Raw genomic sequence first — 144,179 nt, 5'->3', positions numbered from 1 at the left:
GACATGCAAGTTTCATAGTATAGTTTATGCAATTTGACGAAATAAGGTTAGGCACTTACCTGTGTGGCCGTGGACATGCTCTGCAGGTTTTTAGACGTTAAATGATGGCTCTACTCATTTCTTCTTTGTGCACAGGCACTGGAATTCCTTCGTTCATTGGCTGATGCTGCATGCAAGGCTTCGGGACCCGATCCACTGGTGGTGAACGTTGCATGCACTGCTCTGCCTTTTCTCAGCTGTCGAGGAGGTGATCACGTTCAAGCAGAGCTGGTTGCATGCCTCCTGCATTGATTTCAACTGCTATTGACTCCATAGTGTGTATTCCAGGCGGATCAGCTGCTACAGGATTCCTGTAGGACATCCTGTAGCTGCTTCTCCTCCTGGGTTGCATGCTGAAACGAGCAGGGTTGCATTCACGATTGAAGGGTCCTGATGAAGCTTTAACAGGTAGAGTGTGCGGGCCTTCATGTACTTGATTTGTCCCTTGAGAAAAAAAAATTGCAATCTGAGGAAAACAGGACTTTTTGCATGATTGTGCAGGAATACAGGACCAAATTGTGGTAATGGTGGTGGAAAGAGATGAAACAAGTGATGGATGGGAAAAAGGGGTGGCTGCATGCCTTATCAACGGATTTCAAGCTTTAAATCCCTCTTCAAAATCAATTTTTGCCTGCCCAAAGGCTCTACAGGATGTTTCCTGTAGAAATGCAGAACTTCCTGTAGAAAGCCCTGAAACTTCTTGTAGGAGGTTGAATCTTGACCCGAATGTGTCCAAATCCTAGAAAAAGTGAGTGGCCATGGAGGGAGTGTCTGTGAGGATGTCTGGTAACTTGGTACAGACCCCTGTCCTTGTTTTGCGTGACCTCCTTTATCTGCACTGCATTCCCTGCAACCTGCAATAATTCTTCAGAGATTAGACCTGTTTCTTTTCTTTTTTTCTCTCTTTCCTCTTTTTTCTTTTTCTCCCTTTTTTTTTGAAAGACAACAGGGGTGCCTTCATGAGGTTTTCACCCCCACTATCTGCCCTGGGCGCCTCAGAGGGGTTTTCACCCAAGGATCTTTTTATTCAAATTCTTTATTTTTCTGAGAGACAGCAGGGGTGCCTCCCTGAGGTTTTCACCCTCACTGCCTACCCTGGCCACCTCAGAGAGGTTTTCGTCTAGGGATCTTTTTATTCCTCTTTTTTTTTTTTGATGATCAAGGTGTGGCCAGAACAGAGGCAGAACCCTGCTCTATTACCAGCACTGATTTTTCCATAGTTTCAATGAACTCCTGCCTTGAAAGGGGTTTCTTGTAGATTTTCAATCGATGCCCATTGACAAGCATGGGGATGGCTTCTTCATCAATGGTCCTGATAAGGACTGAACCATTTTCATTGCATTTCTCCACCTTATATGGTCCTAACCATCTTGTCCTCATCTTTCCTTTGAAATCCTTGTATCTTGAGTCATACAACAGCGCCCAATCTCCCGACTGGAATTGCTTTTCATTAATGTGGCGGTCATGCCATATCTTTCTCTGGAGTTGAACTACTTCTGAGTGGAGGAGGGCCTGCATTCCTTGTTCATCTAATCCATTCAGCTGCAATAATCTTTCACGTTGAGCATGGCTTAGATCTAGGTCCAGCTGAGCTGCCACCCTTAATGTATTGTACTCGAACTCTATGGACAGCAAAGATTTCTTCCCGTAGACCAGCTCATAAGGTGTGAAACCGGTTGTAGTCTTCCAAGTGGTGTTGTAGGCCCAGGTGGCCTCAACTAGGTGATCTGCCCAATCCTTTCTGCTGCTGCTCACAACCTTAGTCAAAATCCCTTCCAATGCTCTATTAGTGACTTCCACTTGCCCATTTTCTTGAGGATGATAGGGGGTGGAAGTCTTGTGCTTGATCTTGTGATGCGCGAGCAAGTCTTCAATGAGGTTGGAGGTGAACTGGCTTCCTTGATCTATGACTAACTCTCTTGGGTAGCCATACTTGTAGAAGATATTTTCCCTCAGAAACTCAGCCACCTTTTCTTTTGTTGCTGCTTTGATTGCCTTCGTTTCTACCCACTTGGTCAGATAGTCGGTGCACACAATGATGTAAGACCATTGCTTTGAAGGAGGGTTGATAGGACCCGCAAAATCTATGCCCCACTTCTCAAATGGCTCAAAGGTCACTTGAGGTTGGAGAGGCATTTCATCCCTTGGAGTCGGTTTTCCAATCCTCTGACATCGGTCACACTGGCTGATGTATCTTCTGACATCTTGATGAAGAGTAGGCCAATAGTAGCCTGCCTGTAGAATTTTGAAGGCAGTCCTTTTGGCTGCAAAGTGGCCTCCACAAGGTCCATCATGACAGGTTAGGAGGATGTCAAATACTTCCTCCTCCCTAACGCAATGTCTCAAGATCTGATCTGGGCCAAGTTTAAACAGGTTGCCCCCGATCCAAGTGAGCGGGGCACTCTTCCTTACAATTTTGCTCTTCTCCTTTGAGGATAGATGCGAAGGGAACTGTGCTGAGACCAAGTAATTTGCTATATCAGCAAACCATGGTGAGAGCACTGAGATAGCAAACAGATGTTCATCTGGCATCTGGTCATCCACTGTTCCTTCTTCACCTGCAGGCAAGTCCAATCTAGACAAGAAGTCATCAACAACATTTTCCTTACCTGGCTTGTCAACAATCATCAAATCAAATTGCTGCAACAAAAGTAACCATCTAATGATACGAGCATTGACATCAGGCTTATTCATTAAATATCTAATCGCAGCATGATCAGTGTGTACAAATTTTTGATAGCCAGTGATGCAGTGTCTGAACTTGTTTAGGGAATGGACTACAACCAAGAACTCTTTCTTGGTTACAGTATAGTTCATTTCTGCCTTGGACAGGTTTTTGCTGACGAAGTATATGGCATATAGGAGTTTCTCCTCAACTTGTCCTAAGGTTGCCCCTATGGCTTTGTTCGAGGCATCAGTGTGGATGTGGAAAGGTAGGGCCCAGTTTGGACCTCTCAAGATCGAGGCGGAAACCAGCTTATCTTTCAACTCATCCAGTGCCCCTTGACAGTTGTCAGTCCATTTAAACTCAACATATTTCCCTAAGAGTCCAAACAAAGGTGAGGCTAGCTTACTGAAGTCTTTAATGAATCTTTGATAATATCCTGCTAAGCCTAGGAAACTCCGAACATCTCTTACCTTTTGAGGAGGTGGGACCTTTTGGATGATAGCAATCTTATTAGGGTCCACCTATAATCCTTGCCGAGAAATGGTATGACCTAGCACGATCCCTTCAGTCATCAGGAATTCACATTTTTCGGGACTGAGGGACAGGTTCATCTCAATGCACTTGGTCAGAACTTTTCCCAGATTAGTCAATGCTTCTTGAAAGTTGGACCCATAAGGAGTAAAGTCATCCATATAGATTTCTACCGAATCATGGACCAACTCAGAAAAGATGCTCAATACAGCTCTCTAGAAAGTGGCAAGAGCATTGCATAGCCCAAAGGGAAGGACTCGGTAGCCAAAGGTACCCCAAGGACAAGTGAAGGAGGTTTTATCTTGGTCTTCCGGGCTGATTTGGATCTGGTTATACCCGTTGAACCCATCGAGGAAAGAGAAGAACTTCTTCCCTGCCAGTCCATCCAACACCTGATCTATGAAAGGCAAAGGGAAATGGTCTTTCTTGGTGGCTTTGTTAAGTTCTCGGTAATCTACATAGATTCTCCACTTCCCGTTCTTTTTGGGCACCAGCACTAGAGGCGAGACCCACTCACTATCGGAGATAGGATAGATGAATCATGCATCCAATAATTTTTGCAACTCTTCTTTGACAATGTCCTTAAGGGCTGGATTCATTCTCCTCTGAGGTTGCCTGACCGGTTTACAATCTTCTTTAATGTAGATGTGATGGGTACAGACCAAAGGATGGACTCCTTTCATCTCCTTATAGCTCCAAGCAAAAGCATCTAAATGATTGTTCAGTAAGCTACACAGCTCCTTCTCCTGGGAAGGAGATAGGGAGGAGCTAATCTTTAAAGTTATTTCGGGACCAAACTCCACATTCTTAACTCTGGGAGAGGTTGGATCAGTCACACAGAGGTCCACTGAGGTGTTGGCTTGGGTATCCTCCACCAATTCCTCTAAGGACAGTGCACTGGGAGGTGGATTTTGAATCAAAGTCTCAATCAAATCATCCTCGGTTTGAGGACCTCCCCTAGTGGTTTCTACTGTGCACAATGGTGCAGAGTAGACCTCATCCTCATCTCCTTCTTCCAACCATAGTGGTAAGTCATGTTCTAGCAGAGGTTGGGCAGGAGGATATAAGACTAGTTGCTTGGACATAGGCCCATTCTTGATGGTCATGCTTCCAGCTCGGCAACTAATGTAAGCATCCGCAGTGGCTAACCAAGGCCTTCCCAAAATGAGGGGGTATCCAGTGATCTTTGCCTTTGGATGAAGGACAAAAAAGTCTACAGGGTACTCCCAAGAGTCAACAGAGACCAAGACATCTTCCACCATCCCTTCGGGAATCACGGTGGAGCGATCTGCCAACTGCAAGACTGTCGAGGTCTTCCTTAAGGAATTCTGAAGGTTGAGTTTAAGCATGGTGTCTCTGATTTCACGCTCTTTCTTCTCAAAAGAAAAATCACATTGCCCTGATGATGGACTCACTAAGTTAGTCCGAAACGTTGGTTTCTTAAACAGTTCACAAGTTTTTTCCAAAAAAAATTTAAAAATGGTGTCTCTGGTCATCACATTAATGGCAACCCCTAGATCAATTAAGGTATGGGGAATTATGGTGCCATTGATGTGGACATCAACTACAGGACTCCCAGGGTCCAAATACTTTGGACAGATTACTTACCCCAACATTAGATCGGACAGTTGTCCGATGACATTGATAGTCGAGGCATCTCTCTTTCTCCTGCCTGGGTGCCTGAAACACTTCTCCTTAATCAATTTGTTGTATATCGGTACATCTTTGATGGCCTGGAGAAGTGGTATTTTCACACACAACTGTTTCAGTTCTCCCAGAAGTTCAGTCTCCTCTGGGTTTGGTTGCATGGTTACTGTTAGTCGCTCAGGAAAGGGTGGAATGGCTTTGGGTTCACTTTCCTGTTTCTCTTCCTCGTCCTCTAGGGGAGGAGGTTGGCGATTTGTGTTGAGATTGCAACAAGATGATGGAGCTTAGTGAAAAGAGTCGCCTTCACTAAGTGGGCCTGCAGGCAAATTATGGCGCAAGTTCTATTTTTTATCACAGTGTGGGTGACCACAGTGTAAGTGATCACAGTGTGAGTGATCACAATGTGGGTGACCAAAGTGTGGGTGACCACAGTGTGGGTGATCAAATTCTATTTTTAGACTGGCTGTCAAAAATAGAAAAGTCAAATATTATTGTCTCATAATATATTTGGACTATAAACTTGATCTTATTCTCTTGGAGCACTTCAGTTTGAGCTACAGATGTGGCCCATGCAGCTGTCAGAAGGAAGTACGCTTTTCTTATGAGTCAGTTGAGTTGTTGCATGCATGATTTCAGTTAGAACTCAATCAGTTGAGTTTGGTGGAGTTGATTGTGGAGTTGATTGTGTTGTGTTCAGTTTGACTTGGTTAAACTAGTTGTAGTTAGTCTAACTGCAAATAGACTAATGATGAGTTGTTAAACTAATTATTAACTCATAATACAACTATAGAATACATCAGTTAACTCGGTTGCATGTCAGTGCATGTTCAGTTCAGCAGGGACAAGTGTTAGAGAATCAGATTGCTATCAGTTGTGACTATAGTTGTGCATCAGATCTTGCACAATCAAGGGATTGAGTATGCCAATGAGTTTGCTCATGTATTTTCCCAGTTTGTAGCTTCTGCTCACGTCTTACACATTGTGAGTGATTCTTTGGAGGTGAAATACGAGTTTGGTAGACCATTCTCATTCATTCTTGAGCAGGTATTGAGCAGTGGAGGCAGGCAAGCAGTGGAATAGATTTGGAGATCAGATCTTAGTTGTATTGTTTGTAACAGGTGGAGCTGGTACTGGATTGCTTGTGATAAGCATTGTACTTTGTAATGTTACATGGTCTCAATCATTAATATACAGATAGTGTGGGGTTTTTAGTGAGATGCTTTCCCCGGGTTACATACTGTGTTAATGTGTGAATGCTCTTGATGTTTTATTGTTATTGATGCTGCTATATTGATGATCAACGTAGAGGAGCTTATTATTGTGTATGTATTCCGCAATAGTACATGATCAGGATAATCTCTGTTGAATATGTGTTAAATTATTCAAAATTTCTACAATCTGGAAGGGTCTTCCCGGATCGCAGGTTGATCTCCTAGATCTCCACAGCATAGGTAGGACATGTTGTCTCCCCAGTGTATACCTGATGGGCCTGTCGATTGTTGGGGTTCGGGTTCAATTGAGCAGGCATCTAGGGTTGTCTTGGAGGAGTAAGAGGTAATGGTTGTGGCTGAGCCGGTGGTGGAGGCAGAATGGCGGGAGGAGAGTTGTATTGGGGCCTCCACCCCAGTTGAGGTGCATTCCACTGAGGTTCTGGCTGGACATGTGAGTGAAACAAATGAGCATTGGGTTGAGTATGGTATTGAGGTGGATAAGACCACTGAGGAGGTGCAGACCAGGAAGGATGAGCAGGGGGACCCCAAGAAGGCATGTGAGTAGATTGGTTGGGGCTATAATAAGCTTGGGATGTCCCTTGCATCCCCTACTGGTAAGGTCTGGGTCCATGCGGCCTCCTTTTGGTTGACGAAGTAGAGAGGTTCATTGGGTGCCTCAGTCCCTTGGTACATGGCTTTGCATCCGGGCAATGTTGGGCATTGGTTTGTGGGGTGGTTCTCCTCACAAACGAAACATACCTCTACTGAGTGAAATGGACACTCATTCTTAGGGTGCTTCCTCGTACATCTGGGACAGAAAGTGGCCAAAGCCCTCTCAGCTTCCTCTTTCTTTTGTTGGATTCGGAAAGTATCAAGTTGCATGGCAATGGTCTGTCTCATCTCACTTTTGAGGTCTTCCATCTGATTAGCAAACTCATGCTTGGAGAAGGTAGTACTAGCTGAAAGTGGATTCCCCCTACCTCTTTTCCGGGCTGCCCTAGAGTGGTTTCTAAACATAGTCTTTATGTCCTCATAAGGTATTTGGTAAATGTCTCCTCCAGCTAGCATGTGAAGGGTATCTAGAAGGTCTTCAGGGACTCCTCGAAGCAGAACCAGCTTTAGAGATTCAGGGTCAAGTGTGCACCTGGCCCGTTTATAGATAAGTTGGAACCTTTCCTCGTAGTCTTCTAAAGACTCATCATTTCCCATGGTCATCTGAAATATTTCTCCCTTGGTTTCCTTTGACCTACAGTAATCCTGGTATTTGTTGTTAAAGGCTTGCTGCATCTCAGCCCAAGTAGTGATACTGTTTCCAGGTAAACCCATGAACCAGCGTAATGTTGCATCCTTGAGGGTAGAGGGAAAGAGTTTCAACTTTTGCTCATCTTCTGTATAGTCATAAGTTCGACAAAGGACAGAAAACTCAAACAGGAAGGTATCACGGTCTTCAGTGGTCAATCCATGGAAATGAGGTAAGGCTGAGGGACTTATGTTCTTCATTTTCATGTCCCTGTTGGTCTCTCGGATGGGGAAGGTAACTTCTATTCTCTCGTCATCGTCTCTACCATTTCTATTGTCAGCCATGGTCTCAAAAGGAATGTTTTCTTGCTCTTCTTCTGTTATAGGATCTTCGTATATCTCAGGAGGTTCACCTATAGGTTCTTTTGGATCACTGCCACCAAAGAAGAGAGAAGGGTGACTCAGTGAAGTGGTGGGGGTGTTGGGTAGGAATTTTCCGGTATTATCTCTGTTCCTATGAGGCATGAAAGGATTTTTGGTTGTTTTTGCTTTTTCTCTGCTTGTACCTGCAAAACTGAAACAGATGGAATTGCAACTAACTAAAATCTATCTTGCAGAAATGAAAATGCGGAATTGAAATGAAAGCAGGAAAGGACTAATCTACTTTGCTGAAATCAAATTGCTAGAATGAAATGCTAGACTACGCTTGCAGAATTGAAATTATATTCTACGCTTGCAGAATTGAAATCACGGAATTGAAAGGCTAACATAGGAAAGCAGGAAATGTCTAATTTACTTTTGCAGAAATGAAATTGCAGAATGGAACTGAAATAAACTACTTAGCAGAAGGTTAGAGTAGGAAAATAGAAGAAAAGCAGCAATCACAAATACTCTGACGCTTCCCCGGCAATGGCGCCAAAAAGAGTGGTGAGCCCCAATACTGCAACAATAATGTTGCAACTCCTGGAACTCCCTTCTTTACTTTTATCAACCCGGTAGTTCGTAACAAACTTTGAAGCGACGGTGATGTATGCACAAGTACTAGCTCTTGCTGCAGCTATCACTTGGTTAGCTGGCACAAGTCCGCTAGGGGCTTAAGCCAACTTCTATGAGCTCTGAGAAGAAGCTTTTTAACTGATGGATGAAAGCTAACTCAAAGAAGGTTGATCTACTTGCAGAAAGAAACTGGAAAGCTGAAAGGAAACGTAACCCTAGCAAACCCTAATTTCACCAGCTATCCCTACCGATGCAAGAAAGAGGAGGCAAGCTACTGAAAGAAATGCCATTGACTTCTAGGAAGGTAAATACATGTATCTAAGCTACTTCTATAGTAACATCTGAAAAAAAACATCTTTTTTGTATTTTTGAATAAGTTGCCAGAATTATTATGCATGCGATTTGACTGTTTTGACTATGCAGAGGTGGATTGGCGAGAGGAAATGCTTGGATGAGGTCGGGAAGGTTCAGAGAGGGCCTAAGGGGTCCCTAACACCCTTCCAAAGAGTTTCACAGAGTTTGGCTATCAAGAAACCTCATTCGTGAGCTTCTACAGGAAGTCTACAGGGGTTCTACAGGATGTCTTTGATTTTCTACAGGATGTTCAGAAATGGGATTTTGGAGGATGGATGGATGGAGAAAGATGAAGGAGTGGGTATGGAGGTAGGATAAGGGTTGGAGGTGGTCCAGGACTTGGTGGATGGAGTTGAGGACAGATGTAGATGGCTGGATTTGTTCAAGGAGGACTAAAACAATGATGCACAAAAAACTAGGGTTATGTGAGCAAATGGAAAACGTAAGGCTAGAAGCTGAGCTGAGGGATGGAGCAGATGGGTTTGATGGAGTATGGGCAGGTAGAGAAGTGGTACAGGTGCTCTGCAAGTCGTTTTTCCAACTGAACCAACGAAAACTTGAAAAAATCAAAGACCTAGTTACGTTGACCTAATCTGATCTAGCTGTCAGTAAAGAGAATGAACAAAAGTTGAACTGCAATGAAACCATGTATACTAACTCATGCAACTAAGCAAGAAAAAGTCTGAACTTGTAACCAACTTCTACACATGAAAATCAAACACTAGTGATTGCATGGCAAAGCAAAATCAGTGTTTTTGTGGGCAACAAGGTCACCCTTATCCCAGCTCCTGATCCCACTAAGGGAGAGGTGAAACCAATGATGTTTGATGGCCCTTTTTTGAAGCTTTTCCCTGTTAACAACATATCAACTAAATCTGAGCATCAAAAGTCTTTCTAACCATTAACAATGACCTAGTTAATCAGCAAGATTTAATCTACTTAACAAATAATTTTGCAAATGCATGAAGAACAAATAACAATACATAAAGGAGGCCTTAGCACTCGGGTTGGGCCCAACCCCAAGAGCTGCAGGCTCCTATAAAGAACTCAGATCTGATGCCAAGTAAAGCTGCTTCCCATTTCTAAAAAATAATCATCACAAGAAAGTTTGTACAGCAGTAGCGAAGAAAAACGAGCTGAAAAAGGACAGCACTATAGTGCAAATACCAACAGTTCCAAAATTAAACTACGAAGGCTGAGGCCTTCTTATTTATACAATACGAGGGGGCTAGCAGCCCTCCTAGATTCAAGGGACTCGGCTGTTCCAACTGATAGTAGACAGTCACTCTTCCCAAAGTTGCTTGGCTGCCTTTAGAACTCGTTTTGGTGGCCTGTTGAGCTAGAAGTTGAGGGTGGAGATTTCGAGGAAGGGCCATTTAATGCCACAGACAACCTCCCTACGAATCCTCACCTCAAGCTTGGCTGTCACCTGGGCCATAATTGCTTGGTTTTGCTCCAAAATTTGTCCAAAAAACATAAAATGACCACGTATTAGCCTCCTTGGTAGAGTGACCACCCTTATTCATTCAAATAACATAAACATACTAGAAAAACATGCATAATCTATGAAAAATGGAGGATTGAACAAGGACAATTAGGCAAAATGAGCCCAATAAGTTACCCAATTCAGGGCTCATCAGATAGTACAAGGTGATTTGGGTGTTATGAAGATCAATCTAAAGCTAGATACGAAGCCAGTAAAGCAATTCTCGCAACAGGAATTATTCAGCCTGTAGAAGAATCAGACTAGGTTAGCCCTATGGTGGTTCAGGAGAAGAAGACGAAGGGTGAAATTAGGATCTGAGTATATCTAAAGAAGTTGAATGATGCTTGTGTACATGATCCATTCCCTACATCGTTCATAAATGAAGTCTTGGAAAACGTTGGTGGTCAAGAAGCGTATTCTTTTACAGATGGATTCTCAGGCTATCACTAGATCAAGATCATGCCAGAAAATCAAAGTAAGACTACCTTTTCCATAGAATGGGGTTCTTTTTAGTATACAGTTATGCCCTTTGGACTTAAGAATTCCCCTGCAATCTTTTCTAGGGTGGGATTGGCAACCTTTAAGGAATTTATTCATAAGTTTTTAGATGTCTACTTTGAAGATTAGATGGTGTTTGGGTTAGTTAAACAACATGTTGTAAGTCTTCACCTAATGTTGGATACTTGTAGGAAGTATCAGATCTCCCTAAATCTGAAAAAGTGTATACTTTGTGTACCATATGGGATACCTTTGGGCCAAGATTTTTTGTAAGAAAGGGTTGATGGTGGACCCTGCTAAAATTACGGTGATTATCGATTTGGAGCCTCCGAGGAATGTAAAATAGCTACACAATACATTGGGCCATACAAGATGCTATAGAAAGTTCATTAAGGCATATGCACAGATCATTGCACCCATGAAGAAATTATTGAAGAAAGATGCAACATTTTGTTGGGGTGATGATTTACAGAAGAGCTTAGATGTTTTGAATGAAAAGATAGTTATGACACCTATTCTAGTATTCCACGATTAGACGAAAGAATTACATGTACATGTGGATGCATCCTACATAACGTTAGGAGTAGTTTTAACCCAACTAGAAGCAGGGAATATCGACCATCCAATTGGATTTACGAGCAGAAAGTTGTCTAATGCAGAGAAGAATTATTCAACCACAAAGTGCGAAGTGTTGGTGATGGTATATGTGCTCCAAAATTTCAGGCACTATCTGTTGGGTGTGCACTTCAAAATGTATACAAACCATTCAACTTTGAAGTACATGGTCAATAAGCCTATGTTGGTGGGGTGGGATTTGTAGGTGGTTACTACTATTTCATGAGTATGACTTCGAAGTGATTGTGAAGCCAGGAAGATTAACTTCTGCACCCGATCACCTTTCGCAGATTGAGAATGGTGAAGAACCCACAAGTCTTGATGAACGATTGCCTGGCACAAAACTCTTTGCTATGTGCATTACAAATGAACATTTTGTGGATATAATTCAATTCATGTCTACAACTATAGATCCTGAAGGATATACAAAATAGCAGAAGAATGAATTAGTGGTTAAGGTTGTGGATTTTTCCGTAATTGTGGGGGACTTTTATAAAATGGGGTCGGATGAATTTCTACACAGGTATGTATCAATTTGTGAAAGACAAAATATCCTCATTGAAGCACATGGAGAAGTTTCTAGAGGAAATTATGCTAGGAGAGTGACTACGCTAAAGATCTTGCGAGCTGGGTTGTGGTGGCAAATTGTGCACAAAGATTCCAAGGAATATTGTAGGGCATGCGATGTTTGTGAGAGGACCAGGAAGACGTCTTGAAGGGATGAATTACCTCTGAATCCGCAAGTCTCGTTACAGGAATTCGACAAATGGGCAATAGATTTTGTGGGACCTATTCAGCCACCAGGAAGGAAGACAGGAGCATACTACATCATCATGGTGACAAAATACTTGACCAGGTGGGCTGAGGTGGAGCCCGTGAAGGATTTCATCGCAACTACAGTTGTGAATTTTATATTTGAGTACATCCTATCTATGTTTGGCTTTCCTAAGATTTCAATGAGAAACAGGGGTTCACATTTCCTTAATGAAGTGATTGTTGCTTTGCTTAAAGAATTCCAGATGTATCATCATAAAATCATGCCATACCATCCTCAAGCAAATGGAATAGTTGAAGCTTTTAATAAGATCTTGGAGAACGCTTTGACAAAGATTTACAATGCGAATAGGAATGATTAGTATGTGCGCATACGAATTATTCTTTCGGCATATAGAACAACTTATAAGAAGTTGATTGGACAGACACCATTTCGACTAGTTTATGGACAAGAAGCGGTGATGCCAATGGAGTACATAGTGCCAGATTGATGATTGTTACAGTCACAGAGATGGAAGATTATAATATAATGGAAGAACGCCTCACACAGATACTTGAGTTAGAAGAAGATCGCTTCTTGGAAGGCTTTCATCAGCAGGTGCAAAAGGCTTGAGAAAAGGCCTAGCATGATCGCCACATTAAGAAGTTCACCTTTATAAATGGGGATTTAGTGCTAATGTATGATAGAAAGTTTACTAAGTTCCTAGGAAAGTTTCAGATGCATTAGCTAGGACCATACATCATCAAGGAGATTATAGATGGGGGTGCATTTCAGCTTGTGAAGCTGAATGGGAGCTATTTCCAGGAAGAATCAATGGGAGTTGGTTGAAGTTGTACCAGGGAAATCTCGTCCCTATGCAATGATTATATGGAAGTAGGAGAATCTTACTACTTTGGGTAGTTTCAAGGAAGTGCACGACTATAAACTACACTTCAAGGAGAAAAGTTTGGCAAAGAAATTGGGCTACGCGACAGTCAAGATAAAGGTGCAAATGGGAACTACGATGAAGGAGTTGCAGTAGAAAGATGTGTCCCACACAGCTTGGCCAGAAATTTACCGTTGAAAGCACTATAGATGATTGGATGATTATTTTTCCATTAAAGGGAGTATGGGGACAACATTTAAGGACCATATCTTTGGAGATATGCCACTGAAAGAGCATTAATGAAGGAGATTTGGAGGGAATAGATGGATCCGAATTCAAAAAGGGCTATAAAAACAGCATCCCACTCCATATTCGAACAATTTTCTTTGAGAGAGATTGCATTGAGATTTTGTGTCTAAGTTTGAGTAGAGACAATTTCTACATGTTTGGACGAGATTGGCAAGAGGTAGAGAAGGAGTTTTCACAGAAGGGGCTTAGGTTTGAGGTAGATTTTTCTGAGTGGCAGAAGAAAATCTTATGAGAGAATTGACAAGATAACTGCAACATTGCCAGTCCCTACCATAGTGCGTAGGTCACCGAGGCCAAAACCTATTGCCTCTGTGGTAGGAGAGAAGAAGCAAACGAAGCCACAGTAAGTGCTGGTTCGGCAATTGCTACACAAAAACCCAATTGAGATTAGGCCGAAGGGTTGTATGGAAAGGAATAAGTAGTCGATGGAACCCCTGGACCTAGATGAAGAATAATTTACTATGGGGGTTGAATATGTCATCACAAAGGGTGCATAACCAATTACTCGACTACCACCTTATGTACCCCTTAGAAAATCCACTACCAAGGGTCACTAAGGACCCTGACTCATTGAAATATAGGGTATTCACATCATTGATGCAAGAGGAAGTACCTGTTGAGGGCGACTTGTTGGCCTAGGTACCATTTTTGAAGATGGAGGACTAGGATTTGTGTGATCATGCCAAGTTTCCGCAGCTAGAACCCAACAAATTCTTGAAATCAGTCTACTACAAGGAAGAGGGAGTCATAAGCCTTGAGGCAATGAAGTGGGTGGCCAAAATTGAGTGCGTAGGGTTTCTCAACATGCTATATGTTCCATATTTTAGTCGCAACATAATTATTACCATCTATGTGAGTCAATTGTTGGTGTTGGTTCATGATGAGTGCCTCTGGCTGGGAGGGCCCATTCCAATTGACAAGATGATGGTCTATAGAATCACCATGCTACCTTATCAAGGCGCGAACCCTGCAAATGCTTTTGTGGAGAAGTCATAGGCAAAGAAGCTTTCAGATCAGATGAAAAGCAAGTTTGGGTTGGTGAAGAAGTAGTGCGGCTACGCCATTAGCTCCATATCAGATGGAGCTATGTAGTTTTATACACATTTTGCAAGAAAAATAATGTGAAAGTGTCATGTCGATGAAGTACTGGCACCAGTGGTATCTTTAGCTACGCAGTGCAACCAAGGGGTCCAATTCAATTGGACTAAGTACCTCTGCCACGAATTCTTGGAGGATTTTCGTGAAGCCTAGGAGGATGGGAAAGAATTCCACTACGCATGGTTACTACTATTAATCATGTTGGTAGCCTAGAGGATGGTTGAGGATAGACAATTCCCAATGCTAGATCCAAAGTTGTGTGAGGCTGCGAAATTCACCTCATTATTAGAAACAAAGGAACCTGACTACATCATTGAAACCAAGATGTTCTAGGTCTTGTTTGAGTCATAATTGTGGATGGTGATCAACCAACAGTTGTGGTTGTCTCCTAGTCTACATGCAGAATACACAAATATTGCAGATTTCAAAGCATATTTTCACAATCTGTCCATATGCGCAAAGAAGGATTCTGCAGGAACATGGCACAAGTTTCCATATTTAGTCGTGGAGGATGACATTATGGGGGCTATGAGAAAATGGCTAAACAATTAGCTCACCCACTCTGGTGAAGCTGCAAGAAAGAGTAAGGTCATACAGGGAGAAATGAGGAAAACAATAGTTGCAATAGAGGCCATGAAAGACAAGAAGAAAGACGCACAGAAGGATTCTAAGAAAGAGAAAGAAGCCGAGAAGGAAAAGGCTTCTATGATAGAGAAGGTGGTGTAGAAGGAGAATGCTACCCAAGCAGCAACAACGCAGGTCACCATTGACCTCGAGGAACCTGAGACGAAGTGCACTAATGTAGAGGTCAAAACCATAGATGAAGAAGAACAGGGAATAGATACTTATCTTGAATTGGAGGACTTAGAGTCTTCCTTTAGGATTAGGAAGAGGAAGAAGCAAAATTCGACGGGACCTCACAGGAAGAAGAAGTCTGATAAGTTTGAAATTATGACACCATTGGTCCTGACAGAGGGTGATCTTTATGAGATAGGTGATGTTGTCTGCTCCATCATTGAAACTATATGGGGACACATTGAGGAATAGTACCACGAGGTATTAGACAAAGTATAACAGGGCTTGAAGGAATTATAGGTCCAGACAGGAGTAATCCAGGCGAGCATGGTGCAAGTGATCGCAAATAAAGTGAGCATGCCAAAATTTAGTTCCACTACTGAAATCACATCCAAGCTCCACACAGTGCAACTACTATGGGGCTCTTTCCATTTTGAGATGACCAAATACCAGGAGCACACCTAGTCCTAGAAAAATCTAAGTATCAACCTTATAGCACTGCCTATCTAGACCTTGCATGAGCTACACCGAGTTTCAGATGAACTCCACACCTGCGAGAAACGAGTGATGTTGATTATCGATGAGGTAAAAACTAATAATCAACAGATTTTCGCAGAGAAAGCATAGGCCTTGCAAGCCAATGACAAGGTGATGTTGCACAATCAATAGCTAGAGGAAGCCCTTACCCAAGTCTGTAGTGAGCTCCCTAAGATCCAAATTCCAGCAAAGGCAACCTCCACAAAGAAAATTCACAAGTTAGCTGTTGTTCTGAAGCAATCCAAGGAAGAAATTGGAAAGGTACGGTTTGTGCTGCAGTTGTAGATTTCAGAGCTTCAACTAAAGCTACAGCCAACCACTCCTCCAAAGGTCAGAGATCAGTGCGAGGCTGCTATTAAATAAAATATGACGACTCTGGCTGCTGTAGCCAAGGAATGCAGCCTATTATTTGAACAAAGAACGGAGATGTGGACCTCGCTGCAGGAGGACCCACACTTGCAAACGATCGAGGTTGACATCCACGAAAAGAAACTGCATTTTGGTGAGATCAGGGTGACAGTGCGGACCTTAGCCCTTGTGTAGAGGTTCACCATGCTTCAAGAAAGGAAATTAATACAGACCCATATTGATGAGTTGCATCGAAGGCCTCTATTATTTCCTCAAGGATGTAGCCATGGGCTGAAGAGGCGAGCCAATTTTCACACACTGTTTAGAGAAAGCTAAAATCTTTTCAGAAGACATAGAGAACCATTGACCTTGTGGTCGAATGTCTAATAATGGAGAAATTTGTTGAAGAAATTCATCAGGTCACCGCGTAGGGAAAAATAGATCTTCAAGCATTGAAGATAGAATTCAGTGGCCTACAGGGAAAGGTTGAGGAAACACCAGCAGAGTGACTCAAGACGAGTCACGACTTTGTGTTGGGGGCTTGTTGTGATGGGGTCCCTTGGGTCAATTTTTTTTATGTATTGTCAAGTCTCTGCGTTTTGAGGAGAGAAGCGCGAGTAGTGTAGGTTGATAGGAGTCAAAGGGGCTTTAGGAAGGTCAAAGCCCCTTATTTTGTTAGATTCAAGTTGTTTTGAGACCCGCCCATGGTTCACAGACGATGGTATTTTAATGAAGAAGAATATAAAAGGAAGTCATAGAAGATTCATAAGATAGCTAAGTAAGAATAGTCCATGATTTGGGTTTAATTTTATCTATTCTGTACTTGGGCGAAGGGGAAGGCTCCTGCAGCTATGTGCGCGGAGACCTTGGTAAGTTTGGAGGTAAGTGCGTAGGCCCCTACAATTGTGTGCGCAGGGTTAGGAAGAGATGTAATTGAAGATATAAAGCATAATAAAGGCTTTTTTTGAAGAACTATATTCGTATTTGTGTATCACTGTTTTATCTCTGGATTTACTGTATTTTTTATCTGTTGAATGCATCTAATCAGGAAAAGTACTTAGTAGATTCGCGATGACATAGATCTGTATATTTAGATGATGTTATGCATGTTTAGTGCAATCGGTGAAGGACATAAGTATATTTACTATCATTTACTATAAGTTCTAGATTTCAAGGGTTAGGGTTTGTGAAGGTCAAGAAAATCCCTAAGTTTGGCAGAAACACATCACATAGTCCCCTAGATGCAGAAACCTGGTTCTAGCATCCCCCAATACTACCTCGGGCGAGACTGCAGCCTGCGCTACGCGGGTTGTTGCCGAAAGGGCCGGTAGTGTAGGGTTTTGTTGGTTAGTGCAGCTAACTCAAAACTTGGTTCCAAGCCCCCTCAAGCCAACACTTTCACCCTCTTGTTTACTACACCCCCGAGAAAACCATTAATGCATTGATTTGAATCTTATAATGCAGGTAGGTCAATGGTTCCGATTGATTAATGGAATTGATTAATCAAAATTCTCTAGAGTTGGAGCTTGGATTCCTCTAAATCTTAGGTGATATATTTATAAAATAGCTTTACAGATTTTAGGCTAAGTAAGAATAAGACTGAAGTGAACAAGACCGAGGTAAAAAGGAGACTTATAGGTGTGAAATGAGGTTATAGGTGAAAGTAAAAGGAGGGTAAAAAAAAATGAAATTTGAGGCTAAGTAAGAATAAGACTGAATGGGTGATATATCTGTAAAATAACTTTATGGATGTTAAGGTAAGAAAGAATAAGGCTGAAGTGAACAAGACCGAGGTAAAAAGGATACTTATAGGTGTGAAATGAGGTTTCACCTAAAAGCAAAAAGAGGCTCAACAAAAATGAAATTTGACAAAAGGCGAAAAATCACTTATGTTCATTAATTTTCAAATCAAAACCATGGAAGAAAACCAACAATAGTTTTACAAAGATGAGGAAGGAAAATGAATTATGAATGAAAAATGTACGGGAACATAAGATTTGGATAAATATTTATCCAAATATTTTACAGGGGTAAAAGGAAAATTAAAAGCAAAAACACATGGATAAACAACACATGGTTTTGGAAATCAATGGGAAGGCAAAACAACACATAATTTCAAAACCAAACATAATTTCAAATAATGGATGGATTTACGGGATGCAATATTTTGAGGAGATATTTTGAGGATTTCATTTAGTAAATTCATGAAAATAAAGAAATATGAAATTCATTTATGAAATATTTGGAAAACATTTATAACATATTTCCTTCCAAAATATTTTATGACATTGTTTCAAAGAGTGACATAAAATCATAAGTAAATTCAAGCAATTCACGGATTTTTAGAGACATATTCACAAACCCCAAATTTTAAGGCACAAAATTATCAGTTGAAAGAAAAATGGAAGAAAATCAACAGCTCTAGATTTCAAGGGCATGATGATATCAACAAAAAAGCAACATCTTTTTTAGTCCAAGTCATCACCAGAATCCTTGAAATCAGAGAGCTTCAACAATTTAATTCTCGTGTATTCTTGTACTATTTTTATAAACAATTTTTAGGATATTTTGTAGAAACATCCTGATATTTAAAATCAATATATTTTGATGAAATTTTTTATAAATACTTCATATATCAAACTAAAAAGTGTTGGACTTGTGTGAAAAAAGAGATCTTGGATGTAAAGTTGTGCATGTAATGAAGTGATCATTCCATTAATAGAGAAAGTTTGTTCCAAGATTCTTGTGTCAGGAAATTGGTGAAGTTTCCTCTCATGTGAAGTTTTCCCATTTTTTCATATGTTTTTCTGTCTCTATTATTTAATGAAGATTAAGGGTTGAATTTGTTTAAATACACTCTGGTCTGGCTTATAAACAATATCTATGTTTTCACTATGATATTAAATATAAAATTCATCCTAGTATGCTCTATGTTTAATTGAATCTAAATCTTTTCATCCCATTCACTCCACAAATGCTACAAAGATCCAAAATCTTGCCTACCTTGCCCTGTTACATCTGTTCTATCATTTTTGTATTTGATCACCCCAAGACTTATGACTCCATTTCCCAATGGAATGTCCTTGCGGTTTCAACCAAATCTTTGAAAAAACCAAAATCAGAACTCAATAACTAGCCTAATATCTTAAATCAACAAATCTAAATCATATAGAGAGATCCCTCTCTAAAGCTGGAAGGGCTAGATACTAGCTTCCAAAGTGGTTTTGTGGTTACCTCTAAGTTTCTTTCATAGCCTTGGGAAATTATGGAGTGATAACAGGCCCAATCCTCTCAACAATATTGAAGGGTCCGCAAAACCGTGGTGCTAGCTTGGAACATGATCCAATCCATAAGGAGCTCTTCTTTGGTTTGATGTGCAAGTACACTTGTTCCCCAACCTAGAACTCAAACAACCTGTTCCAATGTGCATAATTCTTCTACCTATCCTATGCTACCTTTAGATTCTTCTTTATAGCCTGTGTTTCCTGTTCCATGTCTGCCAACATGTCCAGTCCAATCAACAACTTGTTAAGTGGATCGCTCCAACTGATGGGAGTATTGGAACTTTTCCAATACAATACCTCAAATGGACTCGTCCTCAAATATTCCTAACACCCATTGTTGTTAGCAAACTCTACCAATGGAAGATACTCTTCCCACTACCACTGCTAATGAATCAAATACATCCTCAACATGTCCTCCAATATCCTGTTGACCCTCTCTGTCTGTCCATCGGTCTGCAGATGATAATTTGTAATAAAGGCCAACTTTGTGCCCAAACTTACAAACAACTCCTTCCAAAACGTGGAAGTTAACTTTGCATCCCTATCTGAATCAATATTCTTTGGCACCCCATGCAACCTAACCAAATCTCTAATGAATACATGTGCTACATCGCTAGCTAAGAACATAGACTTCTATGGAATGAAGTGTGTAACCTTTGTCAACTTGTCCATAACAACCATGATGGAATCTTGTTGTCTCACTATCTTCGACAACCCTGTGATAAAGTCCATGGAAATGACCTCCCATTTCCACTCTGGAATTGAAATTGTTTATAGCATTCCACCTGGATGCTTACACTTTCCCTTCACACGCTGAAAATCAAAACACCTAGCTACAAACTCTGCTACATCCTTCTTTAGATTCGACCAATGATAAAATTTCTTTACTTCGGTCAACATATTCTGATAGCCTAGGTGAATTGAATAAGGTTTTGCATGAAACTTATTTAAGATCACCTTATTGAGCTCACTACTATCTGGAACATATATCATGTCTCTCAATCTAACCAATCCATCTGTTGTAAGACAATAAACGACATCCTGTGCACCTGTACCTTACATGTACCTTTACCCTGTTGTAACCTGTGCATAACCTCTGTATACCTAGCGTCCTACTGACCTTCCTGCAAGAACCTATCCTGTAAGTCTCTCTCATAGGAGTACATAGTTGCTAAGTGATTTACCTGTACCTCCCTGCTAAGAGCATCTGCCACCCTATTCTCCTTTCCTTTGATGTAACTGATCTCTTAATCAAACTCAATTATCGTGGCCAACCATCTAGCTTGCTTGGAGTTCATATTCGATTGGTCAAACAAATACCTCAACCCAATGTGATCAGTCATTAGCACAAACCTCCTGCCAAGAAGATAGTGCCTCCACATCTTCAATGCATGTATGGTCGTTGCTAACTCAAGATCATGTGTCGGGTAGTTATACTCATGCTCATTTAGTTTTTGTGACTCATAGCATACCACCTGTCCATCCTGCATAAGGACTCCACCAGGTCCTATCTTGCAAGCACCTTTACATACTACAAACTCCTTGTATGGATCTGCAATCTTTAACACTAGAGCACATGTCAACAACTGCTTAAGCTGCTCAAAACTACCTTCACACTCCTCTGTCCACTCAAAATCCTTACCCTTTTCTCTACAATGATGTAATAGGATAAGAAATATGTGAAAATTTCTTGATGAGCCTCCTGTAATAGCCTATCAATCCCATGAAATATCTCACCTCATCCACATTCCTAAAAGGTACCCACTCCATGATTGCCCTTATATTTTCTAGATCTATTGCAATGCCCTCCTTGGGGACAACATATCCCAAGTAATGTACCTCAGTCTAAAATAAACTGCACTTGTTGAGCTTAGCATACAACTGATTCTCTCTCAACAACCTCAATACAGTTGCTAAATGCTCGGCACACTCTTCCTCATTTTTAGAATATACCAATATGTCATCAATGAACACAATAACAAACTTATCCAAATACAAATGAAACACATTATTCATCAAGCACATAAAATTAGTTGAAGCATTAGGCAAACCGAATGGAACTACAATAAACTCATAATTCCCATACCTAGTCTGGAAAGTTGTCTTGCAAATTTTCTCTTGTTTGATGCGTACGTGATGGCATCCGCATCTCAAGTCAATCTTAGAGAACATTGCTGCTCCCTTCAACTGATCTAACAAGTCATCAATCCTAAGTAATGGGTACCTCTGAAGACTGGATGCTATGAATTTAAAAATAGCATAGTTGGACAGTTCTTAGAAAGAGCTTTCCAACGGTGCATGGAAGTCCGAGAAAGGCCTTCTAGATCAAAATTTATCACCAGTCAAAGGTTGCAGACCTAAGGGTCCAACATTTAGGCCAAATATAGGATTGGCGTTGGTGGTCTCTAAAATTGGTAGCATGTTTGGTGGTTCGGCAGAAGTGGCAGACACATCACCTCAAGAGATCGACCCATATGTGACAAAGAAGAGTGCAATATAAAGTATTGGGATGATTAGGCTCTAGGAGGACATTGTGGAGCTGGAACACAAGTGGTGGAGAATGAATCATAAGCTTGGGAGAGATTTGCAAGGGGATGCCCGCATCGACATCACCCTCAGAAGAATTTCCCGAAAGCACCCAATATGTGCACAAATGTGAACCTTCGGGATAACGTAATCCCCAAAGGAAGCATTGTGGACAGAGGCGATCATTGGCAGAAGCACTACAATGGGAGACCCCATGGGGCAACAAATATCAAAGGTCCTTCTCTAGAAGATCCAAGTGCAACAAAACTTGGAAGAGCCAAGAATGATGTAGGTTCAAGAAATGTTGCATAACAAGAAGCAAAGGGACATGGCCCAAGACCCCATTCTCTCTCCATACTGTCGAATTTTTAATTGGCTTTTGATGACATCATCATGATGTCAGCATAGGGGACACATGGAATGTGTTTTCGGCACTTACATGTGGCCTAGTGGGACACAAGTAAACGGTTAGGATTACGGAGCAGTGGGACATAGAGGAATGTCAGTTGGCATTGACAGGTAATCTTGGTTTCTATTTGAGAGGCCTTTATTCACAATGAAGGACCCACCATGACACATATTCTTGGAAGGCTTCGGATTGGCACATTATTAAAAGAGGGACCCACAATGGACACGTAATCCCAAAAGGAAGGTCGATGGCTAAGGTAAAGCACCTGGACTTCCTTTGTTGTGCATTATATGACCACAAGAAAAGAACAATAATGCATGGTGATTTATCCCTAGGGGTTTTCGTATAAATGGGCACCCAGGGCAAGTTATGCGATGGTCTTGAGTGTTAAGCAACCAAGGTCTTTCAGGTTGAGTTCAATGAATAAAATTGCTATGAACATATGTTATAAAAGGTCCTTTGGGCTATATACAAAGAACCACAAGCATATGTTTAAACGACATGAACGGGTCAGCAGCAGGGTCTCTCCATATTTGGCAGCTAAACCAAAATTGGTTATACGCCACAATGGGATTATGCAGGAAATGAATGGGTTGGCAGCCAAATTTCACAATTGGTGGCAATGGAAAAATTAGCACTAAGGAATAGTGTCTAGGCCAGGAGACTGAAACTACAAGGATGATGATCTGCAGATAAAATTAGTGGAATGCTAGGATCAATCTGAGCAAGTCAAACCTAAGTGCTTCTTACTCCATGAAAATACAAATGAGAGAATGGCTCTGAGAGTACTATGATCATATCACATCATAGAGATACATGTTGATGTTCTCCTCAAGCCTTGTGAACCTTAAGGAGCAGCAGGGGAGTGCAATTCTGATGCTTAGAGATTTTATAAAACATAACTCAATTCAGTTTGCAATTATTATTATAGGCACCGCCACATTTTACAAAACTACATTTTAAATTATTATTTGAAACTGCCATAAATCATATTTGAAACATATAATTCATTATATTTTTTAAAGTTGTGGGAGCATTATTCCACGTACACAGTGCCCCCCAAAAATTCATAGTGTCAATATCATGTTTTGAAGATATTTTTGGGGTGGTCTTCAACTTTAAACCTATGTTGTTGATACGAATACCACAAGAAATCTTAGAAACTACTATATCCTTCTTCTTCTTTTTTTATTGGAAACGTCATCAATCTAAGGAATCCAGCATGTATGTGTATCCTTGAGAGTATAATCTCCTTATTCATATATTAATAATCATTGCAAAATCCAAAGACATCATCTTTCATTTTGCCAAATATCACTAGTTTTCTCTATGGAGACACACCAAGCATGACCATCCTCAACGAAAGAATATCCTTTAATTGTATGCTTAATCCATTATGCTTAGGAGTGTTCATTCATTCATTAAGTCAATGTTTTTCATCGAATGGAATTCAAGTAACAAAAGGGGAAATCAATATTTCAAACCACAAAACATACTATGTTGTTCCACGGAAGGGTTATTGTTTAGTTCAATCGAATAAATCCTACAACATTTCTGCAAACACTTGTTCACATTCGTTTATAGGATAAACACACGGAAACCTTTCATTTAATTCAACAAATATCAATTGATTATTCTAAACCATTAACGTTACCATTTTTCACTATGTGACACTCAAAAGAAGCCTATGGGTTTCCAACCAATCCATGCCCATTATCAAGTCATAAGTTTTGACAACTTTTCTATATAAACTCATATGAGTTGGAACCCTTATGTCTACTAGAAAATTCTCGACAAGAGGACCTACAAACTTCTTTATTGGATATGTCATTACAAATAGATTAAAAACATCATGCTTATGGGATACTATACCACATGAGTAAAACCTAAGGGGAAATGAATCTATTTATAGCCTTACGGTCAATCAAAATAAAGATGGAAAGCATTAGCCATATGCTTTATTTTTCTGATGTCATTGTTAAGTTCTCTTTTGAGGCAGTCAAGAGGTTATTTTAGGAATTGACCATAAAGCATAGGAATTCTCCTTCCAAAAATCTTGAGATAACTATGAAAAGGGAAAGTAAAATGTGAAGAGGGAACTATATCTCTCCCCTTTTGAATACAAGTATGATTTCTATAACCAATAAAATGATGTAGTGTAGAGTGACAAATTATATGAAATTGAGCGAAAGAACATGCAAAACCATGCAGTACTTCTTCCTTAACTCGTCCAATGTTGTTATTGACAATACATATAATCATAACAACATTGAAGATTCTTGGAAATCCTTTTCATCTTGTGCTTGAGGTCGCCCAAAATTATCATTATAGTTCATTTTGAATATGCTCCACATTAGCTACAGGATTCCTTCGCACTCTAACTAACTCCTCTAATTATTAAAAACAAGAAATAAAAAGGAAGTAGTATAGCTCCTTTCTTTTCACTCAGTTTGGTATAATCACAAACACCTCATATTCATAGATTCTCTGTACCTTCCCATGTCCATTCTACAATAGCTTACATAATATTACCATTGGATTTTTCTATCAGCTTGCAATGCAAGCATAGTTACAAAAATAATCAAGCACTTAGACATTTGTTACACATCCAAACATATAATATGTTGTGTAAAATAACACCAAAAGTCGAAGCATAAAGTTCTAGAAGTTTTCAGTGCAAAGGATTTCCTAAAAAAAATGAAAATAAAATATTGACATTCTTCACCTCTGCATACCTTTCCACACTAGGTGAAACCATTATCTTTCTAAACTACATTTAGATTTATAAAGACTGAGAGGTAACACCACAAGTAGAGGAAAGAGAACCAAGTTGAAGAATAAAATCAATGCGTGAGAAGAGTATTGTGCATTTCTTGTGTTTAAAATGACATGGCAGAGAAATGGACATGTGATTCGAGGAGTCATCAAATGTCAGTGCATCCTAATCATGCAAAAAAGAGAACTTATAAGCATGCAAGTGAATATTTTGTCAGAGCTGCGACAAAACTAGGAAAAGGAGTAATCAGGTGCATTAGGTCTACAATAAGGAAAACATAAAGGTAGAACGCTCAATTGTAGTTCAAACAGGAAGAACTGACATGGAGATAAAAGGTGCAATATCGGTGAGGGTGCCATATTGAGGCAAAAAAACTTGTGGCTTTCACGAAATTAAGTAGGATAAGAAGTAACTTGCTCTAATACCATGTTAAACACACACAAAGTAGATATGAATAATTTAGATAACTCATGTGATTGCATTCTATTCCCAAGGTTTACATATTAGTACATGGTATGTTAACCCTTGGTTTTCATCTTCCAAGAGGTTTCTTAGACTTCTATGACTATTTGAATTCATGCACACCAACCCTATCAGATTAGGTGTCCAAAAAACCCCAACCTATTACCGGTAGGGAAGGTATCAACCCTAATGTGGGCGCTAACAATGGAAGTAATTCTGGTGCTAATGGCATAAATAACGTGGGTCCCACCAATGGAAACAATATAAGAATGACCACCACAATGTATGCAACTTAGCCTATTCTTTTCTTTATGGCTAGTTTGAACCTCCTTGATTTGAGCCAACCAATAATTGATCCTCTCTTGCATGATTTTGCATGGCCTACATGCCAACCAAACTTCTCTAAAATATCCCCAAGTTTGAGGGTAATCCAAGAGAAGACCCCGCTAACCACATTTGACCCTTCCACATGTGTTGCTCTTCCAACACCATAACCAAGGATTTGTTCTTCCTTCATCTCTTTCAATGCACACTGACAGGTGCTCCTATGAAATAGTATGTTGACTAGCCTCATGGCACCTACCAAGTGTTCACCATTATTGTGAATGATTTCTTATCTTACTTCTAGATACATAATCCCCATCATATAGGCATTAAGATTTTGACCTTATGTCACCAAATCACTACCGATCACATAACTGATCACATTCGGGAGTGGCATAGACAATGGAGGCTGTGCAAATCTCTAGAAATCAATGATCCTTCCTTCACGGATTGTTTCCTAAATAATTTCCTTTCTCCCATCACTAAATATGTCACTTCAACATCCCCCCAAACCAAGGAAGTGCTCATAAAAAGGTCATGCAATACAATATAATATATTTATTGTTGAGTTACCTTTTCTATCATCCTTGATGCCCGACACTCGCACCCCGGTGACACTTCAACACCAAGGGAATCCCATGCTATTTATGGCATGACTATATCTATTTCAGGTCATTAACCTTCCCCTGGTCCATCAGAACAAATGGGAAATGGCCAACTCCTCTTATAAATTTTCCCCTTCTTAACCCTCCCACGTTGCATCATGAGGGGGCACTAGTATATCCTATGCATATAACCATCCATATCAACATGTTCCTAGGCATGCTTGTGCTACTCCCACCTAGTATAATGTAATGGAAAGTCCCTATTATCTTTTTCCATATCCAAGTACTCCAACTCCTCCAATAGTAGCACCATAGGCTCCCATGCATCAACATAGATCACCCCAACAAGGGAAATTATATTCCCAACAAAAAAATTAATAATATCCTTAACTTAAAGAAAAAGAAGAAGGAGAAGGGAAAATAGAGTGTTAGAATCAGGGAAACCAAGGTAGCTAATGAAAATAGCCTAATGTCAATAATCGAGGAAACTTGACTACTACAACCCAGAAATAAGGTAATGTACCCAAGAAAAATAAGCTTATTCAAACAAATAAAGCATGCTCATATTGTGGTACTTATGGCCATTATACCCATGAGTGTCGTTTTCTCCCTGAAATGCATCAACCATTGGAAGCAAAAGAAAATGCTAAGAGGGGTAACCAAACACCTTCTTCCTCAAAACCCCCTGCTTGGTATTCAATCATGCTTAGGAACCTTTCTAGTAGTTAAAGATATGTGGCCACCAATGATGGTCAAACAACTCCTCCTATACCAACTCCTAATTAGCCTAGGAATGGAACCTACCATATCCTAACAATGGATTCTACCAATATCAACCTCTCCACTTGGTAACATCAATATGATCCTCCATGTTTTGTACCTTATATCCATGGTTAAGATGGATCTAAGCTAGTTTCAGTCATGCTCGACCACAAAAAATATGTGGAACATCTAATTTTTATAATCATTTTAAATATGTTAAATTTGTCTAAAATTAATCTAGTCATTTTAATTTTAAATTTGCCTAAATACCTAAGTTTTTATAGATTCTCAATAACTTAAATAATGAAGAGTGATGAAATAAAATTTTTGAATACAAAGTGATAATGTGACAATGTTGATTGATGGAAAATGATAAAAATAAGAATAAACAATGTAAACTTTGAAACGAGAACTATAAACTCAAAACAGGAACTCTCGCCAAAAAACCCTCTAAAAACATTAAAAACAGTGCTAAAAATGAATAGTGTTGATGCTAGAATAAGACATTTTTTTTTCTAGGGTAAATTTTCAACATGTTTTAAAAATGGCGGTGAAAACCAATTTTTTGTGCAAAAGTTGTCCAAAAAACACCCTGATAAATGTGTTGACGCTTGAATAACACCATTTTTTTCAAGGGTAAAATTTCAACATTTAGAAATAATGTCGTAAAAGATTTTATTATGGCTTCGAAAAAACATTAAAATTTCAAAAGAATAATGAAAACATAAAATAAAATAAAAAATTAAAACAATGAAAAAACACAAAATATATATATATATGTATACTAAAAGCAAAACATTAAAAAAAAACAAAACAAAACAAAACAAAACAAAACAAAAAACAAAAACAAAAACAAAAAACACAAAAAACAAAAACAAAAACAAAAAACAAAAACACAAACACAAACACAAACAAAATCAAACATAAAAAAAAAAAAAACAAACAAACAAACAAATAAAACACAAAAAAAAAAAAAAAAAAATCAAACATAAAAAAAAACAAATAAAAATTATAAGAAAATAAATAGTAAGAAAAACATATTATAAAAAAATAATGAAAATATATATATTTTAAACCATAAAAAAAAATTGGGAAAAGAAAAAAACAAAACAAAAATATCGTAAAGGAAAAAAAATTAATAATCTATAAAATTAAGTAAAAATAAAGAAAATTAAAAAATATATTAACAATAAACTAAAAAAATATGAAGTTTAAAAATAAACTACATTTGCAGGAAATAGAAAAATTAAAAACTACTAAAATTAAGATTATTTTTTAAGAAAACCTAAAAAACAAATATATACTCAAATTAAAATTTAAAAAAAAAAAAGAGGTAAAAAATATATATGTATTTTCAAATTAAAAATAAGAAATAAAAAAAATAAAAATAAAAATTTAGGTTTAAAACAAAATATATATTTTTTTGATTAAAAAAAACCATTAAATTTTTTATTTAATAAAAAAACAATTTCAAAATAATTTTTAAAACAAATAATTTTTATTTAAAATAAAACAAATAAATTATTAATTCTATTTTTTTAAATATATATATATAGATATATATATATATATATATATATATATATATATATATATATATATATATATATATATATATATATATATATATATATATATATATTATTTTTCTTTTAACAATCTTTTTTATTAAAAAAAAAAAAAAAAAAACGTCGACCTCTTCTGCCACCTGACCGCCTGTGGTGTCGCCGCCCGACGGCCCATGGTGGCGTGGCTCTGGACGCAAGGGCTGCATGCAGCCCCCTCTGCCCAGGGCCGCGCTAACACGGGTGGCCAGGCCTGTGGTGGCGCGGCCCCTAGGTGGAGGGTGTGGAATCAATTATCTATATATTTTTTTAATAACTTTTTTTTATTTAATTCTTTTTTTAAAGTTAATTTTAAAAAAAATAAAAAATGTGTATATATTAACTATAGTTTAATTTTTTTTTGTTTCAAGTTTTAAGTGTTTAAATTAAAAAGAAATTATTTAAAAAAACAAAAATTAAATGTTTGTTATTTATATATCTATATAGATATGCACGCGCAATTTCTTTTGTTTTTTGTTTTAAATAAAAAACATTTATTTATTAAAAAAAAAGTTAAATGTTTATTTTTTTCTTTTTTAAATCAAACATATATATGTTCTTTTTAGCTTAATAAAAAATAAAAAATGTTTTTTTTTTAATCAAAAATATATATTTGTTTTTAAACTTTAAATGTTCTTTTTTTCTTTTTTATTTTTTTTTGTTTTTTAAATTTATTTTAAATGTTTTTAATCTTAATTATTTTTTTTTAATGTTTTTTTTTTAATTTTTCTATTTTTACTTACTTAATTTTATATTTTTTTTAACATTTTTAATGTTTGTTTTTTGTCTTTTTAATATATATTTTTATATTTGTTTTTTTAAGTAATGAACATTTAAGAAAAGAAAAATAAAACAATTTGAAAATTCATTAAGTAATCATGATTTAAAAAAAAATTGGATATAATAAATTTTAAAGTGTGAAAAATAAGTCCTCTAAAAAAAATATGCTGCATCAACACGTTTCAAAATCTTGATACATAAGAAAATTTAAAGTGTCAAAAATATGCTCCGAAAAATGAAGAAGTGTATTCTGCATCACCACTTTTCAAAATCAAGTCACTTTTTTGCTACCTCTACTAAATGGATAATCTTATTGGTTATTTAAAGTGCCATAAAATATGCTCTAAAAAAATATGTGTGTTGTGCATCGCCACTTTTCAAAATCGGGTCACTTTTTTACTATCTCTACGAAACTGGTAACAATATCAGTTCTCATTTCAAAGTTTACGTTGTTAATATTGTCAATCACAAATAGTTTACAGTTTCAAGAAGCAAACATTTCAATTAAGTGAACATTTTATTTGAGATGAAAATTCAAGTATTTTATTTATGGTTGAATTATTGTAACATAGAAATCAATGTACATTGTCAATAATAAAAAATTGTGTTTACATTGAAATTAATGCACAATGTCAATCTAATTACCTTGAAATTAATGTACACCATACATCAAATTACATCAAATTAGAAATCAACATCTTCACTGAAATCAAAAATACGATGATCAATCAACATCTACACTGAAATCAATGCATCTAGTGTAAGCAATCAAATATAATTAGGAATCAACATCTACACATAAATCAATGCGTCTGGTGAAAGCAATCAAATAGGATTAGAAATCAACATCTACATAGAAATCAATGCATCTAGTTCAAGCAATCAAATAGGATTAGAAATAGGATGAAATTAAAAGGAAAAGTAGTTAGAGATATTTTATTAAAAACATTAAAATATTCCCTCCTAGGTTTAGATTAGGGGTTCTTGATGTCAGGTAAGATTTCGAGTTGGTTTCTTGTTGGATTCGGACATAGAATTTTTGTGAGTTGCATGTGAGGAGTGAGGCCTCCATATTTTGTAAATGTTGTTTATGTTAATGAAGGAGTTCAAACTTCAGAGTTATGCGTTTTTTTTTTAGTAGTTATGTTTATTTTCAACAACTTATTGTTTAGTATATTTTCCATTTGTTGTTAGCAGCTCTTCATTTTAAACAACATTATATGTTTAATTAATGTCTAGTGGTTTTACTTGTAGCAACTTGTGTTTATTTCCAGTTGTTGTGTAATGTTATTCACTAGTTTTAGTTTGTTGCATAATGGTGTATTTCTGTAGTTGTATGTCCATGTATTGTGTGTGTTTATTACTGCAAGTAGTTTTCAATTTCATTTATTTTCTCTTGTTGGCCCTCTTGGCTATAGTGTGCCAACAAATACACCAACTGGGAAATTCCTGGCTTTTATCTTTAGTTGGGTGGAAATGGTGATGAAGAGAAGCCTAGGTGGGATTGGTCAACCTACAACTTCAAGAAAAAGACAAAAGCAATTTTTTTTCTTGCGAGAATTTTTTTGGGTTCTTTTAGTTGGGTGGGTGATCTGTGTTTCTTGAGGCTCTCTTTATTTGTGGGACTCTTGTGGTGAAAATAATGACTTTCAAAATTACCGCCCCCCCTCCCCGACTTTGGAATTCCACTTGAGTCTAGGGGTTTTCTTGTCTTAGTTTGTGTTGATTTCTACCATATTGGTTCTCATTGCACCTAGAATGGTATAATGAAAGTCATTATTATTCATTGAATCCATTAACCCCATAAACATTCAACTTCAACAATGTTTCACATTCGAGTGAGAATGACCTTATGATAGTTTTATTTTTTGTGTTGATCAAAGGCCCATGACCTTGGTTAGCATACATCCATCGATATTTCATACATTTTCTAATAATGTGTAGCCCATGGGATTGTTTACACCCTAAATATCTTCCCTCACTACCAGTGCCCTAAAGGGCAATGCAATTATCTCCTTCATCATCGAGGATTATTTTCCTAACATCTTTGAGAAGATCTCTCTTATACAACAATGTAACCACTATTACTAATGTTCATGACCTTGAGCATGGGACATGCACACCTTGTTTGTATATTTTATATATTTTTTTCAGTACTATCATTGCTTAGCAGGTGGAACCCTTATCACTCTTTAAGACCTACTACTCTCCCAAATCAGGATCTCCTCACATGTAATATCAGTTAACAAGTATCACAGCTAAAAAAAACAACATATTCTAACTATATTTGTGCTCCTACCCTGATATATCATGGCACAACTTTTTCACCTAAAATTAGTTCACAAAACTATATGGTAATGTTGATAAAAGAACCAATTATCAAGCAAAACAGAGGTTCCATAAAGCTATTAATCAACTATCCAAAAATACTTGCTTACGCATCACAAATTAGTTTTTAATTAATCCCGCAAAACTACCGCTCGAGTTTTGTGTAGATCTATTTGTATATTCCTTAAAACAATTGCACGGAGTTGTAGAAAGCAACAATTCATGAGACAATTTCACCGGAAACCACAAATATTTGTTTTACGTTATAAGTATGATGTTTGAATGACCTATCCCTACAAATATGCATACTTAAGAAGGGTATTTGAACCTCAAATGACTGCTCATGCTCCCTTTAAGCATGATAAGCCCACAAAAGAATCGAAGTTGATTAAATGGTCCAATAACATGAGATAATTTATTATTTTTACAGATACCAAGGAATTTGGAGCCATTTGAAAAGAAGAGAAGTAAGATTGCGCTAAGATATGACATCTTTCAACTCACATATTATGTTCTCCCTTTGAGTACTTGAATATAAACGGTTCATTCCCAGTTGAAATCACCATAGATGCCTCACATCCTGATGATGTGTTTCTTCCACCATATCCTTCTCAATGAAACATTTCACATGGTTGGTCATTTCCCTACCCACATGGATCCCCTTATCATTTTAATACCATTTACATTCTAGGGCATTCATGCTACACCATCCTCTTCCTAGGGAACTATTTGTCCACTCTTTTTTTGAATGAACCTATATCTTCATTCTCATCATATTTCTAACTTACACTTATGCTCTTAGCTACCACATGTATTGATCATTATCAATGTGCCATTTGGAATCTCATTTCCTCACCATCAGTAGACCATGTGCATGATCACTTTCCACCCATCTCCCCACATTGAAACTAGCCATTGGGACCCCCACATTGTGTCGTTTCACTTTTACACCATTACATAAGCTTCATTTCATTGGGGCACCTGTATCTATTTTTTTACATCCCCACCTAAATATACTAGATTGGTTTGGAAAGTGTACAAAAACTTTTTAAAAGAAGTGATTCTCTAATCACCATCCCATTCCTTCATTCATAAATAGCAATCCTAGTTTCCCTTGGTTGGAGAATCTATATTTCCCACTTCCACTATCAACTTACTACCCCATTACTGGCCCTTAAGTGCGTATTTCAGTTTTCACCATTGCATATACCTTGCATCTCAATCATATTTTTGAGCTTAAATAATGACTTTCAAACCACCCCCCCCACTTACTTTGGATGTCCTCTTGAGTCTAGGGGATGTCTTATCTTAGTTTGTGTTGATTGCTACCATCAACAACCATGCTCCAACCAAGGTTTATCCACAATGTGCATTCCATTTCTACTAACCAAGTTCATCATGACCTCACTTCAATTATCAATAGTTTGGTATCTCAATCAACTACAAGTGGTTTTACCAAGGCTCGTTTCCAGATATTTTCATGTCTTCACTCCTATCATAATTAACCCTCATAGTTCCAAGAATTCAATGGTATCTTGGTTCTCATTGTTAGGTGCAATGATGAACCTAGAATGGAAGAGTTAAAGTCATTATTATTCATTGATTCCATTGACCCCTTAGACATTCAACTTCAATAATGTTTCACATTCGAGTGAGAATGACCTTATGATAGTTTTAGTTTTTGTGTTCATTGAAGACCCATGACCTTGGTTAGCATACATCCATCGATATTTCACGCATTTTCTAATGATGTGTAGCCCATGGGATTGTTTGCACCCTAAATATCTTCTCTCACTACTAGTGCCCCCAAGGGAAATGCAATTATCTACTTCATCATCAAGGATTATTTACTAACATATTTGACAAGATCTCTCTTATACAAAAATGTAACCACTATTACTAATGTTCATGACCTTGAGCATGCGACATGCACACCACATTTGTACAGTGTATATATTTCTTTAGTATGATGATTTCATAGTAGGAGGACGCCCTATCACTCTTTTAAGACCTCCTACTCTCTCAGATCAAGATCTCCTCACATGTAGTATCAGTTAACAAGTATCACATCTAAAAAACAACAACATATTTAACAACATTTTTGCTCCTACCTCATATATCATGGCACAACGTTTTCACCTAAAATTAGTTCACGAAACTATATAGGTAATTTCGATAAAAAATCAATTATCAAGCAAAACAAAGGTTCCATAAAGCTATTAATCGACTATCCAATATAGTTGGTTAAGGATCACAAATCAATTTCTAATTAATCCCCGCAAAACTACCACTCGCGTTTTGTGTATATCTATTTGAATGTTCCTTAAAGCAACTACATGGAGTTGTAGAAAGCGATAATTCATGAGACGATGGCATTGGAAACCGTAAATATTTGTGTTAGGTTATAATTATGATGTTTAAACGACCTATCCCTAAAAATATTCATACTTAAGAAGAGTACTTGAGCCCCAAATGATTGCTCATGCTCCCTTTAAGCATGATAAGCCCACAGAAGAATTGAATTTGATTAAATGGTCCAATACCATGAGATAATTCATTCTTTTTTACATCCATTTGAAAATAAGGGAAGAAGCAAGGTTTTGCTAAGGTATGACATATTTCAACTCGCATATTAGGTTCTCCCATTGAGTACTTGAATATAACCAGTTCATTCCCCAGTTGAAATCACCATAGATCCCTGACATCCTGACCATGTGTTTCTTCCAACATATCCTTCTCAATCAAATGGTTTCACATGGTTAGTAGTTTCCCCACCCACATAGATCACCTTATCATTTTAATACCATTTTAATTCTATGACGTTCATGCTACACCGTGGTCTTCCTAGGGAACTATTTGTCCACTCTTCTTGTGAATGAACCACTTTCTTCTTTCTCATCATATTTCTAGCTTACCCTAATGCTCATAGGTACCACATGTATTGCTCAATATCAATGTGCCATATGGAATCTCATTTCCTCACCATCAGTAGACCATGTGCATGATAACTTGCCACCCACCACCCCACATCAATACTAGCCAATGGGACCCCTACACTTTGCAGATTCACTTTTACACCATTACACAAGCTTAATTTCATTGTGGCACATATATCTATGTTTTAACATCCCCACCTAAATTTACTAAATTATTTTGGAAATTGTACAAATACCTTTTGAAAGAAGAGATTCTCTCATCATCATCGCATTCCTTCATTCATCAACACTAATCATAGTTTCCCTTGGTTGGAGAATCTATATTTCCCACTACCACTATCTACTTGCTACCCCATTACTGGCCTTTAAGTGTGTATTTCAGTTTTCACCATTGTATATACCTTGCATCTCAATTCATCTTTTTTAATCTAAAATAATGACTTTCAACCCCCCCACTTTGTTTGTCCTCATGAGCCTAGGGGATTTCTTTTCCTAGTTTGTGTTGATTGCTACCATAAACAACCATGCTCTAACCAAGGGCTATCCACGGTGTGTTTTCCATTTCTACTAACCCTATTCATCATGGCCTCACATCAATTCTCAATAGTTTGGTATCTCAATAAACTACAAGTGGTTTTACCAATGTTCTTTTCCATATGTTTTCATGTCTTCATTCCTATCAATATTAACTCTCATACTTCCAAGAATTCAATGGTATATTGATTCTCACTATTAGATGCAATGATGAACCTAGAATGGAATAATGAAAGTCATTATTATTCATTGATTTCATTGACCCCTTAGATATTCGACTTCAACAATGTTTCAAATTCGAGTGAGAATGACCTTATGATAGTTTTAGTTTCTGTGTTCATCAAAGATCCATGGCCTTGGTTAACATACATCCATTGATAGTTCACACATTTTCTAATCATGTGTAGCCCATGGGATTGTTTGCACCATAAATATCTTCTCTCACTACTAGTTTCTCCAAGGGAAATGTAATTATCTACTTCACCATCAAGGATTATTTTCCTAAATTTCTTTGACAAGATCTCTCTTATACAACAATATAACCACTATTACTAATGTTCATGATCTTGAGCATGATTTCATAGTAGGTGGACCCCCTATCACTCTTTTAAGACCTCCTACTCTCTGAGACCAAGATCTCCTCACATGTAGCATAAGTTAGCAAGTATCACAACTAAAAAACAACAACATATTTTAACTATATGTCGGCTCCTACCCTCATATATCATGGCACAAATTTTTCTCCTAAATTAGTTCATGGAACTATATAGGTAATTTTGATTAAAAAATCAATTATCAAGCAAAATAGAGGTGCCATAAAGCTATTAATCGATTGTCCAAAAATAGTTGATTAAGCATCACAAATCAATTTTTAATTAATTCCCGCAAAACTACCACTCGAGTTTTGTGTAGATCTATTTGAATGTTCCTTAAAACAATTGCATGGAGTTGTAGAAAGCAACAATTCATGAGACAATTGCATTGGAAACCACAAATATTTGTGTTAGGTTATAAGTATGATGTTTGAATGGCCTATCCCTAAAAATATGCATACTTAAGAAGGGTACTTGAGCCCCAAATGACTGCTCATGCTCCCTTTAAGCATAAGAAGCCCACACAAGAATCAAATTTGATTAAATGGCCCAAGACCATGAGATACTTGATTCTTTTTACAAATACCAAGGAATTTGGAGCCATTTGAAAAGAAGAGAACTAACAAGGTTATGCTATCAAAAATTGTTTGGAGCAATTCTTCTACAATTGTAGCTTTCTTTGTGACTTGTGGACTTCCACCATTAGAGTTGTTCACAACTTCTTGGGAGAGATTAAGAACCTACAAGAGGGGAAAGAAAGGAACTTCCTTTTGGAGATAGTTTACACATTTTCTACCATGCCTAGCCCATGGGATTATGTGCACCATAAACCTCTTCTATCACTAACAGTGCCCTTGAGGGAAATGGAATTATCTACTTCAACATCAAGGATTATGTTCCTAGCATCTTTGACAAGATCTCTCATGTATACCAATGTAACCACTATTACTAATAGTCATGATCGTGAGCATGGGACATGCCCACCTCATTTGTATATTGTATATAATTTTTCAGTAGGATGATTGTTTAATAGGTGGGCCCCCAATCTCTCCTTTAAGACCTCCTAATCTTTCAAATCAAGATCTCTTTCCTATGTAGTATCAATCAACAAGCATGCCAACTAGAAAACAACAAAATATTTCAATTATATGTCTATACATAACCTCATATATCGTGGTGCAATTGTTCTCACCTAAAATTTGTTCATACAATTATATCTGATTGCCAAAAAAATATTAATTCTCAAGAAAAACAAAAAATCCATATAGCTATTAATTAATTGTCCAAAAACAATTCGTTAAGCATCACAAATCAGGTTTTAATTAATCCCCAAAATAGGTAACTTCTCAATATAAGTAACTTCATACTGCACAAAACACTTACACAAAACACTCACTCAATATAAGTAACTTCATAGTCAACATTGGTTGGTCTTTATTTAGCCCCAATTGATTTATATACTCTCACGCATCAAAAGCCAAAAAAAGTTCATTTAACATTTTGAGAATGAATAGTGTGATCTATTATTAGCTTCGTTATTAAGGTCAAGCTGAAAAAAAGGGGATAAATTGCAAAATTAGAAAAATTGATAATTAATCAACAAATAGCTAACCTAAGCAGTGCTAGAAAAAATAAATTGCAGAATTAGAAGTAAAAAGCAAGGGGGGAATTAGAAGTAAATAACACTAGAAAATTAATCTAGATTTTTCAAGCAGCAGCAGTGCAAAATGAGAAGTAAAAAAAAAAATGTGGGAAATTAATCTGTAGGTAATATCTAAAATTCTAATTACGGTGCATGATCGTCGTTATGCATGTACATGATCTAAATATAGCAGTGCAAAATTACAAAAGCACCACTGCAAAATTTATTTATCTTTATAAGGACCACATTGAACGCACTTTGAAGATGATACGTGCTTAAGAGTGTGGAAGAACAGATATTAAGTGATTAAGAAGAGAAGAGATGATGATGAGGAATAGCCTGATGATGAGATTGCTGTTGGCGTTGGTGATGCTCCTTCATGTGGGAGCAGCAGCAGCAGACACAGACGACACAGCCTCAGGGCGATCTTGTTTTGCAGCAATTTACAGTTTCGGAGATTCATTCGCTGATACTGGAAACGCGGACATGGCTTCACCTCCTTACAACCTTCATTTTCGCTCTCTTCCATATGGAGAAACCTTCTTTGGCCTCCCCGCCGGTCGTGCTTCAGATGGACGTCTCGTCATTGACTTTTTGGGTAATAATTAGCACCCATCATCCAATTCCATATACATGCCTCTTGGGTGTAAAATATTGCATAGTACTCATGATCACTTGTATATTGTGTATTTTTCAGCCAGTGCACTAGGATTTAATTTCCTCTCCTCTTCTTGTTGTGTATTTTTCAGCCAGTGCACTAGGATTTAATTTCCTGTCCTCTTGTTGTGTATTTTTCAGCCAGTGCACTAGGATTCAATTTCCTGTCCTCTTGTTGTGTATTTTTCAGCCAGTTCGCTAGGATTTAATTTCCTCAGGCCTTCTATTGGACTGATCGACATGGAGCTGGCGGAGAGAAAAAACGGAGTTAACTTTGCCGTTGCGGGTGCCACTGCATTGGACAATTCCTTCTTAAATGACAGACTCATCTTCCCGCAGACACCATTATCTCTAGATACGCAAATCAGATGGTTCCACCAGTTGAAAAATTTCACCTGCAGAGCTAATTTGGGTATAATATTAGTATCATTTCAATTATGTAAAATTTTACTTAGGGTTATGCTTCCAGATGCTTCTAAAATATATATTTGGTCCAACAGATTGCCAAGTTCATTTCTCAAGAGCGTTATATGTGATGGGTGGATTCGGTCTCAACGACTATCTAGACTCCACCTTTACGTCCCCGCCATCGGATGAGATAAGGGGCTTTACTCCTCTTATCATAGCCAAGATTCAGAAAGCTATACAGGTAATTGATTTTAATTAAACCCCACTTGATATGTCTTATTTCTTTCTGCATATCAATAACCCTCTCATAACATAATTACGGTTTTCTTTTATTTAGACGATGACATCATCTTTCATTTTGTCAACAATTACTAGTTTTCTCTATTGAGATACACCAAGCATGGTCATTCTCAAATAAAGCATATCCTTTAATTGGATGCTTAATTCATTATATTCATTATAATTGATTAGTATGGTAAAAGGTGAGTTATATATTTCATTTTAATTTCCTATGTAGTAACTATTATTATACCATGTACTATAAGGAATATTTATTTAGTTAAATGTATTAAAGTGTATATGGGTACTTTAACTATTTTGTTATGAAAAATATTATTTCCAAATGAAAAATTACATTTACCTATAAATCTAATGCGATGATCTAGATTGTAACTTAATTAGACAACTGGATATGTTACAATATGTTATCAAAATGATTTGGATAATATTGGTATGCTAGACATTGGGTATAGTATACCTCATGATTGTAAATTCAATTATTGATATCACAGTGGTCATCCATGGCCTTTCCCTGTCTTTGTTCCACTTGAATTTAACTTAGGGAAATCCCTAATACAATTGGCTTACAAGGATCATGCTTTCTAGATGGAAAAACTAGAGGAATTGGCTTACAAGGATCATTTTACAAGTAGCTAGCAGTAAACCTCTAGGGGTTTGTAGCCTATCCTCCTCTCCATAAACATGGTCACAACCGAGGGGATTTGAACTTTGGAACTCTCAGTTTTCATAGATTTCACATTATTTTTTATATTTTTAATCTAAGTTATATTGTTTTGAGAAAACTTCTCAATACTTTTTCTTTAGATTGAAGAATTAATAATAGAGTTTCAAGTTACCATTAAAAATCAAATACGTAGCTTATTGAAATTAAATTTGAGTGAGAAGAATAACAACCATTCCACCTAAATAAGTTAATTAACATAAATCAATAAAAAGATTAATATAGTAGTTTATTTCTTGGAAATAAAAACTTAGATCGAAACTAAACTTAAATTATTGTTTGAAATTGTCATCAACAATATTTGGAACATGTTATTCATTACGCTTATTCATTAGATTTACAAATAATTTTGATTATTATTCGACTTACATGGTACCTAATATGTAGTCATTGCGGGAAGCAATTGCACCTTGAACATAAGTTTGTGGGACTATGAGATTTCACCACCTAACAACCATAAGGGTAACTTTCTCTAATACCTTCACTCAATATTACCAAATATGATTACCAACACCTAGGATTTTTTAAATGCCACTTTAAAAATAGTCTATGGCTTATTTAAGGAGTAGTGGATCTACCAGGCTAGAGTAATTTTCTTTTATAGGGCAAGCTTGCTTGAATTGAATTAGCACTTCATCGCATGAAAACCACTTTGCACCAACTATGCACATAGTTTCTTCTTTTTGTTTGTTAATTTGATTCACTTCCTTATCCCTTTAGCCTCCTAGAATCATAGGCCCTCACCCTTAATTTCCTATCAAATGATTATTTGCACCTGCTCAATAAGTCAAGTTCCCTCCTCCCCTATACTACCTTTAGGTTATAACTCTTCTTATTCATTTAGTAGTTTGTCTTATTCTACTTCCACTCAACCTTATTAAACACACACCAAATTAGATGGTTAGAATTTAGATAACTCATGTGATTGAATTATATTCACAAGATTTACATATTAATACATATTGTTCTTAACCTTGGTTTTCATCTTCCAAGAGCTCGCTTGGACTTCAATTATTGTTGGAATTCCTCCAAACCAACCCTGATGGATTAGGTGTCCAAAATGCCCTCCTTTATTATGAACGGGTGTATATGAGTCCAAAAAGAGAGATGAAATACAAAATTGTGGACAAATCAATGGTTAGATGTGCTCTTTGTTGGATAGTTAGTATTGCTATGTTGGCCGGTAGCATCAAGTGTGTTGACATTGATGGAAACTAGGCTAACATTGATGTCAACTAGGCTAGCATTCATGTGCATGGTGTACCAAGATCAGTGGGAGACCCATGGTCTTTGCAGCCTTTATTAGAGAACCATCATAATAGAAGGTCTATCATAGGAGTTATTAATCCTATAGCTATGATGGTTTTACAGTTCTGGGATTTGAAGGAATTTATACCTCAGAAGACAAGATCATATGAATTTAAAAATAGCATAGTTGGACAGTTCTTAGAAAGAGCTTTCCAACGATGCGTTGAAGTCCGAGAAAGGCCATCTCGATCAAAATTTATCACCAATCAAAGGTTGCAGACCCAAGGGTGAAACATTTAGGCCAAATCTAGGATTGGCGTTGGCAGTCTCTAAAATTGGTAGCATGTTTGGTGGTTCGGTAGAAGTGGCAGACACATCACCTCAAGAGATTGACCCATATGTGACAAAGGAGAGTGCAATATAAAGTCTTGGGATGATTAGGGTCTAGGAGAGAATTGTGGAGCTGGAACACAAGTGGAAAAGGATGAATCATAAGCTCGGGAGAGATGTGCAAGGGGATGCCCACATCCACATCACCCTCAGAAGAATTTCCCGAAAGCACCCAATATGTGTACAAATGTGAACCTTCGGGATGACGAAATCCCCAAAGGAAGCATTGCAGACAGAGGCAATGATTGGCGAAAGCACTACAATGGGAGACCCCATGGGACAACAAATATCAAAGGCCCTTCTCTAGAAGATCCAAGTGCATTAAAACTTGGAAGAGCCCAAAATGATGTAGGTTCAGGAAATGTTGCATAACCAGCAGCAAAGGGACATGGCCCGAGACCCCTTTCTCTCTCCATACTATCGAATTTTTAATTGGCTTTTGATGACATCATCATGACGTCAGCACAGGGGACACATGGCATGTGTTTTCAACGCTTACAGGTGGCCTACTGGGACATAAGTAAATGGATAGGATTACAAAGCAGTGGGACATAGAGGAATGTCAGTTGGCACTGACAGGTAATCCTAGTTTCTATTTGAGAGGCCTTTATTCACAATGAAGGACCCACCATGACACGTATTCATGGAAGGCTTCGGATTGGCACATTATTAAAAGAGGTACCCCCAATGGACACATAATCCCAAAAGGAAGTTCAAGGGCTAAGGTAAAGCACCTAGACTTCCTTTTCTGTGCATTATATGACCACAAGCACAGAAGAATAATGCATGGTGATTTATCCCTAGGGGTTATTGTATAAATGGGCACCCAGGACCAATTTTGCGATGGTCTTGAGATTTAAGCAACCAAGGGATTTCAGGTTGAGTTCAATGAAGAAAATTGCTACAAACATATGTTTTAAAAGGTCCTTTGGGCTATATAGAAAGCACCACAAGCATATGTTTAAATGACACGAACAGGTTAGCAGCAAGGTCTCTCCATATTTGGAAGCTAAACCAAAATTTGTTATACTCCGCAATTGGATTATGCAGGAAATGAATGGGTTGGCAACCAAATTTCACAATTGGTAGCAATGGAAAAATTAGCACTAAGGAATAGTTCCCAGGCTAGGAGGCTGAAACTGCAAGGATGATGATCTGAAGATAAAATTAGTGGAATGTTAGGATCAATCTGAGCAAGTCAAACCTAAGTGCTTCTCACTCCATGAAAAGAAAAATGAGAGAATGGCTCTGAGAGTACTATGATCATATCACATCATAGATATCCATGTTGATGTTCTCCTCAAGCCTTGTGAACCTTAAGGAGCAGTAGCGGAGTGTTATTCTGATGTTTAGAGATTTTATCAAACATAACTCAATTCAGTCTACAATTATTATTATCGGCACCACCACATTTTACAAAACTACATTTTAAATTATTAATTGAAACTGCCATCAATCATATTTGAAACATATCATTCATTATATTTTTTAAAGTTGTGGGAGCATTAGTCCATGTACATGGTTCCCCCCAAAAATTCATAGTGTTAATATCATGTTTTGAAGAGAGTTTTGGGGTGGTCTTCCACTTTAAACCTGTGTTGTTGATACGAATACCACAAGCAATCTTAGAAACTACTATATCCTTTTTTTTATTTTATTGAAAAGGTCATCAATCCAAGGAATCAAGCACGTATGCATATCCTTGAGAGTATAATCTCCTTGTTCATATATTAATAATCATTGCAAAATCAAAAGATATCAGCTTTCATTTTGTCAAAGATCACTAGTTTTCTCTATGGAGACGCACCATGCATGACCATCCTCAAATAAAGCATATCCTTTAATTGTATTCTTAATTCATTATGCTTAGGAGTGTTCATTCATTCATTAAGTCAATGTTTTTCATCAAATGGAATTCAAGTAACAAAAGGGGAAATCAATATCTCAAACCACACAACATACTATGTTGTTCCAAGGAAGGGTTATTGTTTAGTTCAATCGAATAAATCCTACAACGTTTCTGCAGACACTTGTTCACTTTCATTTATAGGATAAACACACGGAAACCTTTCATTTATTTCCACAAATATCAATTGATTATTCTAAACCATTAACATTACCATCCTTCACTATGTGACACTCAAAAGAAGCCTATGGGTTTCCAACCACTCCATGCCCATTATCAAGTCATAAGTTTTGACCACTTTTCTATATAAATTCATATCAGTTGGACCCCTAATGTCTACTAGAAAATTTTGACAAGCGGACCTACTAACTTCTTTATTGCATATGTCATTTCAAATAGATTAAAAGCATCATGCTCATGGGATACTATACCACATGAGTAAAACCAAAGGGAAAATTAATCTAGTTATAGCCTTATAGTCAATCAAAATAAAATGGAAAGCATTAGTCGTATGCTTTATTTTTCTGATGTCATTGTTAAGTTCTCTTTTGAGGCATTCAAGAGGTTATTTTAGGAATTGACCATAAAGCATAGAAATTCTCCTTCCGAAAATCTAAGGATAACTATGAAAATGGAAAATAAAATGTGAAGAGGGAACTATATCTCTCCCCTTTTGAATACAAGTATGATTTCTATAACCAATAAAATGATGTAGTGTAGACTGACAAATTATATGAAATTGAGGGAAAGAACACGCAAAACCATGCAGTACTACTTCCTTAACTCGTCCGACGTTGTTATTGCCAATACTTATAATCATAACAACATTGAAGATTCTTGGAAATCCCTTTCATCTTGCACGTGAGGTCGCCCAACATTATGACTATAGTTCATTTTAAATATGCTCCACATTAGCTACAGGATTCCTTCACACTCTAACTAACTCCTCTAATTATTTCAAACAAGAAATAAAAAGGAAGTACTACAGCTCCTTTCTTTTCACTCAATTTGGTATAATCACAAACACCTCATATTCATTGTTTCCACGGACCTTCCCATGTCCATTCTACAATAGCTTAAATAATCTTACCATTGGATTTTTCTATCAGCTTACAATGCAAGCATAGTTACAAAAATAATCAATCACTTAGACATTTGTTACACATCCAAACATATAATATTTTGTGTAAAATAAGACCAAAATTCGAATCATAAAGTCCTAGAAGTTTGCAGTGCAAAGGATTTCCTTTAAAAAAATGAAAATAAAATATTGACATTCTTCACCTCTGCATACTTTTCCACACTAGGTGAAACCATTATCTTTTTAAACTACATTTAGATTTATAAATACTGAGAGGTAACACAACAGGTAGAGGAAAGGGAACCAAGTTGAGGAATAAGCTCAATGCGTGAGAAGAGTAGTGTGCATTGCTTGTGTTTAAAATGACATGGGAGAGAAATGCTCATGTATTTCGAGGAGGCATCCAATGCCAGTGCGTCCTAATCATGCAAAAAAGATAACTTACAAGCATGCAAGTGAATATTTTGTCAGATCTGTGACAAAACTAGGAAGAGGAGTAATCAGGTGCATTAGGTCTACAAGAAGGAAAACATAATAGGTAGAATTCTCAAGTTTAGTTCAAACGGGAAGAACTGACATCGAGATAAAAGGTGAAATATTGGTGAGGGTCCCCATATTGAGGCAAAAAAGCTTGTGGCTTTCACACAATTCAGCAGGTTAGGAAGGAACGTGCTCTAATACCATGTTAAACACACACAAAGTAGATATGAATAATTTAGATAACTCATGTGATTGCATCCTATTCCCAAGGTTTACATATTAATACATGGTTTTTTAACCCTTAGTTTTCATCTTCCAAGAGGTCGCTTAGACTTCTATGACTGTTTGAATTCATGCACACCAACCCTATCAGATTAGGTGTCCAATAAACCCCAACCTATTACCAGTATGGAAGGTATAAACCCTAACGTGGGTGCTAACAATGGAAGTAATTCTGGTGTTAATGGCATAAATAACGTGGGTCCCACCAATGGAAACAATATAGGAATGACCACCACAATGTACACAACTCGGCCTTTTCTTTTTTTATGGCTATTTTGAACGTCCTTGATTTGAGCCAACCAATAATTGATCCTCTCTTGCATGATTTTGCATGGCATACATGCCAACCAAACTTCTCTAAAATATCCCCAAGTTTGAGGGTGATTTTGCATCTTTGTATTTATGGTTATATCTGTAATTTGTGGTGTTCCTGTTTAAATCCAGATCAGTGGATGAGATGCCACATGTCATGTTTTACCACTTCATTAGACTTATTACCATGATGTTGACTGGCACAAACGTTTTCTACTTGGTGTTTCTTTTTGGTTTATTAGCACAATTTTGATTTGAGGATATAGAATAGAGTCCTGCATTAACTATATTATTGCACAATTTCAGCAAAGTATATACTTCAAGAAAATCACAACAATTTATCATGTCATTTTCACAGTAATCTAATCATGATTGCAAACACATAACAAAAGTTATGAAGTTTGCACTCATGAATTAAAGCTATAATGTGAATCATCCATTTACATGTTATTAAGTGGAAATGGTATCATGTAACTTTTTTACCAAGACCATTACATACAATCGCCCCCTAACTAACTAACACCTTTTATTAAGCATGTAATTTGAATAACAACCTAATTGTGAGAACCTTATATCTATGAAAAATAGGCACAAACTCGAAATAAATTAAGCTCCTTAAATTTGATCCTTGGTCATTTCCCTCTCTTTAGCCATGGATTTTATAAACCTATTAAACCCCTTTTCAAATTTGGTCTTTAGCCCTTAATCTTGTCCATTGTTTATAAAAAAAAGAGAAATCTTCATTCACGGTATATTTGTATTCAAACATATATAGACGGATCTGACTAAATTTGCATTCTTGCACCAAAGCTAGAATACAAATCATGCATTTGTATATCCTTATGCAAATCCTTAATAATAAATGGAAAATTTACCATGTAACATGTTTACCAAGACCATTAGATGCCAAGTAAAATTTCATTGAGTTTATGTTGAGTATGATATTTAAGTTTACCATTTCCCATATATCATGACATGAAAAACATGCTAAGATATAAATGAATAAATTGTTTGCAAAACATGGTCTTGGAAACTCTTACAAGAAAAAATATGTGTAGCTCATAAGAAATTTTGGAAGTACTTTTCCAAGACCATAGAGACATGATCATGTCTATTTTTCAAGTGCAATAGATACAAGCACTAATTTATTAAATACGGATAATTACTTCCTATAATGTAGATCTTCTTTTAACAATTCAATTTTATCATTAAGAAGTTATACTTCGGAAATTCAACCATCAATTCACAAGGACAATAGATATCACAATGCACAAAGAGAACAAAATATTTACCCTGGGAAAACCCAGCAAAATTTTCCTTAGATAAATTATTCAATTCAACAAGAGATATTCCTAATATTGCTAGTCAACTATGAGGTCAAACTGACCAACAATGCTATGGTCAAACATAGTCAAACAACCCTTTTATCAAGTCAATATGTTTCCCTTCAACTTCAGCCCTCTCGAATCTTCCTAGGCTGAATTTCATCCTTCTAGAATATGCCTAGAAACTCGACCCTGCTACCCAAAATGTTATGCCCAGAATTTTGGACCTACATCCTAGATGTTCGACCTATTACCCAAAAAATTCCTAGAAAATCACATGGTCAATGTATATAAATCGATAAATATTCTTGATGTGAATTTGTCCTTATTGTCCTTCTTCATTGTTGTTCTTCTTTGCTTGGATGCCCAAAATATTTCTTCTTGTGTGGGAAATCGAATCGTGCCTTGTGGAGGAGGTTAAGTTCTCTATATATAATGTTTTGTCTCTATGAATGGGTGTCTCTTCACTAGGGCTGACTTGGCCTTAAGGAGGACTGAATTGAAAAATTTGGAGCCAAAAATTCAGAATTCAAATTTTGAAAATTTCTTTCTTGATATCGACATGAACAACGTGTCTTATATCAATTCTTTCAAGGGAAAAAATGACATGAAGAACAGATCATAGAACTACATTATATACTTCAAGGGATAAAATATAAATTATAAAGGCCAACCATAGCTACAAGATTCAGCACTCCCTCTTAACTAGGCAGGTATTCGTAATAACTAGGCAGATGTTATTTTGTTGACAAATTTCTCTAACAAAAGGCTATAAAAAATCATCATCATTATTCTATTACCATGAATAGGTGAGAAATTTTGACACATGGTAAACCAATAGCATCCACTAATTACCATAGTCTGGTCAAACATCTTTCACATGTGGTAAATCAACAACATCAACCAATTACCATAATTCTAGTCAATACCTCTGGCCTATGGTATATCCTCACCATAATCCTGGTTGATACTCCTAACACATGGTACATCATTTAGCATCAACTAGTAACCATAATTCCAGTCTTTTTGGCACATGGTATATAGACTAATCTTGGTTCACCATCATTTGGTTCAATGTATTTTATGCATGGTAAATCTCCAAAGGCCATATTTTATCTGAGTAATTTAGGGACTTATTTTAACTGACCCTCATGCTCCAGGAACATTCTTCCTAATTTGTGTCAACGTACTTTACAAAAGAAGAACGATTATCCTCTGTTGGACGATTCTCCCCAATTAGGGTCAATATACTTGACATAGGAAGAATGTCAGTGCATGATGTTATCTCATGAGCACTCCCTCTCACTGAGACAAACATTCTCAATAAGCCCAAGATTGTCCCTGAAGTATACAAAATACTATCTGAACAAATGCTTTGTAAGTATATCAGTGATATGCTCATTAGTAGAGACATATTAGAGATTCATTTCTCCCTTCTGCACTATGTCATGAATGAAGTGGTACTTGATCTTGATGTACTTCTAATTGTCATGGAAAATTGGATTATCTATGAGCTTCACACAACTTTGATTGTCACAATATATCACAGTCGGTTCTAGCACCTGATCAAATAGTCTTGTGAGTAACTTCCAAAGCCACACTACTTCACAACTTGCTAGAATGGATGCAATATACTCTGCCTCAATAGTGTTAAGTGAAATATATTTCTACTTCCTACTCATCCACGAATCGTAGAGTAGCCCAAGCTAAAGAAACCTTCGGAAGCACTATTTTTGTCTTCAATGCTTCCTGCCCAATCTGCATCTGTATATCCCTACAATTGTATATCACCGTTTGAGACATATGTCAAACCATAATAAATTGTACCATGAAAATTGATGAGGCTCATAAATAGGTGCATCATAAGGGTCATAATGTCATCCTCCATCTTTGGAACTATGTCTTTCTCATATCTATTTATAATTTTTGTTATCTTATGCTTAGTGAGAAGGGTAAAACATGTTTTTCTATGTGATGTAACCTAATATGGTTTAATTGGAGGAAACAGAGGATTTTTTGGGAAATTTACATGTATGGGTTGGGGGTAGACAACGGGGAGATATTCTAGGAGGTTTTCCACCTCCTTAACTCCTTCAATGAGCCCAAGATCACCACACACTCTCTCATCATCTCGAGGTCATTTGACATGGATGCAATGATAATGATAATCTTATTATTGGTTAATCGCTAAGTTATCTCTAGAGGGTTGAGGCTCTTGGGTTTGGGCCAAAACCCACTGGCTTAGGCCCCTCTTGTGTATTGGTGTTTCTTTTTAGTTCAGAGTTTTTATTAGTTTTCTGCATTTCATTAGAAGATAACCCTTAAATATCTTGTGATTGTAACCTCTATCTCATCTCTCCCATGGGAGCACGAATGGAAGGATCTACAATCACAGTCCAAAAATACTATGTTTATGATTTCTTGGAAGAAGGTCTATGTTAGTCATATTGTTTTTCATGAGCTTAATATAGCTTAGGAGTTGATTCATTGACTGGATCGGAGTTTTTGGCACAGATTAGATGAAATTTAAATTCAACTCATCCTTTCCACTATTAGCTATTTCATTTTTCAATGATAAAAGGGTATATGCATGTGATGTTGCAGGGATATTTGGATCTTCGGGAAAGGGGCCTTTCACCACATCCATCTTGGACTTACTCGGCATCTTTTATGAAGCTCAAATTCTATCTTCAAAGTTATGTTATTGAGATCAGCCTCTTAGATCACTGTGATAAGATCTCTTAGTGCAAAATAGGCCTTCGAAAGGATTTGAACTTGGATAGGGGTGTTGGTCAAATTTAATACATTTACCTCAACCTCCATCCACATTTCCATCCCTGGAACCCATCATTCCTACCTCCTAAATCTTCTCGGCAACTTTCCTATAGAATTACAGGCCTTCAAGTAGCAATGTAGGGTACCTGTCGCAGCCTTCTATAGCATACATGTAGCGTCCTCTTTCTCCACTTATTTTGATCTTTTATGCAATTTGGACTTAGTTTAGAAGTAGGTTGGCCCCAACGATGAATCAATGATCAAGGAATCACCTAAGCCACTCCAACCATCATTTTCCTTTACTGCAAAATAGGATAGCATGAGTTTCTTTATCACAGATTTGGCACAAATAAAACATTGGTATATATGCAAGTGTGAGCTAGATAGATGATACATGGAATCTTGAGTTATGATTTGGTGGGTTAGCTTCTTGTCTGCAAGTATATTTGGTAGCTAAATGGTTGATTGCAAGATAATGCAGTTCCTTTTCTACAAGTAGTGTAGCTCTTATATTTTCATGAATTGATTCATTAACATTTACAAGTTGAAGTTCAAGAAGAATTTTCCTTTTGATCATTAAAGGTAGCTTCTAAGTTGCACCTTCATTAGTTAGTTTTCCTTCTAATTCAGTAGGAAGAATGATCTTGGAGAACTATTGATCAAATTTCCTAGTTGAGGGTGGCATGAGTAGAATCCCATCTACTGTGTATATAGCATTCTCACCTCGAAGTTTGTACGAACCTTCGGTTGATAAATAGAGTTGAGGAGCCCTTGGGAGTTGCAAAACTCTGGGTGCAATACTAGGTCTCACCACTTTCTTGCGTCGTTGTTGGGGAGGTGTCTAGGTAGATGTTATATATGCTTCAACATTGTTTTCTATTTTACATACAGTTTTGAAAAAGCAACATAAAAACAAAAGAGAAAAATTCCTTTCATACCTCGTAGGAATAGAGATACTCAAGTAAAATTCTTACTGAACACACCCACCCCTTAAAGTAGTCAACCTTCACTTTTCTCCGGTGACTGCCAACTTCCCTCTCTGACTCTAGGGGTGTTAGAAGACCCTCTAGGTGAGAAACCTGAGATATTTGAAGAACCTATTTGAGAAGGAGAAGTGCCCACTTCACCTACCCAAACCATGGCTGGAAATAGGAACAATGATTTTTTTCCCTACCATAGAGACTAGTGGAGAGGCTAGAATGGAGAATATCAGCCCTAATTCCCTTCCACACTTCCATGGATTAGCCTCTAAGGATCTTGATACCTTTATGTTTAAATTTGTCGTTACCTATAGGACCTATGACTATGCCTCTGATGACCAGAAGTTGAAGTTATTCCCATCTACCCTTAAGGATGCAGCCTTGCGCTGGTTTATGGGTCTGCCTGGGGATAACGTCACTACCTAGGCTCAAATTCAACAAGCTTTTAATGACAAGTGCAGGGACTACTGTCGGTCCAAATAAACCAAGGAATAAATCTTTAGAATGACTCCTAGACATGATGAATCCTTGGAAGACTATGAGGAGAGATTTCAACTTAGTTATAGGAGGGCCAGATGCACCCTTGATCCTGAATCACTCAAGCTAGTTCTTCTTTGTGGGATTAGGGAGGACATGCTGGAAAACATCAGCATGTTGTCTCGGGGAGATATCTATCATTTATCCTATGATGGCATCAAAGCATTGTTGAAAATTCACTCTAGGGCCGGTAGAAAGAAGGGTAGGGCTAGTCAAGGCTTGATCAATTCCTCCCCTTCCACAACATCCATCGAGAATGAGATTAGGAACATGTTGGAAGACTTTAAAAGTGAAATTTTGCGTGCCTTTTCTTTGCAAATGGATACCATGCAAATCAAGAGGAAACCAGAGGAAGCAGAGAGAGCCCTAGTTATTTTATGCCCTAAATGAACTAAAAGGAAACCCAAAAATGAATTCCCATTAAATGTCGTACAGGTTTGCTCAATCTGTGAGGAAAACCATGCCACCGATAAATGCCCTTCTTTTATTTGTTTAAAAGTTGTATACGAAGGGGCGGAAGGTGGGGCTGAGCAACTCTGCTTTATAAATCAAAGGAGGCCTCAAGGACCTCGTCCATACCAGCAGGGCATGCAAGGTACATCTTACTCTTAATACCATCCCTACCAGAATGCACCCTTTCCACCATAGTACTATTCCCCTCATCCATCACGTTCCACACCTCCTCCTTGTCTTTATGCCCCTCAATATCCTTCCCAGTATGTCAATTAACCATTTCAGCCATATGTTTCCCAACCTCCTAAATGGAATAACCCATCACATGGGTGGAAGCCTCAACTTAACCAACCTCCTACTTTGCTGCTCCACCTCCACCTCAACCATAAATCACTCATCCTGCTCCAACCAAGCAACCTCAGATGCGTGCTCAACCCGATATGAACCCGAATAACGAGCAAGCACAACAAGTCTACATTGGAGAGACATCTTAACCTTCCTATGCTATGGAGATCTAAGAAATCAACCTTAGGTCCAGAAGGGCACTTGAAGATAACCAACCTCCATTTCCACCTTAAGAACTTGAAGAGGAAAAGGAAGAGAGTACCCCTCAAGTAAATCCACCTCCCTTTCCATAGAGATTGATCCATCCCAGCCAGCACACCCTAGAAGGGACTGAACTTATGGGAGGACACAAGAAATGGAAGATCCCAACCAATGCATAAGAAATGGCTCAGATCTAATAGAGATCAACAACTAACGAAAATAAATAAATAAATAAAATAAAATAATATATATATATATATATATATATATATATATATATATATATATATATATATATATATATATGTCCAATAGATCAGCAAAAACAAGAATATCAATGCCCAATACAAGTCAAAAACCCTCTCCCAATGAAGGACAGAAAATCTAAAGAAATCAAGCAAAATAAAATGAATTTGTACCAGTTCTAGCTATTAAATAGAGAGCTCAGACAGATCGAGGATAGAAACAAAAACTTTTGAGGACAAAAATTGGTCTTTCGAGGCTAGAAGCTCGGTCGCACGCAGAAGATAGGATAAATTTGGTTGGTCACTAGGGTTCAATTATTGTATAATTTTCCTAACTTCTCAAGCCCTAGGTGCCTAGATACACAAGTGGGTCAAGTTGATCTCCTTGGGAATGGAAAAGTCTAGAAACCTTTCTCACAATTACTTTAGTACGTTTTCATTATTGAAATGACTTTAGTACCTTCCTAATGTATTTTTCATTGCAAGGACAACATGTTCCTTTACTTGAGAGGAGGGGGAGGGGGAACATGGGGTAATTCTCCTGACTATTACATTGCTAATCTTCTAATCACTTCACCCTCATAATTAACTATATCTTCCATAATCTCTAGCACACTAAGGTCCATTATGACACAACACTCTAGAAGTCACTAAATTTTATTTTTGGCATTGATACCTTATTTTGAAATTACTAACCCTCATCTTCCTCATTACATGAATGTTGTCAATGTTTCCATTATTACTATTATTGTTTGATATTGCTATTGGTGTTCATAGCATATTTTTGCCACTATTTAATTTGATTCATCAATCTTTTGCACAATGGGAAGTTCAACTATCCAACATGAACCTATCACCTTCAAACAACTTTGAAGCAACCCTGAAGTGTTTCAAATTTTTCAAGATGGAGGGTGGATAATCTATAGGGTTTCTTTCACCTATAAGTTTTTCCTATTTACAACTATATCGTGGGGACTCAAAATTAGAGTAATAGAGGAAATCCTTGCCCACGTTATAGGGATAACTTGAATCAATGAGCTTTAGAATCAATTGCTTATTACTGGGAGAAATTGCCAAAGATGATGGTAGGGGAGTTGAAAGAGTTATTATGTTTACTTTCTGTATAATTAATTATTTCCACAAGTTTTGAGCACTACGCTAATAACTTTAGATTTAAAATAATAAACTACATAAAAAAAGATTTTGAAATAGTTTAGGAGGATATCCTAATTAAATATCTATGATTGGGAGGTGAAACTTAACGGACAGATCAAACTTGCTCACTTCCATTTATACAACATAAAATTGTAAAATCGTTAAATGTAATGCACCATATAAAAATATTTAAGAAAGAGAGTTGTTAAAATAGGTAATTTCATTGTCAACATTTCTTCGTCTTTATTTGCATCGCATCAATTTATATACTCTAAGACATCCTTTGATAGTTGTTAAAAAGCTTATGTCAATGAAGTCATTCAATGAAAATTTCCTTCGACATTTCCAGAATGCATAGAATTTGATCTATAAATATAAGTTCAATATCATCACTCATTCTATGATATTTTCCAAAATCTATTAATTCCAAACATTTTATAAGATTGCTAAATGTATATTGTTAAGAAGGCATAATTAGTAATATGTTTTCATGCCAAGAAATATTTAACTTAAGACAACAAAAAAGTTAACTACTAGTCACGAGTAATATTATAATTATGTATCTGGAAAGTAAATATAAACACTTGTAAATACTATATGTTTTATTTTGAACTCTAAAAATAGCTCAAGGTTAGAATTAAAAGAAAAGGAAAAAGCAAGATTTAGCAAAGTTAGAAGTAAAAAGCTGTGGAAAATAAATGTAGATATTTAGTAAAATGCTGTGGAAAATTAATCTTGATCTATGCACGTTATATCTAAAAATAACCCACAGAGGCAGTGTAAAATTGGAAAAGTGAGTAAAAATGGAAAAATAAATAGCCCATAGAGGCAATGTAAAATTAGAAATAAGAGTAAAAATGGAAAAACGACAATGTAAAATCAGAAGAGTGAGTAAAAAAGGAAAAATAAATAGCCCATTGAGGTAGTGTAAAATTAGAAGAGTGAGTAAAAGTGGGAAAATAAATAGCCCATTAGGTGCATGCACGTTGGAAGCAACCGTGTAAAATTAGAAGTAAGAGTAACACTGGATCTGTAATGTCCTGAGCTTCTACCCGGACGTGCGACGCGTTTGGGCGCTGGGCGAGCTAGGCGTGCGCACGGGTAGGAGGGTGAGCTGCAGTTGGGCGGTAATCATGCGACAATATGCGATGATTCTCATGTGACGATATGAAAAAGCGTTGGTATATATAATGCATGGAGCATGGAGCAATTGGTATGAAGGCCAACCAACAACGTTAGCAAGCCGACGAGTTAAAGTGAAGAATTGTGATGGCGTTTGGGGCGTTGGGTGAGTCGGCTGGGCAGCCAGACTTCACCCACGCTTGGATATATATTAGTGGAGCATTCACTCTCATTTATCATCGAACAACTTTGCTCATCTTATGAGGAGAAGGGCGCAGAAAATAGTGCGTAGTGCAGATTGAAAAGGAGAAGGAGCAGACTTGGAGATGCACCCATTCTTGGGCAAGGCACATGGCACAAGTTCGGTTATCAGTTGAGAAGGGTGTGCACGAGAGTGTGGCGCCCGCATTGTGCGACAACTTGGCGTGGGTGTCTTGGCGACTCGGGTGAGGGCCCGCCCATTGTGCAAGTGTGCACGAAGACTTGTTGGTGTGTTGGGTTGTGAACATAAGTGTGTCTCGGGTAGAGGCGCCCGTGTGTGGCGACTTGGAGGCGCGCCCAAGTTGGGAAAACAACACGACTGTGAGACGAAGCTTGGTACCAGAGGTTGTAGAGTTGGGCAGGCGGTACTATGTGTTGTTCACACGATTTGGGCATTTGTCAAGAGTTGGCAAGTGGGACTGCGTGTGGGTAGGTGTACACAGTTTGGGCGTTTGCAACCAAACGAAGAGTGAACCGGCAAAGACGTGCGACGAGGTGAACGACGGGTTGGAGAGCCGTGTGGCGACTGTGCGGAGGTGCCGATGAGCTAGGCAACCAAGTTTGTCGAAGTTGGAAATTTGGTTAAGTATAATTTGGGGTTTCACAAGGACTTAGTCTGTACATTGTAAAAGTAAAGATTATATAATATATTGATATTCGGGCAGACTCATATTGCAGGGAGTTGCCCCTCCCTTTATACTATTGTGCATTTCTCTTGGTTAATGTTGTCGATAATGAATGTGTATGGGTGTTCATTGGTATAAAGGCACATTAATAATACTTGGTAACAAAAATAAACTAAGTTTGGAAGTAGTTAGGCGTAGTCCATGAACATTAGTATTGGTGAAAAGAAAGTGTTCGGTGGTGCCGCACTTCGCTATAAGCGGTTGGAAGACTACCGTATGTGTAGGGGCGTGACAGGTGGTATCAGAGCAGGCTGATGACCGGGTTGATGAAGTACTAATCTCATCACATTGCGAGTTGGTATCAGGGATTTGGTTTGAAGCTAGTGAGCAGGGTTGCTTGTGACAGTGGAAGCAGGTACTTGCAGGTGAAGGAAGCTGGTTTCACATACAAGTGGAACAGGGGCTGGTTCATGGTTGCAGGGAACTTGGTGAAGCTGGTGAATAGGTTTCGCAAGGGTGAAGCTTAGTGCTTGGACCAAGCTAAACAACAAGGCATGGCAACTTTGGAAGAAGGTGAAGGGAAGCTCTTGCTTACCTTATACAAGTTGAAGAGGTTGAAAGAAGAGAATCCCCAGATTCGAGATAAGCTTGAAGTCTTGGAAAAGAATGTTGAACAAGGGCTTCTTCAACTTGGTTGGACAATGGAGCAAGGTGAAGTTACATGTTGTGCTATCAAGGAAGAGGAAGTGATTATGATTGAAGATGTTGCAGACATGACCATGATGGAGGATGAGCTTGAGATTGATCAAGTTGGACCAGGATCGTGCAGTTTGTCAACATGGATGGATGAGGATACTTATATGGAGGAGCCTCATGATGATGATACTTGTGTTTCATTTGGGCATTTTGGGGATGGACCGTATGCAAGGAAGGGAAAAGTCAATTTTCCAAGGCAAGGGAGCATCTTACCATGGATGTCTATGATGAGACCTTGTATGGAGAAGCAAGAATTGTTGATTGTTGCAGGACTTGTTGGGGTTGTTTGTGACCTTATGATGAAAGGTGCAAGGGCCCGCGACAAGGGAGGAACATGATGATCATTGTGGACGATTGGGTCATGCTTTAGCCACTTTGGCTAAGTGCCTGGCATGACTCATGGACAAATTGGAGGGCACAATCTTGAGGTACAATGATGCTTGGGTGGACTTCTCATGGCCAAGGCTAAGAGCAAGTCTTGGTGGAACCTTCAGTGGGGGGAGCTATGATGAAAGGGACTCGTGATGATGATGATATGGTTGGGTGACTGAGTTCACTAGACTGAAGATTGCAGACTTAGAGAGGATGACCGATTGTGTGATGGGTCTACTCGGTTAGGCTACATGGGCGGATTTGTCATGGACATCAGGTTGAAGACATGGAGCATGGTAGTCTTATGCAGGAACATTATGTGGGAGCACTTGTAGAGGTGTCACTTATGGACACCCAATGAAGGTGTCAAGGTAGGGATGTTGTGGAGATGGATTTGCTAGTATGACATGGAGACTTATTACGTATGAACCAATGGAGAGGTTGTGCACTCTTGTACAACAAGACCATGGACTTTGATGGGTTTGTGAGCAGACTATGGAGCATTCCTACTACATGGAGAACTGAGGCATCTTGCAGAGACCTTTGGGCCGAGACTTGTATGCTTGCTGAGATGTTGGTTGGGGATGGTTTATGGAGCTCATGATGACATGAGATTGTTGTGACTTTTGGGGACTTCATATATGGTGGACTTAGAGGATCTAATGCATTGAGGAGCTGAGGTCAGAGACCTTGATACAGGATGGGATGCATACTTTCAAGTACATGTATGGGCATGGCTTAGAAGAGTAACTTGATGTGGAGGATCGATATGAGACACTTTGGAGTGATGGAGTTACGATGATGATGATGCCTTGGTGGCAACACTTGGGCATGGGTTGAGCCGAGACTCAACCACTTTTGACACATGGGAGCTAATTGATCTATGATCATGGGCAGCACATGGATAGATGAGACAAGTGCATACTTGTTTCTATGGCAGAATTAAGGGATGACACATTGTAGATATGATGGAGATTGCTTCATGACCTAGATGTGGCACACCGAGAGTTGGATATTAATGAGATGATCTCTTCATATGGAAGAGGTACACATATGGATGATGTTGGGATAGATGTGGCTGATTTCATGTAGCACATTAACACCAAACATCATGGACGGCATGTTGCAGATGGGATGAGGACTACTTCATGGACCTGAGCATGGCTTACACTTATATGGAGATGGATTCTTGATCGAGTTGAAGATGTGGCAAGATGTTTTAAGAAACAACTGATGGCGGCATGAGGATGTGCATTCTCATGATTTGAGCATGACAGTTGGATTAGCTACCCAACTAGTTCAGACATGTGGTCCAGCATGTACATAGGTGTGTTAGCATTTTTTGGAGTATCATGGCAGAAGTTCACATGATGACACACGATAGAGTTGACACGATATGTTGCAGCGGGCATGTAGCTTGATAGAAGGGCCAGCCTTCCTTGATGGAGAGCAGCATGTGGAGATTATGACAGGGTGATCGATGATCATGGATTGAGATGATCTCTGATGTATGACATACCGATAGGTGTACACCTTGGTATGGTTATCTTGGTGACGGACGGTTGCCAAGGTGAGACATGGTGGAGATGATGGTGCTACATATGTTGCAGTGATGGTTGCAATATGTGGAGGAGTTGACATCATGGATGATCTTGGTGGATGGTTACCAGGATGGTATGTTGTCGAGGACGACAACAACTTCTGGTGGAGGAGGATGTAACGTCCTGAGCTTCTACCCGGACGTGCGATGCGTTTGGGCGCCGGGCGAGCTAGGCGTGCGCACGGGCAGGAGGGCGAGCTGCGGTTGGGCGACAATCATGCGACAATATGTAACGATACTCATGCGACGATATGAAAAAGCGTTGGTATATATAATGCATGGAGCGTGGAGCGATTGGTATGAAGGTTGACCAACAACGTTAGCAAGCCGACGAGTTAAAGTGAAGAATTGTGATGGCGTTTGGGGCGTTGGGTGAGTCGGCTGGGTAGCCAGACTTCACCCACGCTTGGATATATATTAGTGGAGCGTTCGCTCTCATTCATCATCGAACAACTTCGCTCATCTTATGAGGAGAAGGGCGCAGAAAAGAGTGCGTGGTGCAGATTGAAAAGGAGAAGGCGCAGACTTGGAGATGCGCCCATTCTTGGGCAAGGCACACGGCACAAGTTCGGTTATCGGTTGAGAAGGGCGTGCACGGGTGTGTGGCGCCCGCATTGTGCGACGACTTGGCGTGGGTGTCTTGGCGACTCGGGTGAGCGCCCGCCCATCGTGCAAGTGTGCACGGAGACTTGTTGGTGTGTTGGGTTGTGAACGGAAGTGTGTCTCGGGTAGAGGCGCCCGTGTGTGGCGACTTGGAGGCACGCCCAAGTTGGGAAAACGACACGATCGTGAGACGAAAGTTGGAACCGGAGGTCGTAGAGTTGGGCAGGCGGTACTACGTGCTGTTCACACGATTTTGGCATTTGTCAAGAGTTTGCAAGTGGGACTGCGTGTGGGCAGGTGTACACAGTTTGAGCGTTTGCGACCAAACGAAGAGCGAACCGGCGAAGACGTGCGACGAGGTGAACGACGGGTTGGAGAGTCGTGCGGCGACTGTGCGGGGGTGCTGATGAGCTGGGCAACCGAGTTTGCCGAAGTTGGAAATTTGGCTAAGTATAATTTGGCGTTTCCTAAGGACTTAGTCTGTACATTGTAAAAGTAAAGACTATATAATATATTGATATTCAGGCAGACTCATATTGCAGTGAGTTGCCCCTCCCTTTATACTGTTCTGCATTTCTCTTGGTTAATGTTGTTGATAATGAATGTGTATGGGTGTTCATTGGTATAAAGGCACATTAATAATACTTGGTAACAAAAATAAACTAAGTATGGAATTAGTTAGGCGTAGTCCATGAACATTAGTGTTGGTGAAAAGAAAGTGCTCGGTGGTGTCGCACCTTGCTATAAACGGTTGGAAGACTACCGCAGGTGTAGGGGCGTGACAGAATCCATGCACGTCGGATCTAAAGAAATAAATAGTCGACGGAAGTATGGTAAATTTAGAAGTAAAAACAGCACTGGAAACTACAAGTGAATGAATGAATCTTTAGAGAAGTGAAAACAACATAGCGTCGAGTGCAGTTTGAGGATTAATTGGAAAATATTGTAATAACAACACAACGTTGAGTGCAGTTTGAGAAGGATCAATTGGAAAATATTGTAGTAAAAAAATTCTAATTACGGTCCATGATAGTCGTTATGCATGTACCTGATCTAAATAGAGCAGTGCAAAATTACACATAAATTACAAAATTAAAAATTACACATAAATTAAAAATTCTAATTACACGTAAATTAAAAATTCTAATTACGTTCCATGATCGTCGCCGTTATGCATGTACATGATCTAAATATAGCAGTGCAAAATTACAAAAGCACCACTGCAAAACTTATTTATCTTTATAAGGACCACATTGAACGCACTTTGAAGATGATACGTGGTTAAGAGTGTGGAAGAACAGATATTAAGTGATTAAGAAGAGAAGAGATGATGAGGAATAGCCTGATGATGAGATTATTGTTGGCGTTGGTGATGCTCCTTCATGTGGGAGCAGCAGCAGCAGACACAGACGACACAGCCTCAGGGCGATCTTGTTTTGCAGCAATTTACAGTTTCGGAGATTCATTCGCTGATACTGGAAACGCGGACATTGCTTCACCTCCTTACAACCTTCATTTTCGCTCTCTTCCATATGGAAAAACCTTCTTTGGCCTCCCCGCCGGTCGTGCTTCAGATGGACGTCTCGTCATTGACTTTTTGGGTAATAATTAGCACCCATCATCCAATTCCATATACATGCCTCTTGGGTGTAAAATATTGCATAGTACTCATGATCACTTGTATATTGTGTATTTTTCAGCCAGTGCACTAGGATTTAATTTCCTCTCCTCTTCTTGTTGTGTATTTTTCAGCCAGTGCACTGGGATTTAATTTCCTCTCCTCTTCTTGTTGTGTATTTTTCAGCCAGTGCACTGGGATTTAATTTCCTCTCCTCTTGTTGTTGTGTATTTTTCAGCCAGTGCACTAGGATTTAATTTCCTGTCCTCTTGTTGTGTATTTTTCAGCCAGTTCGCTAGGATTTAATTTCCTCAGGCCTTCTATTCGACTGATCGACATGGAGCTGGCGGAGAGAAAAAACGGAGTTAACTTTGCCGTTGCGGGTGCCACTGCATTGGACAATTCCTTCTTAAATGACAGACTCATCTTCCCGCAGACACCATTATCTCTAGATACGCAAATCAGATGGTTCCACCAGTTGAAAAAATTCACCTGCAGAGCTAATTTGGGTATAATCATAGTATCATTTCAATTATGTAAAATTTTACTTAGGGTTATGATTCCAGATGGCTCTAAAATATATATTTGGTCAACAGATTGCCAAGTTCATTTCTCAAGAGCGTTATATGTGATGGGTGGATTCGGTCTCAACGACTATCCAGACTCCACCTTTACGTCCTCGCCATCGGATGAGATAAGGGGCTTTACTCCTCTTATCATAGCCAAGATTCAGAAAGCTATACAGGTAATTGATTTTAATTAAACCCCACTTATTTCTTTCTGCATATCAATAACCCTCTCATAACATAATTACGGTTTTCTTTTATTTAGACGATGACATGCGTTGTCGGTTTTCTTTTATTTAGACGATGACATGCGTTGCGGTGAATGAGTTTTTCTTTTTTTGGGAAAGTTTTTTATATTAAAATGGAATTGGAATTGAGTGCAGGCATTGATAGAAGAAGGAGCCCAGTACATATTTGTCCAAGGAATGCCACCTCTGGGATGTTTGCCCGCCATACTTACTCTAGACCGTTATCCGAGGAACTCCGATTATGATGAAAATGGATGCCTAGCATCATATAATCAACTCTCCCAGGATCATAACACAGCGTTGCAGGAGACACTAGAGCAGCTAAGGAGTCAATATCCACACGCCATATTGGTGTATGCGGACTACTATTATATGTTTATGGAAATAATCAAGAACCATGCAGCATACGGTACATACGGAAATTTTGAATTCGGTTAATAAACTCAAATACATTTTGGATTGGATTAGTGTAGTGTAATGACAATGTTGAAATGATGCAGGTTTTACCGCTAATACATTTCAGTCTTGCTGTGGAACTGGAGAACTTTTTAATTTTGATATCATGCATACGTGTGGGACACCAGGAGTGTTAGCATGATCAAATCCAGAAAGAGCCATCAGTTGGGATGGAATACATTTCACTGAAGCCGCATACAAAATTATTTCACAGTTCATCATCAACAAAGCCCAATATACTCAGCCACCTTTCAGTGACATGATGAAAATCTCTGATAATGGCCTTTGTGATGCAGCCGGCCTTTGTGATGCAGCCAGCCACCAGTGAACCACCTTATGAGAATGTTTTGTAATGGCGGTTTATATGTATTCTGGAGTGAAATATGTCAAATCTCTGGTAATGGTCTTTGTGATGCAGCCACTAGTTAATATTTTGTATTCGCTATTAATATGTATTCTGAATTGAATGTCAAATCTCAATAGGACTTTTAAATTTAAGTCCCTATTTCTTTCATTTGTATTTCAATGGGGCATTTTTTATAATAATAATATTTTTAATTGTATATTGGTATTCTGAAATAAAAAATTATTATAATGCTTTTAAATTTGAGTTATATTTTTTATTTATATTAGGTTATTTTTTGGGATAAAATAAATTGGTTCTTTGTTAATTTTGAGAATAAAAAAATAATTATTTCAAATTATTATAATGTTATATTACATTAAGAATTGAATGTAGTATTTATTGGATTTGGATATCCGTAGATCTAACTGTAATAATTATTCTTTCTAGTTAATCAAGTATAAATCAATAAAATTTTGAATACAATGGTTTATATCTTAGAAATAAAAATTTATATGAAATAGAATCAAAATAAATGTGGTTTACTTATCATATTATTAGCAAATATTATATTTCATTTTTGTTGGAAAACATTTTTTTATGCACCAACACATTTTAAGAATTATATTTTAAATTATTATTTGAAATTGCCATCAAATATATTTGATGCATTTTATTCATTAAATCTATGAAAATTATGGTTTGAAGCATTTTATTCATTAGATTTATGAAAGTTGTGGGGTATTAGTCAACCTTCTTGGTACTCAAAAATCTCATGGTGTAGATATCTCATTTTGAACATAATTTTGGGATTGTTTTTCACTTTAAACTTATGTTATTGATACTTTAACCGCAATCAAGCTAAACGCTGCTAAATCCTCTTTTAAATTAATCCAAAAGAAAGTCCTCAATCCAAGGAATTGGACATGTAGACATATCCTCAAGAGTATGCTATCCTTGTTCATATATTAATCATCATTGCAAAGTCAAATGACATCATCTTTCATTTTGTCAACAATTACTAGTTTTCTCTATGGAGATACACCAAGCATGGTCATTCTCAAATAAAGCATATCCTTTAATTGGATGCTTAATTCATTATATTCATTATAATTGATTTGTATGGTAAAAGGCCAGTTATATATTTCATTTTAATTTCCCATGTAGTAGCTATTATTATACCCAGTATTATAAGGAATATTTATTTAGTTAAATGTATTAAAGTGTATGTGGGTACTCTAACTATTTTGTTATGAAAAATATTATTTCCAAATGAAAAATTATATTTACCTATAAATCTAATGCGATGATCTAGATTGTAGCTTAATTAGGCAACTGGACATGTTACAATATGTTATCAAAATGATTTGGATAATATTGGTATGCTAGAGATTGGGTATAGTATACCTCATGATTGTAAATTCAATTATTGATATCACAGTGGTCATCCATGGCCTTTCCCTGTCTTTGTTCCACTTGAATTTAACTTAGGGAAAACCCTAATACAATTGGCTTACAAGGATCATGCTTTCTAGATGGAAAAACTAGAGGAATTGGCTTACAAGGATCATTTTACAAGTAGCTACTAGTAAACCTCTAGGGATTTGTAGCCTATCCTCCTCTCCATAAACATGGTCACAACCCAGGGGATTTGAATTTTGGAACTCTCAGTTTTCATAGATTTCACATTATTTTTTATTTTTTGAATTGACCGGAGAATCCACAGTATAAACATTTTTGAACCAACGTTTCGAATCCCAAGTGGGATCCATCATCAGGGTTGAAGAATGATGATAAAAGAAGAGCAAGCAGGGAGAATAAATACTAACGAGGCCAAAACTATCTAAGGAGGAACAAACAGTCGGCTAGAATCCTAATTTTATATTATTATTATTTTTAATATTTTTATTTCATTTTGATTATTATTAATAATTATCATTTAAATAAATTAATATAATAATAACTTCTACATTAATTAATATAATATTAATATTAATATGATAATAAATAATTATTATATAATAAATAATTAACTATTACTAAATAATAATAATTAAATTTTTTATAATACCAATTATAAATTAATAACTAAATTAATAAGATCAAAACCTATTATGAATGATTAATATTTACAGGTAACCTAAAAAATATTTTTAAATTATATTCATTGATTAATATATTAATTTAAATTATATTAGAAAATATAAATAATTAATAATTAAAATAGATGAATATAGTAATTCATATATTAATTAATAAAATAGCTGATAAATAAATTAGTATAGACTTTTTATATAAAAAAAATTTATATAATTAAAATAATAATGATCAACTATTTGATTTCCAAATAAATTAAATTAATAAATATTTGATCTTATTAATAATTAATTATTTATACTAGATTAATATAATAATTCATAAATTCATAAAATAACTAATGTATAAATCAAAATTAATAATAATCAATTATTTTATAATAAATAATTAATTTCTGAATGGGTGTATATGGGTCCAAAAAGAGAGATGAAATACAAAATTGTGGACAAATCAATGGTTAGATGTGCTCTTTGTTGGACAGTTAGTATTGCTAGGTTGGCTAGTAGCATCAAGTGTGTTGACATTGATGGAAACTAGGCTAACATTGATGTCAACTAGGCTAGCATTCATGTGCATGGTGTACCAAGCTCAGTGGGAGACCCATCGTCTTTGTAGCCTTTATTAGAGAACCATCATAATAGAAGGTCTATCATAGGAGTTATTAATCCTAGAGCTATGATGGTTTTACAGTTCTGGGATTTGAAGGAATTTATACGTCAGAAGACAAGATCATATGAATTTAAAAATAGCATAGTTGGATAGTTCTTAGAAAGAGCTTTCCAACGGTGCGTTGAAGTCCGAGAAAGGCCATCTAGATCAAAATTTATCACCAGTCAAAGGTTGCAGACCCAAGGGTCAAACATTTAGGCCAAATCTAGGATTGGCGTTGGCAGTCTCTAAAATTGGTAGCATGTTTGGTGGTTCGACAGAAGTGGCAAACACATCACCTCAAGAGATTGACCCATATGTGACAAAGGAGAGTGCAATATAAAGTCTTGGGATGATTAGGCTCTAGGAGAAAATTGTGGAGCTGGAACACAAGTGGCAGAGGATGAATCATAAGCTTAGGAGAGATGTGCAAGAGGGTGCCCACATCCACATCACCCTCAGAAGAATTTCGCAAAAGCACCCAATATGTGCACAAATGTGAACCTTCGGGATGACGTAATCCCCAAAGGAAGCATTACGAATAGAGGCAATGATTGGCGAAAGCACTACAATGGGAGACCCCATGGGACAACAAATATCAAAGGTCCTTCTCTAGAAGAGCCAAGTGCATTAAAACTTGGAAGAGCCCAAAATGATGTAGGTTCAGGAAATGTTGCATAACGAGCAGCAAAGGGACATGGCCTGAGACCCCTTTCTCGCTCCATACCGTCGAATTTTTAATTGGCTTTTGATGACATCATCATGATGTCAACACAGGGGACACATGGCATGTTTTTTCGGCACCTATAGGTGGCTTAGTGGGACACAAGTAAATGGATAGGATTATGGAGCAGTGGGACATAGAGGAATGTCAGTTGTCATTGACAGGTAATCCTAGTTTCTATTTGAGACGCCTTTATTCACAATGAAGGACCCACCACGACACGTATTCCTGGAAGGCTTCGGATTGGCACATTATTAAAAGAGGTACCCCCAATGGACACATAATCCCAAAAGGAAGTTCGAGGGCTAAGGTAAAGCACCTAGACTTCCTTTTCTCTGCATTCTATGACCACAAGCACAGAAGAATAATGCATGGTGATTTATCCCTAGGGGTTATTGTATAAGTGGGCACCCAGGACCAATTTTGCAATGGTCTTGAGTGTTAAAAACCAAGGGATTTTAGGTTGAGTTCAATGAAGAAAATTTCTACGAACATATGTTTTAAAAGGTCCTTTGGGCTATATAGAAAGCACCACAAGTATATGTTTAAACGACACGAACATGTTAGCAGCAGGGTCTCTCCATATTTGGAAGCTAAACCAAAATTTGTTATCCTCCGCAATTGGATTATGCAGGAAATGAATGGGTTGGCAACCAAATTTCACAATTGGTGGCAATGGAAAAATTAGCACTAAGGAATAGTACCCAGGCCAGGAGGCTGAAACTGCAAGGATGATGATCTGCAGATAAAATTAGTCGAATGTTAGGATCAATCTGAGCAAGTCAAACCTAAGTGCTTCTCACTCCTTGGAAAGAAAAATGAGAGAATGGCTCTGAGAGTACTATGATCATATCACATCATAGATATCCATGTTGATGTTCTCCTCAAGCCTTGTGAGCCTTAAGGAGCAGCAGTGGAGTGATATTCTGATGTTTAGAGATTTTATCAAACATAACTCAATTCAGTCTACAATTATTATTATTGGCACCACCACATTTTACAAAACTACATTTTAAATTATTAATTGAAACTGCCATCAATCATATTTGAAACATATCATTCATTATATTTTTTAAAGTTGTGGGAGGATTAGTCCACGTACATGGTGCCCCCAAAAAATTCATAACTTGTTAATATCATGTTTTGAAGAGAGTTTTGGGGTGGTATTCCACTTTAAACCCCTGTTGTTGATACGAATACCACAAGTAATCTTAGAAACTACTATATCCTTTTATTTTATTTTATTGAAAAGGTCATCAATCCAAGGAACCAAGCATGTACGCATATCCTTTAGAGTATAATCTCCTTGTTCATATATTAATAATCATTGCAAAATCAAAAGATATCAGCTTTCATTTTGTCAAAGATCACTAGTTTTCTCTATGGAGACACACCATGCATGACCATCCTCAAATAAAGCATATCCTTTAATTGTATGTTTAATTCATTATGCTTAGGAGTTTTCATTCATTCATTAAGTCAATGCTTTTCATCAAATGGAATTCAAGTAACAAAAGGGGAAGTCAATATTTCAAACCACACAACACACTATGATGTTCCAAGGAAGGGTTATTGTTTAGTTCAATCGAATAAATCCTACAACATTTCTGCAAACACTTGTTCACTTTCATTTATAGGATAAACACACAGAAACCTTTCGTTTATTTCTACAAATATCAATTGATTATTCTAAACCATTAACGTTACCATCTTTCACTATGTGACACTCAAAAGAAGCCTATGGGTTTCCAACCACTCCATGCCCATTATCAAGTCATAAATTTTGACCACTTTTCTATATAAACTCATATCAGTTGGACCCCTAATGTCTACTAGAAAATTCTCGACAAGAGGACCTACTAACTTCTTTATTAGATATGTCATTTCAAATAGATTAAAAGCATCATGCTCATGGGATACTCTACCACATGAGTAAAACCAAAGGGAAAATGAAGCTATTTATAGCCTTATGGTCAATCAAAATAAAGATGGAAAACATTAGCCATATGCTTTATTTTTCTGATGTCATTGTTAAGTTCTCTTTTGAGGCAGTCAAGAGGTTATTTTAGGAATTGACCATAAAGCATAGGAATTCTCCTTCCAAAAATCTTGGGATAACTATGATAAGGGAAAGTAAAATGTGAAGAGGGAACTATATCTCTCCCCTTTTGAATACAAGTATGATTTCTATATATAATAAAATGATGTAGTGTAGACTGACAAATTATATGAAATTGAGGGAAAGAACACGCAAAACCATGCAGTACTACTTCCTTCACTCGTCCAACGTTGTTATTGCCAATACTTATAATCATAACAACATTGAAGATTCTTGGAAATCCCTTTCATCTTGCACCTGACGTTGCCCAACATTATCACTATAGTTCATTTTAAATATGCTCCACATTAGCTACAGGATTCCTTCGCACTCTAACTAACTCCTCTAATTATTCAAAACAAGAAATAAAAAGGAAGTTGTATAGTTCCCTTCTTTTCACTCAATTTGGTATAATCACAAACAACTCATATTCATTGTTTCTGTGGACCTTCCCATGTCCATTCTACAATAGCTTACATAATATTACCATTGGATTTTTCTATCAACTTACAATGCAAGCATAGTTACAAAAATAATCAATCACTTAGACATTTGTTACACATCCAAACATATAATATGTTGTGTAAAATAACACCAAAATTCGAATCATAAAGTCCTAGAAGTTTTCAATGCAAAGGATTTCCTTAAAAAAAATTAAAATAAAATATTGACATTCTTCACCTCTGCATACTTTTCCACACTAGGTGAAACCATTATCCTTTTAAACTACATTTAGATTTATAAATACTGAGAGGTAACACAACAGGTAGAGGAAAGGGAACCAAGTTGAGGAATAAGCTCAATGTGTGAGAAGAGTAGTGTGCATTGCTTGTGTTTAAAATGACATGGGAGAGAAATGTGCATGTATTTCAAGGAGGCATCCAATGCCAGTGCGTCCTAATCATGCAAAAAAGATAACTTACAAGCATGCAAGTGAATATTTTGTCAGATCTGTGACAAGACTAGGCAGAGCAGTAATCAGGTGCATTAGGTCTACAATAAGGAAAACATAATAGGTAGAATGCTCAAGTTTAGTTCAAACGGGAAGAATTGACATCGAGATAAAAGGTGAAATATCGGTGACGGTGCCCATATTGAGGAAAAAAAACTTGTGGCTTTCACACAATTCAGCAGGTTAGGAAGGAACTTGCTCTAATACCATGTTAAACACACACAAAGTAGATATGAATAATATAGATAACTCATGTGATTGCATTCTATTCCCAAGGTTTACATATTAATACATGGTTTTTTAACCCTTAGTTTTCATCTTCCAAGAGGTCGCTTAGACTTCTATGAATGTATGAATTCATGCACACCAATCCTATCAGATTAGGCATCCAAAAAACCCCAACCTATTTCCAGTATGGAAGGTATCAACCCTAATGTGGGTGCTAACAATGGAAGTAATTCTGGTGTTAATGGCATAAATAATGTGGGTCCCACCAATGGAAACAATATAGTAATGACCACCACAATGTACACAACTCGGACTTTTCTTTTGTTTATGGCTAGTTTGAACCTCCTTGATTTGAGCCAACCAATAATTGATCCTCTCTTGCATGATTTTGCATGGCATACATGCCAACCAAACTTCTTTAAAATATCCCCAATTTTGAGGGTGATTTTGCATCTTTGTATCTATGGTTATATCTGTAATTTGTGGTGTTCCTGTTTAAATCCAAATCAGTGGATTAATTGGAAAATATTGTAGTAAAAAAATTCTAATTACGGTCCATGATCATCGTTATGCATGTACCTGATCTAAATATAGCAGTGCAAGATTACACATAAATTACAAAATTAAAAATTACACATAAATTAAAAATTCTAATTACACGTAAATTAAAAATTCTAATTACGTTCCATGATCGTCGTCGTTATGCATGTGCATGATCTAAATATAGCAGTGCAAAATTACAAAAGCACCACTGCAAAATTTATTTATCTTTATAAGGACCACATTGAACGCACTTTGAAGATGATACGTGCTTAAGAGTGTGGAAGAACAGATATTAAGTGATTAAGAAGAGAAGAGATGATGATGAGGAATAGCCTGATGATGAGATTGTTGTTGGCGTTGGTGATGCTCCTTCATGTGGGAGCAGCAGCAGGAGACACAGACGACACAGCCTCGGGCGATCTTGTTTTGCAACAATTTACAGTTTCAGAGATTCATTCACTGATACTGGAAACGCGGACATTGCTTCACCTCCTTACAACCTTCATTTTCGCTCTCTTCCATATGGAAAAACGTTCTTTGGCCTCCCCGCCTGTCATGCCCCTACACCTGCGGTAGTCTTCCAACTGCTTATAGCGAGGTGCGACACCACTGAACACTTTCTTTTCACCAATACTAATGTTCATGGACTACACCTAATTCACTTTTCCTTACTTATTTTGTGTTTCGCAACCAGGTAATATTATGTTTATCCTTTATACTAATGAACACCCATACTCATTCATTATCATCAGCAATTATAAAAGAGAACAACAATTGCACAGTATAAAGGGAGGGGCAGCTCCCTGAACAATGAGTCTGCCCAACAATATATAATAATCAATCTTTCTTCAATAATACAAGTATCCTTTGCAAAATCCAAGTCTATACTTAGTCACTTTTACAACATAGGAAAATCAGCCTTTTACAATGTTTGTGCATACCTTGCATGGTGGGAGGGTGCTCACCGAGACACCAAGACCCCCTTCTGAGGCCTTACACAAATCTCCACCTCAATCGTTCACCCGGGCACACCTTGCCCACGTCTTCACCCACTTGCCAAGTGTCTTTCCAAAAGTGCGACTCTACCAAGAGAGTGCATGAGCTATGCGCTTGCCTCTCTTATTTTTGCGCACCAACACTCCTTAACCTTGAGCAAAGAGATGTCGAATGAATTGGTTTTTTGAATGCTCCAAATGCTACACATATATATATGCATGTTTGAGTGTGGGTGGGCTACCCAGCCGACCGCCCCACACTTGTCATACACACCGCTTTGAATGCTTATGTTAAGTTAGCCTCGCCCTCCATCGTAGGTCGACCAAACTCCATCACAAAGCGCCCTGCCGTGGGTATAAACCAACACCCAACACTTGTCGTTCACCATTGTTGTCACAAGTGTTCGTCGCATAACCGGGTCTCCCGTCGTGTAGGCCAGCTCGTCCGCGCCCTCGCCCTACCCGCGTGTAGTCCAGCTCGTGCGCTCGCCCACGCCTTCACCCGCGCGCTCACCCATCGTGTGGCCAGACTCACCGTCGTGCCCGCCCGTGCACGCCAACACACCCGCGCGTCCTTCATCTCGCCCGCACGCCCATGTTCGTCCCCGGTCCGCCCGGTGCCCAACCGAGTCATTAACCAAGGACCTTACATCCTCCTCCACTTGAAATCGTTATCGTTCTCAACAACATACCATCCCGGTAACCATCTACCAAGAACATCATTATCCATGATGTCAACTCCACATACGGCGAACATCCCTGCAACATATGTAGAACTCCATCTCCATCATGTCTCACCTTAGTGACCAATTGTCACCAAGTATTCCATACCAAGGTATGCACCTCAACGGTATGTCTCATCGGATATCATCTCGATCCATGATCATCGACCCCTTTGTCACAGTATCTATTGCAACATCTTGTGTCAACCTCATCATGTGTCACCATGTGAACCGTTGTCTTGATACTCCAACAAGAGCTAACACATGTCCATCATATGCCAACATCTCGTCCTAATAGCAACATCATCTTGTACAATGGATCCCCTCATGACTCAAGCTAGTTGGGTAGCTAATCCAACCATGCACCCAAACCACAAGAATGCACATTCTTTCATCACTATCAGTCATTTCTCAAAACAAATTGCCACATTCTTGACTCATCAAGAATCTATCTTCATGCTCAGGTCCATGGAAACTCCATCCATCTCATCTACAACATGCCATGATGCTTGATGCCAAGCCATCCCTGCACCATCAGTCACGTCTTCTCAACATGTTTAGGGACTCACTGCCATGAGCAGCTAACAATGAGCCCCATCTTCTCATCCATCTAAGAAGATGTAGAGGGAGTAGAGCTTGAAGGATCTCCCTCACTAATCAACTCGATCTATCTGTCAGGATCCTCAACCTCCATCCTTTGTAGATAAGCAACCCGGTCTTCCTTCTAGAGATCCGGCCTCACATATACCTCCTCCTCATCATCATCATCTTCAACCAACTCTAGCCTTCTTGACAAATCCAAGATACTATCTGAAAGTGACCTGATGACCAAAGACTGTTCGGTAAGCTTTGCCTCAACAGTAGACAATCGCTTACTCATGTCTCCCATTCTTTTCTCGTCCTCCACTTGCATCACTCCCAACTTACAATCAGGTCTTGTTACTCTAATGGTTGGCACACCAATGGGTACATCTGCCCTTCCATCATAAATGTAGAGCTTCCTCAAATGTGGAACGATCATGGCATCAAATTGTTTCATGAATTCTATCCCCAATACAGCTTCATAATCATCAATTCGCACTATAGTGAAGTCAACCTTCCCTGCCCATTCACCAAGTGTAGTGTCCACCCTTTCAGCTATATCAAGAACTTCAATAGGAGGAGAATTCACTGTCTTCATTTGTGCCCTTGCCAGTACAAATTTCAGCCCAATCCTTCTCACAGTATCCTCACCCATAAAGTTGTGAGAGGCCCCACTATCCACCATAGTGAGTATATCAGCACCTCCAACCTTCATTCAGACATATTCCAACCTTTCTCTCAGGATCCCTCCTGGAGATCTCCTCTGTAGTAGCAGAAGCACCAAGTATCTGCATCATCCCCATAGAAGCACCTTCATTCTTCGCATCAGACTGTGCAATAGCAGCCACCTTTGGTTTAGAAGGACAATTCTTCACCGTGTGTGGTCCAACACATATCCAACACTTCAAGGCTTTCTTCGTCTTAGAAGCATCATCCTTCTTCTTCTCCTTTGGTTTATCGGACTTCTTCTTCTTATCATCAGAATTCTCATCATAATGCTCCACCAACCTCTCAATAGCAGCAAAAGCCTCCTCAAGTGTCCTAATTTTCTGCCTCTTCACTTCATTGCGTGCCCAAGGTTTCAATCCAATAATGAAGTTGAACACCTTGTCCCTTTCCGCCATGTCGGGAAGTTCCAGAGCTGCACTTGAAAACTCTCGTTGATATGCTTGTAGGCTCCCGGTCTGCTTTATGTACTTAATCTTTGTCCTTGCTTCCCATGTCTCATCCTGAGGACTAAAATGGGTCTGCAGAGCCTTCTTCATCTCATCCCACGAAGTAATGTCATCAGCATTGCCATTGCCAATCTGGTCCATCCTCCTTCGCCACCACATCTTAGCATCCTTTGTTAAGAACTGAGCAGCTACCTTGACCTTTGTCTCATCATCAGATAAACCCAACCGTTCCAAGTATTGCTCCATGTCCCATAGAAAGTTGCCAAGAGTTTTTGCATTCCTTGTACCATCATAAGATTCTGGTTCCTTGACTTTCACATGAGGCACTCCTCCACCTGAGTTATGCCTCACGACCTTCTTTAGCACCACGATCTTGTCCTTGGCTTCGTCAAGAGTCTTCTTCAAGTTCACGATCTCGGCAAGACCTTGATCCCTTGCTCCTTCAACCTCCTTGACCCTTACTTCAAGTTGTGTACACATAAGATCAGTGTACTCATGCTATGTTCGGAGCTCATCAAACTCTTCCTTCATATTTGCATTGGCCTCTTGTTCTTGAGTGAACAAGTCCATCTTCTTATCCCAGGAAGTTTCCATAGCTTCCATCTTCAACAACATCTTTTCCATGAGTACCAAAGTAGTATCTTGTCCATGGCTAGACCCAATATGAGATTCAGCCGCCATCTCTAACAGCTTCTTCTTCTTTTGCAATCTAGTTTCGACCATTCAACAGCTTCACCAAATAGCCTGCAACCCGAACCAACCTTTGTTCCACTTGTGTGAAATGGCTTACTTCACCTGCAAGTACCCTTTCCACTGTCACAAGCAACCTTGCTTACCAGCTTCAAACCGAACCCCTGATACCAACTCACAATGTGATGAGATTAGTACTTCATCAACCTGGTCATCAGCCTGCTCTGATACCAACTGTCACGCCCCTACACCTGCGGTAGTCTTCCAACCGCTTATAGTGAGGTGTCCTCGGGCCTTCTATTGGACTGATCAACATGGAGCTGGCGGAGAGAAAAAATGGAGTTAACTTTGCCATTGCGGGTGCCACTGCATTGGACAATTCCTTCTTAAATGACAAACTCATCTTCCCGCAGACACCATTATCTCTAGATACGCAAATCAGATGGTTCCACCAATTGAAAAATTTCACCTACAGAGCTAATTTGGGTATAATCATAATATCATTTCAATTATGTAAAATTTTACTTAGGGTTATGCTTCCAGATGGTTCTAAAATATATATTTGGTCAACAAATTGACAAGTTCATTTCTCAAGAGCGTTATATGTCATGGGTGGATTCGGTCTCAACGACCATCTAGACTCCACCTTTACGTCCTCGCCATCAGATGAGATAAGGGGCTTTACTCCTCTTATCATAGCCAAGATTCAGAAAGCTATACAGGTAATTGATTTTAATTAAACCCCACTTGATATGTCTTATTTCTTTCTGCATACCAATAACCCTCTCATAACATAATTACGGTTTTCTTTTATTTAGACGATGACATGCGTTATCGGTTTTCTTTTATTTAGACGATGACATGCATTGCGGTGAATGAGTATTTCTTTTTTTGGAAATTTTTTTATATTAAAATGGAATTGGAATTGAGTGCAGGCATTGATAGAAGAAGGAGCCCAGTACATATTTGTCTAAGGAATGCCACCTCTGGGATGTTTGCCCGCCATACTTACTCTAGACCCTTATCGGAGGAACTCCGATTATGATGAAAATGGATGCCTAGCATCATATAATCAACTCTCCCAGGATCATAACACAGCCTTGCAGGAGACACTAGAGCAGCTAAGGATTCAATATCCACACGCCATATTGGTGTATGCGGACTACTATAATATGTTTATGGAAATAATCAAGAACCATGCAGCATACGGTACGTACGGAAATTTTGGACTCGGTTAATAAACTCAAATACATTTTGGATTAGATTAGTGTAGTGTAATGACAATGTTGAAATGACGCAGGTTTTACCGCTAATACATTTCAGTCTTGTTGTGGAACTGGAGAACTTTTTAATTTTGATATCATGCATATGTGTGGGACACCAGGAGTGTTAGCATGCTCAAATCCAGAAAGAGCCATCAGTTGGGATGGAATACATTTCACTGAAGCCGCATACAAAATTATTTCACAATTCATCATCAACAAAGCACAATATACTCAGCCACCTTTCAGTGACATGATGAAAATTTCTGATAATGGCCTTTGTGATGCAGCCAGCCACCAGTGAACCACCTTATGAGAATGTTTTGTAATGGCCGTTTATATGTATTCTGGAGTGAAATATGTCAAATCTCTGGTAATGGCCTTTGTGATGCAGCCACCAGTTAATACTTTGTATTCGCTATTAATATGTATTCTGGAGTGAAATATGTCAAATCTCTGGTAATGGCCTTTGTGATGCAGCCACCAATTAATATTTTGTATTCGCTATTAATATGTATTCTGAATTGAATGTCAAATCTCAATAGGACTTTTAAATTTGAGTCCCTATTTCTTTCATTTGTATTTCAATGGGGGACTTTTTATAATAATAATATTTTTAATTGTATATTGGTATTCTGAAATAAAAATTTATTATAATGCTTTTAAATTTGAGTTATACTTTTATTTAAATTATATTGTTGTTTAAATTTTTTTTTTTTTTTTGAGAAAAAAAAAATAATTATTTCAAATCATTACAATGTTATATTACATTAAGAATTGAATATGGTATTTATTGGATTTGCATATCCATAGATCGAACTATAATAATTATTCATTTTAGTTAATCTAGTATAAATCAATAAAATTTTGAATACAGTGGTTTATATCTTAGAAATAAAAATTTATATGAAATAGAATCAAAATAAATGTGGTTTAGTTATCATATCATTAGCAAATATTATATTTCATTTTTGTTGAAAAACATTTTTTTTTAATGCACCAACACATTTTAAGAATTATATTTTAAATTATTATTTGAAATTGTCATCAAATATATTTGAAACATTTTATTTATTAGATCTATTAAAGTTATGGTTTGAAACATTTTATTCATTAGATTTATGAAAGTTGTGGGGTATTAGTCAACCTTCTTGGTACTCAAAAATATCATGGTGTAGATATCTCATTTTGAACATAATTTTGGGATTGTTTTCCACTTTAAACTTATGTTATTGATACTTTATACATAATCAACCTTAAAGGCTGCTAAATCCTCTTTTAAATTAATCCAAAAGAAAGTCATCAATCCAAGGAATTGGACATGTAGACATATCCTCAAGAGTATGCTATCCTTGTTCATATATTAATCATCATTGCAAAGTCAAATGACATCATCTTTCATTTTTTCAACAATTACTAGTTTTCTCTATGGAGATACACCAAGCATGGTCATTCTCAAATAAAGCATATCCTTTAATTGGATGCTTAATTCATTATATTCATTATAATTGATTCGTATGGTAAAAGGCCAGTTATATATTTCATTTTAATTTCCCATGTATTAACTATTATTATACCCTGTATTTTAAGGAAAATTTATTTAGTTAAATGTATTAAAGTGTATATGCGTACTCTAACTATTTTGTTATGAAAAATATTATTTCCAAATGAAAATTTATATTTACATATAAATCTAATGTGATGATCTAGATTGTAGCTTAATTAGACAACTGGATATGTTACAATATGTTATCAAAATGATTTGGATAATATTGGTATGCCACAGATTGGGTATAGTATACCTCATGATTGTAAATTCAATTATTGATATCATAGTGGTCATCCATGGCTTTTCCCTCTCTTTGTTCCACTTAAATTTAACTTAGGGAAATCCCTAATACAATTGGCTTACAAGGATCGTGCTTTCTAGATGGAAAAACTAGAGGAATTGGCTTACAAGGATCATTTTACAAGTAGCTACCAGTAAACCTCTAGGGATTTGTAGCCTATCATTTTCCTTTACTGCATAATAGGATAGCATGAGTTTCTTTATCATAGATTTGGCACAAATAGAACATTGGTATATATGCAAGTGTGAGCTAGATAGATGATACATGGAATCTTGAGTTATGATTTGGTGGGTTAGCTTCTTGTCTGCAAGTATATTTGGTAGCTAGATGGTTGATTGCAAGATAATGTAGTTCCTTTTCTGCAAGTAGTGTGGCTCTTATATTTTCATGAATTGATTCAATAACGTTTACAAGTTGATGTTCAAAAAGAATTTTACTTTTGATAATTAAAGGTAGCTTCTAAGTTGCACCTTCATTAGTTAGTTTTCCTTATAATTAAGTAGGAAGAATGGTCTTGGAGAACTATTGATCAAATTTCCTAGTTGAGGGTGGCATGAGTAGAATGCCATCTACTGTGTATATAGCATTCTCACCTCGAAGTGTGTATGAACTTTCTGTTGAAAAATAGAGTTGAGGAGCCCTTGGGAGTTGCAGAACTCTTGGTGCAATACTAGGTCTCACCACTTTTTTGTGTCGTTGTCGGGGACGTGTCTAGGTAGATGTTATATATGCTTCAACATTATTTTCTATTTTGCATATAGTTTTGAAAAAGCAACATAAAAACAAAAGACAAAAATTCCTTTCATGCCTCGTAGGAATAGAGATACTCAAGGAAAATTCTTACCGAACACCCCCGCCCCCTCAAGTAGTAAACCTTCACTCTTCTCTGGTGACTGCGAGCTTCCCTCTCTGACCATAGGGGAGTTATAAGACCCTCTAGGTGAGAAACATGAGATATTTGAAGAACCTGTCTGGAAAGGAGAAGTACCCACTTCACCTACCCAAACCATGTGTAGAAATAGGAACAATGATTTTTTCCCTATCATAGAGACTAGTGGAGAGGCTAGAATGGAGAATATCAGCCCTAATTCCCTTCCACACTTCCATGGATTAGCCTCTAAGGATCTTGATACCTTTATGCTTAAATTTGTCGTTACCTGTAGGACCTATGATTATGACTCTGATGACCAGAAGTTGAAGTTATTCCCATCTACCCTTAAGGATGCAGCCTTGCACTAGTTTATGGGTCTGCCTAGGGATAACGTCACTACCTGAGCTCAAATTCCACAAGCTTTTAATGACAAGTGCAGGGACTACTGTAGGTCCAAATAAACCAAAGAATAAATCTTTAGAATGGCTCTTGGACATGATGAATCCTTGGAAGACTATGAGGAGAGATTTCAACTCAGCTATAGGAGGGCTAGATGCACCCTTGATCTCGATTCACTCAAGCTAGTTTTTCTTTGAGGGATTAGGGAGGACATGCTAGAAAACATCAACATCTTGTCTCGTGGAGATATCTATCATTTATCCTATGATGGCATCAAAGCATTGTTTAAAATTCACTCTAGGGCCGGTAGAAAGAAGGGTAGGGCTAGTCAAGGCTTGATCAGTTCCTCCCCTTCCACAACGTCCATCAAGAATGAGATTAGGAACATGTTGGAAGACTTTAAAAGTGAAATTTTTCATGCCTTTTCTTTGCAAATGGATACCATGCAGATCAAGAGGAAACCAGAGGAATCAGAGAGAGCCCTAGTTATCTTATGCCCTAAACGAACTAAAAGGAAACCTAGAAATGAATGCCCATTAAATGTCGTACAGGTCTTCTCAGTCTATGAGGAAAACCATGCCACAAATAAATGCCTTTCTTTTCTTTGTTTAAAAGTTGTATATGAAGGGGTGGAAGGTGGGGCTGAGCAACTCTACTTTATAAATCAAAGGAGGCCTCAAGGACCTCATCCATACCAGCAGAGCATTCAAGGTGCATCTTACTCTTAATACCATCCCTACCAGAATGCACCCTTTCCACCATAGTACTATTCCCCTCATCCATCATGTTCCACACCTCCTCCTTGGCTTTATGCCCCTCAATATCCTCCCCAACATGTCAATTAACCATTTCAACCATATGTTTCCCAATCTCCTAAATGGAATAACCCATCACATGAGTGGAGGCCTCAACTTAACCAACCTCCTACTTTACTACTCCACCTCCGCCTCAACCACAAATCACTCATCCCACTCCAACCAAGCAACCTCAGATGCATGCTCAACCCAATCTGAACCCAAATAACGAGCAAGCACAACAAGTCTACATTGGAGAGACATCTTACCCTTCCTATGCTATGGAGATCTAAGAAATCAACCTTAGGTCCAGAAGGTTGCTTGAAGATAACCAACCTCCATCTCCACCTTATGAACTTGAAGAGGAAAAGCGAGAGAGTACCCCTCAAGTAAATCCACCTCCCTTTCCGTATAGATTGATCCATCCCAGCCAGCACACCCCAGTAGAGACTGAACTTATGGGAGGACACAAGAAATGGAAGATCCCAACAATGCATAAGAAATGGCTCAGATCTAACAAAGATCGGAAACTAGCAGAAAAAAAATATATATATATATATCTATATCTATATATATATATATATATATATATATATATATATATATATATATATATATATATATATATATATATATATATAAATAAAAATAAATAAATAAAAATAAAAAATAATGGATCCAATAGGTCAGCAAAAACAAGAAGTTCAATGCCCAATACAAGTCAAAAACCCTCTCCCAATGAAGGACAGAAAATCTAAAGAAATCAAGCAAAATAAAATGAATTTGTACTAGTTCTAGCTATTAAATAGAGAGCTCAGACAGATCGAGGATAGAAACAAAAACTTTTGAGGACAAAAATTGGTTTTTTGGGGCTAGAAGCTTGGTCACACGCAGAAGACAGGATAAATTCAGTTGGTCGCTAGGGTTCAATTATTGTATAATTTTCCTAACTTCTCAAGCCCCTAGGTGCCTAGATACACAAGTGGGTCAAGTTGATCTCCTTGGGAATGGAAAAGCCTAGAAACCTTTTTCACAATTAATTTAGTGCTTTTTCATGATTGAAAATAATTTAGTACCTTCCTAATTTATTTTTCATTGCAAGGACAACATGTTCCTTTAATTGGGAGGAGGGGGAGGGGGGACATGGGGTAATTCTCCTGACTATTACATTTATAATCTTCTAATCACTTCACCCTCATAATTAACTATATCTTCAATAATCTCTAGCACACTAAGGTCCATTATGACACAACACTCTAGAAGTCACTAAATTTTATTTTTGGCATTGATACCTTATTTGAAAATTACTAACCCTCATCTTCCTCATTAAATGAATGTTGTCAATGTTTCCATTATTACTATTATTGTTTGATACTGCTATTGGTGTTCATAGCATATTGCTACCACTATTTAATATGATCCATCAAACTTTTTCACAATGCGAAGTTCAACTATCCAACATGAACTTGTCACCTTCAAACAACTTTGGAGCAACCCTGAAGTCTTTTAATTTTTTGAAGATGGAGGGTGGATAATCTATAGGGTTTCACCTATAAGTTTTTCCTATTTACAACTATATCGTGGGGACTCAAAATTCTAGTAATAGAGGAAATCCTTGCCCACATTATAGGGATAACTTGAATCAATGAGCTTTAGAATCAATTGCTTATTACTGAGAGAAATTGCCAAAGATGATGGTAGGGGAGTTGAAAGAGTTATTATATTTACTTTATGCCTAATTAGTTATTTCCACAAGTTTTGAGCACTATGCTAATAACTTCAGATTTAAAATAATAAACTACATAATAAAAGATTTTGAAATAGTTTAGGAGGATATCCTAATTAAATATCTATGATTGGGAGGTGAAACTTAACGGACAGATCAAACTTGCTCACTTCCATTTATATAACATAAAATTGTAAAATCGTTAAATGTAATGCACCATATAAAAATATTTAAGAAAGAGAGTTGTTAAAATAGGTAATTTCATTGTCAACATTTCTTAGTCTTTATTTGCATCCCATTGATTTATATACTCTAAGTCATCCTTTGATAGTTGTTAAAAAGCTTACGTCAATGAAGTCATTCAATGAAAATTTCCTTCGACATTTCCAGAATGCATAGAGTGTGATCTATAAATATAAGTTCAATATCATCACTCATTCTACGATATTTTCCAAAATCTATCAATTCCAAACATTTTATAAGATTGTTAAACGTATATTGTTAATAAGTCATAATTAGTAATATGGTTTCAAGCCAATAAATATTTAACTTAAGACAAAAAAGTTAACTACTAGTCACGAGTAATATTATAATTATGTATCTGGAAAGTAAATATAAATACTTGTAAATACTATATGTTTTATTTTAAACTCTAAAAATAGCTCTCTATTTATCAAGGTTAGAATTAAAGGAAAAAGAAAAAACAGGATTTAGCAAAGTTAGAAGTAAAAAGCTGTGGAAAATAAATGTAGATATTTAGTAAAAGGCTGTGGAAAACTAATCTAGATCTATGCAAATTATATCCGAAAACAACCCACATAAGTGTAAAGTTAGAAAAGTGAGTAAAAATGGAAAAATAAATAGCCCCTAGAGGCAGTGTAAAATTAGAAATAAGAGTAAAAATGGAAAATTGGCAGTGTAAAATTAGAAGAGTGAGTAAAAATGGAAAAATATAGCAATGCATTGCACATAAATTACAAAATTAAAAATTCTAATTACACCTAAATTAAAAATTCTAATTACGTTCCATGATCGTCGTCGTTATGCATGTACATGATCTAAATATAGCAGTGCAAAATTACAAAAGCACTACTGCAAAATTTATTTATCTTTATAAGGAACACATTGAACGCACTTTGAAGAGTATGGAAGAACAGATATTAAGTGATTAAGAAGAGAAGAGATGATGATGAGGAATAGCCTGATGATGAGATTGTTGTTGGCGTTGGTGATGCTGCTTCATGTCGGGGGAGCAGCAGCAGCAGCAGACACAGCCTCAGGGCGATCTTGTTTTGCAGCAATTTACAGTTTCGGAGATTCATTCGCTGATACTGTAAACGCGGACATTGCTTCACCTCCTTACAACCTTCATTTTCGCTCTCTTCCATATGGAAAAACCTTCTTTGGCCTCCCCACCGGTCGTGCTTCAGATGGATGTCTCGTCATTGACTTTTTGGGTAATAATTAGCACTCATCATCCAATTCCATTTACATGCCTCTTGGGTGTAAAATATTGCATAGTCCTCATGATCACTTGTATATTGTGTATTTTTCAGCCAGTGCACTGGGATTTAATTTCCTCTCCTCTCCTTGTTGTGTATTTTTCAGCCGGTGCATTGGGATTTAATTTCCTCTCCTCTTGTTGTTGTGTATTTTTCAGCCAGTGCATTAGGATTTAATTTCATGTCTTCTTGTTGTGTATTTTTCGGCTAGTTCGCTAGGATTTAATTTCCTCATGCCTTCTATTGGACTGATCGACATGGAGCTGGCGGAGAGATAAAACGGAGTTAACTTTGCCTTTGGGGTGCCACTTCATTGGACAATTCCTTCTTAAATGACAGACTCATCTTCTCAGAGACACCATTATCTCTAGATACGCAAATCAAATGGTTTCACCAGTTGAAAGATTTCACCTGCAAAGCTAATTTGGGTATAATTTGTTTGAAATTTATGATAATTCCAAACAAAAATGAACAGAGAATAATGCTTTGTTTTTAACACAGAAAATAGAGTTTTTTCACACACCAAAAAAAACTTTGCATTCATTAAAAAGACTGCTGTTACAAAATTCTTCCTCCAAGAGAGGGATTACACCAAGCGTGCTTCAGAAGCAGTACAAAAGACTTCACTTTGTCTCTCCTGAAAAATAACACTACTGTGTTTGCACTGTTGTGCATTACAAAAACACTCTGTCTCCTCTGAAAAAATTAACACTGTAAAAAACTTTTCTTCTTCTTACTTTCACGCTGCTGCGTATTCTGCTATTGCCCTTACATATTCAACAAAAAATATATATATGACATTACATGTTACTTCTGCAGTAAAGAAAAGAACTCCCGTGAATAATAAAAAACAATAAAATTAAAAACTTTACCTACATTTACCAACCGTAACGAATTTTATTAATTACATTAAACATGGCGATTTTTTTTGTTTTAACCTTAGATTACGCTTGTCTGCAATATCGCATAGAAGATCCAGGGACAGGCAGCAATGGAATACCCTCAAAATTTCAGAATAGATTGCATTACATTTTCATGAGCTACCATAACCATTGATTTGGCCCACATTAATCGGACGGTTATCACAATTACCTGGAGGTCCCTTTTTACAGAAGTTTATGTGTCGGGGAAAATTGTTTTGGAAAACTACCTACGCCATGTGTCAGCTTATGGGTGTGATCACTGCCCTTGGGAAATTACCAGCATTCGGTAAAAGGCGATGCGGGGAAAAAACTGGCGGTTTTCTAAAATAAACGCTGCAATTGAAAGTACCATTTCAACACTCCCTTTTAACACTCCCTTTTAATTTCAACTGCTGGGTTATTAGTCATACCCAGACATTTCCTCAAAAACTCAAAACTTTTCTGCCCCAATGATTTGGTTAGAATGTATGCAACCTCCTCCTGAGTTCTGCAGTGTTTTAAAACGATTTCTCCATTGTTTACCAATTCCCTGATGTAATGAAACTTTGTGTCAATGTGTTTCGTTCTCTTATGAAACATAAAATTCTTGGATAATGCAATAGCTAAGCTATTGTCATAAAAAATCACAGTTGCTTTTGCTTGCTCTTGGCATAAACTCTTTAACATCCTTCTCATCCAAATTGCTTGACACGGTGCTACTGTAGCTGCCACATATTCTGCCTCTGCTGTAAACAAAGCTACAATACGTTGTTTTTTAGAAGCCCATGAAATGGCTCCTAAACCCATGTGAAAAACATAACTGAATGTGCTTTTCTGATCATCTACACTTCCAGCCCAATCACTATCCGTGTATCCAATTAAATCTGAACATTCTGAAGCAGTATGTAAAATTCCAAACTTTTTAGTACCTTTAACATACCTCAGAATCCTTTTTGCTGCCTGTCAATGTGCTTCTTTTGGCCTCTCCATGAATCTGGAAATCAAACTAACAACATGCATTATATCCAGCCTAGTTGCAGTCAAATACATGAGGCTGCCAACTATGCTCTTGTACAAACTAGGATCAAAATCCTTGTTGTTGTCCTCTTTGCTGAGTTTTATTCCCATCACTGTGGGAGTGATTGTTGCTTTGCTCTCCTGCATATTAAATCTTTCCAACACTTCATTAACATATTTCACTTGTGAGATAAAAATCCCATTTCCATTTTGTTCTATTTCTATTCCCAAGAAGTATCTCAGCAAGCCCATGTCAGTCATTTCAAATTCTTCTTTCATGACTGTTTTGAAATTTTCAATAAGGTAATCATCATTACGTGTGAAAATAACATCATCAACATATAACACAACAATTAGTATTTTACCATCATTTTCTTTGATGTAGAGGGTGGATTCTCCTTCACGTTTTTTAAATTCATTTTCCAGTAGATAGGAATCTATCCTACTGTACCACACTCTTGGTGCTTGCTTCAGCCCATAAAGAGCTTTCTTCAATCGGCACACTTTGAACTCTTCACCTTTCTTTTCATAGCCTAGAGGTTGCTCAATGTAAACCTCTTCCATTAACACTCCATTTAGGAATGTTGACTTCACGTCCATTTGGTAAACTTTCCACTTGTTTTGTGCTGCTATGGACAGCACTACTCTCATGGTTTACATTCTAGCAACCAATGCGAAAGTTTCCTCATAGTCTCTCCCATACTGCTGCTTATATCCTTTGACAACAAGTCTTGCCTTGTGTCTTTCTATTTTACCTTCAGCATTACTCTTGGTCTTGTAGACCCATTTAACTCCAATGACTTCTTTTTCTTTTGGTAGTTCAACTAAATCCCATGTCTTGTTTCTTTCTATGGCATTGATCTCATCATCCATAACTTCTATCCATTTCCTATCCTATATTGCTTCTTCGAAATGAACAGGGTCATCAACATGACAATATGATCCAGATTTAAACAGGAACGCAATAGATTACAGAGGTAACCATAAATACAGAGATGCGATAACCATAAAAACAGAGATGTAGCGAAAATAATATTTCATTTCATTAATGGAGAATACTGAAATATGCTTACAAATAGAAATAACCCAGCTAGGGCGATGGTAGCTTATCTCTGAGAAGAGATGTGTCGGCTACATGCCTCTGAACTGTTTCGAACTGTCTTTGCAATGAGGCTCAAAGGCCTATTTATTATTGAGAAACAATGGAAAATCCTTCACATTCCAAAACCTAACCCTAGAAGATGAAACGCCAAATTGTGGGCCCCGTTTTGGGGTGAATTGGACAGCCAACTTCCCGGGGTCGCGAATTGGTCGTATTATCTCTATTCAACGCGCATGATAGCCCGTTGGAAAGATCTCTCCGAGGACTACGATGGAAAAGACGATTTTTTATTAGAAAAATCGCTAGTAGTGGATTTCCCAAAAAACGTCGTTTAGGGCCTCAAAACGGCTCCGGAAGTTTAGGACCTGAAAAACTGCTAAAAATAGTAAACTGTGCTATAATTAAGGAAACTGAAAAACTGAAAGAGACAGTTGTGGGGGTCCAAATGGGATAGGTGGGTGGCCACCAACATCCACCTGGATCATTCCTCCCCCCTTAGGAAGCAATGGTCCCCATTGCGTTGAGTTCCTCCCTGAGATGAGGAAGCTTCTGCTGAGCTGGGTCTCTGGTGAGCTGTTCTGCAATCTCTGATGTGTCTAGAAATGGTGGGGAGCATGGTCGGTGACGATCCACATTGAACACTCGGTGCAAGCGAAGGAATGGAGGAATGTTGTGCTTCAAAGCATTGTTGCCCGTAGCCTTGTTACTGGTGTAAGAACCATGTCGGAGTGGTCTGAGTTTTTGATGGGTTCTGGTAAGGTGTTCTTTCTGCAGATGTAACCAAACTTTGTTGCCCACCTAAAACTTGTGTGGTACCCCTGTGGGTGAGGAGAAGTTGTTCCTGTGTTCTGTCATGACCGTATCCCTTTGTTGCTGCTGCTGTGTGGAGGAACCCTTTGCGGGGGTCATGGATGTAGCAACGATCTTCCCCTTACTTTGGGAGCGAACCAGACAAAAAATGAATTTCCTAGTCTGGGAGATGAGCTTGCTTCCTTTCTTGGCAGTGATCAAAGAGGTGGCGGTAGGTGGGGCTACCTCCGGTATCCTGTATAATGAATTATCCAAAGAAATAATGACAGCGCGAGGCCTTGACTCATACACAGCATGTCGCCTCCACAAGTATGGCTGGCCTAATAGTACATCGCAAACATCCAGAGGTGTAACATCACACAATACCTCGTCCGTGAAGAGCTTGATGCTGTAGGGAAGGCGGCACTGATGGCGAACTTTGAGATCTCGTCCTTCGTGAAGCCAACCGATACTGCACGGTTGTGGGTGTGGTGTAGTTGGTAGGCCCAACCACTTCACGACCTGTGCTGAAATGAGGTTCTTTTGGCTGCCACTGTCGACAATGAATTGCAGCGGCGAACCCTTCACCCACATCTGTGAGTGGAAAAGACGTTCCCCCTCCTTTGGATCTTCGAGCTCATTTTTCTGGATCTTGGCAGTAGCAACACTGGCGCTGGGATCTGCATCAATGATCTGCTTCCCTTTGTCATTCCCCTTGTCTGGTTCTGACTCAGAGTCGGAACATGCATCTGATTCGGAAGCCTTCAACTCGGCCACTAGCGACTGCTTGGTCCGACACTCACTTGTGTTATGAGTGGGACCCTTGTGGAACTCACACCACTTTCCCGTGTCCTTCTTCGGCTTCATGGTGGTGTTCTTTTCTTGTGGCTTCGACGAGTTGTCTTGGGTCACCGTGCCTTGGCTTTGTCCTTTGGGCTTTGGATTTGCAGATCCAAAGTCTCGCTTCTTCTGTTTGAACTTTTTCTCGATTTTAACAGCGTATCGGTATGTTGTGCCGAGTGAGGAGATGTTCAAGAACTCCATCTCTTCCTGGATGTATTTGTGTAGGCAGCCGTGGTATTTGAGTACCAGATGCAGCTCAGAATCTTTGATACCCAGCTGTGTGCGAAGGGTATGGAAAATATTTGTGAACTCTGGCACATCTTGGTCTCGTCCCTGCCGCAGTGTGGTCCATTTGATGTATTTGTCCTCATAGCTTCCAATAGGGTAGTACTGCTCCTTGATGGCATCCCGGAAGTCATTCCAAGTGGGTGCGGCTGAAAACAGTGAGCCTGTACTTTCATCCTTCTGCTCGCAGTATGTTTCCCACCAGTCCTTGACGTGGGGGGCTGCTTTGAGAAGAGCGAAAACAATCTTTTCCCGACTTGAAAATTCATGAACAGAAAAATACCCATCTAGCAGATTTAACCATTTATCTACGGCATCTGCGTCTATTTGACCCTCGAATATGGGGATTTCAAAATTAACTTGTACCTTAAACGGTGTGGCGTTTCCAGAGTAGCTATTGGAAGCCGATGCGTCGCCTCTGGGTATCCGTTGAAGGATCTCCGCAAAGCTATCCATCATCGCGTTCCTTTGCCGCTCGAGGGCTTCTTCGAGCAAGATTCTGATAGGATCTCCTGCCCCCTCCTCTTTCTTCTCATCCGCCATGGAGGTCGTCGAGATTTGCGAGGCTAGTCTTGCAAAGGTTCGACCAATTCAAGCCCTAACTCGTTATATCCCGACCTCGTTGGGGACATGCAAAGAAAAACAGAGAAAAAGCAGACCACTCTGATACCACTGATCCTGATTTAAACAGGAACACAATAAATTACAGAGGTAACCATAAATACAGAGATGCGATAACCATAAAAACAGAGATGTAGCGGAAATAATATTTCATTTCATTAATGGAGAATACTGAAATATGCTTACAAATAGAAATAACCCAGATAGGGCGATGGTAGCTTATCTCTGAGAAGAGATGTGTCGGCTACATGCCTCTGAACTGTTTTGAACTGTCTTTGCAATGAGGCTCGAAGGCCTATTTATTATTGAGAAACAATGGAAAACCCTTCACATTCCAAAACCTAACCCTAGAAGATGAAACACCAAATTGTGGGCCCCGTTTTGGGGTGAGTTGGATAGCCTACTTCCCGGGGTCGCGAATTGGTCGTATTATCTCCGTTTGACGCGCATGATAGCCCGTTGGAAAGATCTCTCCGAGGACTACGACGGAAAAGGAGATTTTTTGTCAAAAAAATCCCTAGCGGTGGATTTCCCAAAAAACGTCGTTTAGGGCCTCAAAACGTCTCCGGAAGTTTAGGACCCGAAAAACTACTAAAAATAGTAAACTGTGCTATAATTAAGGAAACTGAAAAACTGAAAGAGACAGTTGTGGGGGTCCAAATGGGATAGGTGGGTGGCCACCAACATCCACCTGGATCACAATATAAAGCAAACAAAGAGTTCATACCTTCATTTGTTACCTCTCGTTCATAAATGTCACTTAAATTTCTAAACTTCTTACCTCTTTCATTTGGTGTACAAGTGCTTGAAGAATCACTTGAATTTCCTCCTTGTGGTGTGCTTGGAGAAACACTTTCATTTCTCCTCAAGGGTGGCTTTTGCTACCCTTGTATTGGTGCTTCTGTTTGGGGATGTATTTCAACCATCTCCTCATCATCTTCATCATGAGACAAAGAGTTTTTAACATTCACTGTTTTCTCTATGCTTCCATCCCAAGCTTCCTCCTCAATGAACTGAACATCTCTATTCACAATAAGCTTCTTGGTGGATGGGTTATACAACCTATAAGCTTTGGATTACTCACTGTATCCAATGAAAATACATTCTCCCCTTTGTTGTCCAACTTCTTCCTTAGTTGATCTAGAATGTGTGCATAAGCCACACATTCAAAAACTTTCATGTGGGTGACTCCTTGCTTTGTCCCACTCCATGCTTCTTCCGGCACTCTATTCATGACTGTTTTTGTAGGGCATCTATTCAAAATGTACGTTGCATAGTGTACAGCGTTAGCCCAATAATCATTTGGCAAATGCTTTGCCTTTAACATACTCCTCGCCATATCCATGATTGTCCTATTCTTCCTTTCAGCAACTCCATTTTGCTGTGGAGTGTACCTAGTGGTAAACTACTTATGAATTCCATTTTCTCTACAAAAACATAGAAATTCTTTGGAGATATACTCACCTCCTCTATCAGTTCTTAGAACTTTGATATGCAGCCCACTTTGGTTTTCTACAAGTGCTTTGAAATTGCAAAATCTTTCAAACACTTCACTTTTGTCGTTCAAGAAATAAACCCAAGTTTTTCTAGTAAAATCATCAATAAATGTTAGTATATAGTGGCTTCTTGCAAGTGATGGAGTTTGCATTGGTCCACATAAATCTGAGTGGACAATCTCTAAGGGTGCTTTTGCCCTTATGCTTTGTCCAGATGGAAAACTTTCTCTGCGTTGTTTCCCCAAGATACAACTTTCACAAAGGCTGTCTGGTTTCTCTATCAATGGTAATCTGCTTACCATTCCTTTTCTATTCAACAAGTTAAGATCTCCAAAGTTGGGATGTCAAAATCTCAAGTGCCACAACCAATTTTCATCTTTTGGTTTGCTTTCGAAAGCCTCTTATGTCACTGCTGCTATTTCTTCTCCATTTTTTTTCTGCTTTCATTTTGAGAGAGAACGTCATATTCCTTGCCATCTTCATTTCAGCAATACATTGTGTGCTGGGTGTTTTATCCATGATGGTGCATACATCATTCACAAAGAAAACATTGTACCCCTTTTGAACAAGCTGTCTAATACTTATGAGGTTACATTTCATTCCAAGAACATAATAGACATCTGCTATGGTTTTCTTTTCACCTTTCTTTGTTAAGACATTTACTTCTCGTTTCCCCATAAAAGAAACTTCACTATCAGTCCCTAGTGTGACTTGTGACTTCACACTCTAATCTAACATAGAAAACAGGGCTATGTTTCCTATCATATGGTTACTGCAACCGGAGTCTAGAAACCATACATCTTCACTCTTTTCTTTAGCCATATCATATGCTAAAAACAAATTATCTTGGCTAATATTTTCTCTAGTGAAATTTGCACTAATTCTATTATTCATATCATGTTGCTTCTTCCTACGTTCATTTGCATAATGCCCATATTTTTTATAGTAGTGACATTGGACATTGGATTTATCATACCTTTGTCCTTGAGCATGATGTTGTCCACTTTGTTGGTTGCTGCCTTGGCCTTGGTTCTGATTTGGATTGTTGCCTTTTCCTTGAGAATTTTTTGGACTGTTTCTTCCACCTCTATTTTGGCTTCTGCCTCTTCCTCTCTTGTTTCCTCTACCTTAACCTCTTCCTCTTCCAAAAAATATTTGGGTCTTAAAGGCATGCTCTAGAGATGAGTTTTCATTTCTACTCAATCTCTGCTCGTGTATCATCATTGATGCATGTAGTTCATCAACTGAGAAATTTGTGAAATCATTTGTCTCTTCTATGGTAGTGACAATCACATCGAACCTTGAGGGTAAGATCCTCGATAGTTTCTCCAAAATCCTACTTTCTTCAAGAATCTCTCCGTGAGACCTTATCTGTGTGACCAGACCAATCACATGTGTGAAGAATGAGTTAATATTTTCTGACTCCTTCATGCAGAGATTCTCAAAATCTCTCCTCAGTAACTGTAGTTTTGTTGTCTTCACTTTCTCCATGCCTTGATAGGCTATCTTGAGAGTTTTCCATGCTTCTTTGGATCTCTTGGATGTTGCTATCCTTGGAAACACACTCTCATGCACTGCTTGATAAAAAAGATAGAGGGATTTAGAATCCTTCTTCTTATAGCTCTTCAACAGCTATTTCTCTGCCTGAGTTAAATTATTAAACTCATCTTCATCTGCTGGTTCTTCAAAACCATCCTCAACAAATTCCCATAAGTCTTGGGAAACAAGCAAAGCTTTCATAGTTATTGCCCAATAGTCATAGTTTTTCCCATTAAATTGTGGGAGCTGAGTATTACAGACACCCATGCTAGTGCTGGCTCTATCCATTCTTGCACTCTTAACTATGCTTCAAAATACTTGACTGCGTATTTAAAATAACTGACTGTCCTCAACAGCAACACAAAAAAAACTAACTTGAGAAATACCTTAGATTCTTTCTTGACTGAGTCTTCACTCTGCTGGAGAAGCTGCTGCAACAAGAAATCCTTCCTTCAGCTTCTTTGACACCTTCAAAGAGCCTGGACAAGCTCTGATACCATGTTGGGAATTTTTGATAATTCCAAACAAAAATGAACAGAGAATAATGCTCTGTTTTTAACACAGGAAACAAAGTTTTTTCACACACCAAAAAAAAAAAATTCATTCATTAACAAGACTGTTGTTACAAAATTCTTCCTCCAACAGAGGGATTACACCAAGCCTGTTTCAGAGGTAGTTCAAAAGACTTCACTCTGTCTCTCCTGAAAAATAACACTACTGTGTCTGCACTGCTGTGCATTACAAAAACACTCTGTCCCCTCTGAAAAAAATCAACACACTGCTATGTAAAAAACTTTTCTTCTTCTTACATTCGCGTTGCTGCATATTGCCCTATTGCCCTTACATATTCAACAAAAAAAATATATATGACATTACGTGTTACTTGTGCTGTAAAAAAAAGAACTCCCATGAATAATAAAAAACAATAAAATTAAAAACTTTACCTACATTTACCAACCGTAATGAATTATATTAATTACATTCAACATGGCAATTTTTTTATTTTAACCATAGATTATAGTTGTCTGCAATATCGCACAGAATATCCAGGGACAGGCAACGATGAAGTACCCTCAAAATTTCAGAATAAATTGCATTACATTCTCATGAGCTACCATAATCGTTGATATGGCCCACATTAATCGGATGGTTATCGCAATTACCTGAAGGTCCCTTTTTACAGAAGTTTATGCGTTGGGAAAGTTGTTTTGGAAAACTTCTCACGCCACGTGTCAGCCTATGGGTGTGATCCCTGCCCTTGGAAAATTACCAGCATTCGGTAAATAGCGGTGCGGGGAAAAAACTGGCGGTTTTCTGAAATAAACGCTGCAGTTGAAAGTACCATTTCAACATAATCATAGTATCGTTTCAATTATGTAAAGTTTTACTTAGGGTTATGCTTCCAGATGGTTCTAAAATATATATTTGGTCAACAGATTGCCAAGTTCATTTCTCAAGAGCGTTATATGTGATGGGTGGATTGGGTCTCAACGACTATCTAGACTCCACCTTTACGTCCTCGCCATAGGATGAGATAAGGGGCTTTACTCCTCTTATCATAGCCAAGATTCTAAAAGCTATACAGGTAATTGATTTTAATTAAACCCCACTTAATATGTCTTACTTCTTTCTGCATATCAATAACCCTCTCATAACATAATTACGGTTTTCTTTTATTTAGACGATGACATGCGTTGCGGTGAATGAATCAATTTTCTTTTATTTAGACGATGACATGCGTTGCGCTGAATGAGTTTTTCTTTTTTTAGGAATTTTTTTAATATTAAAATGGAATTGGAATTGAGTGCAGGCATTGATAGAAGAAGGAGCCCAGTACATATTTGTCCAAGGAATGCCACCTCTAGGATGTTTGCCTGCCATACTTACTCTAGACCCTTATCCTAGGAACTCCGATTATGATGAAAATGGATGCCTAGCATCATATAATCAACTCTCCCAGGATCATAACACAACGTTGCAGGAGACATTAGAGCAGCTAAGGATTCAATATCCACACGCCATATTGGTGTATGCGGACTACTATAATATGTTTATGGAAATAATCGAGAACCATGCAGCATACAGTATGTACAAAAAATTTGGATTCAGTTAATAAACTCAAACACATTTTGGATTGGATTAGTGTAGTGTAATGATAATGTTGAAATGATGCAGGTTTTACTGCTAATACATTTCAGTATTGCTGTGGAACTGGAGAACTTTTTAATTTTGATATCATGCATACGTGTGGGACACCAGGAGTGTTAGCATGCTCAAATCCAGAAAGAGCCATCAGTTGGGATGGAATACATTTCATTGAAGCCGCATACAAAATTATTTTAGAATTCATCATCAAAAAAGCCCAATATACTCAGCCACCTTTCAGTGACATGATGAAAATCTCTGATAATGGCCTTTGTGATGCAGCTGGCCACCAATGAACCACCTGTTGGAAGGAACTAGAACTAATTCCAACTACCCGCTACTAGAATTCAACAGAATTTTTAAATGCGGTTTCTAGAAATCATTGACAATGGGGGAAGCTTCCTGAAGAAGCCACCGCCCCAATCAATCTCCAGAACTTTCTCTTTCATGTATAAAAACCTGTTTAAACAACGAATGAAATCAAGGTGTGTTTTCTGTGTTTAGTCTTTAAGTCCCTGCTCTCTCTGATATGGTATCGAATCAATATCCAATTTGGTATCAGAGCTGAGGGTTTTAGCTTAGTTACAGTGTTGTGGACTTGTGACACTGGTGAGGTTGTTTTGTGCCAGCTGACCGTCAAATTGGTTTGTTGCGGTGAAGAACTGGAGACTGTCACTGAGAGTTTTGTTTGTTTGCAGTGTTGTGTGTGGAAGAGCTGTGAGTGAACCTGTTTGTTCCTGTTGTGGACCACAACATCTGTCGTTGTGTTAAAAGAAGAGTGCATTGAGAGTGAGAGCGTGGAGGCCTGGTGCAGACAAGGCCGAGGACGTGAGTGGTCCAGTGGTGTTGGAGTGTGGGAGTTGTGCGTGTGGTGGAGTTGTGTGCTCATCGAGTTGGGAGCTGTGTGCTCAGCCAATTGTTGGCTCAGCAAGTTGCAATTTAAATCTTATTGCCTCTGGACATTAAGCTATGGAGGTGAAAGCTGCAAGTATCAGGCTCACTATAAGTGTTCAAGATATCTAGTGTTCTCTTCCCATAAAGAAGAGACAATGCAGTTGTTCATTGGGTGTTAAGAAGAGCGTGTGAATGCTGGTGGGGCAAGCATGAGAGTCGAGAGTCATGAGGAAGACTTTTGTGTGGAGTCTTTAATTCTGTTAGTCTTCAATTTTGTTCTCTAAAGAAAAGAGCTCCGCTCTTATCTTGGTAATGGAAAGCAAGCAGATCATTGTTTGATCTGGAAAGCCGCGGACTAGTGCAAAATGAGGTGCACTTGTAACTGATATAGAGCCTGCATACTGTAATGCAGTGAGCGGCCAACGTCTATGATCGAGTTGTACGGTATTAGAGTGTGATGTTGTGGGTGTTGCCGATCTGATCGTTGCTGTGATGAGCATGTTATTGTGGTCGTGGGGACCTTGGCTAGTGAATCTATGTGCCTTTTGGAGAAGCTGTATGTTGTTGTCATGAAGTAAAGCCGAGTAGAGAGTTGATATGTCACCGGAGGGAAACTGTGTGCTATTTTTGTTGCTGTAGTGCCAGAGGGCCGATATCTGTGGGTAGAATTTTTCTTTCGAGTGCGGTGAGGAGTCTCTTGTGGCCTGGACATTTGAACACTGGTGTGTTGCCTGCTAAGAAGCTAGCCGTGAGAAGGAGTGCGTGTAAAGACCTGGAGTCTTGCTGCGGATTGAAGGGCGTTGATGTTGAAAGAGTGTGAGCACTGCGTGGAGATGATTCTTTGCAAAAATCGTGCAAGTGGGTCTTGTTCAAGAGAGTGTTGTTAGTGAGCACTGTTTGTGACAGCCAGCAGAAGGTCACTGGTCTGATTGGAGGAGCCTGGAGGGCCAAGGAGAGCCGAGAGAGGCAGTAGAAGAGGCGTTTTGTTTGAAGTGTGGATGTTGAAGGAGCTTAAAGGCCGAGGAGTGGAGACAGTTGTGAAGGTCTCGGGGAGCGAGATCCGATTTGTGTGTGAATAGTGGTGGATTGTGTGCCACTTGGGAGTGTTGTGAATTTGTTTGTTGTAGTGCGTTGCATGGAGGATGTTGTTTGCTGTCTGATCCCTTGAAGAAATTGTTGGAGAGTGCAGTTCCAAAGGCATATTAGTGTTGGAACGTTGAGCCTAGAGAAGCATCCAAAGTAGATTGTGTGGTGTGAGAATTTGTATAAGGGAACACTGGGAAGCTACATGGAGCTGGAGTGGCTTTAGCGGCATGGAGTTTCGATCCCATGGCATTCTTAGGAGCTATGCTGCATAACATCTGTTCTACTGCTTATTGAAGATTAAGATGAGGGTTTACATCTGATTTGTGTGGTTGAAAGAGGTGTGAAAGTCTAGGAGTTTACATTTGAACTGTTGTAGCACAGAGGACACGGTCTCGAAGAGAATTGAAACAAATGAAGAGAAAGAATGAAATGGCAATAGTTGCAGAAGCTATAGAAGAATTAGAAATGTTTCCAGAATTTAAGCCTAATGAAGATATGAATCAACATGAAAAATTTGAAGACACTGATGCAATATTGAAGCGATTAATGCCAGTTTTGCCAATTTTCTCAGGTAAAAATTTTAAGCTTTGGGCAATTAAAATGGAAGGATTGCTTGGTTCAATAGATTTATGAAAATTTGTCCAAGAAACTTCTATGAATTTGGATGATAAGTGTAGAAGAGAAATAGCATTACTTCTCATTATATCAGCTCTAGATGAAAACATTTTGTCTAGTATTTTACATGAATTTGGTGAAATGCATAATGCAAAAATATTTTATAATGTTCTTGAAATGAAGTACAGTATGGAGGGGAGTGAGAAAGTTAAATATGATGAAAGTGGTGGTGTTAAAAATGGTGATTGTGTTGAAAGCATCATAGCTGCAATCAAGACTGAAAGTATATCTATAGTTGACAATAGAGTAGCATGTGATCGTGAGGAAATTCCCTCTGATGCAGAAACATATGAAGTCAAAATTGATGATGATTATGTGTCTCATGAAGATTGGTTCAATCTCATGCAAGAAAAACATCTTATTGATGAGTTGTTGTTTGGTGAGAAGAGTTGCCTACCTCCATACACAAATCAAATGCAGGACAACATGTTTGCAGCAAAAGAATTGACGAAAGAGGTTGAAGACATGAATCAATCAACTATCTCAGCAAAGAAAAATGAAGGAAGCAAAGCTCTTTCCAAAGAGCATGATGACAAAAATCAATATGGTTCTGTTTATGAATCTAACATTGTTTTTGAGTGTGCAGATATTGACAATAAGGAAGGAGCAACAAAACTTGAAGAAAATGCAAGCATTAAGGACAAGTATAAATCCCAAGAACATGAAGCAATGTTGAATACAAAGAATGTTACCCTCCAATCAAGAAAGGAGAAGCTCAATCACTATCTTATGAAAATAAAGGTGAAGATGAAACTGCATCAGCAAAGGAAAAGGAACAAGCATGGACCCTTTAATAAGAAGGAAAAAGTGAAATGTTTTGTTGTAAGCGTAGCTGAGACTTAGACCAGTAGGCATGCCAATTAAGAGTATGATTGTTATATAGTTGGAATTAAGGGGGAGTGTTGGAAGGAACTAGAACTAATTCCAACTACCCGCTGCTAGAATTTAACAGAAGGTTTAAATGCAGTTTCTAGAAATCATTGACAATGGGGAAAGCTTCCTGAAGAAGCCACTGCCCCAATCAATCTCTAGAACTTTCTCTTTCATGTATAAAAGCATGTTTAAACAATGAATGAAAACAAGGTGTGTTTTCTATGTTCAGTCTTTGAGTCCCTGCTCTCTCTGATATGGTATCAGATCAACATCCAATTCCACCTTATGAGAATGTTTTGTAATGGCGGTTTATATGTATTCTGGAGTGAAATATGTCAAATCTATGGTAATGGCCTTTGTGATGCAGCCACCAGTTAATATTTTGTATTCGCTATTAATATGTATTCTAAATTGAATGTCAAATCTCAATAAGACTTTTAAATTTGAGTCCCTATTTCTTTCATTTGTATTTCAATGGGGGATTTTTTATAATAATAATATTTTTAATTGTATATTGGTATGTGATTGAATTATATTCACAAGATTTACATATTAATACATATTGTTCTTAACCTTGGTTTTCATCTTCCAAGAGGTCGTTTGGACTTCAATTATTGTTGGAATTCCTCCAAACCAACCCTGATGGATTAGGTGTCCAAAATTCCACCCTTTATTCTGAAGGGGTGTATATGGGTCCAAAAAGAGAGTTGAAATACAAAATTGTGGACAAATCAATGGTTAGATGTGCTCTTTGTTGGACAGTTAGTATTGCTAGGTTGGTCGGTAGCATCAAGTGTGTTGACATTGATGGAAACTAGGCTAACATTGATGTCAACTAGGCTAGCATTCATGTGCATGGTGTACCAAGCTCAGTGGGAGACCCATGGTCTTTGCAGCCTTTATTAGAGAACCATCATAATAGAAGGTCTATCATAGGAGTTATTAATCCTATAGCTATGATGGTTTTACAGTTCCAGGATTTGAAGGAATTTATACCTCAGAAGACAAATCATATGAATTTAAAAATAGCGTAGTTGGACAGTTCTTAGAAAGAGCTTTCCAATGGTGCGTTGAAGTCCAAGAAAGGCCTTCTAGATCAAAATTTTTCACCAGTCAAAGGTTACAGACCCAAGGGTCAAACACTTAGGCCAAATCTAGGATTGGCATTGGCAGTCTCTAAAATTGGTAGCATGTTTGGTGGTTCGGCAGAAGTGGCAGACACATCACCTGAAGAGATCGACCCATATGTGACAAAGGAGAGTGCAATATAAAGTCTTGGGATGATTAAGCTCTAGGAGAAAATTGTGGAGCTGAAAAACAACTGGCAAAGGATGAATCATAAGCTCGGGAGAGATGTGCAAGGGGATGCCCACATCCACATCACCCTCAAAAGAATTTCTTGAAATCACCCAATATGTGCACAAATGTGAACCTTCAGGATGATGTAATCCCCAAAGGAAGCATTGTGGATAGAGGTGATGATTGGAAAAAGCACTACAATGGGAGACCCCATGGGACAACAAATATCAAAGGTCCTTCTCTAGAAGAGCCAAGTGCAGTAAAACTTGGAAGAGCACAAAATGATGTAGGTTCAAGAAATGTTGCATAACGAGCAGCAAAGGGACATGGCCTGAGACCCCTTTCTCTCTCCATACTGTCGAATTTTTAATTGGCTTTTGATGACATCATCATGATGTCAGCACAAGGGACACATGGCATGTGTTTGCGACACTTACAAGTGGCCTAGTGGGACACAAGTAAACAGATAGGATTACGGAGCAGTGGGACATAGAGGAATGTCAGTTGGCACTGATAGGTAATCCTAGTTTCTATTTGAGAGGCCTTTATTCACAATGAAGGACCCACCATGACACATATTCTTGGAAGGCTTCGGATTGGCACATTATTAAAGGAGGGACCCCCAATGGACACGTAATCCCAAAAGGAAGTTCAAGGGCTAAGATAAAGCACCTAGACATCCTTTTCTGTGCATTATATGGCCACAAGCACAGAAGAATAATGCATGGTGATTTATCCCTAGGGGTTATTGTATAAATCGGCACCCAGGACCAATTTTGCGATGACCTTGAGTGTTAAGCAAGCAAGGGATTTCAGGTTGCGTTCAATGAAGAAAATTTCTACGAACATATGTTTTAAAAGGTCCTTTGGGCTATATAGAAAGCACCACAAGCATATGTTTAAACAACATGAACAGGTTAGCAGCAGGGTCTCTCCATATTTGGAAGCTAAACCAAAATTGGTTATACTCCACAATTGGATTATGCAGGAAATGAATGGGTTGGCAACCAAATTTCACAATTGGTGGCAATGGAAAAATTAGCAGTAAGGAATAGTACCCAGGCCAAGAGACTGAAACTGAAAGGATGATGATCTGGAGATAAAATTAGTGGAATGTTAGGATCAATCTCAGCAAGTCAAACCTAACTGCTTCTCACTCCATGAAAAGACAAATGAGAGAATGGCTCTGAGAGTACTATGATCATATCACATCATAGATATCCATGTTGATGTTCTCCTCAAGCCTTGTGAACCTTAAGGAGTAGCAATGGAATGATATTCTGATGTTTAGAGATTTTATCAAACATAACCCAATTTAGTCTATAATTATTACTATCGGCACCACCACATTTTACAAAACTACATTTTAAATTATTAATTGAAACTGCCATCAATCATATTTGAAACATATCATTCATTATATTTTTTAAAGTTGTGGGAGAATTAGTCCACGTACATGGTGCCCACCAAAAATTCACAGTGTTAATATCATGTTTTTAAGATAGTTTTGGGGTGGTCTTCCACCTTAAACTTGTGTTGTTGATACGAATACCACAAGCAATATTAGAAACTACTATATCCTTTTTCTTATTTTATTGAAAAGATCATCAATCCAAGGAATCAAGCATGTATGCATATCCTTGAGAGTATAATCTCCTTGTTCATATATTAATAATCATTGCAAAATCAAAAGATATCAGCTTTCATTTTGTCAAAGATCACTAGTTTTCTCTATGGAGACACACCATGCATGACCAGCCTCAAATAAAGCATATCCTTTAATTGTATGCTTAATTCATTATGCTTAGGAGTGTTCATTCATTCATTAAGTCAATGTTTTTAATCAAATGGAATTCAAGTAACAAAAGGGGAAATCAATATTTCAAACCACACAAGATACTATGATGTTACAAGGAAGGGTTATTGTTTAGTTCAATCGAATAAATCCTACAACATTTCTACAAACACTTGTTCACTTTCATTTATAGGATAAACACATGGAAACCTCTCATTTATTTCTATGAATATCAATTGATTATTCTAAACCATTAACGTTACCATCCTTCACTATGTGACACTCAAAAGAAGCCGGTTTCCAACCAATTCATGCCCATTATCAAGTCATAAATTTTGACCACTTTTCTATATAAACTCCTATCAGTTGGACCCCCTAATGTCTACTAGAAAATTCTCGACAAGAGGACCTACTAACTTCTTTATTGCATATGTCATTTCAAATAGATTAAAAGCATCATGCTCATGGGATACTATACCACATGAGTAAAAACAAAGGGGAAATGAATCTATTTATAGCCTTATAGTCGATCAAAATAAAGATGGAAAGCATTAGTCGTAAGCTTTATTTTTCTAATGTCATTGTTAATTTCTCTTTTGAGGCAGTAAAGAGGTTATTTTAGGAATTGACCATAAAGCATAGGAATTCTCCTTCCACAAATCTTGAGATAACTATGAAAAGGGAAAGTAAAATGTGAAGAGGGAACTATATCTCTCCCCTTTTGAATACAAGTATGATTTCTATAACCAATAAAATGGTGTAGTGTAGACTGACAAATTATATGAAATTGAGGGAAAGAACACGCAAAACCATGCAGTACTTCTTCCTTAACTCATCCAATGTTGTTATTGCCAATACTTATAATCATAACAACATTGAAGATTCTTGGAAATCCCTTACATCTTGCGCCTGAGGTCACCCAACATTATCACTATAGTTCATTTTAAATATGCTCCACATTAGCTACATGATTCCTTCGCACTCAAACTAACTCCTCTAGTTATTCGAAACAAGAAATAAAAAGGAAGTAGTAGAGCTCCTTTCTTTTCACTCAATTTGGCATAATCACAAACACCTCATATTCATGGTTTTTGCGGACCTTCCAATGTCCATTTTACAATAGCTTACATAATATTACCATTGGATTTTTCTTTTAGCTTACAATGCAAGCATAGTTACTTAAATAATCAATCACTTAGACATTTGTTACACATCCAAACATATAACATGTTGTGTAAAATAACACCAAAATTCGAATCATAAAGTCCTAGCAGTTTTCAATGCAAAGGATTTCCTCAAAAAAAATGAAAATAAAATATTGACATTCTTCACCTCTGCATACTTTTCCACACTAGGTGAAACCATTATCTTTTTAAACTACATTTATATTTATAAATACTGAAAGGTAACACAACAAGTAGAGGAAAGGGAAACAAGTTGAGGAATAAGCTCAATGCATGAGAAGAGTAGTGTGCATTGCTTGTGTTTAAAATGACATGGGAGAGAAATGCACATGTGATTCGAGGAGGCATCCAATGCCATTGCGTACTAATCATGCAAAAAAGATAACTTATAAGCATGCAAGTGAATATTTTGTCAGATCTGTGACAAAACTAGGCAGAGGAGTAATCATGTGCATTAGGTCTACAATAAGGAAAACATAATAGGTAGAATGCTCAAGTTTAGTTCAAACGGGAAGAACTGACATCGAGATAAAAGATGAAATATTGGTGAGGGTGCCCATATTGAGGCAACAAAACTTGTGGCTTTCACACAATTTAGCAAGTTAGGAAGGAACTTGCTCTAATACCATGTTAAACACACACAAAGTAGATATGGATAATTTAGATAACTCATGTCATTGCATTCTATTCCCAAGGTTTACATATTAATACATGGTTTTCTAACCCTTGGTTTTCATCTTCCAAGAGGTCACTTAGACTTCTATGACTGTTTGAATTCATGCACACCAACCCTATCAGATTAGGTGTCCAAAAAACCCCAACCTATTACCAGTATGGAAGGTATCAACCCTAATGTGGGTGCTAACAATGGAATAATTCTGGTGTTAATGGCATAAATAACGTGGGTTCCACCAATGGAAACAATATAGGAATGACCACCACAGTGTACACAACTCGGCCTTTTCTTTTGTTTATGGCTAGTTTGAACCTCCCTGATTTGAGCCAACCAATAATTGATCCTCTCTTGCATGATTTTGCATGGCATACATGCCAACCAAACTTCTCTAAAATATCCCCAAGTTTGAGGGTGATTTTGCATCTTTGTATTTATGGTTCTATATGTAATTTATGGCGTTCCTGTTTAAATCCAAATTAGTGGATGAAATGCCACATGTCATGTTTTACCACTTCATTAGATTCATTACCATGATGTTGACTGGCACAAACGTTTTCTACTTGGTGTTTTTTTTTGGTTTATTAGCACAATTTTGATTTGAGGATATAGAATAGGGTCTTGCATTAACTATATGCACAATTTCAATAAAGTATATCCTTCAAGAAAATCACAGCAATATATCATGTCATTGTCACAGTAATCTAATCATGATTGCAAACACATAACAAAAGTTATTAAGTTTGCACTCATGAATTAAAGCTATAATATGAATCATCCATTTACATGTTATTAAGTGGAAATGATATCATGTAACTTGTTTACCAAGACCATTGCATAGAATCGCCCCCTAACTAACTAACACCTTTTATTAAGCATGTAATTTGAATAACAACCTAATCGTGAGAACCTTATATCTATGAAAAATAGGCACAAACTCGAAATAAATTAAGCTCCTTAAATTTGATCCTTGGTCATTTCCCTCTCTTCAGCCATGGATTTTATAAACCTATTAAACCCCTTTTCAAATTTGGTCTTTAGCCCTTAATCTTGTCCATTGTTTAAAAAAAAAAAATCTTCATTCACGGTATATTTGTATTCAAACATATATAGACGGATATGACTAAATTTGCATTCTTGCACTAAAGCTAGAATACAAATCATGCATTTATATATCCTTATGCAAATCCCTATAATAATTGGAAATTTTACCATGTAACATGTTTAAATTTGTCGTTACCTATAGGACCTATGACTATGCCTCTGATGACCAGAAGTTGAAGTTATTCCCATCTACCCTTTAAGGATGCAACCTTGCGCTGGTTTATGGGTCTGCCTGGGGATAACGTCACTACCTAGGCTCAAATTCAACAAGCTTTTAATGTCAAGTGTAGGGACTACTGTAGGTCCAAAGAAACCAAGGAATAAATCTTTAGAATGAATCTTGGACATGATGAATCCTTGGAAGACTATGAGGAGAGATTTCAACTCAGCTATAAGAGGGCCAGATGCACCCTTGATCTTGAATCACTCAAGCTAACTCTTCTTTGAGGGATTAGGGAGGACATGTTGGAAAACGTCAACATGTTGTCTCGGGGAGATATCTACCATTTATCCTATGATGGCATCACAGCATTGTTTAAAATTCACTCTAGGGCCGGTAGAAAGAAGGGTAGGGCTAGTCAAGGCTTGATCAATTCCTCCCCTTCCACAACATCCATCAAGAATGATATTAGGAACATGTTGGAAGACTTTAAAAGTGAAATTTTGCGTGCCTTTTCTTTGCAAACGGATACCATGCAAATCAAGAAGAAACCAGAGGAAGTAGAGAGAGCCCTAGTTATTTTATACCCTAAATGAACTAAAAGGAAACCCAGAAATGAATGCCCATTATATGTCATACAGGTCTGCTCAATCTGTGAGGAAAACCATGCCACAGATAAATTCCCTTCTTTTATTTGTTTAAAAGTTGTATACGAAGGGGCGGAAGGTGGGGTTGAGAAACTCTGCTTTATAAATCAAAGGAGGCCTCAAGGACCTCGTCCATACCAGCAGGGCATGCAAGGTGCATCTTACTCTTAATACCATCCCTACCAGAATGCACCCTTTCCACTATAGTACTATTCCCCTCATCCATCACGTTCCACACCTCCTCCTTGGCTTTATGCCCCTCAATATCCTCCCTAACATGTCAATTAACCATTTCAGCCATATGTTTCCCAACCTCCTAAATGGAATAACCCATCACATGGGTGGAGGCCTCAACTTAACCAACCTCCTACTTTAATGCTCCACCTCCACCTCAACCACAAATCACTCATCCCGCTCCAACCAAGCTGTTACAGGGAAAAGTGTCTATTCAGAACTTCTCATCCCACTAAGGTGTGGTAGCTACCTTAGAAACAAACAAAGTAAAGTCTACTTTCGTTTTCCTTTATGAAATATAGATGAGAGAAGAATAAAGGAGACCAACCTCTGTCTTGCGCTTGACTCCTTGTTCAGTTCCCCTCTCTTCTGATGGTCCTTTTCTACTTGCCTTCTCGTATACCCAACTTCACAGAGTACCTGTAGGATCAAAGCAGCATAAAACTATACAAGAACATGGATCTATTATCATAAATAATCTAGGGTCAGATGTAAATTGACCATACAAATGCACAAAATATAGATTACACAAAAGTATGGAGGAAAACTTGAATAGCTTTATTGATAATCAAGAAAGAGCCAAGAGAGTTACAACCATCTGTTCTGACCCAGCATCATCCCCTCAGCAAGTAAGCCCTTCTTCACCTCATACAAAGCTTAGATCACCCAACACTATGATGTTGCCTCAAGAAACTAACAACAATTCCTTACAAGATGCAAAATTCTAGCCTCTGGATCTCTGGGATGAGGGATCCATATATAGATATCTGTAATGGAGATAAGTCAGCTTGTGATTTGATTAGTGTCTTCCCTCTGATAGTTCTTGCTTCCACTTGGAGATTGATGATCTCTTACTCATCCTTGGTAGAATTCAGAGAGGCAACTGCCACAGGAGATGTTTCTGGAAGATTCCATGCTTCTCCACCTTGCAGATTGACACTGCCATTTGTATCTTCTTGCCCATCGCACCCCATAGAAGGGATTTTTGAAATGCAATGCACCCACTGAGTGTACTTAGGTGAGATGCATCGCACCCTGGCCATGGAGCAAGTGAAATGATCCTGTTTTGACCAGTTCTGAGTAGTTTTTCATGGAGAACTTCTGGGAGAAGCTGTAATCAGTTGACCTTGTTCCTTTAGGGGTTGGAACAACACATTTAGGGACTTAGGAGCCCTCGGTTTATGGACATTTTATGCTTGGGGTTGCAGGGCCAAAAAATGTGTATAACAGTTGCCCCCTAAAGCATGAGGTCGTTAATCTTTTTTGATGTCGAGTGAAATGCTTTAACATGAGGATTCAAAGTTCTTTCAAGCTGGGAGGAGACCTGTAATAAGATACAATTCAATACATTATCTTCATAATATTTTCATGATCTAGCTGAGGCGGGCATTCCCATGTTCAGATTTATAAATTCATTTTCATGTACATAGGACAGACAATCGTCTGAGTGTAGACTGATGATTCTGGTAGAGCCATCATCCCTTTGATTGGATGATTATCTGTGCAGCAATGATGTACATTTGATGTCTTTATATTCCTGAATATATATCGCAGCCCAGATGGATGAAACTAGATCCGGGGTCTTCAAACTCATTCAATCTTCACTCGAAGTACAAGTCGATCCATGTGAGAGACGTTCTGGAGTCGAACATGGAAAGACATCGCCTGATTACTAGCCAATGATGTAAGCTGTTAACAGGCGCGAGAGGAATCACCGATAATGTTAATGACCCTCAAGGTACTGCAGTACAATTCACGTGGCGTGAATAAAGGATTTGGCGTTGAACACCACGCAAAATCTTTCGGTCGAAGGCCGTTGATGTAAACCTTTCACTGGAAGTGAGAAACTTGCCATTGAGGCATGCAAGCTTCAAAGTACTGAAGGGGTGTTCCTAGATCGACTTCTTGGATAATGAGATGATGTCGACAAGAAGTGATCTGTCATAAGAGGGCCTTAATGAATCCCACATCAATTACACGGAACAGAGCAAATGATTTTAATGGAGGTGAAAACGGTCTGGTGATATAAGGTTCAGGGTGGCGGTCATGAAAGAATGGAGCGTAAATGTATTGCACCGGGTGAAACACAGGTGAATTCTCTGAGTGACTTCTCTTGAACATATTGGCGACACTTACATGATGGATTGGTAGCATTAACCCCAAATGTCGATGGTTTTATGTGACCATGGTGATGTGACCGGTGAATGAAACAACCCAACCCGACTTGGATGCAGAGTGAAAGTGTCATGTTCAAGAGCGACTTGCTACCAACAAAGTTTCTTCAAGTTTTCTTCCCAATTTTTCCCCAGTCATTGCTGACCAGTACCTCTTTATTTTTGTCAAGCTTGAGGAGGATAACATATGCTTGTTCTATAATTTTCCCTTCGGGCAAACCCATCGCTATGTTTTAACGAGCCTAGCGATAGTGAAACTCGTTCTTGTCTGCTATGGACAAGTTTGTCGCTATTGGGTTTTTAACAAGTTTAACGACAAAGATAACTCGGTCCTTTTCAATTTTAGAGAGTCTGAAAAGGGACGTAAAGGAAACTCCAAAACTCCTTTTTCGTCATCTAATCCCTTAAGTCCGAAAAAGGTATAAAACAATACAGAACGGATGAATTTTCGATACTTTTTAACGAGCCGAATAAAACAAGCGCTCGATATTTTTGTGTAATGATCCCTCAGGTCCAAAAAGATTAAAATCTAGAGGGATAGCACTTTCGGTCGCTTTAACAAGATGGAGAGGCTAATAGCTCGGCAATCTTTTCATATTTTACGAGTCAGTTGAAAAGAGCTTAAAGGAGACTCGTCTTTGAGGAACGAGTGATAAAATTGGGTAGCAACTGATTCCAGGTAAGGTTTGGAATTTTCCAATCACGGTAGTGTTACAAGGATGGCTAATAGGATCACTCTTCGCAGCAGTTCCTCAAAAGGGGTAAACAACCAAATGGAGGTGAATGATCGGCCAATACAAAGTGGAGGTGATGGTGATAACACGACCAAGGATTTAAAGGCTGAAGTACTACATTCACGATGGTTATTTACCTATTCATTTTTTAATGAGCTTAAATGTGGGAAGAAACATTTGCTCATGACTTATGTTTATTTTTTAACGAGCTTCAACTATGTGCTAAAACTGCTCGAGGCGGGTTTATTTTTTAACGAGCTTGAACCCTGCGATAACACTGCTCGTTGCGGGTTTATTTTTTAACGAGCTTGAACCCTACAGTAACACTGCTCGTGATAAGTTTGCATGCCCCCAGCATAATAACGCAAATCGAGGTGCATGCCCCCCAAGCTTCATTGCATTCAACTCGGTGGCTGGAATGAAGGTTTACCTCCGAGATCTTTGAAAGTCCCGACTTGGATTTTACGAGACCATAATCAAAGACTCGATTTGGGAAGGGAGTTGTTTCATTTTTTAATGAGGTTGACACAGTAAAATAACTATCCTCCTGACTCTTTGTTTCATTTTTTAACGAGGTCGACACGAGATAAGAATTTTCCTCGGAATCCACCGTATTTACAGTATTTGATAGAAAATCAAAAACTGAAGGATGATTAAGGTCATTGGAATAATCTTCTTCACAATCTGGAAGAAGGGAACGATGGTGGTAATCTTTCCATGGTGCCCCTTCAATTACCATTGATTGAAAAATTCCTTCGTCGGTGCAATGCACTCGCGACCAAGGATCTGAAGGGGTGCCATATTCCTTAGACCTATCTATCCAAACGCTTGATGAGCGTTGCTTTGGGTTTGCCTCCCATGTTAGAAACATTGATTGATACAATATTTCCATTGGGCTTGGAGGCAACACCAGGGTATGATCCATGTTTATATCATTTTCTGAGATCTTTTGTATTGAAGATATCATATTGCAGGTTCCTACCGACACTACTTCCGCCAGGTTGATTAGAGGCGGGAGGGAAAAAGTACCCATTAATACAGGGTCTTTTAGTAGGCCTACTCCGATATTTTGAAGCGAATGGGTGCTTCCATGGATCATCGGAATGCTTCCCGTAACTTGAGAACCATTGGGAAGGAAGGTTTGTTGATCGATGATTGTAATCCCTCCTTGAAAGGGAAACGCAATCTTCCTAAAATAGGTTGACACAACAGCTTCCATAGCATATATCCATGGTCTTCCCAGTAGGATGTTTTAATCGAGGTTTCCGTCGATTACTTCAACATCTATTTCTATTGTTTTTCCTCCTAGTTCAACATGTAAGTTACTTAGAATACCATACGGGGTATATGTTCGTCCGTCAAATGCTTTTAATGTCGTCGATGATCTTGACAAGGTTGGAGATCCTAAAGTTTTCCAGCAACTCATCGACATGATACATGTAGATGCCCCCCATCAATAATTGTTCGGTGAACAGTTTTGTTGAGGGCTTTCACCTGAACGAGGAAAGCTAGTTGAGCTGGTAACTGTGGATCGTATCCTTTATGATCAAAGGACACAAGATTAGAATCCTTTGGGTCTATCCCACCGATGGCTGATAATAAAGCCTGCTTTTGGGATGGGCAATTTTGTAGTACCTCAAGTGTCGACATAGCGGATGGCAATTGGGCCAAATCTTCCACTATATTATAATGTTGTGCTGCTCTGGCACAAGGATTAAATGTCAATTTGTGTACTACTCCCTTTGGCAGTTTTATTGTCAGTTCTGGAATGATGGGTGGCATAACTTCTGTCGAAGTTGTTGTCGAACTACTAGGTTGATCTTTATCCTTGTTGTTCGACAGCTGTGGATTTCCATAATATTTGTTCCTTGTCGATATCAAAGCATCATTTTGCTATTTCGACACCGATAACATTAGCACTTGGGATGGGGAAGCATTTTCACTAGCAACTAGATTTGTTCCTAGGTTCGGAAACGGATCAGTTAACACTGCTAAGGTATTTGAATTCTTGAAGAATTTTTTAAGCTTAGCTTTGTGCAGACAATCTGTTGTCCGATGATCCTCATCACATATCATGCATGGATATCTTAGTTTCCTATTTCCAGGTGGGTTTGCAGAAGATTTTTCAGGTGATGATTCCTCCTGTTTCTTCTTCTTCCCTTGGTTTTTCTTCTTGCCTCCTGGTTACTTGGTTTCTTTGCCTTTGTCTGTCAAGACGGAATTTACTTCCGAGGCGAGAAGTTCTTCATTTTCATTTTGACTGGAAATCTTACGGGCCTTTTTAGATGTATCCCTTGTCGACTTCGTGTCTGTTGTGACAATCACATCGTCGCTGGCATGAGAGTCATTGTTCGATTTAGGAGGAGGGAGGACCGAACATTCCGGTCTTGGAGCGTCAGGTATTTTATCGTAGAGCGTGCCAGACTGAGTATAAATCAAGTCTAAATATTTCACAAGAGCAATAACTTGCTCTTCGGTGACGACTCCCCCTTTTGCTACATATTCTGTGATGGAAGGTAACAAAGACTTATTAAACCATTCAGCTAAAAGCTGATCAGGAACATAGGTTTTTACCATTCTACGACGACGTCGCCACTCATGAATATGATCAGATATGTGAGTGGTTGTTGTTTGTTTGAAATTGGTAAGAAGTTCTGTTCCTGTTTCGTACCTTATCGGTAACTGAAAATGGGTTAAAAAGGTTGTGGCTAGGGTACTGAAGTTGTCAAACGAAGCTGTGGGCAATTCAATATACCATTTTGATGCCGGACCAGTTAACGTCCTCTGAAAAAGGTGAAGCCTAATCGAATCATCGTTTAGGGTGTTTGATGAACACCACAGATTGAAGGTCATCACATGATTCGACGGATCTTCACCCGGATTTCCATTAAATTTAGGAATATCTGACGGAAGTTTATGTGAAATCGCGGGCCACCAAGGGGCGTAAGCGATTGGATTGTTTGTTAATCAATTTAGATCCGGTAACTCTAAAGTCGCCACAAAGGGTAACTGTTGATTCAGGTTAGGTGAAGCATACCCAGGATAAGATGGAATTGCCTGAGCAGTTGGTCTTTGCATACCGGCATAATGTATTTGATGCTGGTAACTTTGGTAAGTTTGGTGGGCATAACCATTGTATAATGGTTGGTTTTGGCCATTTTGAATGTACGGCTGCCCACTGTTTGCAAAGATTTGTTGCTCAAATCCTTGGTACACTTGTTGGAATTGCGGTTGTTGGTATTGCACCAGCCATGGTTGTGATGCCATGTGCTGCTGCCGATACTAACTGTTTAACCAAGATGAGGGGTAAGAGTACCCATTTGGGCTTGTGTCATTCCACCAGTTGGCAATTGTGGTTGAGTCACAGGGTCAAGAGGTTGTTGCATTACAACCTGAGAAACCTGAGGTTGGCATACAACAGGCAGCGCTTGTACTTGTGACACCGTCACAATAGCTGGCGTAGTTGGTATATTTGACATAGGTAAACATTGTTGCATTGAATATACAACTCTTGGTTGTTGAGGTAGTATCGGTAACCAACCGCTAGATGTAATTCCAGCATAACCTGAATTTTGTTGTGAACTCCCATATGACTGTCCTTCTGGAGGAGACAATGAAAGGGTATACTGCCTCCCATACGGCGGTAATCCAGTACTTAAAGGAATGATTTTCCCTTGAGGACCGTACTGCCCAAATTGATATCCTGAAAGATCAATTTGTTGAGACCCAACATAAGAGTTTCTGGATACTATTCCGGATGAACAAACAGGAACAGACCATACTGTCGAAACAACCCCTAAGTGGGCTCCTTCTAGCGATTGAAAGCTAGTTGGGACAGATGGTACGCCGGCGAACATTGTTGGAGTGACAGCAGGAAGTTCTGCCATCGTTGTGTCAGATGACACAGTCCTAGATGTCGACGGTCGTTCAGACATTTCTAGTCTATCCAAAAGATTACCTAGCGATTCTATAGGGGCTTCCGATGGCGGTAGACTAATTTCTGATGAAGAAGGATACAGAGTGATCTCGACTCCAAATTGTGATGGAGTACTAGATGGAGGATCCTCCACGATCTCTTCTATAGCAATCAAACCAGGTGGAAGAGGTAGACCTTTAAGTCCGTAAAATATTTCTGATGCCAAAGAAGGTATGGAATCTGCAACGACAGATGTTTGGGGAACAACACTCTCCGAACCAGTTGTAGATGAAACTGGTTCAGTAACACAAGTGTTTACCCTCAGACTAGGATTAGTACTACTGTCCTTCGGTGGCTGCTAAACTTCTTCTGTAAAGGCAGGGATACCAGAAATGTTTGGAGTAACCGGAGTCTCTGATGTCGTAGGAACACTTGTTCTAACTTTACCAGGATATTTGGAACCAGTTAAACGAGTTTGCTTTGTCTGTAATAGTTTCGATTCCGGAGACAAAGACGGTTGACTCGTAAGCCTCCGCGAATGACGGGGTTTCAATTGACTTTCTTCCACGATTGCGGATTACTCGATCAACTAAAAATCAATGGGGAATTATATTTCCGAATTAAATGAATTTTAGACACTTTGACACAACTTGTTTTTTCAATTTTAAAGAGTCGAGAAAAAACAAAAGATGACTCTAGTCTCCTTCGATTTTTAATGAGCCTGAAGTGACAAGTGCTCAGATGGACCTTTTCCGTTAAGGAGTCTGAAAAGGAACGAAAGGGACTACTCTGGAAATCTAGGTAGAGGGATTACCAAACCAATCGTAAAACTGCAGAATACGTTTTACGATACGGCAGTCAATCTTCCCGAATGATGTGTTTAGCGCATTGTGATTGATAGGGCGGTAGACACGGCTTCCTATGGATAAAGGATAAAGCCTATTGTGTTCTCCCAAAATATACTTGACGGTACGTGGGAGCACAAGTCCGTATTGGCACTTGTCGTCTCAAGGTGGAGGAATCACCCAACCAACAATGAAAGCAACAGTTATCACATTTTATGACGCCGGAACACGTCTCTATCCTAGACTTCTATATGTTCTGCGTTAGGTTCCAAAGCATTGTTAGATTCATTCAATTTATTTTATAGTTGATTTTGCTTAAGGGATTTGTCTTTCAGGTTCACCTTGTGATGTGTATATACAATTCTTAAAATGCAATCTAAGATGATAAACAATCGTTTTATCTTCTTTATGCCATGAAAATCCTAGCTACTAAGGAAAGATAGACAATATTCTTTCAATAAAGAGCAAAGAGCACACACTATATGCACTGTCCTAAATCAAACCAATCAAACAGTCTAAATGCAAATGCACATGCATGTATTTGTTTTCAACTTTCTTAATATGTAGATGATAAAAAGAAAGCTTATGTGCAAATTTGAATTACTTTTAAAGCGACAATACTTAACAATTTTCTTTCCAAAACAAAGTGAGAGCAAGAGAGACACTTAGCGATTTTGAAATGAAATATTGCTTTTCGACACTTTAAAACTCACAAATTCAAATCATATGCAATAGTAACTCGTATAATCGACTACCAAACAAGGGGCTTGTCTTCTATGGCTGAAAATGACAGCTACGACACTTTCAGATCAAAGAACGACAGCTCGATTATGTTACTTTTTTGCAAAAGAGAATTGAAAATGATGTTAAAATACACTAAAACATTTACAGTTATTTGCACATTGGAGGTGGAATAACATCAAGGAAGAGGGTTTCAGAGAGATGTGTACTGATTACAGGAAGCAAAATTCATGAATAGAACTGAGAAGAATGAACACAGAAACCAAGATTCAGCAACAAGGCCTAGTCTGATCAGCGCACCTGTAACACAGGGAAACTAAAATGCAGCGCACCTTCTACACTCGGGAAGTGCGCTAAATTTGAGATTCACATAACAGAGGGTGCGATGGACCAAGGACGAGACTTTGAACAGGCTTTGGGTCACAGTTTGCAGTTCAGTTCAGGGATATTGGCCAAGCAAATGGTAATCAGTAACTCAACAACAGGGGTAGATCTAAAGAGGTTACTAAAGCTACCACAAGGGCAATTAGGGAGCTTGTGGATCAAGTGTTTAATTCATAAACAAACCCGGAGATTGACTGAAGCAGCATTGATCTACTTTGCATTCGTAAAACAAATGCAGTTCGAAGGCTAGATGACTTGGCTTCAGGCTCCATTTGTAAGTTTATAAAGTAAACAAATGTAGATAAACAATCAATCTATTCTTTCCCCAGCGAAGTCGCCATTTTGTTAGAGGGAAAAGTGTCTATTACAAACTACTCATCCCACTAAGGTGTGGTAGCTACCTTAGAAACAAACAAAGTAAAGTCTACTTTCATTTTCCTTTATGAAAGATAGATGAGAGAAGAATAAAGGAGACCAAGCTCTGTCTTGCACTTGACTCCTTGTTCGGTTCCCCTCTCTTCTGATAGTCCTTTTCTACTTGCCTTCTCGTATACCCAGCTTCACAGAGTACCTGTAGGATCAAAGCAGCATAAAATTATACAAGAACGTGGATCTATTATCATAAACAATCTAAGTTTAGTTTTAAATTGACCATACAAATTCACAAAATATAGATTACACAAAAGTATGGAGGAAAACTTGAATAGCTTTATTGATAATCAAGAAAGAGCCAAGAGAGTTACAACCAGCTATTCTGACCCAACATCATCCCCTCAGCAAGTAAGCCCTTCTTCACCTCATACAAAGCTTAGATCACCCAACTATGATGTTGCCTCAAGAAACTAACAACAATTCCTTACAAGATGCAAAATTCCAGCCTCTGGATCTCTGGGATGAGGGATCCATATATAGATATCTGTAATGGAGATGAGTAAGCTTGTGATTTGATTAGTGTCTTCCCTCTGATAGTTCTTGCTTCCACTTGGAGATTGATGATCTCTTACTCATCCTTGGTCGAATTCAGAGAGGCAAGTGTCACAGGAGAAGTTTCTGGAAGATTCCATGCTTCTCCACCTTGCCGATTGACACTGCCATTTGTCTCTTCTCACCCATCGCACCCCATAGAAGGGATTTTTGAAATGCAATGCACCCACTAAGTGTACTTAGGTGAGATGCATCGCACCCTGGCCATGGAGCAAGTGAAATGATCCTGTTTTGACCAGTTCTGAGTAGTTTTTCATGGAGAACTTCTGGGAGAAGATGTAATCAGTTGACCTTGTTCCTTTAGGGGTTGGAACAACACTTTTAGGGACTTAGGAGCCCTTAGTTTATGGACATTTTATGCTTGGGGTTGCAAGGCCCAAAAATGTCTATAACACAAGCAACCTCAGATGCGTGCTCAACCCAATCTGAACCCAAATAACGAGCAAGTACAACAAGTCTACATTGGAGAGACATCTTACCCTTCCTATGCTATGGAGATCTAAGAAATCAACCTTAGTTCCAGAAGGGCACTTGAAGATAACCAACCTCCATCTCCACCTTAAGAACTTGAAGAGGAAAAGGAAGAGAGTACCCCTCAAGTAAATCCACCTCATTTTCCATAGAGATTGATCCATCCCAGCCAGCACACTCCAGAAGAGACTGAACTTATGGGAGGACACAAGAAATGGAGGATCCCAACCAATGCATAAGAAATGGCTCAGATCTAACAGAGATCGGTAGCTAATAGAAAAAAATAAATAGATCCAATAGATCAGCAAAAACAAGAAGATCAATGCCCAATACAAGTCAAAAACCCTCTCCCAATGAAGGACAAAAAATCTAAAGAAATCAAGCAAAATAAAATGAATTTGTACCAATTCTAGCTATTCTACTAGAGAGCTCAGACAGATCGAGAATAGAAACAAAAAATTTTGAGGACAAAAATTGGTCTTTCGAGGCTAGAAGCTCGGTCGAACGCAGAAGACAGGATAAATTTGGTTGGTTGCTAGGGTTCAATTATTGTATAATTTTCCTAACTTCTCAAGCCCCTAGATGCCTAGATAAACAAGTGTGTCAAGTTGATCTCCTTGGGAATGGAAAAGTCTAGAAATCTTTTTCACAATTACTTTAGTACTTTTACATGATTGAAATTACTTTAGTACCTTCCTAATTTATTTTTCATTGCAAGGACAACATGTTCCTTTAGTTGGGAGGAGGGGGAGGGGGAACATGGGGTAATTCTCCTTACTATTACATTGCTAATCTTCTAATCACTTCACCGTCACAATTAACTATATCTTCCATAATCTCTAGCACACTAAGGTCCATCATGACACAACACTCTAGAAGTCACTAAATTTTATTTTTGACATTGATACCTTATTTGGAAATTACTAACCCTCGTCTTCCTCATTACATGAATGTTGTCAATGTTTCCATTATTACTATTATTGTTTGATACTGCTATTGGTGTTCATAGCATATTGCTACCACTATTTAATATGATCCATCAATCTTTTGCACAATGGGAAGTTCAACTATCCAACAGGAACCTGTCACCTTCTAACAACTTTGGAGCAACCCTGAAGTGTTTCAAATTTTTCAAGATAGAGGGTGGATAACCTATAGTGTTTCACCTATAAGTTTTCCCTATTTACAACTATAGCATGGGGACTCAAAATTAGAGTAATAGAGGAAATCCTTTCCCACGTTATAGGGATAACTTGAATCAATAAGCTTTAGAATCAATTTCTTATTACTCGGAGAAATTGCCAATGATGATGGTAGGGGAGTTGAAAGAGTTATTATGTTTACTTTATGTCTAATTAATTATTTCCACAAGTTTTGAGCACTATGCTAATATCTTTAAATTTAAAATAATAAACTACATAACAAAGCAGGATTTAGCCAAGTTAGAAGTAAAAAGCTGTGGAAAATAAATGTAGATATTTAGTAAAAGGCTGTGGAAAACTAATCTAGATCTATGCATGTTATATCTAAAAATAATCCACAGAGGCAGTGTAAAATTAGAAAAGTGAGTAAAAATGGAAAAATAAATAGCCCATAGAGGCAGTGTAAAATTAGAAATAAGAGTAAAAATGGAAAAATGGTAATGTAAAATCGGAAGAGTGAGTAAAAAAGGAAAAATAAATAGCCCATAGAGGCAGTGTAAAATTAGAAGAGTGAGTAAAAGTGGGAAAATAAATAGCCTATTAGATGCATCCACGTTGGAAGTAACCGTGTAAACTTTTACAAGGATCATTTTACAAGTAGCTACCAGTAAACCTCTAGGGGTTTGTCGCCTATCCTCCTCTCCATAAACATGGTCACAACCGAGGGGATTTGAACTTTGGAACTCTCAGTTTTCATAGATTTCACATTATTTTTTATATTTTTAATCTAAGTTACATTGTTTTGAGAAAATTTCTTAATACTTTTTTTTAGATTGAAGAATTAATAATAGAGTTTCAAGCTACCATTAAAAATCGAATACGTAGCTTATTGAAATTAAATTTGAGTGAGAAGAATAACAACCATTCCACCTAAATAAGTTAATTAACATAAATCAATAAAAATATTAATATAGTAGTTTATTTCTTGGAAATAAAAACTTAAATCGAAACTAATCTTAAATTATTATTTGAAATTATCATCAACTATATTTGAAACACGTTATTCATTACGCTTATTCATTAGATTTATAAATACTTTTGATTATTACTCGACTTACACGGTACCTGATAGGTAGTCATTGCGGGAAGCAATTGCACCTAGAACATAAGTTTGTGGGACTATGAGATTTCACCACCTGACAACCATAAGGGTAACTTTCTCTAATACCTTCACCCAATCTTACCAAATATGATTACCAACACCTAGGATTTTTTAAATGCCACTTTAAAACATAGTCTATGGCTTATTTAAGGAGTAGTGGATCTACTAGGCTAGAGTATTTTTCTTTTATAGGGCAAGCTTGCTTTAATTGAATTAGCACTTCATCGCATGAAAACCACTTTGCACCAACTATGCACATAGTTTCTTCTTTTTGTTTGTTAATTTGATTCACTTCCTTATCCCTCTAGCCTCCTAGAATCACAGGCCCTCGCCCTTAATTTCCTATCAAATGATTATTTTCACCTACTCGATGAGTCAAGTTCCCTCCTCCCCTATACTACCTTTAGGTTATAACTCTTCTTTTTAATTTAGTAGTTTGTCTTATTCTACTTCCACTCAACCTTATTAAACACACACCAAATTAGATGGTTAGAATTTAGATAACTCATGTGATTGAATTATATTCACAAGATTTACATATTAATACATATTGTTCTTAACCTTGGTTTTCATCTTCCAAGAGGTCGCTTGGACTTCAATTATTGTTGGAATTCCTCCAAACCAACCCTGATGGATTAGGTGTCAAAAATTCCCCCCTTTATTCTGAAGGGGTGTATATGGGTCCAAAAAGAGAGATGAAATACAAAATTATGGACAAATCAATGGTTAGATGTGCTCTTTGTTGGACAGTTAGTATTGCTAGGTTGGTCGGTAGCATCAAGTGTGTTGACATTAATGGAAACTAGGCTAACATTGATTTCAACTAGGCTAGCATTCATGTGCATGGTGTACCAAGCTCAGTGGGAGACCCATGGTCTTTGCAGCCTTTATTAGAGGACCATCATAATACAAGGTCTATCATAGGAGTTATTAATCCTATAGATACGATGGTTTTACAGTTCTGGGATATGAAGGAATTTATACCTCAGAAGACAAGATCATATGAATTTAAAAATAGCGTAGTTGCACATTACTTAGAAAGAGCTTTCCAACGGTGCGTTGAAGTCCGAGAAATGCCATCTAGATCAAAATTTATCACCAGTCAAAGGTTGCAGACCCAAGGGTCAAACATTTAGGCCAAATCTAGGATCAGTGTTGGCAGTCTCTAAAATTGGTCTCATGTTTGGTGGTTCGGCATAAGTGGCAGACACATCACCTCAAGAGATCGACCCATATGTGACAAAGGAGAGTGCAATATAAAGTCTTTGGATGATTAGGCTCTAGGAGAAAATTGTGGAGCTGGAACACAAGTGGCAGAGGATGAACCATAAGCTCAAGTTTAGTTCAAACGGGATTTATGAAAGTCGTGGGGTATTAGTCAACCTTCTTGCTACTCAAAAATCTCATGGTGTAGATATCTCATTTTGAACATAATTTTTGGATTGTTTTCCACTTTAAACTTATGTTATTGATACTTTAACCACAATCAACCTTAAAAGCTGCTAAATCCTCTTTTAAATTTATCCAAAAGAAAGTCATCAATCCAAGGAATCGGACATGTAGACATATCCTCAAGAGTATGCTATCCTTGTTCATATATTAATCATCATTGCAAAGTCAAATGACATCATCTTTCATTTTGTCAACAATTACTAGTTTTCTCTATGGAGATACACCAAGCATGGTCATTCTCAAATAAAGCATATCCTTTAATTGGATGATTAATTCATTATATTCATTATAATTGATTCGTATGGTAAAAGGCCAGTTATATATTTCATTTTAATTTCCCATGTAGTATCTATTATTATACCTTGTATTATAAGGAATATTTATTTAGTTAAATGTATTAAAGTGTATATGGGTACTCTAACTATTTTGTATTGAAAAATATTATTTCCAAATGAAAAAATATATTTACCTATAAATCTAATGCGATGATCTAGATTGTAGCTTAATTAGACAACTGGATATGTTACAATATGTTATCAAAATGATTTGGATAATATTGGTATGCTAGAGATTGGGTATAGTATACCTCATGATTGTAAATTCAATTATTGATATCACAGTGGTCATCCATGGCCTTTCCCTCTCTTTGTTCCACTTGAATTTAACTTAGGGAAATCCCTAATACAATTGGCTTACAGGGATCGTGCTTTCTAGATGGAAAAACTTGAGGAATTGGCTTACAAGGATCATTTTACAAGTAGCTACCAGTAAACCTCTAGGGGTTTGTCGCCTATCCTCCTCTCCATAAACATGGTCACAACCGAGGGGATTTGAACTTTCGAACTCTCAGTTTTCATAGATTTCACATTATTTTTTATATTTTTAATCTAAGTTATATTGTTTTGAGAAAGTTTCTTAATACTTTTTTTTAGATTGAAGAATTAATAATAGAGTTTCAAGCTACCATTAAAAATCGAATACGTAGCTTATTGAAATTAAATTTGAGTGAGAAGAATAACAACCATTCCACCTAAATAAGTTAATTAACATAAATCAATAAAAAGATTAATATAGTAGTTTATTTCTTGGAAATAAAAACTTAAATCGAAACTAATCTTAAATTATTATTTGAAAATGTCATCAACTATATTTGAAACACGTTATTCATTACGCTTATTCATTAGATTTATAAATACTTTTGATTATTACTCGACTTACACGGTACCTGATAGGTAGTCATTGTGGGAAGCAATTGCACCTAGGAAATGTTGCATAATGAGCAGCAAAGGGACATGGCCCGAGACCCCTTTCTCTCTCCATACTGTCAAATTTTTAATTGGCTTTTGATGACATCATCATGATGTCAGCACATGGGACACGTGGCATGTGTTTTCGGCACTTACAAGTGGCCTAGTGGGACACAAGTAAACGGATAGGATTACAGAGAAGTGGGACATAGAGGAATGTCAATTGGCACTGTCAGGTAATCGTAGTTTCTATTTGAGAGGCCTTTATTCACAATGAAGGACCCACCATGACACGTATTCCTGGAAGGCTTCGGATTGGCACATTATTAAAAGAGGTACCCCCAATGGACACATAATCCCAGAAGGAAGTTTGAGGGCTAAGGTAAAGCACCTAGACTTCCTTTTTTGGGAATTATATGACCACAAGCACAGAAGAATAATGCATGGTGATTTATCGCTAGGGGTTATTGTATAAATGGGCACCTAGGACCAATTTTTTGATGGTCTTGAGTGTTAACCAACCAAGGGATTCAGGTTGAGTTCAATGCAGAAAATTGCTACGAACATATGTTTTAAAAGGTCATTTGGGCTATATAGAAAGCACCACAAGTATATGTTTAAACGACACGAACAGGTTAGCAGCAGGGTCTCTCCATATTTGGAAGCTAAACCAAAATTTGTTATACTCCACAATTGGATTATGCAGTAAATGAATGGGTTGGCAACCAAATTTCACAATTGGTGCCAATGGAAAAATTAGCACTAAGGAATAGTGCCTAGGCCAGGAGGCTGAAACTTCAAGGATGATGATCTGTAGATAAAATTAGTGGAATGTTAGGATCAATCTGAGCAAGTCAAACCTAAGTGCTTCTCACTCCATGAAAAGAAAAATGAGAGAATGGCTCTGAGAGTACGATGATCATATCACATCATAGATATCCATGTTGATGTTCTCCTCAAGCCTTGTGAACCTTAAGGAGAAGCAGTGGAGTGATATTCTGATGTTTAGAGATTTTATCAAACATAACTCAATTCAGTCTACAATTATTATTATCAGCACCACCAGATTTTATTTTATTGAAAAGGTCATCAATCGAAGGAATCAAGCATGTATGCATATCCTTGAGAGTTAAATATCCTTGTTCATATATTAATAATCATTGCAAAATCAAAAGATATCAGCCTTCATTTTGTCAAAGATCACTAGTTTTCTCTATGGAGACACACCATGCATGACCATCCTCAAATAAAGCATATCCTTTAATTGTATGCTTAATTCATTATGCTTAGGAGTGTTCATTCATTCATTAAGTCAATTTTTTCATCAAATGGAATTCAACTAACGAAAGGTGAAATCAATATTTCAAACCACACAACATACTATGATGTTCCAAGGAAGGGTTATTGTTTAGTTCAATCGAATAAATCCTACAACGTTTCTGCAAACACTTGTTCACTTTCATTTATAGGATAAACACACGGAAACCTTTCATTTATTTCTACAAATATCAATTGATTATTCTAAACCATTAACGTTACCATCCTTCACTATGTGACACTCAAAAGAAGCCTATGGGTTTCCAACCAATCCATGCCCATTATCAAGTCATAAGTTTTGACCACTTTTCTATATAAACTCATATCAGTTGGACCCCTAATGTCTACTAGAAAATTCTCGACAAGACGACCTACTAACTTCTTTATTGCATATGTCATTTCAAATAGATTAAGAGCATCATGCTCATGGGATACTATACCACATGAGTAAAACCAAAGGGAAAATGAATCTATTTATAGCCTTATAGTCAATCAAAATAAAGACGGAAAGCATTAGTCATATGCTTTATTTTTCTGATGTCATTGTTAAGTTCTCTTTTGAGGCAATCAAGAGGTTATTTCAGGAATTAACCATAAAGCATAGGAATTCTCCTTCCAAAAATCTTGAGATAACTATGAAAAGGGAAAGTAGAATGTGAAGAGGGAACTATATCTCTCCCCTTTTGAATACGAGTATGATTTCTACAACCAATAAAATGATGTACTGTAAACTGACAAATTATATGAAATTGACGGAAAGAACACGGAAGACCATGCAATACTACTTCCTTAACTCGTCCAACGTTGTTATTGCCAATACTTATAATCATACAACATTGAATATTCTTGGAAATCCCTTTCATCTTGCGCCTGAGGTCGCCCAACATTATCACTATAGTTCATTTTAAATATGCTTCACATTAGCTACAAGATTCCTTCGCACTCTAACTAACTCCTCTAATTATTTGAAACATGAAATAAAAAGGAAGGAGTATAGCTCCTTTCTTTTCACTCAATTTTCTATAATCACAAACACCTCATATTCATGGTTTCTACTGACCTTCCCATGTCCATTCTACAATAGCTTACATAATATTAGCATTGGATTTTTCTATCAGCTTACAATGCAAGCGTAGTTACAAAAATAATCAATCACTTAGACATTTGTTACACATCCAAACATATAATATGTTGTGTAAAATAACACCAAAATTCGAATCATAAATTCCTAGAAGTTTTCAATGCAAAGGATTTCCTCCAAAAAAAATGAAAATAAAATATTGACTTTCTTCACCTCTGCATACTTTTCCACACTAGGTGAAACCATTATCTTTTTAAACTACATTTAGATTTATAAATACTGAGAGGTAACACAACAGGCAGAGGAAAGGGAACCAAGTTGAGGAATAAGCTCAATGCGTGAGAAGAGTAGTGTGCATTTCTTGTGTTTAAAATGACATGCGAGAGAAATGTGCATGTATTTCGAGGAGGCATCCAATGCCATTGCGTACTAATCATGCAAAAAAGATAACTTACAAGCATGCAAGTGAATATTTTGTCAAATCTGTGACAAAACTAGCCAGAGGAGTAATCAGGTGCAATAGGTCTACAATAAGGAAAACATAATAGGTAGAATGCTCGAGTTTAGTTCAAACGGGAAGAACTGACATCGAGATAAAAGATGAAATATTGGTGAGGGTGCCCATATTGAGGCAACAAAACTTGTGGCTTTCAGACAATTCAACAAGTTAGGAAGGAACTTGCTCTAATACCATGTTAAACACACACAAAGTAGATATGGATAATTTAGATAACTCATGTGATTGCATTCTATTCCCAAGGTTTACATATTAATACATGGTTTTCTAACCCTTGGTTTTCATCTTCCAAGAGGTCACTTAGACTTCTATGACTGTTTGAATTCATGCAAACCAACCCTATCAGATTAGGTGTCCAAAAAACCCCAACCTATTACCAGTATGGAAGGTATCAACCCTAATGTGGGTGCTAACAATGGAATAATTCTGGTGTTAATGGCATAAATAACGTGGGTTCCACCAATGGAAACAATATAGGAATGACCACCACAGTGTACACAACTCGGCCTTTTCTTTTGTTTATGGCTAGTTTGAACCTCCCTGATTTGAGCCAACCAATAATTGATCCTCTCTTGCATGATTTTGCATGGCATACATGCCAACCAAACTTCTCTAAAATATCCCCAAGTTTGAGGGTGATTTTGCATCATTGTATTTATGGTTATATCTGTAATTTGTGGTGTTCCTGTTTAAATCTAGATCAATGGACGAGATGCCACATGTCATGTTTTACCACTTCATTAGACTCATTACCATGATTTTGACTGGCACAAACGTTTTCTACTTGGTGTTTCTTTTTGGTTTATTAGCACAATTTTGATTTGAGGATATAGAATAGAGTCCTGCATTAACTATATGCACAATTTCAGTAAAGTATATCCTTCAAGAAAATCACAACAATTTATCATGTCATTGTCACAGTAATCTAATCATGATTGCAAACACATAACAAAAGTTATGAAGTTTGCACTCATGAATCAAAGCTATAATGTGAATCATCCATTTACATGTTATTAAGTGGAAATGATATCATGTAACTTTTTTACCAAGACCATTGCATAGAATCGCCCCCTAACTAACTAACACCTTTTATTAAGCATGTAATTTGAATAACAACCTAATTGTGAGAACCTTATGTCTGTGAAAAGGAGGCACAAACTCGAAATAAATTAAGCTCCTTAAATTTGATCCTTGGTCGTTTCCCTCTCTTCAACCATGGATTTTATAAACCTATTATACCCCTTTTCAAATTTGGTCTTTAGCCCTTAATCTTGTCCATTGTTTAAAAAAAAAATGCTTCATTCACGGTATATTTGTATTCAAACATATATAGACGGATATGACTAAATTTGCATTCTTGCACCAAAGCTAGAATACAAATCATGCATTTGTATATCCTTATGCAAATCCTTAATAATAAATGGAAAATTTACCATGTAACATGTTTACCAAGACCATTAGATGCCAAGTAAAATTTCATTGAGTTTATGTTGAGTATGATATTTAAGTTTACCATTTCCCATATATCATGACATGAAAAACATGCTAAGATATAAATGAATAAATTGTTTGCAAAACATGGTCTTGAAAACTATTACAAGCAGCAATATGTGTAGCTCATAAGGAATTTTGGAAGTACTTTTCCAAGACCATAGAGACATGATCATGTCTATTTTTTAAGTGCAATAGATACAAGCACTAATTTATTAAATACAGATAATTACTTCTATTAATGTAGATCTTCTTTTAACAGTTCAATTTTATCATTAAGAAGTTATACTTTGGAAATTCAACCATCAATTCACAAGGACAATAGATGTCACAATGCACAAAGAGAACAAAATGTTTACCCTGGGAAAACCCATCAAAATTTTCCTTAGATAAATTATTCAATTCAAAAAGAGATATTCCTAATATTGCTAGTCAACTATGAGGTCAAACTGGCCAACAATGCTATGGTCAAACCTAGTCAAACAACCTTTTTATCCAGTCAATATGTTTCCCTTCAACTTCAGCCCTCTCGGATCCTCCTAGGCTGAATTTCATCCTCCTAGAATATGCCCAGAAACTCGACCCTGCTACCCAAAATGTTATGCCCAGAATTTTGGACCTACATCCTAGAAGTTTGACCTGTTACCCAAAAACTTCCTAGAAAATCACATGGTCAACGTATATAAATCGATAAATATTCTTGATGTGAATTTGTCCTTATTGTCCTTCTTCATTGTTGTTCTTATTCGCTTGGATGCCCAAAATATTTCTTCTTGTGTGAGAAATCGAATCGTGCCTTGTGGAGGAGGTTAAGTTCTTTATATATAATGTTTTGTCTCTATCAATGGGTGTCTCTTCAATAGGGCTGACTTGACCTTAAGGAGGACCGAATTGAAAAATTTGGAGCCAAAAATTCAGAATTCAAATTTTGAAAATTTCTTTCTTGATATCGACATGAACAACGTGTCTTATATTAATTCTTTCAAAGGAAAAAATGACATGAAGAACAGATCATAGAACTACATTATATACTTCAAGGGATAAAATATAAATTATAAAGGCACCCATAGCTACAAGATTCAGCACTCCCTCTTAACTAGGGAGGTATACGTAATAACTAGGCAGATGTTATTTTGTTGACAAAATTCTCTAACAAAAGGCTATAAAAAGTCATCATCATTATTGTATTACCATGAATAGGTGAGCAATTTTGACACATGGTAAACCAATAGCATCCACTAATTACCATAATCTGGTCAAACATCTTTGACATGTGGTAAATCAACAACATCAACCAATTACCATAATTCTAGTCAATACCTTTGACCTATGGTATATCCTCACCATAATCTTGGTTGATACTCCTAACACATGGTACTGATCATTTAGCATCAACTAGTAACCATAATTCCAGTCCTTTTGGCACATGGTATACAGACTAATCTTGGTTCACCATTATTCGGTTCAATGTCTGTGATGCATGGTAAATCTCCAAAGGCCACATTTTATCTGAGTAATTTAGGGACTTATTTTAACTGATCCTGATGCTCCAGGAAGATTCTTCCTAATTTGTGTCAACGCACTTTACAAAAGAAGAATGATTATCCTCTGTTGGACCATTCTCCCCAATTAGGGTCAATATACTTGACATAGGAAGAATTTAAATCCATGATGTTATCTCATGACCACTCCCTCTCACTGAGACAAACATTCTCAATAAGTCCAAGATTGTCCCTGAAGTATACAAAATACTATCTGGACAAAGGCTTTGTAAGTATATCAGTGATATGCTCATTAGTAGAGACATATTAGAGATTCATTTCTCCCTTCTGCACTATGTCATGAATGAAGTGGTACTTGATCTCGATGTACTTCAAATTGTAATGGAAAATTGGATTATCTATCAGCTTCACATAGCTTTGATTGTCACAATATATCTCAGTCGGTTCTAGCACCTTATCAAATAGTCTTGTGAGTAACTTCCAAAGCCACACTTCTTCACAACTTGCTAGAATGGATGCAATATACTCTGCCTCAGTAGTGTTAAGTGAAATATATTTCTACTTCCTACTCATCCACGAATCGTAGAGTAGCCCAAGCTAAAGAAACCTTCAGAAGTACTATTTTTGTCTTCAACGCTCCCTGCCCAATCTGCATCTGTATATCCCTACAATTGTATATCACCGTTTGAGGCATATGTCAAACCATAATAAATTGTACCATGAAAATTGATGAGGCTCATAAATAGGTGCATCATAAGGGTCATAATGTCATCCTCCATCTTTGGAACTATGTCTTTCTCACATTTATTTATAATTTTTGTTATCTTATGCTTAGTGAGAAGGGTAAAAGATGTTTTTCTATGTCATGTAACCTAATATGGTTTAATTGGAGGAAACTGAGGATTTTTTGGGTAATTTACATGTATGGGCTGGGAGTAGACAATGGGGAGAGATTCTAGGAGGTTTTCCACCTCCTCAACTCCTTCAATGAGCCCAAGATCACCACACACTCTCTCATCATCTCGAGGTCATTTGACATTGATGCAATGATAATGATAACCTTGTTATTGGTTAATCACTAAGTTATCTCTAGAGGGTTGAGGCTCTTGGGTTTGGGCCCAAACCCAGTGGCTTAGTCCCCTCTTGTGTATTGGTATTTCTTTTTAGTTCAGAGTTTTTATTAGTTTTCTGCATTTCGTTAGAAAATAACCCTTAAAAATCTTGTGATTGTGACCTCTATCTCATCTCTCCCATGGGAGCATGAATGGAAGGATCTACAATCATAGTCCAAAAATACTATGTTTATGATTTCTTGGAAGAAGGTCTACATTAGTCATATTGTTTTTCATGAGCTTAATATAGCTTAGGAGTTGATTCATTGACTGGATTAGAGTTTTTGGCTCAAATTAGATGACATTTAAATTCAACTCATCCTTTCCACTATTAGTTGTTTCATTTTTCAATGATAAAAGGGTATATGCATTTGATGTTGCAGGGATATTTGGATCTTCAGGAAAGGGGCCTTTCACCACATCCATCTTGGACTTCCTCGGCATCTTTTATGAAGCTCAAATTCTATCTTCAAAGTTATGTTCTTGAGATCAGCCTCTTAGATCACCGTGAGAAGCTCTCCTAGTGCAAAACAGGACTTCGAAAGGATTTGAACTTGGATAGGGGTGTTGGTCAAATTTAATCCATTTACCTCAACCTCCATCCACCTTTCCATCCCTGGAACCCATCATTCCTACCTCCCAAATCTTCTCGGCAACCTTTCTATAGAATTACAGGCCTTCAAGTAGCAATATAGGGTACCTGTCGCAGCCTTCTATAGCATACATGTAGCATCCTCTTTCTCCACTTATTTTGACCTTTTATGCAATTTGGACTTAGTTTAGAAGTAGGTTGGGCCCCAACTGTGACTCAATGATCATGGGAAGCACCTAAGCCACTCCAACCATCATTTTCCTTTACTGCAAAATAGGATAGCATGAGTTTCTTTATCACGGATTTGGCACAAATAAAACATTGGTATATATGCAAGTGTGAGCTAGATAGATGATACATGGAATCTTGAGTTATGATTTGGTGGGTTAGCTTCTTGTCTGCAAGTATATTTGGTAGCTAGATGGTTGATTGCAAGATAATGTAGTTCCTTTTCTACAAGTAGTGTAGCTCTTATATTTTCATGAATTGATTCAATAACATTTACAAGTTGAAGTTCAAAAAGAATTTTCCTTTTGATCATTAAAGGTAGCTTCTAAGTTGCAACTTCATTAGTTAGTTTTCCTTCTAATTCAATAGGAAGAATGGTCTTGGAGAACTATTGATCAAATTTCTTAGTTGAGGGTGGCATGAGTAGAATCCCATCTACTGTGTATATAGCATTCTCACCTCGAAGAGTGTACGAACCTTCGGTTGATAAATAGAGTTGAGGAGCCCTTGGGAGTTGCAGAACTCTTGGTGCAATACCAGGTCTCACCACTTTCTTGCGTCGTTGTCGGGGAGGTGTCTAGGTAGATGTTATATATGCTTCAACATTGTTTTCTGTTTTACATACAGTTTTGAAAAAGCAACATAAAAACAAAAGAGAAAAATTCCTTTCATACCTCGTAGGAATAGAGTTACCCAAGGAAAATTCTCCGGTGACTGCGAGCTTCCCTCTCTAACTCTAGGGGTGTTAGAAAACCCTCTAGGTGAGAAACCTGAGATATTTGAAGAACCTATTCGGGAAGGAGAAGTACCCACTTCATCTACCCAAACCATGGCTGGAAATAGGAACAATGATTTTTTTGCCCTATCATAGAGACTAGTGGAGAGGCTAGAATGGAGAATATCGGCCCTAATTCCCTTCCACACTTTCATGGATTAGCCTCTAAGGATCTTGATACCTTTATGTTTAAATTTGTCGTTACCTATAGGACCTATGACTATGCCTCTGATGATCAGAAGTTGAAGTTATTCCCATCTACCCTTAAGGATGCAGCCTTGGGCTGGTTTATGGGTCTGCCTGGGGATAACGTCACTACCTAGGCTCAAATTCAACAAGCTTTTAATGACAAGTGCAGGGACTACTGTAGGTCCAAATAAACCAAGGAATAAATCTTTAGAATGACTCTTGGACATGATGAATCCTTGGAAGACTATGAGGAGAGATTTCAACTCAGTTATAGGAGGGCCAGATGCACCCTTGATCCTGAATCACTCAAGCTAGTTCTTCTTTGAGCGATTAGGGAGGACATGCTGGAAAACATCAACATGTTGTCTCGGGGAGATATCTATCATTTATCCTATGACGACATCAAAGCATTGTTCAAAATTCACTCTAGGGCCGGTAGAAAGAAGGGTAGGGCTAGTCAAGGCTTGATCAATTCCTCCCCTTCCACAACATCCATCAAGAATGAGATTAGGAACATGTTGGAAGACTTTAAAAGTGAAATTTTGCATGCCTTTTCTTTGCAAATGGATACCATGCAAATGAAGAGGAAACCAGAGGAAGCAGAGAGAGCCCTAGTTATTTTATGCCCTAAATGAACTAAAAGGAAACCCAGAAATGAATGCCCATTACATGTTGTACAGGTCTGCTCAATCTGTGAGGAAATCCATGCCACAGATAAATACCCTTCTTTTATTTGTTTAAAAGTTGTATACGAAGGGGCGGAAGGTGGGGTTGAGCAACTCTGCTTTATAAATCAAAGGAGGCCTCAAGAACCTCGTCCATACCAGCAGGGCATGCAAGGTGCATCTTACTCTTAATACCATCCCTACCAGAATGCACCCTTTCCACCATAGTACTATTCCCCTCATCCATCACGTTCCACACCTCCTCCTTGGCTTGATGCCCCTCAATATCCTCCCCAACATGTCAATTAACCATTTCAGCCATATGTTTCCCAACCTCCTAAATGGAATAACCCATCACATGGGTGGAGGCCTCAACTTAACCAACCTCCTACTTTACTGCTCCACCTCCACCTCAACCACAAATCACTCATCCCGCTCCAACCAAGCAACCTCAGATGCATGCTCAACCTAATCTCAACCCGAATAATGAGCAAGCACAACAAGTCTACATTGGAGAGACATCTTACCGTTCCTATGCTATGGAGATCTAAGAAATCAACCTTAGGTCCAAAAGGGAACTTGAAGATAACCAACCTCCATCTCCACCTTAAGAACTTGAAGAGGAAAAGGAAGAGAGTACCCCTAAAGTAAATCCACCTCTTTTTCCGTAGAGATCGATCCATCCCAGCTAGCACCCCCCAGAAGAGACTGAACTTATGGGAGGACACAAGAAATGGAAGATCCCAACCAATGCATAAGAAATGGCTAAGATCTAACAAAGTTCGGCAGCTAACAGAAAAATAAATAAATAGATCCAATAGATCAGAAAAAACAAGAATATCAATGCCTAGTACAAGTCAAAAACCCTCTCCCAATGAAGGACAGAAAATCTAAAGAAATCAAGCAAAATAAAATGAATTTGTACCAGTTCTAGCTATTAAATAGAGAGCTCAGACAGATCGAGGATAGAAAGAAAAACTTTTGAAGACAAAAATTGGTCTTTTGAGGCTAGAAGCTCGGTCGCACACAGAAGACAAGATAAATTTGGTTGGTCGCTAGGGTTCAATTATTGTATAAGTTTCCTAACTTCTCAAGCCCTAGGTGCCTAGATACACAAGTGGGTCAAGTTGATCTCCTTGGGAATGGAAAAGACTAGAAACCTTTTTCACAATTACTTTAGTACTTTTTCATGATTGAAATTACTTTAGTACCTTCCTAATTTATTTTTCATTGCAAGGACAACATGTTCCATTAGTTGGGAGGAGGGGGAGGGGGAACATGGGGTAATTCTCCTGACTATTACATTGCTAATCTTCTAATCACTTCACCCTCATAATCAACTATATCTTCCATAATCTCTAGCACACTAAGGTCCATTATGACACAACACTCTAGAAGTCACTAAATTTTATTTTTGGCATTGATACCTTATTTGGAAATTACTAACCCTCATCTTCCTCATTACATGAATGTTGTCAATGTTTCCATTATTACTATTATTGTTTGATACTGCTATTGGTGTTCATAGCATATTGCTACCACTATTTAATATGATAGATCAATCTTTTGCACAATGGGAAGTTCAACTATCCAACATGAACCTGTCACCTTCAAACAACTTTGGGGCAACCCTGAAGTGTGTCAAATTTTTCAAGATGGAGGGTGGATAATCTATAGGGTTTCACCTATAAGTTTTTCCTATTTACAACTATAGCGTGGGGACTCAAATTTAGAGTAATAGAGGAAATCCTTGCCCACGTTATAGGGATAACTTGAATCAATGAGCTTTAGAATCAACTGCTTATTACTGGGAGAAATTGCCAAAGATGATGGTAGGGGAGTTGAAAGAGGTATTATGTTTACTTTATGTCTAATTAATTATTTCCACAAGTTTTGAGCACTATGCTGATAACTTTAGATTTAAAATAATAAACTACATAATAAAAGATTTCGAAATAGTTTAGGAGGATATCCTAATTAAATATCTATGATTGGGTGGTGAAACTTAACGCACAGATCAAACTTGCTCACTTCCATTTATACAACATAAAATTGTAAAATCATTAAATGTAATGCACCATATAAAAATATTTAAGAAAGAGAGTTGTTAAAATAGGTGATTTCATTGTCAACATTGTTTTGAGCACTATGCTGATAACTTTAAATTTAAAATAATAAATTACATAATAAAAGATTTCGAAATAGTTTAAGAGGATATCCTAATTAAATATCTATGATTGGGAGGTGAAACTTAACACACAGATCAAACTTGCTCACTTCCATTTATACAACATAAAATTGTAAAATCATTAAATGTAATGCACCATATAAAAATATTTAAGAAAGAGAGTTGTTAAAATAGGTGATTTCATTGTCAACATTTCTTCGTCTTTATTTGCATCGCATCGATTTATATACTCTAAGTCATCCTTTGATAGTTTTAAAAAAGCTTACATCAATGAAGTCATTCAATGAAAATTTCCTTCGACATTCCCAGAATGCATAGAATGTGATCTGTAGATATAAGTTCAATATCATCACTCATTCTACGATATTTTCCAAAATCTATTAATTCCAAATATTTTATAAGATTGCTAAACGTATATTGTTAATAAGGCATAATTAGCAATATGGTTTCAAGCCAAGAAATATTTAACTTAAGACAACAAAAAAGTTAACTACTAGTCACGAGTAATATTATAATTATGTATCTAGAAAGTAAATATAAACACTCGTAAATACTATATGTTTTATTTTAAACTCTAAAAATAGCTCTCTGTTTATCAAGGTTAGAATTAAAAGAAAAAGAAAAAGCAGGGTTTAGCAAAGTTAGAAGTAAAAAGCTGTGGAAAATAAATATAGATATTTAGTAAAAGGCTGTGGAAAACTAATCTAGATCTGTGCACATTATCTCTAAAAATAACCCACAGAGGCAGTGTAAAATTAGAAAAGTGAGTAAAAATGGAAAAATAAATAACCCATAGAGGCAGTGTAAAATTAGAAAAGTGAGTAAAAATGGAAAAATGGCAATGTAAAATCAGAAGAGTGAGTAAAAAAAGAAAAATAAATAGCCCATAGAGGCAGTGTAAAATTAGAAGAGTGAGTAAAAGTGGGAAAATAAATAGCCCATTAGATGCATGCACGTTGGAAGTAACCGTGTAAAATTAGAAGTAAGAGTATCACTGGATCCATGCACGTCGGATCTAAAGAAATAAATAGGCAGCGGAAGCATGGTAAATTTAGAAGTAAAAACAACACTGGCAACTGCAAGTGAATGAATGAATCTTTAGAGAAGTGAAAACAACACAGCGTCGACTGCAGTTTGAGAAGGATTAATTGGAAAATATTGTAGTAAAAAAATTCTAATTACGGTCCATGATCGTCGTTATGCATGTACCTGATCTAAATATAGCAGTGCAAGAGTACACATAAATTACAAAATTAAAAATTACACATAAATTAAAAATTCTAATTACACGTAAATTAAAAATTCTAATTACGTTCCATGATCGTCGTCGTTATGCATGTGCATGATCTAAATATAGCAGTGCAAAATTTATTTATCTTTATAAGGACCACATTGAACGCACTTTGAAGATGATACGTGCTTAAGAGTGTGGACGTCTCGTCATTGACTTTTTGGGTAATAATTAGCACCCATCATCCAATTCCATATACATGCCTCTTGGGTGTAAAATATTGCATAGTACTCATGATCACTTGTATATTGTGTATTTTTCAGCCAGTGCACTAGGATTTAATTTCCTCTCCTCTTCTTGTTGTGTATTTTTCAGCCAGTGCACTGGGATTTAATTTCCTCTCCTCTTCTTGTTGTGTATTTTTCAGCCAGTGCACTAGGATTTAATTTCCTGTCCTCTTGTTGTGTATTTTTCAGCCAGTTCGCTAGGATTTAATTTCCTCAGGCCTTCTATTGGACTGATCGACATGGAGCTGGCGGAGAGAAAAAACGGAGTTAACTTTGCCGTTGCGGGTGCCACTGCATTGGACAATTCCTTCTTAAATGACAGACTCATCTTCCCGCAGACACCATTATCTCTAGATACGCAAATCAGATGGTTCCACCAGTTGAAAAATTTCACCTGCAGAGCTAATTTGGGTATAATCATAGTATCATTTCAATTATGTAAAATTTTACTTAGGGTTATGCTTCCAGACGGTTCTAAAATATATATTTGGTCAACAGATTGGGTGGATTCGGTCTCAACGACTATCTAGACTCCACCTTTACGTCCTCGCCATCGGATGAGATAAGGGGCTTTACTCCTCTTATCATAGCCAAGATTGAGAAAGCTATACAGGTAATTGATTTTAATTAAACCCCACTTGATATGTCTTATTTCTTTCTGCATATCAATAACCCTCTCATAACATAATTACGGTTTTCTTTTATTTAGACGATGACATGCGTTGTCGGTTTTCTTTTATTTAGACGATGACATGCGTTGCGGTGAATGAGTTTTTCTTTTTTTGGAAAAATTTTTATATTAAAATGGAATTGGAATTGAGTGCAGGCATTGATAGAAGAAGGAGCCCAGTACATATTTGTCCAAGGAATGCCACCTCTGGGATGTTTGCCCGCCATACTTACTCTAGACCCTTATCCGAGGAACTCCGATTATGATGAAAATGGATGCCTAGCATCATATAACCAACTCTCCCAGGATCATAACACAGAGTTGCAGGAGACACTAGAGCAGCTAAGGATTCAATATCCACACGCCATATTGGTGTATGCGGACTACTATAATATGTTTATGGAAATAATCAAGAACCATGCAGCATACGGTACGTACGGAAATTTTGGATTCGGTTAATAAACTCATATACATTTTGGATTGGATTAGTGTAGTGTAATGACAATGTTGAAATGATGCAGGTTTTACCGCTAATACATTTCAGTCTTGCTGTGGAACTGGAGAACTTTTTAATTTTGATATCATGCATACGTGTGGGACACCAGGAGTGTTAGCATGCTCAAATCCAGAAAGAGCCATCAGTTGGGATGGAATACATTTCACTGAAGCCGCATACAAAATTATTTCAGAATTCATCATCAACAAAGCCCAATATACTCAGCCACCTTTCAGTGACATGATGAAAATCTCTGGTAATGGCCTTTGTGATGCAGCCAGCGGCCATTGTGATGCAGCCAGCCGCCAGTGAACCACCTACTTTATGAGAATATTTTGTAAGGGCGGTTTATATGTGTTCGTGAAATATTTTGTATCCGCTATTAATATGTATTCTGAATTGAAGGTCAAATCTCAATACGACTTTTAAATTTGAGCCCCTATTTCTTTCATTTGTATTTCAATAGGGTATTTTTGATAATAATAACATTTTTAATTGTATATTGGTATTCTGAAACAAAAAATTATTATATGTTTCTGATGCTTTTAAATTTGAGCTATATTTTTTATTTAAATTATATTGTTGCTTAAATTATTATTTATTTCTGATGCTTTTTAATTTGAGTCACCTTTTTTATTTATATTATGTTATTTTTGGGGGATAAAATAGGTTAGTTGTTTGTTAATTTTGAGAAAAAAAAAATAATTATTTTAAATCATCGCAACTTTGTATTACATTAAAAACTGAATACAGTGTTTATTGGATTTGAATATCCATAGATGGTACTATAATAATTATTCTTTCTAGTTAATCAAGTATAAATCAATAAAATTTTGAATATTGTAGTTTATATTTTAGAAATAAAAACTTATATGAAATAGAATCAAAATAAATGTGGTTTAGTTATCATATTATTAACAAATATTATATTTCATTTTTGTTGGAAACATTTTTTTTATGCACCAACACATTTTAAGAATTATATTTTAAATTATTATTTGAAATTGCCATCAAGTATATTTGAAACATTTTATTCATTAGATTTATGAAAGTTGTGGTTTGAAACATTTTATTCATTAGATTTATGAAAGTTGTGGGGTATTAGTCAACCTAAATGGTACTCAAAAATCTCATGGTGTAAATATCTCATTTTGAACATAATTTTGGGATTGTTTTCCACTTTAAACTTATGCTATTGATACCTTAACAACAATCAACCTTAAAAACTGCTAAATCCTTTTTTAAGTGCTTCTCACTCCATAAAAATACAAATAAGAGAATGGCTCTGAGAGTACTATAATCATATCACATCATAGAGATCCATGTTGATGTTCTCCTCAAGCCTTGTGAACCTTAAGGAGAAGCAGTGGAGTGCTACTCTGATGTTTAGAGATTTTATAAAACCTAGCTCAATTCAGTCTGCAATTATTATTATCGGCACCACCACATTTTACAAAACTACATTTTAAATTATTATTTGAAACTTCCATCAATCATATTTGAAACATATCATTCATTATATTTTTTAAAGTTGTGGCGGAATTAGTCCACGTACATGGTGCCCCCCAAAAATTCATAGTGTCAATATCATGTTTTGAAGATATTTTTGGGGTGGTCTTCCACTTTAAACCTATGTTGTTGATACGAGTACCATAAGCAATCTTAGAAACTACTATATCCTTTTCTTTATTTTATTGAAAACGTCATCAATCCAAGGAATCCAGCATGTATGCATATCCTTGAGAGTATAATCTCCATGTTCATATATTAATAAGCATTGGAAAATCAAAAGACATCATCTTTCATTTTCCCAAAGAGCACTAGTTTTATCTATGGAGACACACCAAGCATGACCATCCTCAAATAAAGCATATCCTTTAATTGTATGCTTAATCCATTATGCTTAGGAGTGTTCATTCATTCATTAAGTCAATGTTTTTCATCAAATGGAATTCAAGTAACAAATGGGGAAATCAATATTTCAAACCACACAACATACTATGTTGTTCCAAGGAAGGGTTATTGTTTAGTTCAATCGAATAAATCCTACAACATTTCTGCAAACACTTGTTCACTTTCATTTATAGGATAAACGCACGGAAACCTTTCATTTAATTCTACGAATATCAATTGATTATTCTAAACCATTAACGTTATCGTTCTTCACTATGTGACACTCAAAATAAGCCTATGGTTTTCCAACCAATCCATGCCCATTATCAAGTCATAAGTTTTGACCAATTTTCTATATAAACTCATATGAGTTGGACCCCTAATGTCTACTAGAAAATTCATGACAAGAGGACCTACAAACTTCTTTATTGCATATATGTCATTTCAAATAGATTAAAAGCATCATGCTCATGGGATACTATACCACATGAGTAAAATCTTAGGGGAAATGAATCTATTTATGGCCTTACGGTCAATCAAAATAAAGATGGAAAGCATTAGTCATATGCTTTATTTTTTTGATGTCGTTGTTAAGTTCTCTTTTGAGGCAGTCAAGAGGTTATTTCAGGAATTGACCATAAAGCATAGGAATTCTCCTTCCAAAAATCTTGAGATAACTATGAAAAGGGAAAGTAAAATGTGAAGAGGGAACTATATCTCTCCCCTTTTGAATACAAGTATGATTTCTATAGCCAATAAAATGATGTAGTGTAGAGTGACAAGTTATATGAAATTGAGGGAAAGAACACGCAAAACCATGCAGTACTTCTTCCTTAACTCGTCCAATGTTGTTATTGAAAATACTTATAATCATAACAACATTGAAGATTCTTGGAAATACCTTTCATCTTGTGCCTGAGGTCACCCAACATTATCACTATAGTTCATTTTGAATATGTTCCACATCAGCTACAGGATTCCTTCACACTCTAACTAACTCCTATAATTATTCAAAACAAGAAATAAAAAGGAATTAGTATAGCTCCTTCCTTTTCACTCAATTTGGTATGATCACAAACACCTCATATTCATGGATTCTACAGACCTTCCCATGTCCATTCTACAATAGCTTACATAATATTACCATTGGATTTTTCTATCAGCTTACAATGCAAGCATAGTTACAAAAATAATCAATCACCTAGACATTTGTTACACATCCAAACATATAATATGTTGTGTAAAATAACACCAAAAGTCGAAGCATAAAGTCCTAGAAGTTTTCAATGCAAAGGATTTCCTAAAAAAAATTGAAAATAAAATATTGACATTCTTCACCTTTGCGTACTTTTTCACACTAGGTGAAACCATTATCTTTTCAAAATACATTTAGATTTATAAAGACTAAGAGGTAACACCACAGGTAGAGGAAAGAGAACAAAGTTGAGGAATAAACTCAATGCGTGAGAAGAGTAATGTGCATTGCCTGTGTTTAAAATGACATGGGAGAGAAATGGGCATGTGATTCGAGAAGGCATCAAATTCCAGTGCATCCTAATCATGCAAAAAAGAGAACTTACAATCATGCAAGTGAATATTTTGTCAAAGCTGCGACAAAACTAGGCAAAGGAGTAATCAGGTGCATTAGGTCTACAATAAGGAAAACATAATAGTTAGAACGCTCAAGTGTAGTTCAAACAAGAACTGACATGGAGATAAAAGGTGAAATATCGGTGAGGGTGCCCATATTGAGGCAACAAAACTTGTGGCTTTCACACAATTAAGCAGGATAGGAAGGAACTTGCTCTAATACCATGTTAAACACACACAAAGTAGATATGAATAATTTAGATAACTCATGTGATTGCATTCTATTCCCAAGGTTTACATATTAATACATGGTTTTTTAACCCTTGGTTTTCATCTTCCAAGAGGTTGCTTAGACTTCTATGGCTGTTTGAATTCATGCACAACAACCCTATCAGATTAGGTGTCCAAAAAACCCCAACCTATTACCACTATGGAAGGTATCAACCCTAATGTGGGTGCTAACAATGGAAGTAATGCCGGTGTGTTAATGGCATAAATAACGTGGGTCCCACCAATGGAAACAATATAGGAATGACCACCACAATGTACGCAACTCAGCCTTTTCTTTTGTTTATGGATAGTTTGAACCTCCTTGATTTGAGCCAACCAATAATTGATCCTCCCTTGCATGATTTTGCATGGCCTACATGCCAACCAAACTTCTCTAAAATATCCCCAAGTTTGAGGGTAATCCAAGAGAAGACCCTGCTAACCACATTTGATCCTTCCACATATGTTGCTATTCCAACTCCATAACCGAGGATTTGTTCTTCCTTCATCTCTTTCAATGCACACTAACAGGTGCTCCTATGAAATGGTATGTTGACTAGCCCCATGGCACCTACCAAGTGTTCACCACTATTGTGAATGATTTCTTATCTTACTTCTAGATACATATTCCCCATGATATAGGCATTAAGATTTTGACCTTATGTCACCAAATCACTACCGATCACATAACTGATCACCTTCGAGAGTGGCATAGACAATGGAACCTGTGCAAATCTCTAGAAATTAATAAACGTTCCTTCACGGATTGTTTCCTAAATAATTTATTTCTCCCATCACTAAATATGTCACTTCAGCATCCCCCTAAACCAAGGAAGTGCTCATACAAAGATCATGCAATACAATATAATATATTTATTGTTGAGTTACCTTTTCTATCATCCTTGATGCCCCACACTCACGCCCCGGTGACACTTCAACACCAAGGGAATCCCATGCTACTAATGGCATGACTGTATCTATTTCATGTCATCAACCTTCCCATGTTCCTTCAGAACAGATGGGAAATGACCAACACCTCTTATAAATTTTCCCCTTCTTGTCCCTCCGATGTTGCATCATGAGGGGGCACTAGTATATCCTACGCATATGCCCATCCACATCAACATGTTCCTAGGCATGCTTGTGCTACTCCCACCTAGTATAGTGTAATGGAAAATACCTATTATCTTTTTCCACATCCAAGTACTCCAACTCTTCCAATAGTAGCACCATAGGCTCCCATGCATCAACATAAATCACCCCAACAAGGTAAATTATATTCCAAACAAAAAAATTAAAAATCTCCTTAACTTAAAGAAAAAGAAGAAGGAGAAGGGAAAATAGAGTGCTAGAATCAAGGAAACCAAGGTAGCTAATGAAAATAGCCCAATGTCAATAATCAAGGAAACCTAACTACTACAACCTAGAAATAAGGTAATATACCCAAAAAAAATAAGCTTATTCAAACAAATAAAGTGTGTTCATATTGTGGTACTTATGGCCATTATACCCATGAGTGTCGTTTTCTCCATGAAATGCATCAACCATGGGAAGCAAAATAAAACGCTAAGAGGGGTAACCAAACACCTTCTGTTAGTGTCAGTATCTTCATCCCTCCATCAGTGATCAAAATTCTCTTGTTGCATTGCATTTTAGGTGTCTCATCCGATCAACTGCATTCCATTAGGATTATGGATCATCTGATGGCAGTGGCATATTATAAATTTTCCCTCATGATCTTTACCTGCTGGCCCATTTTCATACATTCAGGTCATTTACAGTCATTTTTTGTCTTTATATCTGTAAAAGTCATTTTTAGGGTTTTAGGTCTCATTAGGTCTAAGGTTTGTCCTCAAGGTCTTGTAAAAGCTCAATAATGATCAACAGGTACATGAGGAGGTCAAATAAAGTCTTAGCAACAAAACTTTCAATAATCACATGCTCAGTGATTAATTTTTCCTCAAAACCCTGTTTTGAGGAAAAACAGAGTTTTATTGTTTTATGTATAAAAATTTCACGTAATTTCATTTTTCCTATATGTAATAAGTCCGAGATGCAGCCCTGGTCTCCTTTCCAAGCTCCTGCACTCCAGCTACTGCAAAAGAGTCAAAAATTCAAAGCATTAGTCCATCAAAAGGCAAAAACAAGTCAAACTGCCAAAACAGAGTTTTAAGATAAAGTGAAAAGGCAAACATTAGAAAAGTGGGTTTCTTTTAAGTGAAAAATTAAAGTGATGGGTATGTAAAGTATTTTTCATGTTGAAGACATCATTTGTGCCCAAAGAGAGAGTAAGCAAGAGCCAATCATGTTTTTGAGGCAAAGAAGGCCATTTGCAGCAAAACAGTGAAAGCTTACTGGGCGCGGCGCACCTGGGTTGAGGCGCGGTGCACGTAGTGCAGGAAACACACTGAACTTTCAACGGGCACGGCACACCTGTTAGTTGGCGTGGCGCACCGGCCTGCTTAGCCCGAAATTCATCCAAATCACCTGATCAAGCTCCAAATATTTGCAAGCTTTGTTCAACAAGTAAGTTAAGCATCCCAAAGTGCCTTTGCAAGGGATTTTCTCCTCTTTCATAGTGTGTAAATGGGTGGAAATTGAACCCTAGTTTGTTGCACAGTGTATTGAAAAACTGCCTAGGGTTTTCAAAAGTTGTCTTTGTTGTTGTTTATTCCCCTACCTCATTTTCACATCCCCTTCACTACATTTCCCTCATTTCATTTTCCCTCCCCTTTCTCATTCACACTCATCCATTCCCCTATACCCAAAACTAAAAACCCTAATACCTAATCCTGCTACTCCCAAACCCTAATTGGCATCTCTAAACCCTATCACTTCCCAAAAACCCTACAACCAGCATCACAATCCCTCATTCACAGTCCCCACTCATCAACCCCTTTCATTTAACAACAAACACCTATTCTTCATATAAAATCTCTTCATACTCATCATTTCACAACAAACAGTGGTAAATATGGAGACAGATTCACCTTATGACAGGGATGAGGAAACAGTGAGTGATTCCTCCCAAGAAATTCATGCACCAAGAAAACCTCACAAGGGAGGAAAACACATTCGGGAGGAGCCCACTACACTTACAGAGCTATCAGCTTGCCCTCTTGCAGTTGCATGTTTCGAACATCAATCTTGCTACCAGTTTTGTGAGATGGTGGAAAGAGTCAAATATCACCATGAGCTTGCTAGATTGTTTGTCCTCCATATTCATAATGATCAGGTCAATTTGGCAGGTGTTACATTCACTTTGACACCTGAAACTATAGCTGAAGCAACAGGTATTCCAAATGTGGGTGAACAATGGAACAAGGGACAGCTGGTGGACAAAGATCATTATGAGCCTTATATCAAGGCTGGCTATCAGAAGCAAATCAGTAGGGTCTTTCCTTTCAGATACCTATAGGACACATATGCCCCCCTTATGAAACTCATAATCAAATACTTCAGCTGTGAAGACAGATCTTCTCACCTATCATGTCAGATTATTGATGCATTTCACTAGAGTGAGGATGATGAACATCCCCTATTTCATGTGCCGGAATATTGAGAAAATGACCACATTGGTGCAAATGAAACCTCCTCATCAGCAGTACAAAAGCATCTATCATTTTGCATTGATCAATATTGTGGTTTTTCATCAGCTGAGTTTACTGAATGTTTCATGGGATGATTTCATTTCACATGAGGTCTTCACAAGCCCTCAAGTGACCCCATCAGTTTTTCATGAGGCAAGAGGGCCTTCACATCAGTAAGAGGTGCATGAGACTCAAACCACCAGTGTGCCAGTGTTTGTCACTTACCAAAAGGGCACAAGGATATTATTTGCAGCAGCCAAACGAGTACTATCTCCACCCAGGGTGGAAGGGGTCTCATTTCCTTCAACAACAAAGCAGGTACAGGACAAAGGTAAATAGCCATTGCATGATGAGGGGCCTTCAAAAGGTCAAGAGAAAGATTTCATTCTCATTCAGGATGATGACTCCGATTTGGGCTCCCAAAGCTCAAAGCTCAAGGAGATCATCCAAGAACAAGAAGCTGACATTCATGACTTATCTCTCAACCTAGAAAGAGCTAAGTGGGTTATAAACTACCTTGAGCAAAGGAACAAGTAGTTGGAAGACCAGCAAACTATCATGGAGCTGCAAAACATAAGAGAAAACCGGCAAGTAGCCAAGAGGAGGAAAATCAAGTTGACACCACTAGAGCAAGAGATTGAAGCTGATCGAGAATCTTGGCTTGAAAGGGCAAACATGCACTTGGAGAAGCTGCTGGAGAAGGCCAACAAAGAGAAAAATATGTTGAGGCACATGGCCTATCACTATTTGGCAAGAAACAAGATTTGCAAAGCGAGAATAAGGACCTTGAAGGCCAAGTTGAGGAAAAATTTGAGGAGGAAGAAAGAGCAAGACAAGCTCAAGATTTTGGCTGAGGCTTCCTTAGCCCAACATAGTACTTGATGCAGGTCACTCAGCCCAAATTTCAAGAAATTTGGCACACTTTTTGTCAATTTTGAATTTTTGAAGCAAAACACAGATTTTTTTGCCTGGTGCGTAGCGCCACCCGGCGCTCGCTTTTGCTAGGGACCTCCTCTGGAGGAAAACTCTAAATTTTTGGATTCCTCATGCAAAATTATGAATGCCCAGAAATTACTAGAAAGTTTTGTCAAGTTTTGAGCTTCCAAAAGGGTCAAAAACACCTCAAAAATACCCTTTCTGCCCCTTTTTGGCCACACAGGAAGCAATGTTAGGAGAACTCACTTTTGGAGGGGCAAATGGACACCAAATTTAGAAATTCCACCTGTTCGGGAAAGTAGACAGACAAAATTTTCCAAAAAGCCCACTTGGAGCAAGTTTTTTGCATGGGAAGGCCTCCAAAACCAGCTGCAAAAAGGCGCTACGCACAGGGAAAGTGGTGCGACGCATAGGATGGAAAATTGACTTTTTTGCCAAAAAACTTTGTTTTTCGCCTAGTTTTTCTCAATTTGACTTTTTTCTCTCTCATGGTCAAACGCATGATGTAACTTGATGTAACTTGATGGAATTTGATGTAAAAATGTTAAAAATTCACTCATGGAGGTAGATACATCATGAAAAGGTAGTTTTGAGTTGAATGAATCAGTTTCCTAGGTTTTAGAGGCAAGCTGTTCCACTGACTACTTTTCAGTTCTTAGTTTAGATCTTGCTGAAACAGCTCCTAAACTCATGAATTCGACCCCTAAAGCCTAGCATGAGTTTTTTTTTTCCTATATCTAGTACTTTTTCAGTCATTTGTAAAGGTTGGACTCTTGTGAATGCTTTGAGCACTATTGTACATTTATCTCTGCAGTTTGGCAAGGAAATAGACCAAGGTTTGCATCATTTTGTGGGATTCTTGTGGCAAGGTGATTTAGTGTTGTTTTTCCTTCTGTGATTCAAGTTATCATGTATTTATGTGTGCCATCATCTCTCTCTTTCAGCTTATCTAAATGAATCAAGTATAAAGGTGGAATTCATTGATGTTGCAGTGCTCTACCTTAAGGTTTATTTGGTTTTACATGTTTTCAACTGTTTGAAGAGGACTCATGACACTTTCATGCCCTCTCCAACTCCTCACCAGGCTTAAGACTATCCATTTCACTTAATTCAAAGTACTAAAGCACTTGCCTACCTCGCCCCACAGAAACCTCTACAAGACTGAGCTTATTCCCCGGACCCAAAACTGCCTTTCACATCTGATCCAGCAAACCAACATAAAACTCAATAAAACTCCTCTGAGCATATACCTAGCCTAAAATTAGTCTTTACATTAGCCATCTCAAGCCTCATTTCCTATATTTTCCTGAAATTCACAAGGAGCGAGCCCTCTCCCGACCTGGTAGGGCTAGCTACAAGGTTAAGCGTGGTTTGATGTTACCCTAGACTGCCTTTCTCAGCCTGAGGTAGATTTAGGCCATAACACCTTCTTCCTCAAAACCCCCTGCTTGGTATTTAATCATGCTTAGGAACCTTTCTAGTAGTTAAAGATATGTGGCCACCAATGATGGTCATGTTGAAAATGGCAACAAGAAATTGCTAAAAATAGAAGTTCTATTTTTAGCAGTTCAGGATGGATTTCTATTTTTAGTCAGTCCCTGGACTAAAATAGGAAGTAAAATTCGAATTTGATATTAACAGCAGTTTGTAAATTAATTAATTAATTCATTTTGAGTTAATTAGTTAAGGAATTATGAACTTGAAGTCTATGTGAGGACATGCAACAGTTTCTCCTTTGATTAAGGGATTTAACCATCAGTTAAAGGATGAGGATGAGTTGTAATTATGAGTTGTAATTAGTTGGCTCAATTAACTGAGTCAAGTCCAGTTAGATTAATTTAACAAGTTGTTAAATTAATGAGATTTAGTTTGTTAATGCTTGCATGCATGTAACAACTCGTATTTTTAGATAACTGGAGATTCACTCATGGATAACTCATGCATGTCAGTGCTTCGGATTGGTGCATTATTAAAAGAGGGACACCCAATGGACACGTAATCCCAAAAGGAATGTTAAGGGCTAAGGTAAAGCACCTAGACTTCCTTTTTTGTGCATTATATGACCACAAACACAGAATAATAATGCATGGTGATTTATCCCTAGGGGTTATTGTATAAATGGGCACCCAAGACCATTTTTGCGATGGTCTTGAGTGTTAAGCAACCAATGGCTTTCAATTTGAGTTCAATGAAGAAACTTGCTACAAACATATGTTTTAAAAGGTCCTTTGGGTTATATAGAAAGCACCACAATCATATGTTTAAACGACATGAACGGGTCAGCAGCAGGGTCTCTCCATATTTGGAAGCTAAACCAAAATTGGTTATACACCACAATTGGATTATGCAGGAAATGAATGGGTTGGCAGCCAAATTTCACAATTGGTGGCAATGGAAAAATTAGCACTAAGGAATAGTGCCCAGGCAGGAGACTAAAACTACAAGGATGATGATCTGTAGATAAAATTAGTGGAATGTTAGGATCAATCTGAGCAAGTCAAACCTAAGTGATTTTCACTCCATGAAAACACAAATGAGGGAATTGATCTGAGAGTACTATGATCATATCACATCATAGAGATCCATGTTGATGTTCTCCTCAAGCCTTATGAACCTTAAGGAGCAGCAGTGGAGTGATATTCTGATGTTTAGATATTTTATCAAACATAACTCAATTCAGTCTACAATTATTATTATTGGCACAACCACATTTTACAAAACTACATTTTAAATTATTATTTGAAACTGCCATCAATCATATTTGAAACATATCATTCATTATATGTTTTAAAGTTGTGGGGGCATTAGTCCACGTACATGGTGCCCCCCAAAAATTCATAATGTCAATATCATGTTTTGAAGATATTTTTGGGGTGGTCTTCCACTTTAAACCTATGTTATTGATACGAATACCACAAGAAATATTAGAAACTACTATATCCTTTTTTTTGTTTTATTGAAAACGTCATCAATCCAAGGAATCCAGCATGTATGCATATCCTTGGGAGTATAATCTCCTTGTTCATATATTAATAACCATTGCAAAATAAAAAGATATCATCTTTCATTTCGCCAATGATCACTAGTTTTCTCTATGCAGACATACCAAGCATGACCATCCTCAAATAAAGCATATCC

At 37.6% G+C, this 144,179-nt stretch overlaps 2 protein-coding genes and 1 pseudogene across 2 annotated transcripts; all 3 read left to right on the top strand.

Annotated features, from left to right (window-relative positions):
- Positions 1–37,921: 37,921 nt before the first annotated feature.
- Positions 37,922–61,747, top strand: LOC149202044 (acetylajmalan esterase 2-like). Its single transcript, XM_089401452.1, has 7 exons — positions 37,922–38,174; positions 38,424–38,519; positions 60,112–60,318; positions 60,623–60,844; positions 60,932–61,080; positions 61,285–61,558; positions 61,650–61,747. The coding sequence occupies exons 1-7, from the start codon at positions 37,922–37,924 to the stop codon at positions 61,745–61,747; spliced, it is 1,299 nt and encodes a 432-aa protein (XP_089257578.1).
- A 12,263-nt stretch (positions 61,748–74,010) lies between these two features.
- Positions 74,011–92,841, top strand: LOC149202043 (GDSL esterase/lipase At3g48460 pseudogene; annotated as a pseudogene).
- Positions 92,842–94,954: 2,113 nt separating this feature from the next.
- Positions 94,955–133,074, top strand: LOC149202042 (GDSL esterase/lipase At5g03980-like). Its single transcript, XM_089401451.1, has 6 exons — positions 94,955–95,096; positions 95,235–95,423; positions 95,787–95,844; positions 132,095–132,209; positions 132,423–132,696; positions 132,788–133,074. The coding sequence occupies exons 1-6, from the start codon at positions 94,955–94,957 to the stop codon at positions 133,072–133,074; spliced, it is 1,065 nt and encodes a 354-aa protein (XP_089257577.1).
- The last annotated feature ends 11,105 nt before the right edge of the window (positions 133,075–144,179 follow it).

This window comes from Pinus tabuliformis, chromosome 2_1, assembly GCF_031772625.1.
Source record: "Pinus tabuliformis cultivar Carrire ecotype Pingquan chromosome 2_1, CPIR1, whole genome shotgun sequence".
Lineage (NCBI taxonomy): Eukaryota > Viridiplantae > Streptophyta > Pinopsida > Pinales > Pinaceae > Pinus > Pinus tabuliformis.
The sequence above is the reverse complement of the archived record's forward strand: the minus strand, read 5'-3'. Positions and strand labels throughout refer to the sequence as shown.

Bases quoted from the DNA above. Each gene is read 5' to 3' on its own strand.
- LOC149202044 (XM_089401452.1), top strand. From the start codon at position 37,922: ATGAGATTGCTGTTGGCGTTGGTGATGCTCCTTCATGTGGGAGCAGCA. The intron at 60,845-60,931 runs GTATAATCATAG...TTTGGTCAACAG, and splicing joins CACCTGCAGAGCTAATTTGG to ATTGCCAAGTTCATTTCTCA. The intron at 61,559-61,649 runs GTACATACGGAA...GAAATGATGCAG, and splicing joins CAAGAACCATGCAGCATACG to GTTTTACCGCTAATACATTT.
- LOC149202042 (XM_089401451.1), top strand. From the start codon at position 94,955: ATGGCAATAGTTGCAGAAGCTATAGAAGAATTAGAAATGTTTCCAGAA. The intron at 95,424-95,786 runs GTATATCTATAG...TTGAGTGTGCAG, and splicing joins AGCTGCAATCAAGACTGAAA to ATATTGACAATAAGGAAGGA. The intron at 95,845-132,094 runs GTATAAATCCCA...TTTGGTCAACAG, and splicing joins AATGCAAGCATTAAGGACAA to ATTGGGTGGATTCGGTCTCA.